Raw genomic sequence first — 132,621 nt, 5'->3', positions numbered from 1 at the left:
GCCTTATGTGGATAAGACTCAGTTATGAAGAACCACAGGAGAAGTCTGAGCTCCTATAGGGTGACAGGTTATTAGAGGTATAGGTAGAATTTAATAGAATCTACCCTAACGTCCATTGATGGAGGTGGGTAATCCATTTATATTATTGCTATTTCTTGAGACTGTCTTTTAGGAAGTTGACAGCGGTAATGTGGGGAATGTTGAAATCGCCAGGACCTCTGAGGACCTCCCCTGAATCCTCTGAGGAGGATCCAAAGCAAGGAGAGGAGCCATCACACAGGAGTGCATTGTTTGTATATCATCTCATTTTAATTACTCAACAACCTTAAGAAAACAACCAGTATCCTCTGTAGCAAACCTTGTCAGAGCCCTGTTCATATCCTTTCAGCTCTTGCTGTTTTCAGTGCAAATCTGCTTAATTTTCCTCCAACAGCACCTATATCTCTTTGTCTGAGGGTTTTTCCCACCTACATGAAACTCAGCAGGCGAAAGGTACTGGGGAGTTAAGACCCACACCAACCCCTCCAGAGTCCTCAACCAATGACTGATGGAGGTTGATGTATAAATATCCCAGCTCCCTCAACCCTTTGGTGAGATAGCTCTGAGACATAGATTCTGCAGTGTTTCTCCAGGGTTCCCCAGAGGTTTTAAGCTCCAGTTGCCCACAGGGGTAACTTGCTCAAGTAGCTTTTACTGGCTTTCTTCCCTTCCTTGTATCCTTCCCAGCTCCCGTCTGATGTTTCCTGGGATTAATTCCCAAATAAACTACTTTCACTCAAATTATTGCCACAGGGTCTTCTTCTGGGCAACCCCGAAATAAATCCTGACTTTTAAAATTTGAGAACTGAGGTTCAGAGAGAATAAATGACCCACTGAAGTTTAAAGCGACATAGCTAATAAAAGGCAGAACCAGAATAGAAGCTCCATCTTTGGGGGCCGGCTCGTGGCATAGCAGTTAAGTTCGTGCCTTCCACGTTGTCGGCCTAGGCTTCGCCAGTTCGGATCTGGGTGCGGACCTACACACGGCTCATCAAGCCACGCTGTGGCAGGTGTCCCACATATAAAGTAGAGGAAGATGGGCACGGATGTTACCTCAGGGCCAGTCTCCCTCAGCAAAAAGAGGAGGATTGGCAACAGATGTTAGCTCAGGGCTGATCTTCCTCAAAAAATGAAAATAAACAAATAAATAAAAGAAATTCCATCTTTCTCTCTCTCTTTCTTTCTTATCATATATCGTTGGAATCCTGAACTTCCAAGAAGTCTGGCTACCATAAAGCTGCCATGCGAGAGAGACCACACAGAAAGACAGTGCCAGCTGTTCCAGGTGACACCTAGCGTCGACCACCAGACAGGGGAGGGAGCAAGGCTTCAGATGATTCTGCTCCACAGTGAGCCTCTGACCAGTCTTTGGAGCCATCCTAGCTGACACCATGTGGAGCAGATTAGCTGTCCTCACTGATCCCTGCCCAAATTGCATATTCCTAAACTAAATAAATGATTGCTACTGTTTTAAGCTCTGCATTTGGGGGTAGTTTGTTACACAGTAATAGATAACTGAAACTGTGTATCCCTGAATTCCCTTCTGTGCATAATTCTGGGTTGCAAGCCACAAGAAACATGTTGCGTGAGATTTAGAAGGCAAAAGTGATGTCACAGCCAGATTGTTTATGTTTGAAAGGTCGCTGCAAGGTACCAGGCTCTCTTGTAGCTCACATGCTTATCTGATGCTGACCTTATTGGCATGGGGCAGCAGCCAGGCCCATAGTTCCTCCAGCTCCTGCCTGATCCTACTTTAGCCACTCCAACTGCTGAGCCAGCTGTACGTTTGCCTCCATGACAAAGGATGCCATCTTCGGCTTAGAAGTTAGAGGCTTGGAGGCAGTGAAAGATTGATGCAGGTTCCAGCTCAGCCTGGTGACTTTGGGCTCTATCCCAGGCACAAAGACAATAGCCTCATATAGACTGTGAAACCAGCCCACTTGAATAAGGTCAAATCCCTGTGATTAACCTCTAGTGAGTGGTTCTGCTTTTTGGATTGAACCCTGACTGGTGCACAAGCCATTATCGATAGCCTACAGAGAGTCAGACTCTCTGCTAAAGGCTTTACATACGTGATCTCATTTGGTCCTCACACAACTAGCTCAAAAGTTGGATTATAGGTACATAGGGGTTTATGATATAATTCTCTCTACTTTTGTTTATATTTGAAATTGTCCATTACAAATTTTTACTCCATTCTTAGATTCTTCTTTCACACCAAATGATAAATGACCTATACCTGGCCTTGTACTCACTTCCACAGATACTTCCATTTTTATAAGGATAAAAAGGTACTTGGCTCAGCAAGGGGGCATTGGATTTAGAGCCCAGAGTAGAAATGGATTCTTCCCAGTTGGTTGAGAAAGTTGCTCAACACCACACTTCTCCTACTCTCTATCTCATCATCTCCTTTGTTCAAACAATGGCTCTATCAGCTTTGACTCACTTGAGCCTGGAACTAATGCTTATACTGCTCCAGTTTTAAGATGAATTCCTTTATCCAGTGCTCCTCCCTTGGGCTCTCAAAATATCTATTCATGACTACATTTTTGCATATATATCCTTTCATAAACTGTTTATGTGGCAGCATTCCTAACAACACTTGGTGATCCATTGAGTGCAAGGACTGTGTCCTAACGTTTAGAGCAGAAATAGCGTCTTATCATTGTGTCTTTAGTGCTTAGCACCTAGTAGGTGTTCAGTGTGTGACTAGAATTAATTGCTGAATCAGTTAATTGAAAGATATATGACGAGCCTAAATCAATAAACTCAAACTGTCTAAAACAGTGATTCTCAAACTTTAGCATGCATCAAAATTGCCTGAGGGCTTGTTAAAACACAGATTGCTGGGCTTCATCCCCAGAGTTTCTTCAGTGTATCTGGGGTAGGGCCTGAGAATTTACATTTCTGACAACTTCCCAGATGATGTTAATGCTTCTGACCTAAGCACCACACTTTAAGAAGCTAAAAAAAAAGATGTATGGGATGCCGTCAGGTGTATCAACATACACATAATGGGAGTCCCAGAAGGAGACGAGAGAGAGAAAGGGGCAGAAAGAATGTTTGACAAAATAGTAGATAAAAACTTCCTAAATTTGATGAAATACATAAATCTACACATCCAAAAGTAGTCGCTCAACTTAGAAGCTGAGCCTCCAGATGAGAACCCAGTCCTGGCTAACACATTGGTTACAACCTTGTGAGGCCCTAAAGCGCAGAACCCAGCTAAACCACGCCTGAACTCCTGACCCAGAGAAACTGTGAGATAATTAGTATGTGTTCAAGCCACTAAATTTGTGGCAATTTGTTACACATCTGTGGAATATTGGTACACTGGGTTTGAAACCCAGGTCTGTCTGGCTTCCAAAGTCTGTGCTCTTTCTCCTACACCTGATTAAATGTCTTGTGAAAGGTGTTAATGGAGGAGTTGATGAAGATTATAGACTTTCAGAGTTCCAAGGAACACGGGTCATGTAGTCCAGTCCCTCTCTGACAAACAGATCCATCTCTCCCAAGGGGACATCTAAAAATGCTGGAACATTGATCTAGAAGACAGTGGCTTGAGTCCAATTTATATTTAGATGACGACCAGGGACAACTATAACTAATGCTTTTAAAGATTTCTTATGATTCTCGGAGACCATTGATTATGATATTTAATCTCTGTTTTCCTAAAATTGTTAGCAGTAAAAACATTGGTAAAATTTGAAAAAGTTTGTGCGCTTCTTTTAGAGCCTTCGGGAGAGGAGGAGGGTGAGGAACCTGAGTCTTATTTCACAGACAACCATAAACCATCTTCATTGACTGTGACAGTGAAAGAAAGGCTGATGATTAGCAGGTGATAAACACCCAGAGCAGAATTCTTAAGGCACTATTTGCCAATCTTGAAGCCATCATATCATAATTATGAAGCATCATGATTCATAATTACGAAATATCCAATGTGAATTGAAGCTTAATACACAAATTAGGCATTGTTGCATAAATGATACACTCTTCATTTTCTAGGACTTTTTTTTTTTTAAGATTCATTTATTTATTTTTTTTCCTTCCCAAAGCCCCCTGGTACACAGTTGTATATTCTTGGTTGTGGGTCCTTCTAGTTGTGCCATGTGGGATGCCACCTCAGCATGGCCTGATGAGCAGTGCCATGTCCACACCCAGGATCCGAACTGGCGAAACCCTGGGGTACTGCAGCAGAGTGAGTGAAGTTAACCACTCAGCCACGGGGGCGGCCCCATAGGACTGTCTTAATAAAGTTCCCATATTTTATTCACTGTCTCCATCAAATCACACTCATCACTCATCAAATCTGATGTTCCAATATTTGCTTTAGAGCCATCTGTATTACAGCTCTTTCACTCTTTTAAAAGTACTTAACAATAGAAAGGAACTTATTGATCCATTAAAAGTCAAAGAGTATCCAAATATCCATTAACTGACGAATGGATAAACAAAAGGGAATATATCCATACAATGGAATATTATTCAACAAGAAAAAGGAATGAAGTGCTGATACATCCTGCATCATGGATAAACCTTGAAAACTTTATGCTAAGTGAAAGAAGCCATCCACACACAAAGAAATCCATTTATATGAAGTGTCCAAAATAGGAAACTCTATAAAGACAGAAAATAGACTAGGTAGAGGCAAAGATGGTCATTAGAAAATCCAGACTCATGTTCCACCAGCTTAGCAAACCCAGGATGAAGAAACCACATCTTTCCCAACAGCACCAGCAAATCTGGGGTAGAGCTCTCATTATCCCTGCTTGGGTTACATACCCATTACTGAACCCATCACTGTAGTCTGGGGGAATATGGTACCCTGACTGGCCAAACCTAGGTCACGTGTTCACCTTCTTTGTAGAGAAAGTAGTATCAGTGCTTCTCAAACTACAAGAATGGAGCATGAGAGAGGAGTGGCTCCCCCAAGGAAAATCAAAGTTTTGTGATCACAAGAGATAACAGATGCAGACAGGCAAAAATAATACATGACTACTTCACGAAACCCACACAAGGCCAAAAGGGTTTCATCACGTAGAACCTCTTCATGACTTTGTGGAGTTAAAACTTCACAATGCTTCACAATGCACAAAATATATGTGGATATTTTTCCGACTCAATTCCATTCCATAAACATTTAATACCTACTAGAGTGCTAGAGTTGACTGTGCCAAGAAAGGTACAAGGACACAGGGTAAGGGGCTAAGAATTCTGAGATGAGCAAGACTAAGACCCTGTCCACAGAATGTTCACAGCCTAATCCAGTGGTTCTGAGCTCTAGTGCACAAAAAATTCACCTGGGGGATCTCATTAAAGATGTATATTCCTGGAGCTGGCCCCGTGGCCGAGTGGTTAAGTTCACACGCTCTGCTTCGGCGGCCCAGGGTTTCACTGGTTCAGATCCTGGGCATGGACCTAGCACTGCTCATCAAGCCATGCTGAGGCAGCGTCCCACATAGCACAACTAGAAGGAGCTACAACTGAAATATACAACTGTGTACTGGGGGGGCTTTGGGGAGAAGAAGGAAAATTTTTTTTAAATTTTAAAAATGCACATTCCTGGGCTGCAATCTAAGATTTTCTGACTTGATAGGGGTGGGGTCTACTCTAGAAATGTGTCTTTAATAAGATCCCCAGATGATCATGCTGCAGAGGCTCCAGGAACTACTCTGAGATTCTCTGATACAATGGAGGAGAAAGACATGCAAACAGGAAGATACAGGGCTTCTGAGAGATGTGACAAGACCAATGTGAATGCCTGGGAGGAGCAGAGGATGTTCTTGTTTAGCTTACATCATGCATTTTGCACAAGATATGTTTTCCTATAAAGGAAACTACGTGATTATATACAGCCTTATGCGAATGTTTCTGATTGTGATTATTTGGGAGATGAGAAGCTAAGAGCTGGCCTTTGTTCATTTGTTTGTAACAATCCTCTATATGTGCTCTCCTTTAATCTCATTGAGAATTTTTAGTGATACCACAAATGAATTTACCCTTCAGAATTTATCCTATACGTCAGTACTTTCTTAACTGAAAACTTTCATCCTTCCATGTTTCTTTCAAATTGCTTCAATATATGATTTTCACCTTTAAAAATCATTTACTATTATATACCATTAGGGTTCCATTTAGATTGACTCTTCTGATAATTAAGTAAGGAGACACAGGTTAATCTCATGAGTAAAATATATGTACAGTCCGTCAATAAATTGAAAACTGACTCTGCAGTCTTTTTTTAATTAGGTTAAGTTTCTGAGACTAGAGTTTCCACCACTTTAGGATGTCATAAACCAGTAAAATTAAAAGAAAAAAAATGGAGACACACTGTAGTGGTTTAGAATATGTCCACAAATTCTTCAATGCTCCCTTAGGTGTAGAATGGGTGGGTCTGAATTTCCCTTCCCTTGAGTATGGTTGGACTTAGTGACTCACTTCTAATGAATAAAATATGGCAGAAGTGACAGTATGATTTCTAAGAATAGGTCATAAAAGGCACTGCAGCCTTCTGCTTGTTCTTTCTCTTGGATTTCTTGTTGTGAGTGAAGCTAGCTGCCATGCCATTAGGACACTCCAGCAGTCGTGTAGAGAAGACACGTGACAAGGAATGGAGGCTTCCAGTCAACTGCCATGTGAGTGAGCCATCTTGAAAGAGGACCATCCAGGCTCAGACAAGCCTTCAGGTGACTGCAGCCCCAGCCAACACCTTGACTGCAACTTGTGAAAGATACTGAGCCAGAACCACCTGACTAAGCTGCTCTCAGATTCCAGACACTCAGGAACTGTATGTGATAATACAGTTTGAATCTGCAAAGTTTTGGATAATTTGTTATGCAGCAATAGATCACTAATATACTGACAAAAAGATGCCGCCTTTTTACTGTAAAGTAAAGGAGATTTTAAAAAACTGCCATCTGTTATCACTATCATTTTATAAAACAAACCATTAAAGTCTTTTAACTTTTTATTGTGTATAATTTTAACATACCAGACAGTGAATCTTCATGTACTTATCTACCCAATTCAGCAATTATTGACTCCTGACCAATCTTATTTCATCTAGACCCACATCCGTCCACCCTTATCCATCTTAAATTACTTTGAAGGAAATCTCAGACATCATAACATTTCATCTGTAAATATTTCAGTATAGATCTCAAAAAGATAAGTACCCTCTTTTAAACAGAACCATAAAACCATTATAACACCTAAAAGGGTAATTCCTTAATATTGCCAAATATCCAGTTACTGTTTCTCTCTCTCTCTCTTCCTTGCAATTTATTTGCTGAAGGAACTAGTTTGATTGTCTTGTAGAGTTTCCAATGATCTGGATTTTGTTGATTACGTCCCCATGATATCATTTGACATGTTTCTCTATTCACTGTATATACAACTGTATATTAATAGGTTATTTGATCTAAAGTGAGATTTCTCAGGCTCAGCACTATTGACATTTTGGGCCAAATAATTCTTCATTGTGGGGATCTGTTCTATGTGGTATAGAACGTTTAGCAGCAATCCTGGCCTCTAACCACTAGATGCTACTCTCACTCCCTCTCTCAGTTGTGACAACCAAAAATATCTCCAGTCATTGCCAAATGTCTCCTGGGGAGCAAAATTATTGATAGTCTCTGATCTAGAGGATTCATAAGATTCAGGTTCAATTATTTTGAGGGGGGGCATACTTTATAGGTAGGATGTGCACTTTTGTCAAAAAGTGTATAATGTTTAGATGTCTCTTCTTTTTGTGTGATAGCAGCCATTGATGAGCATTGCCTACGTCCTTTAATTCATTAGGGAGTGCCAAACGGTAATATTCTCATTCAATTATTTCTTCTTCACTTATTAACTAGAATACTTCCATAAAGAGAAACTTCCTCTCAACTATTTGGTTATCTGAGGTGCAGTTCCTAAAGGAAAGGTAAGATCTCTGTTCCTTTTCCTTTATCTACCAGTTTTCAAAATAACAAGTTCTGCAAAGGTGTCCACTGGGGACTTGGGGAGGTGTGAGGCTTTAAGAGCTTGTGAATTTAAATGTATTTGATGCGTTTCAATCCATTGCAGTTAGTATTCATAATAATGTTCAAATTATCTCCTCTTTCCAGGAACAGACTCTTCAACTTGGTTGCTGAGCCTTTTCGCATGACTGAAGTACTCCCTGAAAACTTTCTTACTTAAATGACGTGATGTTCCAGGCTCAACTTGTGTATGTTCTGTCCCTAATCTGGAATCAGCCATTTTTCCAAGAAGCTCTAATTTCTTTTAGTGGGAAGTGGTAATTAGAGGCCATAGTCTGGGCACTCTTTGCTACATTGTGCTAGTTTGTAGGCTTTTTCAGTAGACAGAGCTCGGAACTACTCTTTCTTGTTTAAGATTAAATATACTGTGGATTCGAGGTATTTAAATTAACCTCATTGTTCTTAGATTTGTATCTCTTTGCTTCCATAGAAAAAGCTTGGTTCCCAACAACCCCAACCACCCAGGGAAATTACTCATTTGCTTTATCCCACGAGACACAAAAAATAGACTGAGAACAATACTAACACTACCACCAACTTGATTACAGAAAAGACTTTACAATAATTTTTTGGCCTTAGGGTATACGCTATAAGGGATAGATAGTGAAATTACTGTGTTTTAAAAGTACTTTAAATGTCCCTCTTTGTGTGGTTATGCCATCTACTCAATATAGAATTAGAGTTATTTATTTCATTTTGGTTCCAGTTTTTAGGGATTAATTTTTAAAAATTTGACTGTATTTCATAATTATGTAAACTTTACAAAACAGATCATGTTGATAAAACATAGTATCTAGAGAAAAATGTAGCTACTACCTCCATCCCCTCTACCCTGTCCTTTCCCTCCTCCTATAGAGGATTGATCTTTTTTTTTAAGTTTTTGATTTAGCCTTATTTTTTAAAATATAAGCATAAATCTATAATTTTTTATTTCTCTTTCTTCAGCTTTCTTAGATAAGCAGTAGCATACCACACACCATTTTCATTATGTTGGTTGTCAACTGACAAATATGTCCTAGTAATCGCTCCATAGCAGTACGTCGAGTTATTTCTCATGTCTCTATTTCTTTTTTTTTTTTTTTTAGGAAAATTAGCCCTGAGCTAACTGCTGCCAATCCTCTTCTTTTTGCTGAGGAAGACTGGCCCTGAGCTAACATCCGTGCCCATCTTCCTCTACTTTATATGTGGGACGCCTGCCACAGCATGGCTTGCCAAGTGGTGCCATGTCTGCACCTGGGATCTGAACTTGTGAAACCCAGGCCACCAAAGTGGAACGTGCGCACTTAACCGCTGTGCCGCTGGGCCGGCCCGTCTCATTTCTCTTTACAGCTCCCTTTGTGTGGATGGGCTACATCTTATTCAAACATCCACTACAAAATGGGCATTTCCAGTGTTTGGCTATTACAACACTGCAGCCATTAATAGCTCACTTCATACATATTCTCAGATTTTTTTGCCAATATAACTTTGGGATATATTTCTAAAAGTGGCATGACTGGGTCAAAGTGTAAATATGTAAATAATTTTTCTAGATATTGTCAAATTCCCTTTCACATAAATCATATCATTTTCCATTCCCACTTGCAACATATGAAAGTGTTTTTTTCTCCATGGCCTCACCAAAAGGGTATATTGTTAAACTTTCAGATTTTTGCCAGTCTGATAGGTGATAAACAGTACTTCAGTGTATTTTTTTTTTTTTAGATTGGCACCTGAGCTAACAACCGTTGCCAATCTTCTTTTTTTTTCTTTCTGCTTTTTCTCCCCAAATCCCCCCAGTACACAGTTCTATATTTAGTTGTGGGTCCTTCTAGTTGTGGCATGTGGGCCACTGCCTCAGCATGGCCTAATGAGCAGTGTCATGTCCATGCCCAGGATCCGAACCGGCCAAACCCTGGGCCGCCAAACCAGAGCACTTGAACTTAACCATTCGGCCATGGGGCCGGCCCCCACTTCAGAGAAATTTTAATTTACCAAAAATATTTCTTTTCTCCCAAAAAGAGTAAGGGCATAATTTCAAAATGAAGTACAGCCCTTTGAATTGAAAACAATTAGATTTATGCAAACTTCAGTAGCTTGGTCAGTTTGGGCTATTCTAGCAAATTACCATAGACTGTGTGGCTTAAACAACAAACATTTATTTCTCACAGTTCTGGAGCTGGAAGTCCAAGATCAGTGTTCCAGCCTGGCTGAGTTCTTAGTAAGTATGCTCTTCCTGGTTTACAGATGTCTTTTTGTTTTCTGTTTTTTGTGTTTTTGTTTTTTTAGGGTTTTTTTTTTTGCTGTGTCCTCACATGGAAGAAAGAGAACTGGCTAGCTCTCTGACCTCTTCTTATAAGGGCACTGATCCCATTCATGAAGGCTCCACCCTTATGACCTAATTACCTTCCAAAGACACCACCTCCAATACCTGCACATTGGGTTCACCATTTCATCACATGAATTTTGGAGAATCATAAACATTCAGTCCATTGCACTAACTAAATGTTCCTTATTTTTCTCATTTTCTCTAGGCTGGTGAAGACTTGCTCACAGACCCCATCATTCCCCAGAATAGGGTATAAAAACCATCTCTCTGGCCAATGTTTCTCAACCACACGTATAAAATAATAGTATTGGTAATTATTACAAGTAGCGCTCAGAAGTAGAAAAGTGAGGCTGATCATGACCAATGACAATTGGTCAGGAGTCTTATCACCCTGAGACTCTGACTAGCCACCCCGAGGATGAGGCCTTTAATATCATCACGCAGTTGGAGTCCATACCTGTTGCAAAGCGGTTTTTAGAAAACTAACCCCATACATGATACACAGATTCTTGTTAAGCTTCCATCTCAGAAGGTTGCCTTTCCCTAACCGTTGAGCTAGAACTGTATCTTACTCTGGGGCCTATAGCCTTCTGTCCTCTAAATGCAACAATGTTGAAACTACTTAAGAGAACAAAAAACAAACTGTTTCCAAGCCCATTGAAGCATTTTCAAAGTTCTAGTCACATCTACATTTTTTAAATTATAAACTGTGTGCTCTTTATATTATAAGCCATTTTTATTTGCCCATGAAAATAAGGCATATGCATCTCGCTGTTCTCTTGGTTTTAGGTGTGATCATGCATTTTGCTTTGGTCAGTGAGATGTGAGCAGAAGTCACATGTATCACTTTCAGGCTGAAGCTCCTCTTTCCCTTTCCCACGGCAACCAACATTTTTGCAGTTAGTAGCTGCTCCATTAGCCTGGGTCCTGGAGTGGGGACAAATATGATGCAGCAGTCAATCCAGCCACCATGGACATGTAGCCTGAAAGGCAAATACACTGTTTTAAGCTACTGAGATTTGGGGGTTGCTTGTTAGTGTAACATAACGTAGCCTATCCTGACTAATATATCAAAGAGTCTTTAATGTGGCTGTATATCATGGAGACCTGAGGTTTCAATGCAGTTGAAGACACTGGAGGGGCTGGCCCCGTGGCCAAGTGGTTAAGTTTGCACGCTCTGCTGCGGTGGCCCATGGTTTCGCTGGTTTGGATCCTGAGCGTGGACATGGCACCGCTCATCAGGCCATGCTGAGGCAGTGTCCCACATGCCACAACTAGGACCCACAACTAAAAATATACAACTATATGCTGGAGGGATTTGGGGAGAAAAAGCAGAAAAAAAAAGATTGGCAACAGTTGTTAGCTCAGGTGCCAATCTTTAAAAAAAATAATAATAAAATAAAATAAAAAAGACACTGGAAAGTGTACCTCTGAAACAATACAGAGGTACCAAATGATTACTCTGTAACTCTGAAAAATCAATATGTATCAATGTGGAATCAATATCAGTTTACAGACCAGCTAAGTAATTAATTACTCATGGAATCATTGATTTTGAGAGTTTATAAGGATCTTAGAGATGACCAAGTCCAGTGCTCTATCCAGCACTCAGCTCCCCTGTACTGTTCCCAGAAAGTAGTCTCCAGGGTCTTCTTGAAAACCCCATGGACAGACAGCTTATGTCACATGATGCAGCATGCTCCACTCCCAATAACTCTAATTGTTTAAAAGTTCCTCTTTATATATCAAGGTGACTTCTTTCTCCCTTTTATTGCAATGCATTGGTACTGTGAGTAAATTTAATCCCTCTTACTACAAAGCCCTAATGGACTACCTTCCTATGCTGGTGAAATATACCCAGTTTTTTGCACTGTTCCTCAATGTCGTTATTTCCAGACCATTCTCCTTCCCAATGACTCACCTCTGGGCCATTCTTCAGTCTAATAACCAACAGGACTCTGAATTTGGCATGTATTATTCTCTACTCCCCTCCCTCTGCCCTCCTCCCCCCAAACTCCCCAGGCTGCTGACTGCTGCTGGAATGGAAATCCTACCACAGTAAAACAAACCCATAAAAGGCACTTTTGATGTGACAGCCCTCTAAGAGATCAAAACCACACACAGAAGAATAGCTAACAGTTAGATCTGGGACTATAATAACAAAAAAAGGACAAATCCCTGAATTTTGCCTTCAGGAAGAAGTATTAGAACAATGGGTTTATTGTATAACTGAAGCCCAGTGATTTTTGGGACCAAGGCAGTCTGAAACCAGAGAAGGGAAACTAGCTGCAGGGAATTCCAAGAAACATCACCATGTGTGTACTTCTTGGAAGGAAATTTCCAGTGATTTCTGGGAACATTTGGCAACTTCTGCGCTTACATGTGTTTGGTGTGTAAAGGCAAGTGCTTACCCCAAAGATATTCATTCAGAAGTTGACACAGTGATTCTTTGTTTAAAAAAATGTGTCCTACTTTTTTCCTGATTTATAAAAATACTACATGCTGTCACAGAAAATTTGGAAAACACGGAAAAATATTCATAAGTAGAAGTCAAATCAGCTATGCTAGGTACTCATACAATAAAATCTTTGCATAGTCGTTAGATAATGGCATACCTATTAAGAATCATGTTTGACATAATAAAATTATGGCCCAAAATTATTTGGCAGTGTCCTTAAGATTTGTTTAACAGGATTTAGAATTTTAAAGCTTTAACTCTCTCCTTTCTACTAGAATTATAGAATCTATTTTAATTTCTTGACTTTACAGACAAAGAAGTCAAGAATAATAAACCCCATGCCTGTTTCACTGCTGACCAAAATGTCAAAGGAAGTTTCCTGGTTTGGCTGTTTGCAGTGGCCCATAGGAAATATTTATAGTCATTTCAAACTCAACATGTTTAAAAACTGAACTCATCTTCCACTTAAATCTGAGGCTTTCCTAGTCAGGCTATTCTTTTTTAATTTTTTATTTTATTTATTTATTTATTTTTAAAGATTTTATTTTATTTTTTTTGCTTTTTTCTCTCCAAAGCCCCCTGGTACATAGTTGTATATTCTTTGTTGTGGGTCCTTCTAGTTGTGGCATGTGGGATGCTGCCTCAGCGTGGTTTGATGAGCAGTGCCATGTCCGCGCCCAGGATTCGAACCAACGAAACACTGGGCCGCCTGCAGAGGAGCTCGTGAACTTAACCACTCGGCCACGGGGCCAGCCCCTATTTATTTATTTTTTTAAGATTGGCCCTGAGCTAACACTTATTGCCAATCTTTCTTCTCCTCCTTCTCCTCCTCCTCCTCCTCCTCCTCCTCCTTGTCCTTCTCCTTCTTTCTCCTCCCCCTCCCCCTCCCCCTACCCCTCCCCCTCCTCCTCCTCCTCCTCCTTCTCCTTCTCCTTCCCAAAGCCCCCCAGTACATAGTTGTATATTCTGGTTGCAGGTCCTTCTAGTTGTGCTATGTTGGACGCTGCCTCAGCATGGCTTGATGAGCAGTGCTAGGTCTACGCCCAGGATCTGAATCGGCGAAACCCTGGGCCACCAAAGCAGAGCACATGAACTTAACCAATCAGCCATGGAGCCAGCCCCCAGGCTATTCTTTTTTTTTAAGAGATGAAGTAATGTTCTTTTTCTGTTTCACCAGATTTACAACATTGATGCCTTTCTCTCTTCTTCCTAACATAGTTGCAAAGATGGAAATTCTTCTAAACTCTCTCTAGGATTCCATCCCTTCCTCTTGAATTTTATACTGCTATCTCAGGCCCTATCAGCTGGAAAGCTGTTAGTAAAGGAGGACTCAAATTAACGTCCAACCACTGTCTCCATTATTCCCTGTAATATGTTCTTATGTTTTATCAGTCCCAATTCTGAAATGTGTAATAGCTCCTCAGTGTTTATTGACTCAAATCTAAACTCTTTGGCCTAAAGCCATTCATCTAAAAGCTATTCATTTATCTACTCTGGCCTGGCACTGTGCTAGGCAGGAAGGATACAATGATGCACCTAACAGACAGGATTCCCTGCCTCATGGTGCCACAATCTAGTGGGGGAGACAGACAATAAAGTGAACAACAAAATAAATGTATAACTTGAGCCATGTGCTCTGAAGGGAATTACCAGGATGCTGCATCCAATAATTAAAGGGAGGGTCCAGGGTTGCTTGGTGATGTGTAGATTTGGGGGGGGGGGGGGGAGGAGGGCAGGCAGAAAGAGGAAGTAAAGAAATCAATAAAGAGGCTCCTGTCATTGTCTGGGCAGCAGATGACAATGGTTTAGATTATTGTAGTGGCAGTGGAGAGAGAGGGAAGTGATCTTTTTAGAGATGTATTTAAGAAGTAGAAATGATAGGGCTTGCTAATAGATTTTATATGAAGGGGGAGGGAAAGGGCCAAATTAAAGATCACGTCCAACTTTCTGATTTACACAATTCGGTAAGTGGTGGTAACAGTTCTGAGATGAGGAATATGAGAGAAGAGTGGATGTGAGGATTGAAATGAAGAGTTCCATGTTGGACCTAACCAAGCATCTAAGAACCAGGGAAGAATCAGCCCTGGGATCACTACAATAGTAACAGCCACCAGGGAGCAGCTCCTGTGACCCCTTCCCTTAAACTCAGCTCTCCCAGAGAGAATCCAGCCCTCTGGGCAGCCAGTGGCCCATCCTCATCCCAGCTAGGGACCAAACCTGGAGCAGATTTGACTTTAGCCCGCTGAGTTTATCTTCTACAGCCTCCAGGGCAGGAAGAGTCTGGCCAAAGCTCTTCCCCAGCAGCACCCACTCCTATCCCTCCCCTGGCTTGAGCAGGAGAGACAGAGATATTGACTTGAAAAGTCTCAAAACAAGTTTATTCAGGAATAGTGAAAAGAATTGAAATTCAGGTTGTGCATACTATTGCTACCAATTGAGCTCCCACCCAGCCTCAGAGAGTCCTTCCTCTGTTTGGTGTGGCAACTTTGAAATGAGACTGAAGCTGAGGGTTCAATAGCACAAGCTTTATTCAATGGCCGAAGAATGGAGAAGCAGCAACAAAGTTCACAAGTCAACTTCTTGCTTTTGGGGTTTTTAAGCAGCTATTTTATAGGATTGAAGCAATGAAGGGGAAGAATATTCATAGCAATATGGAACAGGGTGGTTTCTTCTAAGAATTGGGGTGCTACCCTGTTTCTTCCTTTATTTTGGTCTGGGGTTTCCCATCATGGCTGTGGACGGGTGTGTTATTTAGTATGGTAATGTATTACAATGAACATATAATGAGCTGCATGGTCTATGGCAGGTCAAGTCTGACCACTATATTGCCTTCAACCAGTTTTAACTGGTTTTGACCTATGTCTCAGCCTTCTCCTTCCTTTCTGTGTGGTTTCCTATAAGCTAAAGACAATGTGTTAGGCTTGTTCTGAGCAGGGTTGTAGTTAATGTCTTAAGGAGTTGGTGGGCCAGGTAACACTACGGGAAGCCATAGACAAATCCAACAACAAGGAAGGGGAGGTGCCTTTATAGAGAAAAAGGAGGAGTAGGGAGGCACTGTTCTAAAGGAAAGTCCATTGGGGGAAGGTAACAGTTCAGGGCAGCAATGGATTCTCACTGGCTGAGCTGTGGCATTTCTCATCGGCTGTTCCCTTCCCCTTGGGGAGAGAAATCTTCCTTCAGCAGTAAAGTGTTTTACTTCCTGTCCAAGATGCAAGCCCTCCTCTCTTCCTGTTTGGTGTAATTGAGGATGTGTGATAGGGTGTGAGAGCTCCCCCTACAGGCCTTCCCGACACCAATTTAGTTAAGGTTTGTTTTACTAATTTCCACAGAGAGAAGGGGATTTCTCCCAAAGACTCTCCCATCTAGCAGGGCCACCCTCCAGACTACCTGTGGAATAAAAAGAAGGGGAGCTCCTCCCTCCCATCTTTCCAAGGGTGGGATCCCTTCTGGGAGAAAGTGTTGCCCCACTACTGGGAGAAAGTTGTTCCCTGTCGATAAGGAGGGAGTAGATCTGCCTCTCTCTGATCTGAGGATTTGCTCTCCCTGCCCCTACATGGTCAACAGCCATCCTGAGGCTGAGTGCTGGCATCCTGTCCAGTCCAGCATTGTGGACCAGGGCCTGTCCCATGTCGGGATAGGGGGGTCTCTAGCTGGATGGCTCCCCGCCCCTCCCCAGACAACATGAACCAGATCTGCCTCCCTGGCCATAACATGTGTTGTGTGGCCCCCAGAACCTACCCTCTGCTGGCTACTTTCACTTCAGCCACCAGGGTGAGGCCCTCAACTTCCTGGAAAGAGATATTACTGCTGATGCTACTGCCCGTACCACTCAGGCTGCCCAGAAAGTCAAAGAGCATTCTCTGATGCTGAATGCTCCATCTGGCCAGAGACCACTGATGCTGTCTGCAGCTGGGTAGGCTCAGCTCTCCTGCTTTCAGGGACAGCACCCTTGGACCCAGAGCGGTCCTTCTTCTCAGGTTGCAGTGGGGGGGGGGGGGGGGGGAGGGCGACATTGGACAAAGATGGAAACATCTGCCACCTGACACACTCCTGCTTGATGCTCCCCAACCTCCTAGCCACTGACCCCATCCAGAGGCAGCTGTGGGCTGATCTTTCATGATGACAACCAAACCACCTGTGGGGGACCTGAGAGGATGCCCTTGCCTGCTGCTGTGACCAGGAGGAGGCCATGAAGTCCCAGCCTTTCTTGGGCCCCATGTAATGACTTATGAGCCTGACTGTTCAAGGCATAAACAGAAATAGAAAGGGGAACTCTATCTTCTCTCATTACTTTTAAGCACCTCCATCTAGTTTATGCTGGATCATTCAAAGCTTAATAGTTATTTCTACTATGTATTGTCCTCAGTTTGTATATTGCCTTTAAACTGTGCCTCCTCAATAAGACTGAGACTGTGCTGAGAGCAGGGGTTTTGGCTTCTCCTTTTTTGTGTCTACCAGTGTCTGCTCCCTTTGCCTAGAGCGGGGGAGCCCCTCCCCCTGCTTCCCTCCCGAAGACCTCTGGCTGAAGGCTCCACCTTGGGAGGAAAACAGCTCAGCCTGCAGCTCTGGCCTTGCCTGATAGTCTTCCCAGTGCTCCATGCTAGCCTTATCAGTTATTTGCACATGGATGCTCCTGGGGGTGACAGTGGAGGCTGGAAGGGGGAGGAAGTGTTGTCTCTGGGCCCCTGGCCTGTAGACTCTGAGGCTCACTTCCAACACTTCAGGAGAATAAAGTACTCAGCCCAGGAGGAAGACTCAGGCCTTCAGACTTTGGTTTGTGAGGGAAACGATTTTAAAAGGTCAGTCACATAGGCATCTGACAGTGGATAAAGAAAACAGTGGATGACTAACAGAAATTACAGGATGGCTCCACCCTCTCACTGAAATGGCATATTCTTTGGAATGCTTTGGGTAATTTCACAACACTTAGTGCTCCCCCGGAGCAGCTTTCCATCACCAAGGATGGAAATGGGGTAATTAGAACATCCTTCCCATGTCCTTTACTACTTGCTCAGCTCTCCTCTGTGACCAGCCTCCTTACACTTGTTTTCTTGTCAAAGTCTTCATGCCTTAAGAAATCAATTTGTTCATGCAAGTGGGACAACGGTAGATAAACTGAGTAGGAAAAAATAAACTCAATTATGCAGCATTTGAGTCTTGAATTCCAGTAAAACAAAACTTCCTGTCTTCCTCCTCCCCTTCTCATAAAAGCATTTATGTTGACACGGCGCCGTCTGCTGGCATCTGGAAGCGCAGCAGCCAAATATGCACCTCACTGTATTTCAGTGTTGTCCTTGACCAGTGCTGCTCCTTTGGCTCATTCATTCAGAACACATTCATTGTGTGCTTCCTTTGTGCCAGATACTATGCTAGACGCTAGAGGTACGAGAAAGCAGGACTACTGCCCGGTCTAGTTGGTGGTTCTTAAACTTGGCACGAGTCAAGAATCACTGGGGGAAATTTTTTAAATGCAGATTCCTAGGCTCTACCCTGCAAAGATTCTGAGTTGGTGGGTCTAGGATAAGTCCCAGGAGTCTGTATTTTAAATAAACTTCGCAAATGATTCTGGAACAGGCAATCCACGAAACGTATTTTGAGAAAATTAATGATGGAGAAGCAAACAGTGGCATCCATTGTTGCAATGCAGTCTGATAAATGCCACAAAGTACGGACAGGGTCTGCCAGAGACACAGAGAAGAGGCATCTAATCAGACTAGGGAGCAGATTGGAGAAGGCTTCCTCGAAGGTGGGACTCTAAACAAATAGGAGTTGATGAGATGAAGAAGGAGGCAGGGGATCCCGACAGAGGGTGCAGCATATGCAAAGGCAAGAGGGCATGAGACTGCACAGGACCTGCAGGTCGTGTGGGAAGCTAGAGTGAAGTGTGTCAGAGTGTCAGCAAATGAAGGACCTGGAATACTAAGCTAACTTTATCCTAAAAGCTCCAAGGAATGTGGAAACTTTTTAAGCAGGAAAATGACTTGACCAGATCTGCAATTTTAGGAAAATCCCTCCAGCAGCAATGCTAAGGGTGCAGGACTAAAAGGCAGGGGATCCTTTGGGAAAGAAGAGGCAGGGCTCTAAGAGGAGGCAATGGCAGAGAATGAAGAGAAGGGAGCAGAGGTGGGAGGACTCAAGGAAAAACAGACAGCAGAACCCCATGACTGATACACTGGGCAGGGGGCAAGTGAGAAGGAGCTTCCAGGATGATGCTAAGGGTTCTGGCTTGGGTGACCAGATGTCATTGTTTTCCAAGACAAGGTACACAGAGGGAGGGACAGGGCTGGGGATGGTGGAGAAAGAACAGAACAGACACAAAAGGGAAAGAGGAGGGCCTGCCGGTGGCGGTGGCGTAGTGGTTGGGTTCGTGCACTCCCCTTTGGCGGCCCGGGATTTGCCAGTTCGGATCCCAGGTGGAGACCTAGCACTGCTTGTCAAGCCACGCAGTGGTGGCATCCCACATAAAAAAAATAGTGGAAGATTGGCACAGACGTTAGCTCAGGGACAATCTTCCTCAAGCAAAAAGAGGAAGATTGGCAACAGATGTTAGCTCAGGACTAATCTTCCTCACAAAAAAAAAAGGAAAGAGGAAATGGATAGTGTTCCTTTCTAACGTAATTGTCACTGCCGTCCTCTGCCATTTCCTGGGTGATCTTAATTCTTCCTTAACCCTGCTCTGCCTTGGTTGTTTCATCTATAAAATATGGATCATAATAGTATCTATCTCATAGGGTTGTTGTGAGGATTAAACGAGTTAATACATGCAAAGTCCTTGAAAAAAAGTGCCTAGCACATAGTAAAACTCAATAAATGTTAGCTATTGCTTTATTTTTTTATATTATTCATAATAATGTTTATTGCCAGATTGCTAACTGATTCCGGTTCATTGGACCTTTGCTCCCAATGCTTCATTTCTTCCATGCTTTAGAATTTTATATTTATGTCCTTTACTAAATGGCTTTGCAGCACCTCCTTGTGGGACAGAGTACATTTCCCTGTTTAGCATCCATGACTTTGCTCTGGCCAATGCATTGTTAGTGAACGTGACACAAGCAGAGTCTTAAAAGTACTTCTGAGGTTTGGCTTGCTCTTTTGTGCTTGTGCTATTTACCAACCATGCCAAGCACCGGGCCTGGAATGATGAAGACTAGGGAGCAGACCTGGACTGGACCTACAGCCTCAATCCAGAGGGGCCCGGGCAATGCACAGACTTGTGAACAAGAAAATAAATGTTTTTTGTGTGTGTCACTGAGCTATGAGTTTGTTGTTACAGAGCATTATCGTAACACTGATACACTGATATGGGAAAATGTTCTCTAGCCAAATTTTCACACTGATTCGGAGACTTTTGTGTCTCTACACCAGGCTCCTTGCAAGCAGAGGCTGGCTAGGCACCCTAGATCTCTGACAATACACTAGGTCTTCTCAGCGTTTATTGAAAGCAATCATTTTAGAGGTTTCCCAACTTGCTGCCACTCAGGGGTTAGTTTGGGTCTCTCCATGTCCCTGAGAAGAAACGGACCAAGCTAGAAAAGTGGCAGGTTCCCAACCCACTTCTGCTTATACCCTTCCTTCCCCTTGACCAAACTCAACTCATGGCCCTGACCACAGAATGACCCAACAAAGCTAAATTTAATTATATGTTTGAAACCTAGGAGTGGGCTCAGCTTGACCTCCAAACCTCCTAAGAGCAGCGTGTTCCCAAGGCCATTCTCTGTGTGGAATGGCTGCTGGAGTGGGTCTTCTTCCCCTTTGTCAGGGAGTTCTTTGGTCTTTGTCTGTTTCTCAGTTGTACCTGACAATCTTGCTTTATTCTAGACAGCAGAGTGAGAAGAGCACTGGGTCAGGAGTCAAAAGACTAACTCTGCTACCCAATTATATGACACTGAGTAAGTCACTTAAACTGGCTGCCTCTCAGTCTTCTGTCTGTAAAATGGGGATAATAGGACCAGCCCCAAATCATTACCTAGTTGTTGTAAGGATCCAATGAGAAAGTGCTCTCAAAACTGTAAAATGAAATATAAGTGATAAGTCCTCTCACTAGAAGCCTCATTACTGGGTGTGGCAGGGAGGGGTGGTGTTGGAGCAGGAAAAGGAATGCAGGAATGGCACCTCCTTCTGTGGTCTCAGGAACTACACACACTGGTGAGGGATACCCTTCATCCCGTGGGCAGTGGGAGCCTCTGGCAACACCAGGTTTTGTCCTATTTCAGGTTCTCTCTATCAGTTGCTTTATGACTTTCCTCCTGATTTCATTTGCTCCACTCTCCCTTCCCTCCATTTGATTTCTGCCTGGGGATGAGATCTTCACAGCATCTTAGAATTCTCCACCTGACCTCTAATAATTTCTTATCCCGATGCAGGGCTCCATTCATCACTGCAGGCCTTTCCTGGAGGAAACTCGTGAAATGTTTAGGACAGATTAGATTCTAACAGTTAATCTTTTTCCTTTTTGCTCTTCAATTAGTGCTTGCTGAGAACTATTCTTTACCTGCTTATCCACATATTACGAGTTGTTCTCTGGAGAGTGAACTAGAAGCCCAAGGCAAAACTGCAAAGAGGGTAGGATTTGTCTCGAGGGTCCCTCCACCCACCTTTCTGTACAGGGGTTTTCTTTAGAAGCACCAACAGCCAGGAACCAGGCTGTGCTTGAAGCCCTTCCCATTACCTCCACATCCTCACTGTGCCCCAAAGCATCACAGTTTGGCTCTCTGCTAGGACTAATTTGAGCAACTTTTAAAAAATTATGCGCTAGGTGATAGTATCTTAATGTGCTATTTGTCTTTGAATAGCAATTTTTAACATCTTGAGCCAAAGATGAGAGTAGGGGATTAAAAAAAAAGAATTTCAATTTCAAATTACTAGATTTGCCTAAAGAGAATATTTGTAGACAGAACCTTACATTTACACAGTGATACAGCATGCCCACATCACTAAGAGCCTCGCCACCCGGTCTGGGACAGGCATGATGCCCACTCTCCTGTGGAGGAGAGTGAGACTCGGAAAGGATAAGTACTTGCCCAGTTCTCCAGAGCCAATTAGTGATGGGACCAGGACTAGGACTCAGCTCTTCCAATTTGCACTTCATTCTTTATCAATCATGCTGCTGTAGGGAATATTTGATGAGGCAGAGGTTGCAAGTATCGACTGAAAAGAGATACTGATATTTAAAAGAATTGTCCTCAGCTTTAAATTTTCCTTTGCTTTATAACTGTTATTATTATTTGGCTTATTATGTTGGCTTATATTATTTTATCACAGCACTCAGTACTATCCTCTTGCCCTCCCACTCACTAGAGGGAAAACTCTGGGAGGGCGAGGGCTCTGTTGTGTTCACTGCTGTACTCCTACAACCGTGCCTGATCCTCAGTAAATACTAATTGGAACAAAACATGAATTGATCAGCATGAATAGTAAAAAGGTGATGTTATCAATCATACCTCAATGAAGCTGGGGGCGGGGGAAGCTGAGAAAAATCCACCGTCCTTATTTAAAACAAAACAAACGCAAAAAAAATCAACACATCCCACGCATTAGGCTGGCACATACGTACAGAAAAAAGGCCATATGAGGACACTGTAAGAAAGTGGCCATCTGCAAGCCAGAAGAGAGCTCTCACTAGACACCAATCCTGATGACACCTTGATCTTGGGCTTCTAGTCTCCAGAGCTGTGAGAAGATAAAAATTTACGCCACTTAGGCTATGGCATTGTGTTATGGCAACCAGAACGGACCAATACGGGACATATGTTTACATTTCTCTTGAGTAAATACCTAGGGGAGAGATTGCCTGGTTTTATGGTAGGTGTGCATTTAACTTTGCAAGAAACTGCCAAACAGTTTTCCAGAGCGGCCACACCACTTTGTATTCACATCAGCAATGTATGAGAGTTGCAGGTGCCCCACATCCTCATCAGTACTTGGTATTACTTGTATTTGTTTTTGTTTTTTTTTTTTTAATTTTAGCCATTCTGGTGGTACATACTGGTATTTCACTGTAGTTCTATTTTACATTTTCCTAATGATCAATAATGTTAAGTATCTTTCAGGTGCCTATTTGTTAATCATATACCCTCTTTGATGAAGTATTTTTTCAAATTTTTTGCCTATTCTGTTATCAGGTTGTGTGTTTTATTGTTATCGAGTTCTAAAGGGTCTTTATATATCCTAGATACAAGCCTTTTATTAGATATACGTTTTGCAAAGATTTTCTCCCAGTCTGTGTCTTGCCTTTACATTTTCTAAACACCCTCTTTCAAAGGGCATAAGTTTTTTTATTTTTGATAAAGTCCAGTTTATAATGTTTTTCTTTTATGGTTCATAATTTTTTGTGTCCTAAGAAATCTTAATATAAACAAAAGTCACAAAGATTTTCTCCTAGGTTTTTTTCAGAAGTTTTATAATTTTTAACTTTTACATTGAGGTCTATGATCCATTTTGAGTTAATTATGGCATATGGTATGAAGTAAGAATTGAGTTCATGTTTTTCCACGTGGATATCCTGTTATTCCAGGAACATTATTAAAAAGATTATCATTTTCTCCTTTATAAAAAATGAATTCACCCTATGTATGAGTCTGTTTCTGGACTCTATTCTGTTCCATTGATCCATATACCTATCTTTACATCAGCACCACATTGTTTTAATTATGGTAGCCTTATAGTAAGCCTTGGAATCAGGTAAAATTCTCCATTTTTGCTCTTCTTTCTCAAGATTGTTTTTTTCAAGATTGGTTAGGTTCTTTGTATTCATCTATAAATTTTAGAAACAGCTTGTCAATTTCTGTCAAAAAATAAAAACCCTGCTGGTATTGTGATTGACATTATGTCAAATCTATAGATGACTTGGGAGAGGACTGACATTGTAACAATAATGAGAGTTTTGAGGCTATAAACATGGTATGTCTCTCCATTTATTTAGGTCTTCTATAGTTTTTCTCAGAAATGTTTTGTAGTTTTCAGTATTCACTTCTTGCATTCAATTTGTTAGATTTACCCCTAAATATTTTCTTATTCTAATGTTAATACAAATGGCATTTTAAAAACTTTTTATTTGCAATTGTCTGTTGTTAGTGTGTAGAAATACCATTGTTTCTTTGTATTTGACCTTGAATCCTGCAACTAGAACTCATCAGTTCTAGCAGCTTTTTTGTAGATTCCTTAGGATTTTCTACACACATTTGTGAATAAGACAGTTTTGTTTCTCCTTTCCAATCTTCCTTGCCTTAATGTACTGACTAGGACCTTCAGAACAATGTTAAACAGACATGATGAGGGGCTGGCCCTGTGGCACAGTGGTTAAGTTCGCACATTCCTTTTCTTGGTGGCCCGGGGTTTGCCGGTTTGGATCCCGGTTATGGACTGGCACCGCTTGGCATGCCATGCCGTGGTAGGCGTCCCACGTATAAAGTAGAGGAAGATGGGCACAGATGTTAGCTCAGGGCCAGTCTTCCTCAGCAAAAGGAGGGGGATTGGCAGTAGTTAGCTCAGGGCTAATCTTCCTCAAAAAAAAAAAAAAAAACAACAGACATGATGAGAACAGACATCTTTGTCTTGTTCCCCACGTTTGGGAGAGTACATTTACCATTAAGTATGATATTAGCTTAGGTTTCATGTTTTTTCTGTTGTGTTTCTTTTGGAATGCTATCAGTGCTTTGACATCTTGTTGGATCCTGCTGTGGCTTAGAACATAGTCATTGTAAATATTCCACATGTGAGTGAAAACATATACGTATATACATATTTTCTTAATGCCCTGCATTTTCTCCTTTCAACACTTTCCCACATGTCTATATGTACAGGTATTATGTTAATGTCTTAGAGTTGAGTCATCCAGATAGACAGATTTTCTTTTTTAATTTTTAAAACATTTGTTTATTTTGCTTACGTCTTGGAAAGCATTTAGTGTCAGCATAAAAAGCCTTCCTCCTTCTGTTTCCCTCCTCCCCGCTTCTGAATGCCACTACATGACATTTCATTATATGGATGGACCACACTTGCGTTAACCAGTGTATCCTACTATTTTTTGTTTTTTTGAGGAAGATTATCCCTGAGCTAACTGCTGCCAATCCTCCTCTTTTTGCTGAGGAAGACTGGCCCTCAGCTAATGTCCATGCCCATCTTCCTCTACTTTATATGTGGGATGCCTACCACAGCATGGCATGTCAAGCAGTGCCATGTCCACACCCGGAATCCGAACCGGCAAATCCCCGGCTGCCAAAGCAGAATGTGCACACTTAACTGCTGCACCACCGGGCCAGCCCTGCATCCTACTTTTAATTTTTTTTTCAAGCAAATGGTAAGAAATCATTTTTTAATGACTGAATAATATTCCGTTATATATATGTGTGTGTATATATACATACACACATATATATACACCACAATTTCCTTATCCATTCATCCATTGATGGATACTTAGGTTGTTTTCACATCTTGGCTATTGTAAATAATGCTGCAATAAACATGGAGGTGCATATCTTTTTTTGAGTTAGTGTTTTTGTTTTCTTTGGCCAAATTCCCAGAAGTGGAATTGCTGGATTACATGGTAGTTCTATTTTTAATTTTTTGAGGAAACTACGTACTGTTTTCCATAGTGGCTGCACCAATTTACCTTCCCACCAATCGTGCACAAGGGTTTCCTTTTCTCCACATCCTTGCCAACACTTGTTATTTCTTGTCTTTTTGATGACAGTCATACTAAAGGATATGAGGTAACATCTCATTGTGGTTTTAATTTGCATTCCCTGATGATTAGGGGTGTTGAGCATCTTTTCATGTACCTGTTGGCCATTTGTATGTCTTCTTTGGAAAAATGTCTATTCAGTTCTTCTGTCCATATCTTAATTGGATTTGTTTTGGGTTTTTTTTTTCTGTTTTTTTTGTTTTTTGCCATTGAGTTGTAAGAGTTCTGGGGCTGGCCTGGCAGCGCAGTGGTGAAGTTCTCACGTTTGGCTTCTCGGTGGCCCAGGGTTCGCCGGTTCGGATCCTGGGTGCGGACATGGCACCACTTGGCAAAAGCCATGCTGTGGTAGGCATCCCACGTATAAAGTTGAGGAAGATGGGCATGGATGTTAGCTCAGGGCCGGTCTTCCTTGGCAAAAAGAGGAGGTTTGGCAGCAGTTAGCACAGGGTTAATCTTCCTCAAAATAAATAAATAAATAAATAAAAATAAAAAAGAAAGAGTTGTAAGAGTTCTTTATATATTTTGGATATTAGCCCCATATCAGATATATGATTTGCAAATATTTTCTCCCATTCAGTGGGTTGCTTTTTCATTTTATTGATGGTTTCCTTTGCTGTGCAGAGGCTTTTTTATATAGACTCCTTATCAGATTGAGGTGGTTCTCTTCTACTTTTAATTTTCTAAGTTTTAAATCATTAATGCGTGTTGAATTTTATAAAATGATTTTTCTGCATCTATTGAGATGATCATATGTTTTTTCTTTTTAAGCTGTTAATATGATAATTACATTGATTGATTTTTTTTTTTTCTTGAAGATTAGCCCTGAGCTAACGTCTGCCACCAATCCTCCTCATTTTGCTGAGGAAGACTGGCCCTGAGCTAACATTCATGCCCATCTTCCTCTACTTTATATGTGGGACGCCTGCCACAGCATGGCTTGACAAGAGGTGTGTAGGTCCGCACACAGGATCAGAACCAGCAAACCCCAGGCCGCCGAAGCAGAACGTGCGAACTTAACTGCTATGCCACTGAGCCAGCCCCGATTGACTTTTTAAATGGCTATATTGAGATATATTTCACACACCAAGAATTCACCCATTTAAAGTGTACAATTCAATGTTTTTTAGTATATTCACAGATGTGTGCAACCATCACCACAGTCCATTTTAGAACTTTTTCATACCTCTAAAGGAAACCTTTAGCTATTACCAGCCTATCTCTTCACTCCCATATTCCCCAGACCACTAATATACTCTCCATCTCTATAGATTTCCCTATTCTGGATTTGCTTTTGAATGGAATCATACAATATGTGATCATTTGGGATCAGCTTCTTTCACTTAGCATAGTGTTTTCAATGTTCATCCATGTTATAGCATATATCAGTACGTTGTTCCTTTTTATGGCCAAATAAAATTCTATTGCATGGACATACTACATTTCGCTTATCCATTCATCTGTTGAAGGACATATGAGTTGTTTCCACCCTTTGACCATTATGAACAATACTGTTATAAACATTCACGTACAAGTTTTTGTGTGGCCATGTTTTCAGTTCTCGTCGGTATATACCTAGGAGTGGAATTGGCTTCTATGTTAACTCTATGTTTAATTGTCTGAGAAATTGCCAGACTATTTTCCAAAATGACTGCATAATTTTACATTTCCACCAGCAGTGCATGAGAATTCTAGATTTCAGGGACCAGGCCGGTGGCACAGTGGTTAAGTTCACACACTCTGCTTTGGTGGCCCAGGGTTCGCCAGTTTGGATCCCAGGTGCGGACCTATGCACAGCTTGTCAAGCCATGCTGTGACAGGAGTCCCTCATATAAAGTAGAATAAGATGGGCAAGGATGTTAGCTCAGGGCCAGTCTTCCTCAGCTGAAAAAAGAAGAGAATTGGTGGCAGATGTTAGGTCAGGGTTAATCTTCTTCTTCAAAAAAAAAAAAAAGAATTCTGGATTTCTCCACATCTTTTCCAACACTTGCTGTTATCTGACTTTTTCGTTTTTTTTATTATCTGACTTTTTTTTATTGAAATCACTTTGGTTGATGACAATATGTAAATTTCAGATGTACATCATTATATTTCCACTTCTGCATGGACTGCATCATGTTCACCACCAAAAGTCTAGTTGCCATCTATTACTTTTTTACTTTAATCTCCTTCTTGCTTTCCAATTTTTCTTTTTCCCTCCCTCCTTCCCTCACTTCCCTACTTCCTCCTCTCCTTTGGACAAATCTTCAGAATACATAATATTATTGAGACTCTAAAATTGTTCCACCAAGCAACCTTTTCCACTGCGCTTTCTTAGATCCTAAACTCCTCTTCTCTTAAAATCACCGTTGACCTCTAAATCCACATTTCTACTGTACCTATCTTGGAATTTCTAATCCTAGCAGCCAAGCCCCCACCTAAATGCATTGTATTCTGTCAATATTTCTAAAGATCTCAGGGTTTGAGAAGAACCTTAAAAGTTTCCTAGTCTAGAGGCCAGCCCGGTGGCACAGCAGTTAAGTGCACACGTTCCGCTTAGGCGGCCTGGGATTCGCTGGTTCAGATCCCGGGTGCAGATGTGGCACTGCATGACAAGCCATGCTGTGGTAAGCATCCCACATATAGAATAGAGGAAGATGGGCACAGATGTTAGCTCAGGGCCAGCCTTCCAGCAAAAAGAGGAGGATTGGCGGCAGATGTTAGCTCAGGGCTAATCTTCCTCAAAAAAAAAAAAAAAAAAACGTTTCCTAGTCTAATTCATTTTGTTTAATGAAGGAAGGAGGTGGAGGGAAGATTGAATGAAAAGAAGGTGGAAAGGAAGAAGAGAAGAGGAGAGAAGCAGAGCAAGGGGAAGAGAAGGAGCATCTGGTAGATGCCTGGCATTTTACATACGCAATCTTATTTAAATCTCACAAACACCCCAAAAGATTAATATTACTCTTCTCCACTTTATAAATGAGGCAATTGAAGCTAAGAGAGGTTATTTATTTTGCTCAAGGTTCCTCAGCTTGTGAGAGTCAAACTCAGCTATGTGCAACTCCAAATCTTGTGACAGGAAACTCTTGAACATCAAGGAGGAGTGTCACCCTCGTGAGTATATGATTACCTTATCCCTGGGTCCTGGGACAGAAATGCCCTGCGTGGACCACAGCTTCAAAATTGAAGGAGCACTACTGGGAGAATAACAATGTTTAATTTCTGAAGGGAAGTCAGTGCTGTGAAGGGAGTAGTTTTGTCTTAAAAGACAATCAATGCCGCAGGTTAGGAGACAATAGGCAAGGAAGTATGTCCCATGGCCAAGGTTATAGTATTTGTCACCTGGCAGGAATGCAAAGTTAGATATGTGAAATGGTATGGAAAATTCCAAGAGAAAACTTCAGAACATGGGTTACCTCAGTACCAAACGAAGCTACTCAGATTTCTGTGAGCTATTCAAAGAGTGGTAGCAATTGATAAAAATAGAACCAGGTCATTACACAACCAGGTTTGTTTGTTTCATTTTGCCTTTGACTTTTAGGACTCTCTTTTGAAAACTTTTTTAAAAATTAAATCTTGTTGCATAATTAGCAAAGTCAAATCTATAAACCAAAGTATAGTCACAGAAGTCTGACCTCCATCCCTGTCCCTCTGCGCCATTCCCTCTTCGCCCTAGAGGTAATCAGGTTTTTCTGTTTGTTTCTTTAACTTTGTTTTTATTTTATCCTTTATATATGAAATATAAAGACATATTCATTGATGCAGGCTCAGTGAGCCGAGGAGTCAAAAGAAAGACTTCTTGGACTCTCAGGGTCTGGTAGTAGTGCTCTTTTATTCAGAGAATAGCAGAGTAGCATGGGGACAGGACCCATGGGCAGTGAAGAGCTGCAATGTGTTGAGGGTAGGGATAAATTTATAAGGCATGGGTATGTAACTTATTTTTTACTAGACAAAGGAAATATCATGTAAAAAAGTCATTAAAATGGTATCAGTGCAGCCGGGGTCTGGTTGTCGTGCAGCCGTAGAACTTTAGCTACGAATCAGGTCAGAGGATGATATAGATCAGCATGGAGGCCAGAACACCTTGGGCTTCTCTCCCTGGGGCAGCCTTGATCCACATCATTCATATCCTCTTCCTCTTTTAGTTAAATGGTAGTATATCACCTTCAGTTTTGCCATCTTGATCTTTTCACTAGAGATCATGTCATAGCACCATATAGAGATATTTCTCATTTGTTTTTACAGCTGTGTAGTATTCCAGTACGTGACTGGATCCTAGTTTATTCAACCATTCTGTGGTAGACGGACATTGGGGTTGTCTTCAGTCTTTTGCTATTACAAATTGTGTTCATTGAATACCTTATATATACACGTCTTTTTGTATTTTTGCAAGTGTATCTTTAAGCTAGATTCCTAGAAGTGGGATTTCTCAATCAACAGGTAAATGTATATGAAATTTTGCTAGATGTTGCTGACAAATAGAAATAGCAAGCAATAGGATATATTGGAGTATATGAGGAAGCCATTTAGTGTAAACCTAATTCGGTCTGACTTTGTTTTTTCCAAAAGGGCTTGACCGTGGCCGTTGAGTGTGCATTGTATATCTGCTTTAAACATTTGCTGTAGCAAGAACAAACGCCCTTAAGATAAAGGTGCAACTTCCCCTCACACTGGCATTTCCTTAAGGATAAGCATCTTTCCTTAAGCTAGGAACTGATTGCTGTGCTCACCTTTGACCACCCAGCTCACCTGCGACCACCCAGCTGGAGACAACAGACCTGCCACCCTGCTGTCTCCACTGAGACAGCAGATCTACCTGCTGTGTCCATCAATCGCTGTGCCTACAGAGCAGTCTCACGACTATTGCAAAAGGGACATTTCAATCATATGTGAAACATCTTCTTTGGGAGTATATAACCACTCTGTACACCTCACTTCTTTGGTGCCCTTTCTTCCTTTGGGAAGAAAGGCCCCGGGCCATGGTCCTCACATTTTAGTTCAGAATAAATTCACCCAAATTTTCATTTTAGATTGGCTATGGATTATTTTAATCAACATTGCCAAATTTCCCTCCCCATGGATTGTACCATTTTTACATTCCCACCAGCAAACTATAAAAGTGCCTATTTCCTTTGTAAGGGAGGAAGACATATTCTCTACCCCCTGAGTCCTCCTGGTTGGGCTACAGACGAAATTGATATGAGATAGAATAAAAGGAGAAAATCAAACAAAGCTTTATAACGTGTGTATGTAGGGAGACCCAGGAAAACTGAGTAACTCACCAAAATGCAGAGGCACTTTTCTTAAATACCATCTTCAGCTAAAGACAAAGGAGGGTGTTGAGGGTAGTGGTTTGGGATTTCAAAGAGAAGAAAGGCAATTCACGTGGAAATGGAAAAGTAAATGTTTGGTAAACAGAACTTTGATAAGAGTGGGCTTAGCAAGGATCCTCCCAGTCTACCAGATACCCAGAGTTATCTTTGGTGATGGCCTGTCCTGGGGACAGGCCTTTATCTTAAATTTTTTTAGGCAGTTAGGAGGGAAAGACAAAGTTTCTTTCAGAGTCTTTTGTTCTTAAAAATAATCAAGCCAAGGCAAAGAGACATATTTTGGGGTTGCCCGTTCTGATTTCACACACCTGACTACCTTGTCAACACATTATGTTGTCAAACTTTTAGATTTTTGCCAATCTGATAGTTGAGAAATAGTATCTCACTGTAGGTTTAATTTTCATTTCTTTTATTTTAAGTATGATTGAACATCTTTTCATATACTTAAGGGTCCTTTATTTTCATTTCTTTTTCTTGTGAACTGTGTGTTATAGCTCTTGCCTATTTTCTACAGGGTAGTTTTCCTTTTTTTCTCCATCTTTTGAAGCCCTTTTTAAAAAAAATTTTTTGAGGAAGATTAGCCCTGAGCTAACATCTGCCACCAATCCTCCTCTTTTTGCTGAGGAAGACTGGCCTTGAGCTAACATCCGTGCCTATCTTCCTCTACTTTTTTAGAAGTGGGATGCCTGTCACAACATGGCTTGAGAAGTGGTGCATACGTCCACACCTGGGATCAGAAACAGTGAACCGCAGGCCTCCGAAGTAGAATTTGCAAACTTAACTGCTTTGCCTCCAGGCCAGCCCCTGAAGCCCTTTATATATTAGGGATATTTACAGTGGTATGCTGGAGTTGGCCAGTGCTGGCTTATGACTGCTGATTGTTAAATTGTCAGGAATTTTGTGAGCCAGTTGATGTCACATGGGTACAGTTGATGTCATCTTAACAACTTAAAATCTCCTATTGTGGGAATATTTACACCACAGGAATTGGCAAGTGCTATGAATCAGGGCTCCTTCTTGCCCCCGCCTCCAGAACACACCACATTAATTATTATTAATTAATCTTTTATCTGTAAGTCAGAAATGTTTTTCCCAGTTTGTAATTTGTCTTTTAATTTTGCTTGTGGTGTGTTTTGCTAGGCAAACATTTTGTTGATGCTCTTGTTGTTTTGTATAGTCCAAATTTCAGTCTTTTCCTTGAATGTTTCTAAATTTGGAGTTATTTAGAAAAGTCTCCTCAATTCCTTCCATATATAGGAATCTGCTGATATTTTCTTCTAGTGTTCATATAGTTTTCTTTAAAAAAATTTAAATCTTTGATCCATTTGTAATTCATCTTGTATGGAGAACGAGATATGATTTACCCTACGATATTTATGAAGAAGGTGTTTTTCCTCCATTGATTTGAGATGCCACCTTTATCATATATTAAATTTCCAGATGCAATTAGGTTTATTTTTGGATGTTCTATTCTGTTTTATTGATCTATGTATTCATGTGCCAATACCATCTTCTTATTATACAGGTTTTGCAATGTTTTAATAACTAGTAGGGCTAGGCTCTCCTCATTTTCTTCTTTTTCAGGGCTTTCCCAGATATTCTTGCTTATTTATCCTTTCAAATGAACGTTACCATAAAATTTTCTTAGCTCTAAGGCTCCCTCTTCTGTTGCTTTTGTAAAGTGTTAAAAAAATATGGCCCTGTGTTTTCTGAGTTCTGCCTCCTCTGTCCTGTTCCCCCACTTTTGTCTAGATCTTCTCTTTCTTTTTCTCCTAATATCCGTGTTCTGGACAATTTGAATTCTACTTCCAGAAGTTTCTTCTCAGAGAAAGCATTTTCTATATTTCATCTAGCATTTTTTGAAATCATTAATTCAGTTGCTGAATAGCTATAGGATTTTGGGCAAACTATCCTCAGATTTTTTCATCTATACATTGTAAATGAAAAATAATCTATTTTATAGCATTGTGGAGTTTTTTGTTTTTCATATTTCTTTTACAATTAGAAATAATTTTCAGTCACTTCTCAGTCTTATCAGCAGAATTTGACTCATTTAATCACTCTCTCCTTGAACACATTCCATTGATTTCCAAGACACTACACTCACCCATTTTTCTTCCTAACTTGCCTCTCCTCTTAGCCCCCTACACTGTTTCCTCCTCTTCCTCTAAATGTTGGAGAACCTCAGAACTCAGATTTCAGACTACTCCTCCTCTCATCTAAACTCACTCCCTAAGTGAGTTTATGCTATCTCATGAATTTAAATATACCAACAACTCCCAAATTTTATATCTTCAGCCTGGACCTCTACTACGTACTCAAAATTTGTACCTCTAACTCTTTCCTTATAAACTTCCTCTGGATTTCCCAAAGGTATCTCCAACTTCACTTACCCCAAAACAACTCTAATATTCTCCCCAAACCTGTTTCTCCCACAGTCTTCCCAATTTCAGTTAATGACAATTCTATTCTTCTGGCTGCTCACGGAAAAATCCTTTCTCCACTCTCTAATCCACCTACCTGTGGGTTCACTCCTGTGGCTGTGACCGGCAGCTCAGCTGGAATGGCTGGAAGGGCTCACACAGCTGGGCCTCCCTCCACGTGGTATTCTGTCTCAGGCATCTTCAGCTCCTGGCCTCTTCAAGATTCCTTACAGGGCAAGCCTCAACACACAAGCACTTAAATCTCTTCTTGACTCACACTTCCGGATGTATTAATTTGAACTGAGTGTCTTTACCATTGGGGTAGGTAAGTTAAACAGTGAAGAACTGACCCATACAAATACCTGGTATGGCAACATGACTTTGTGAGGCACACTCGCCAGATTTCCCACGGTTTGGCAGTTACTTACTCGTTTGTAATCAACAAACTTTAACAAAGCTGCAGTTAGTTGGAGCTGTGTGCGTCCTGTTGATGTAACCACAACACTCAGCTTTTCCTCCCCAACGACAGGATGATTCCTCAGCTATTTTTCTGTTTGCTTGTTTGAACATTTTTTTCTAAGTCAAATTTCCCTAGGATTTTCTTTCAGGTCTCTTTTGTGGCTAAAACTTCAAATGTTCCCAGCTTTGGAGATTAGAAGTACCTTCTCCACACCTTCGGGTTTTCCAGTGTTTCGTAATTTGTGCTTGTCCAGATCTTTTCATTGTTTTGTGACTTCTGTTTCTTAGGTTTTCTGATCCGTTCATTTATGTTCTTTATTGAATCCCCTCCTTGCTTTCCTTGTGTTATTCTGACATCCTTTTTCTAACTACATGAATGGAATGTTTATTTGTTTTCATTCTTCCTTTCTTAGTAATGAATATGTATGAGCTATTAAATTTCTTTGTAAGTACAGCACTGTCTACCTATTAAATCCATTCACCCAGTTTAGATTCACCATGGAGCAAGCCCTCCCTTACCATCCCTCTCTGTAATAATTTCTATCTTTGAAAACGAAAGCCGTTTTGGGCCACTCATTTGGCAACTTCTGAGGAGGATGGCACTGTGTTTATTTTCACAGAGCCTTCTTTCAGCCTTAGCATAGTGTCCTAGCACAAAGAAATTATACTAATAACGGATAATCTTCATTGAGCACTTATCCTATAGCTGGCATTATACTTTACACACATTAACAACTCTATACTAATCTTTCATGACCGTTTCACAGAGGAAATAGGTACTAAATGTTTGTCTTGTGTTTCTATTCCTGGAACATGCCAAGCACTCAGTTTTAGGGCCTTTCCACCTTGCCTGTGTCCTTCTCCTTCCATCTTCTCATTCAGTATTGAGGAAATGCCATTTCATCAAAGCTTGACTGACCACCTAATCCCAGACAGCGTCCTTCCACACCTGTGCACGTTCTATTTTATTTTGCTCACATTAGTATCTAAAATTATCTTGCTCATTTATTCGTTCCCTTGTTATGATCTGCCCCTATCACTAGACTTTAAACTCCAAGGAGCGGAAATTTTGTCTTATTCACCGCAGCATTCAGAGGTCCCTTGGAACAGTATGCGGCACACAGTAGAGATCTATGGAATCAATGCATTGCCGAAGGGAAAGAACGGAGCCCGAGGAGCAGTCAGTACTTTTAGGCTCTGCTGAGCAAAAAGAACTTTTGAATCTGAAAGCGTGATCCCGGGAGGTAAGAGACACCCCTCAACAGATGTGTGAGTTAGAGCACCTCACTTGATTTCAACGGGGTTTCCTCTCCAGTGAAATGAGGAAGAAGGCCCTTTCGGCTCATCGTCACCCCCAGTCATTCTACACAGATAAACATGCCTTAAAAAACAGCGTGAAAGCAAGGGAGGAGGAGGAGAGGTCGCTCTGCAGCCCAGGAGGGGAAGGCGGAAGGGAGGGGAGGCAAATGCGGGCTGGGGGGAGCAGGAGGGGAGCGTCTGGTGACCCAGGAGAGCGGTGGGGCACAGGTGGTGGCAAGAAGGGCGCAAGGGTTGGGAGGGGCACGGAGGGGCGCAGTCTATCCGGCCGGGACTGATAGGGCGCGGGGTCGCCGAGGGGACGCGGCTTGCACGGGCCTGGCAGGGCCGGGCACGGGGGAGGGGGCGCCCGGGCGGCCGGGGGGCGGGGGCGGGGGCGCGGGCGGGGGCGGGCGCGGGCGGGGCGGCCCCGGTGACCGTCGCCTCACTTCCGGGAGCGCCCGGGCGCCGCGGCAGCCGTCTGTTCGCAGCGCTGCCGACCGGCCGGCTCCGGGTGGGGGAGCGGGGGAGCGCGCAGCCAGGCCCGAGGCCCTCTGCCCGCGCGGTCCGGGCCTCTCCCTGCGGCCATGGGGGCGTCCGCGCGCCTACTGCGCGCAGTGATCATGGGGGCGCCGGGCTCGGGCAAGGGCACCGTGTCGTCGCGCATCACCCAACACTTCGAGCTGAAGCACCTCTCGAGCGGGGACCTGCTCCGAGACAACATGCTTCGGGGCACAGGTGGGAGCACGCGGAGGGGTGGCCGGGCGCTGTATCCCGGGGCAGGAATGCGGGCGGAGAGGCCGGGGCGGCGGATGCCGGTCCCCGGATGCGGGTCCCGGGAGTCGGGCGCAGCATCTGTCTTCGCCGCCCGGGGAGAGACCCCGGGTTACTGAGCTACTGTTCCCCGAAACCTCTGGCCTGGTGGACAGCTTCAGGCGGGTTATTGGGGGAAATAACTAGGAAGTTAGGACAAGTTGGAAGTTCAAAGATTAAAGGACACCACTTGGCTCTTGAGAGGCATGTCCGGCCCCAGTCGCAGGTGCCCCTGAGGGTCCATCGCGCTCCGGCTTATTCTCCACGTGCCCTTGAGCCTGGAGAACTGTGTGCTCGCTCGCTCTTTACTTTTTTTTTTTTTTTAAACTCTATTGGATTTTCTGGTTCTGACCTTTCCCCCATATCTGAAGGTCGAATATTATTTACCCTCGTTGCAGGCACAAAGTTGGCTTAGCTCTTTGATATCCCCAGAGGTTTCTTAGACCCGAAAGCTATTCTGGGGCGTGGTCATTTGGAAGATTGTTTTCTTTTGCCAAATAAATTCTTATAACTCAGCACAAAATCCAGTCAACAAACTGTACACTTTACAATGGGTGGATTTTATGTTATGTAGATTATATCTTAAGAAAGCTGTTTTCAAAAAGTCAACAAGGCGAGTTTCATTTTCTCAAAAGTGTTGACCTTTGTTTTACAAAACAACTCATTTTGAAACTCCTTTTAAGAAATTAGAGAAGTAATTCCTGCACAAGGTAAAAAAAGATTGGAAACAGAACGGAAGTACATAAAATGAAAAGTAAAAAAGCCTTACATTCTTCAGAGGGTAACAGTGCCATGTGTTTCCGTTTAGAAATATGTATTTATGCACAAGCACATATATGTATATCCCTTATATTAAGCAATATGCAATCATAATATGTATGTATTCTGCATCAATGTGTTCTCACTTTATATCTGGGATATCTTTCCACATGATAACATAGAAATCCATTTCACTTTTTTAATGTTTGTATAGGCATCTATCTGCTGAATCTACTATGATTTTTTTTTTAGCCGATCCCCAATTGGTGGACATAGAGGTTATTTCTACATGGGATTGTTTTGTTTGTTTGTTTCAAAATACTTGACATTTAATGAATAAAAGAATCACCCCAGTGTTTTCAGTTTGTTTCTTGGAGTTCTGTTCAGCACCTAGTCTGGTGAATTACTACTTTTATTTTTCTCTTCTAACATTGATCTTTAAAAAAGTCATATAACTATTTTGTAGTTAATTAAACTTCTTCAAAAGGTTAATTGTTTGGCTCACTTGCTGAGTGTTCTTTGCAACATATTGAAGTAGTTAAGTAATGAAAACAGTCTCCAGGACTGTTTTTACCCAGCACCCAGCTGGGGTAAGGTTATCCAAAGTGGAAGGGAGTGAAGAATCCTAAAGGGATTCTCTGAAAAATAACTGAGCAGTGAGGCACAACTGTGTGGTTATAGAACACCTTGAGTGAAGAGTTAAGGATACGTTAATTTTGGGAAACAGAACATTTTTAAAAATTAAATTTAAAGACAAGTGAAGTTTTTTTTAAATTAAGGAATGGAACTCTTTGTTTATGCTTAACATCTCGTGACATGCCTGCTGCCCTGTTTCTGGCTCCACAAAATGAAAAGAGCCTAGAGGGAGGGAGGGAGGAGGGGATTGCTGGGAAAGAAGTTCAGCTTGCCTCAGGCCTTGCTCATTCTGGAGTTTTGTGGGCAATTCTTTAGCAAGGAAAACAGAAAACGGAGTTTAGGGAGGTGTCTTGAGATTGTTATTACAGATGTTCTGTATCTCAGGACTATGTATATATTCTCAATAAGTATTTGTGAACGGATTGGATATTTCCCACAGGAGCAGAGCCAAAACAGGGGTGTAATCTTTTGTTTAAAAAATACGGCTTGGGGCCGGCCCTGTGGCCGAGTGGTTAAGTTCGAGTGCTCCGCATCGGAGGCCCAGGGTTTGGCTGGTTGGGATCCTAGACGCAGACATGGTACCACTCATCAAACCATATTGAGGCGGCATCCCACATGCTACAACTAGAAGGACCCACAACTAAGAATATACAACTATGTACCGGGAGCCTTTGGGAAGAGAAAGGAAAAATAAAAAATCTTAAAAAAATACTGCTTAATATTTTTTGATACTAAAAGTGAACTATGTTTATTAAAAAGGAAGAAAACATGTCATGAGAATATAAAAAAAGGAATTAAAATCCTGTATACTTCCACTACACAGAGACAATTATAATTGACCCTTTAGTGCTTTCTCTTATATCCTTTTTTTCTCTGTATGTATTTGCAAAATTCTTATATTCTAAATGATGGCTTAGATACCTTTTTTCCCTCATATAGTGTAAGCAGTTTTAAAATGATATTTAATTTCATCAATTGCACAATTATTAATTTAAATGTCTTCCTATTAATTGAACATTTATGTTAACCATTTTTTGCTATAATCAATACCATTATGACTATCCTTATACATGAACATTTGGCAGCATCTCTGCTTATTTCCTTCAAATAAACTCCCTCGTGTAGAATTTCTATAAATAGTGATACCATCAAATAGTGCTGTAGAAGGATGGTGCCAGTTTACTGTCCAACCACCATTTCATGAGTGTGCCATGTTTTATAACCCATGGCTGTATTTTATAGCTAAAGTTTAAAATCATCTCAGCAGATATGATAAGGACACTGGAAACACAAAGCTACCTGTTGACAGTTGCAAACCTGGATTCCTTGAAGACCATCACTGGACCCTGGAGGCAGGAAACTTGAGTCTGACCCTTAGCCATTAGTCCACCCCTTTCATTTAAAGATGAGGAAACTAGGAGAGAAGGCTGAAAACCCAGGTGTCCTTGTGTGCCAATTAAATTTGCCTTTTATTATACAGTATTTCCCAAGTTGAAGTTCATGAGATAATTTTAGGTAGAGAATTTTTTTAATCTATTTTAAAGTGTATTTAAAAAACACTAACTAGCATACCAAACCTTTAATTTCATAAACATTATAGTTTATTTAGAAAGCTGAGTCGCTTTAAAGAAAAGTATATAGTAAATAATAGTTCAGCTATGGCAGAAACTGTAAGGTTTCCATATGATTGCCCAAAGTTTGAGAAACTACCCTGCAGCTCAGTGCTTCTTGAACACATAACCCTGAACTACATGCCTAACCCTTTTGATCTCATTTGTTCTCTATGAGTTTGGGGGATTGAACTCAGTAGATAATCTTCAAAGCCTCAGTCAGCTCCCAAGATTCTGTCTATCCAACAAAACTTTAATTATGTACACCCGTGCAGCATAAATAGGGCTAACTAGAATGATATTGACAGTAGAGCAGCTTATTTTTGTAATGGTAAAAAATTCAATTTGTAATAGGCAAGACATTTACATGATTTGGAATTCCAAACAATATAAAAGGACAGTTAGTGAAAAGATCCTTCCAGAGATATTTCATGTATACACAACCAAATGTTTACCTCTTCTTCCCTCTGTTTCTTTTTTTTCTTTTTTACATAAGTGGTAGCAAACTGTACATACTGTTCTGTACCTTTAACAATATTACTTTCCATGCGGGTTGCCCATTTTTTTTCCACCAGCTTTATTGAGATGTAATTCACATACCATATAATTTACCCAATTAAGGTTTACAATTCAATGGGTTTTAGTACATTCAAGAGTTGTGCAGCTATCACCACAATCAGTTTTAGAACATTTTTATCACCGCCAAAAGAAACACTATTTCCACTAGCAGTCACTCCCCATTTTTCCTCAGTGCTCCCAGCCCTAGGCAACCACTAATCTTCCTTCTCTATCTATAAATTTGCCTATTCTGGATATTTCATGTAAATGGAATGATCCAATATGTGGTCTTTTGTGTCTGGCTTCTTTTACTTAGCATGATGTTTTCAAGTTCATACACTTTGCAACATGTGTCAGTACTTCATTTCTTTTTAAGGCTGAATAATATAATTTTGTATGGATATACCACATTTTATTTACCCATTCATCACTTGATGGACATTTGGGTTGTTTCTCCTTTTTGGCTATTGTGAATAATGTTGCTGTGAACATTCATGTGTAAGTTTTTGTGTGGACATGTTTTTATTTCTCTTGGGTATATACCTAGGAGTGGAATTGCTCAGTCCTATGGTAACTCAGTTTAACCTCTTGAAAAACTGGCACACTGTTTTCCAAATTGGTTATACCGTATATAATCCTACGAGCAATATATGAGAGTTTCAATTTCTCAACATTCTTGCCAATACTTGTTATTCTCTGTCTTTTTGATTATAGCCATCCTAGTTGAGTGTGAAGTGGTATCTTATTGTGGTTTCTATTTGTATTTCCCAGATATCTAATGGTGTGGAACATCTTTTCATGTGCTTATTAGCCATTTGTATATCTGCTTTTTTATATTCAGATCCTTTGACCATTTTCTAAAAAAATGGGTTGTCTTTTGATTGTTGAGTTGTAAGAATTCTTTGGATATTCTAGATACAAGTTCCTTATCAGATACATGATTTACAAAAATGTTCTCCCATTCAGTGGATTGTGTTTTCACCTTCATTATGTGTTCTTTGAAGCATAAAGGTTTTTAATTTTAATGAAGTCTAGTTTGTCTATTTTTCCCTTTGTTGCTTCGGCTTTGGGTTTCAGATCTAAGAAACCATTGCCTAATGCAAAGTCATGGGGATTTACACCTATGTTTTATTTTAAGAGTTTTGTAGTTTTAGCTCTTACATCTAGGTGTGTGATACATATTGAGTTATTTTTTACATACAGTGTGAGGTAGAGGTCCAACTTTATTCTTTGGTATATGGATATTCAGTTACCCCAGCACCATTTGTTGAAAAGACTATTTTTCCCCCGTTGAATTGTCTCGGCGTCCTTGTCGAGAATCAGTTGACTGTAAATGTGAGGGATTATTTCTGGACTCTCAATTCTGTTCCCTTAATCTATATGTCTATCCTTTTCTTTTAAAATATTTTATTTTTCCTTTTTCTCCCCAAAGCCCCCTGGTACATAGTTGTGTATTTTTAGTTGTGGGTCCTTCTAGTTGTGGCATACGGATGCTGCTTCAGCATGGCCTGATGAGTGGTGCCATGTCCGTGCCCAGGATTCGAACTGGTAAAACCCGGGGCCGCCAAAGTGGAGTGCGCAGACTTAACCACTCAGCCACAGGGCAGGCCCCGTATACATCTATCCTTATGCCAGTACCACAGTGTCTTGATTGCTGTTTTGAAATTCTAAATGTGTGTCCCTCCAACTTTGTTCTTCGTTTTCAAGATTGTTTTGGCTAATCTGGGTCCCTTGCATTTCCATATGGATTCTACCATCAGTTTGTCAATTTCTGCAAAGACACCAGCTGGAATTTTGATAGGGTTACATTGAATCTGTAGATCATTTTCAGGGAGCGTTGCCATTTTAATATTAAATGTTCTAATCCATGAATATGAGATGTCTTCCATTTAGTTAGGTCTTCTTTATTTTTTCAGTAATGTTGTAGTTTACAGATTACCAGTTTTGCACTTTCTAAAGTATATTGCTAAGTTTTTTGTTCTTTTTGATACAATTGTAAATGGAATTGTTTTCTTAATTTTATTTTCAGATTGTTCGTTGTTGATTTTTGTGTATTGATCTTGTACCCTGCAACTTTGCTGAACTCATTTATTAGTTCTGATGGTTTTTAGTGGATTACTTAGAACTTTCTGTATGCAGGATCATGTTATCTGCAAATAGAGATAGTTTTACTTCTTCCTTTCTGGGTGCCTTTTATTTCTTTTCTGGACTAACTCCCCTGGCTACGATCTCTTGCATAATGTTGAACAGAAGTGGCAAGAGCAGATCATTGTTTCTTAAAGCTGTTCTTATAGGATGAAATTAAGGACTTTATCAGTTAATCCCATCATCTCAATCGATTTGTTACCATTAGTTGATGGTTTAGAAGAGGGCGTGGCCTGAAGAGAGAGCTGAGAGGAGTTTTAGGGACTCAGTCCTGGAGAATTGCAAGTTTTTACGTTTTTCCCAAACACTGTTGCCGAGGTTGAGCTCTGCTTCCCCAAGCAGTGGTCAAAAGCCTGACGACAGAGAGGTGCACACATCTACTGAGTTTGTGGGCCTTTCCGATAGGGTGTTTTAATGTTAGCACTCAGAACCCAGGGCCTCTCTCAGATGCAGTTTGTAAAGCCCGGCAGTACACCTGTCCAATGGCAGCCAATTTCCATGCAGTGAATGTGTTAAAATCTTAAAGTTTCATGAATTTGACAATTTAGAATCTGTTCTGAAGTCAGTATGGCAATTCATACTAAGAATTATGAAAATAGTCATATACTTTGAACCTTTAATCTGACTCGTGGGAATTTATCCATCAGAAATAATTGAGAAGACAAAAAAAAGACAGACAAGAGAAAAGGTGTTAAGATATATAAAAGCAGCAGTGGTAGGGAAAAACTAAGACTAATTTAAATAATTTAAGTGTCTAACAGTACTGCTCTGATAGAGTGTATTTTTATATATCAAACATGGATGTATATTGGTAGAATGTTACATAGTTACAAAAAATGACTATATAAAACCACTGAAAAGTATTTACAAAATAATGCTAAGTGAAAAAAGAACACAAAACTATAGATACACAGATTACAGTGGTATTACAATTCTGAATGTATATAAATAAATTTGGTAAGAGATGATGAGAAAATTAAAATACTGTTGCAAAAGGATGACATGTTTTATTAATAAAAATATGATATGATCACAGTGCTAACTGGTCAAAAGTTGAATTGTGACAGCAGCATCTATTTAGAGGTTTAGAAAAATCTCTAGTTACATGATAGAAGGCATTTAAACTGAGGCAATTAAAAATAATGACTATTTCAAATTCTTCTTATTTTGTTTTTTTGAAGATGGCCCTGAGCTAACATCTGTTGCCAATCTTTTTTTTTTTCTCTTCTTCTCCCCAAAGCACCCCCAGTTCACAGTTGTATATTGTAGTTGTAGGTCCTTCTGGTTGTGTTAGGTGGGATGCCGCCTCAGCATGGCCTGATGAGCGGTGCTAGGTCCCTGCCCAGGATCCAAACCAGCGAAACCCTGGGCTGTGGAAGCGGAGCGCACAAACTCAACTCGTCGGCCATGAGGATGGCCCCTCAAATTATTATTTAAAAAGAAAATAATTTCAGTTATTCTTTGTTTTTTTTCTGATAGAAAATACAGAAAAGTGCAAATACATTTCAAAAGTCACTTATAATTCTGTCATACAGAGATGACTACTGTTAACGTATTGGTCTGTAGCTTTCTATTATTTTTTCTGTCTATACATTTAAATTTATTTTTACGTAATGGAGAATCTGAGATAAGCACAGATTATTTTGTAACCTGTGTTTTTATCATAAAAGTTGATGATGCACATTTTCATACGAAGGTACTTATCCAGGTCTTCTTTAGGCGACCAGTTTCCTAGGGGCCCGGAATGGGATAGAACAAACATACTTGCTGATTTGCTTTTTTCCCCTCCCTCTGCTGTAGAAATTGGTGTGTTAGCCAAGACTTTCATTGACCAAGGGAAGCTCATCCCAGATGATGTCATGACTCGGCTGGCCCTTCATGAGCTGAAAAATCTCACCCAACATAGCTGGCTGTTGGATGGTAAGTGAAGTGTTGTGAGCATTTCAGCTGCCCCAAATGATGAGTGCAGGCAGGAGAATGAGCATTTCATGGGTACAGACAGACATCATGGATGGTGGGCTGCCAGTCACCACCCTGAGGCCTTGGGCCAGTCATCCTCTCTGGGCCTGCTTCTTTATCCAAATGGAAAGAGGGAAGTGGACTGCCACATTTTCTAAGCTCACTTCAGATGTGACTTTAGTTCCTTCCCCTTCCTTTGAGAATATTTTATGATGAGGAAGAATCACCACAAAAGAAGGAAGACTGGAGGGTAACTTACAATCAGCTATAAACTTTCCCCAACCAGAAGTGTGACAGAATCCTTGAGGATAAGTTGATTTTTTTTTTTTTAAGATTTTATTTTTTCCTTTTTCTCCCCAAAGCCCCCAGGTACATAGTTGTATATTCTTCGTTGTGGGTCCTTCTAGTTGTTGCATGTGGGATGCTGCGTCAGCGTGGTTTGATGAGCAGTGCCATGTCCGTGCCCAGGATTCGAACCAACGAAACACTGGGCTGCCTGCAGCGGAGCGCGCGAACTTAACCACTCGGCCACCGGGGCCAGCCCCGATTTTTTTTTTTTTAAGATTTTATTTTTCCTTTTTCTCCCAAAGCCCCCTGGTACATAGTTGTGTACTTTTAGTTGTGGTCCTTATAGTTGTGGCATGTGGGATGCCACCTCAGCATGGCTTGGTGAGCAGTGCCATGTCCGTGCCCATGATTCGAACTGGCGAAACCCTGGGCCACCGAAGCCGAGTGCGCGAACTTAACCACTCGGCCACAGGGCCCGCCCCAGATAAGTTGATTTTTAGTTTCTAGAGAGAGAGAAAGAGGTATTTATTGTAAGGAATTGGCTCACATGATTATGGAGGCCAACACGTCCCAAGATCTTCAGGGTGAGTTGACAAACGGGAGATTTGGAGAATTGATGGGTGGTGTAGTTCCAATCTTAAGGCCAATAGGCTCGAGACCCAGGAAGAGCAGATGTTTCAGTTTGAGTCTGAAGACAAAGCCAGTCGGGCAGGAGGAATCCCCCTTTATTTGGCAGGGAGCGGCAGCTCTTTTGTTCTGTCCAGGCCTTCAATGGATTAGATGAGGCCCACCCACATTAGGGAGAACAATCTGCTCTACTCAGTCTACTGATTTAAACGCGAATCTCGTCCAAAAACACCCTCACAGACAAACCCAAAATATTATTTGTCCAAATATTTGGGTACCCCATGGTCTGGTCAAGTTGACACATAAAATTAACTATCACGGTTGCCCTACAGCTGTGATCAGCCTGCCTGGCGTTACTGCTTTTGTTCACATTGCTTAAATTACCTAATTCTCTTCCTTCTTCCCTCGTCCCTCCCTTTCTTCCTTTGTTCCTTTTTTTAATTTGTAAAGGTTTTCCAAGGACACTTCCACAGGCAGAAGCCCTGGATAAAGCGTATCAGATAGACACAGTGATTAATCTGAATGTGCCCTTTGAAGTCATTCAGCACCGCCTCACTGCCCGCTGGATTCATCCAGCCAGCGGCCGAGTCTACAACATGGAATTCAACCCTCCCAAAACACTGGTGAGTAGTTGTGGTGTTGCTCACACAGCCTTCCAGGTAGCAGACTGTTTTGGGTCCTCTTGAGTCCACAGATATAAGTTCTAAGACCTTGGAAATCCTCCACTGGTCCAAAACTCCGGAGGGCATGTTCTTAGATTCCTTGGTGTAGTTGACTGGTCCAGTCCGCTCAGCTTGGTAGTAAAGGTGTCGCCGGGAGCAGCAGGGGTTTGTTACTCCTTCAGAAGCATTTCTTGATTCCCTGCTGTGTGCCAGGGAGTGTGTTGGGAGCTGGGGCAATAGGGATTAGCAACACCTTGGTTTGTTTAGGGCTTGCGGTTGAGATCCCAGGTATGTAGCTGAATCTTTTTGTATATATGTGAAATTATTTTGAGGCTGCTAAGAAAATCTTTAAGGAGAAGGTGACTGATACTGTAGAGATGATCCTAGGGTCTCATGGTGCTGTCATGTGGTGATCTGGGTTTGAATTTGATTCCGTTTATTTAAAAGCACATTTTTATGTTTGGTGCTTAGGAAAAAATGTCTTTAAAAATCATGGAACTGCTGGGGCTGGCCCCGTGGCCGAGTGGTTAAGTTCGCGCGCTCCGCTGCAGGCGGCCCAGTGTTTCGTTGGTTCGAATCCTGGGCGCGGACATGGCACCGCTCATCAAGCCACGCTGAGGCAGCGTCCCACATACCACAACTAGAAGAATCCACAACGAAGAATATACAACTATGTACCGGGGGGTGTTGGGGAGAAAAAGGAAATAATAAAATCTTTAAAAAAAAAAAAAAAAATCATGGAACTGCTTATAAAAATATCTTTCAAAAATGTGATCTTTGATACCAGTCTCTTTTAACTCCTGTTTAGGGTGTTGATGATGTGACTGGAGAGCCTCTCGTTCAGCGGGAGGATGACAAACCAGAGACAGTTGTCAAGAGGCTGAAGGCCTACGAGGCGCAAACAAAGCCGGTCCTGGATTACTACCAGTGAGTCTGTCACTTTGTAGAACTTCTCTTGCCTCGTGAAGCACTAAGTCAGTTTTTGCTTATTCATGCTTTGCAGCCGAAATGCTAAAATACCAGAAGATCCAGTTCAAATTGGTTTAAACAGTAAAGGAAATGTATTAGCTTGTGTAACAGAGGAGTCCAGAAGGTAGGTTGGCCTTCAGTTGCCCTTAGGTTTGATCGGAGTTTTGCCGTTGTCCTCAGCTTTGTGTTGGCTTTGTCCTCAGGCTTCCTGCATATTTGCAGACAGGGGCCAGGAACAGCCGGGGCATCATCTTTCATGAAGGGCTGAAGGGTCACCTTTCCCCCAGTGAACAAAAGCCCTGCGCATCACGCAGATTGGATCAGCTTGAACAGCCTCTGTGGTCAGGGAATGCCTTGTTCTACCTGTTGGAGGCCTGGGTTACCGCCCATTCCTGAACCAGGCACTGGGATGCGGGGATTATGATTGGTCCACACCCGCAGCTCGGAGTGGTTTAGTCTCACCCAAACTCTGCTGTCTGGTGGAGGGAGGGCTGGAATGAATCCTGGGGAGGCAAACTTAATCATGCCCACGGCCTGTGACAGTGGAGGACACTACAGCAAAGAAGACTCTCAAATCGCAAATAATCCTCACATCATTTATTTGGCTAGGTCTTTTAAAGCTTCTATTCTAACATAGTTTTGTCTGCTCTTGAGGGAATTCATGCTCCACAACAGATGTAGGAACTGTGCTGAATTAATTTTTGACTCAGGCTAAGAAATGATCCAGTTTCCTAACTCAGCCTTTCCCTCTCCTTAGAGGACAGATTGCATCCCCTTTCAGTTCATTTATTCACTTACTGAATAATGGTTCAGCCTCAGGACAGTACAGTCTTGTGGTTAGAGCACAGACTCTGGAGCCAAACTGCCTGAGTTCAAATCCTAGTTCACCACTTATTAACTTGGCCTTAACTTCTGTTTTTCCTCTGTAAAATGGAGTGAGAATAGAGGGTTGAAAGATGAATTAATATGTGTAACTCTTAGAATTGTGTCTGACACATAGTAAGCTAATAATTATTAGCTATTATTGTTGTTGTTGTTATAACAGAGTAAGTGTGCAGTGAAATATACGGCAATAGTCTCCAAGCCGTTTTAATAGTTGTCTCTGGAGGGCAAAATTTCAAGGGAGTTGGTGATTCACTTCCCACATAGGTGGTATTATAATTTTGTGATTTATGTAATGAGGCTGGCTCTGCAGATTACCAGCGCTGTGGCCCTTGGCAAGGTATTTAACCTCTGTGCCACAAATTCTTCATGTGTAAAATCAAAGCAGTATTAAATAGTGCCTACTTTATAGGGTTGTTAAAGGAATTAAGTTTGAGAATCCATGTAAAGACTGACAATAGCCCTGGCATTATTAAATCGCTGAGTGTTGGCTGTTTTTGGTTTTTTTTGTTTTATTTTTGTGAGGAAGATTGGCCCTGCACTAACATCTGTTGCCAATACTCCTCTTTTGCTTGAGGAAGATTGTCACTGAGCTAACATCTGTGCCAGTCTTCCTCTGTTTTATGTGGGATGCTGACACAGCATGACTTCACTACTGCTGGTAGGTCTGTGCTGGGATCTGAACCTGCAACTCCTGGGCTGCCGAAGCAGAGTGCAAACTTAAGCACTATGCCACTGGGCCGGCCCCTTGGCTGTTATGATTTACTCTGGTAAATCACAATTTACACTGTGCTAACCTCTTAGTCCACACACAGATAATTAGACCCAGTCCCTGCCAAGCCCCAAGAAACTCTCACCTTCCATATGTTGATGAGGCAGAGAGCTGGGTAAATAATATTTATCATACAACAAGATTATATCAGTCAGGAACCTAATTCACACTAGGTTAAGCAAAAGGGAAATTTATTGGTCATGTAACTAAAAGGTCCAAAGGTAGATGGCTAGGTCCAGGTGTTCAAACAGTGTATTAGGCCTCGGTCAGTCTCTACTCCATTTGCCTATCTTTGCTTCAATCTCAGGTGGGCTCTCCCTGTGCGAGGCCCTCATCATTCCAGCTTACCTCCTACCAGTTCAGCTACCCCAGCAGGAAAGAGAGCCTCTTTGCCAGCAGAAGTCCTGGAGTTGGCACTGATTAGGTCACATGTCCATCCTTGAAGCTGGGAAGTAGGGACAGTCCCACCTGAACCTCATGGAGTTTGGCGAAGAGGTTGTTTCCCGAAAAGTGTTTGTTATTCACTCAAAAGTAACCAGAAGAAGGGAGAACGCATTGTTGCTGGGCTGGTAACACTGCAAGGCTATTAATAGAGGTAATCACTGAATGCTCTGGCAGCACAGTGGCTCTGGGGATTAGTTATGTGGGAACTAATGTGGGAAGGGAAGGTGGGGAACGCTGCAGAGATGAAGCGTATGACCCGGGTCCCTATCTTAGGCGATACCCTAGTTTTTCTAACGCTTCTGGCTTTTGCTGCCTCTTGCCATTAATTGAAACTTGTCCTTCTAAGCTCCCACACATAGAACTAGGACTGGACTTAACCAAAAATTGCAGGTGGTATTTGCAACAACTTTAGAGATAGTTAGCATTGTTCTTTAAAAATACTGACAGGTATATATATATATTTTTTTTAAAGATTTTATTTTTTCCTTTTTCTCCCCAAAGCCCCCCAGTACATAGTTGTGTATTCTTCGTTGTGGGTTCCTCTAGTTGTGGCATGTGGGACGCTGCCTCAGCGTGGTCTGACGAGCAGTGCCATGTCCGCGCCCAGGATTCGAACCGACGAAACACTGGGCCACCTGCAGCGGAGCGCGCGAACCTAACCACTAGGCCACGGGGCCAGCCCGGACAGTTATATTGTTTTTAAAACTCTTGGAGCTGTGCAACATTTATAGAGTAATTAGGTCTGTGTTTAAAAACATGATGCTCTTACTCTTTAGAGGACCAATAGTTGAAGCTGGTTCCATTTTATTACATAGAAATTAAAATGACCAATGTTCGTCCAAGGTATGGCTTTAGGATTGACTAGGTGCCTGTAGTTGTGCCCTCAGTAATTAACCCACTTGTGACATTGGCTTGATTTTACAGTGACTCTTCAAGAGGCTTAGGGTAGCTAAGAAGCTTGTTCTCTTGAAAGCTTTACAAGATGACGGTGAATTTAGAAGCAGGAGGGCTTCTAATATGCAAAGAATACTGTATTAGCATAATGTCTCTGTTTAGCAGATGTTTCTTACCAAGAAAACAGTGGGAATTATTTAAGTTAGTCTTAACTGTGGCAAATTTTATGAGGTATCAGGAAAGGAATGTTTTTGTCCCCGGTGAAACCTCTGAAAGTCTAGTGAACAGGCTGCAGAGGTATGACTGATCCTGTTTTTAGAAAGCAGTAAACCAGAGTTCTTCAGTTGCTCTTACGCAGCCTCTAAGCCACTGTGTATATGAGTGGGTTAGAGGGGGACGGTAAGCAAGAGGAATGCCAGAATCTCTGGAGGGCAGCTGTTTGTTCTGAAAGGTAACCCCAGGATTCTGATCCTCTTCACCATCTCACCCCAAAGAAACTGGAGTAAATAGACTTTGGCTGCTGGTCTGGTGACAAGCCAGACAGATCTGCCTGGGGACAAATGGAGAAACACAAGAGGAAATAATAAAAACTGTACTTTTTAATCCCCCTCACATTTAGAAGGATAGCATAGAAGAAAAAATAAACCTAGGTGAAAAGAAGGAAGCATAATCAAGCATTAAACAGCTGTTCTGCAAATGGGCTGGCAGAAAGCTAAGGGGCGTCCTGGTGTCTGGCAGGCCCTGTGTTTGGAAGCACGCTACCATTTTGGTGATTTGGGCTGTTACTTTACATCTCTTGACACACAGTTCTATCAGTAAAATAAGGGAACTTGAATTTCAGAAAGGATTAAATGAACTGTTATATTAAAGCACTTAGCACATGCTCAATAAACGGTAGGTGCTATTATTTTCTAATTATTTTCTTATAATTCTGTAAGCCAGAGGGCAAAACAAATCTAAAATCTAGGTTTTCCAATGCCCAGTAAAGTGCCTTTCGCTTGATCACACAGACTTAAACTTACTGAGACTCCTACATCCACATTATCATCTTTTAAGAGTCATTTTGAAAAAGCTTTTTGGGAAGACTCAGACCTGTGTTTGTTTTTGTTTCGTCATCTTTAGGAAAAAAGGGGTGTTGGAAACATTCTCTGGAACAGAAACCAACAAGATCTGGCCTCATGTATATGCTTTCCTACAAACAAAAGTTCCACAAGTAAACCAGGAAGCATCAGTTACTCCATGAGGAAAAGTGCCTATAACTAGTAAGATGGGCAGAAGCTCCTTGTCCTAAGACTCATGTATGAATTCTTTGAAAATTGTATTAATTTCATTTCTACTGATTTTATTCTGGAAATTAAGGATGTGCCAAATGAGTCAGATACCAAGATTCATCTTTTGAAATTGTCTAGTCTGTTTTATCTAGTTATCTTCTATGGGTGTGCAATTCAAAAGCATCAGAGATGTCTAAACTTTTGGAAAATCTTTTAGAGCATGATTAAAAGAGTAATGGTAGTAATCTAACGTTTGTTCAGAAGAGTAAGTGGCTGATAGAGTTTTCTGTGTCTTCTGGAAAAGTGAAAAAAAAAATTCCATGTAATTTGGGGAAAATATCTCAGTAGAGGCTTTTGTGTAGACCGATACCAAAGACATCTCTAGCACTGTGGTACACGATTTTGTGAGACACTATGTTTATAAAATTCCAGAAAATACGCAACTGGATTTACACATCAGTTGCAGGATGCAAATTCACTGCTGCCTTTACACTAAGAAACTTACAAGCTAGCCATATATGCTGTATTTATTTTGTTAAACATACCTTCAGTTTACTCAGAATTTTCAATTCACCATAAAAATCTATGAGTTAGTATACAGGAAAATATTTGTTTCCTGTTATTAGTTATTGTTATGACTTGTTTTCTTTTGGAAATACATGTGTACTGAGGGATATGATTTATGTTAGAAACTGACATTATAAGTTCTTGCAAAAGCACCAAAATTGAATTTTCAATGGAAAATATAATTAAAGTCTTATTTTCTCAGATGTTACTCAGGGTAAGAAATGCATGCTCTAGGTTCGACTTGCCAGTTTCTCTTTTTGATCAAAATGTATGATCTGCCTTGATGAGTAACAAATTAAAGTACAAAAAAAAAAGAAGGAAGACCCATAGCACTAGGTAAGCTCAACTGTGTCATTAGGAAATAGAAATAAATCAGGATTGTCTGGGGAAAATTCCTTTGACATAAATAACAATCATAACTAGTGAACAGGTGTAGCAATTAAAAGGGTTTCTATGACAGGTTAAAAAAGACTAGGAGACTGAATTTGCTGAAGGAGTTCTTTATTCCGAATCAAAGTTGACACCTGCTAGCACTCACTGCCATCCCAGCTTAAAGGCAAAGAACTCTGCTGGTGAATGTAATCTGAGCAGCCATTTTAAAATCAAAATGATTTGATTCCTTAGTGGGGCAATAAGGATGTATGTGTATGTACTGTGGCCTGGAAGGAAGAGTGAGGCAGTATGAGAAGTGGGGGAGAAACCTCATTTATCTTCAATGGCATACTTACTCTTAATTTTACTTGGTGCTAAATCAAATGAAACAAGTCCTTATACAAGCTGTCATTAACTGCCTTTGAAAATTTGGCTCATTTTATTTCAGGCACTTAAAATACAATTGCCAGCAAGTGGTTCTTATGTATTTGTGGGGAAAAAACTTATTTTCTTTTCTTTTGATTTTTTAAAAATCACTGTTGATCTCCCAGAGGAGATCACGGCTTTAAAAAAAAAGATTATAGTAAACATTTCATTCTTTACAAAACTTCCTATGTTTTATTGGAATGTTAATATTATGTGCTTTCTAAAAACTTTGTGAGCTACTAAATTTATGAATTATCACTGGGTTAACCACTAAATTTATGAATTATCACTAGGTTATTGGCATACATTAGAATTAATAGAATAAAATTAAATTTTTGAACTGTGGATGTTACTTTGTCCTTGGTACTTCACAGGGCTCACTCCATCCCACCTTCTATTCTACTGCCCGGATGTCTCACTGGCTTCTGAATTAGTGACTGCTTTCTAATAGTTGTCTTGAAACAGTACACAGGCTGGTTTCATTTTACACTGTCCTTTATCTCCTGCTATAGTTGCAATCACACTGGCCCTCTTGACACCCTTAAGAGATTTGGAAATTAAAAAGAGGGGTAGAAGAACATGGCTATGAAGACTCAACACTTCTTTCCTGTGACCATTTTCTCCCCACACCCAAAACACTTAACCCAAAGTTTTGTACTTGCATCCATTACTTTGGGAAACACCTGCACTATTACTTTTTTCTTTATTAAAGCAAACAAAAAAAATTTGTTTCATGCTGAGTTGATGTCACAGACAGCTCTGATGAACAATCTCATTGCTGAGGAGTACATCCTGCTAAAAACCATAAAAATGCTGCAGCGACCATCGTTATGATTTATGTGCCACACGGAAATATGTCTGGAGCTGAATGCCATGGCTAGAAGTTACTAGGCCTTAGTTAAAGGATAATGAGAACAGTACATCAACTCATTACCCTATTTTCTGGAGTGCCATAGTTATTTTGGTACACCTTTCATAAGCATTGTGTGCTGTGGGAAATACAAAGTGGCAGTACCATCCAGAAATTTTATTTCTCAATTACATTTGAAATAGGTTAAATACCAGCTCAAATTTCTAAACCCCATCCCATAGCTACTTCCCCCTCAGCTATTTACAATGGCATTCTAGCAAAATAAAATATTTTGGACACTCATAGATTCTGACAAACTTACCTATGTTAACAACAAATCATGGTCATTACAAACCTCAGATTAAATTGTTGTAATACTTGCAACCAACAGCAAAAATAAATTTCTATTTTAAAACATGTTTATAAGGTGTCTTCTCAGTGACAAAAGAAAATATTCCCAGACACTGGTAAACCGCAGAAATAGCTTTCTTAGCTTTCTAATTCAAGATTTTGACTTCGGAGGATACAGTTTAAAAATTTTAAAACACAGTCAAAATAGTCTCCCTGTGCTTTAAGATTCTGGTAAAAGCCAGTGTGCTTTGTAGAGTTCATACCCCTCTTCCTGCGTTTCTTTAACGTTCACGTGTCTTCTATATATACAGCAGTGAGTGAAGTTAAACTGTCGTGCCAGATTGCACTTTGGAAGGATTTTGCCACAGTGTAAATCAATCTGGTGATGTGTCACACTTAACCAAAGGACTCTAAATTTAAAGTGTTTAAAAGAGTAAACAGCATGCAGAAGCATGCTGTCTAAAGAAACAGGTTGAAAGATGTATTTTTATCATTTTCATATTTAGAAAAGATTAAACTTCATGTCTAATTCTTCAAGGCTTATGAGAATGGTTTTGACTTCATTATTAGATGGTAAGCAATTTATAATCAACTTTTATTCTTCTTTGTATCCCCTCCCCTCCATGAGCTTACATAGTAAGCAAGGAAAAACTTATTAGATGAATCAGCTTCTCAGAAGACCTGTGAAATAGTACATTCATGTCTGTTACAGATGGGAAATGGATGCATAGAATTTTAGAACTTATTAAAACTATATGCTATAGTCGCAAAATGGAAATGAAAAGCCTGACCTCAACACAGACAAGTACATTTCTGTCCCACATCAATTTAAGAACTGAAATACACGACTGACTCTGAGGACAGTACATTGACATCTTTTTATTTTTTCTGAAAATACCTCAAGGTTAACTTCAAGATCACTTTGCCTAAACCCGCAATCACATTTTTCATCCTGTAAGAAAGACTACTTACTAAATTCTTGTTCTTTGGGCAACATGTTAATTCACTTTAATAGGAATACTAGTCTGAATGAAGAGCCAGTTTTCCTAAAGAGAAGCTGTAGGAGATTGTGAGCTTATTATGCAAGATTTGAAAGAGCCAACTGATGGTCTAACTGGATGAGAACGTTACTAATCTGTCTCTCCTAGAGAATAATTGCCAATCAGTATTATCTCCACCACCATTGATAAAATGACACTGAGTTAATAGGGAATAAATAGAGTGATAACTATTTGGTTTTAAAAAAATCTTTTATTAGAAGATTAATTTTACCAAATGAAACAAAAATCTTTGATGGGTACTTTGATGTCAAAGATGTTTCATTCATCTGTTTGGACTTTCCATAGTTTGTTTAGAGAAAATTGTCCAACGTGAAATATGAATTGTCCCTTTGCTTAGTATGCTCTTATTATTTCTTAAGAAACAGAAAAGAGAACATTTCTCTTAAGAGGAGTTAGTTCTTAGTACTGCAGCAAAATAAAACAAAATAAAAAGGATGTCAATTTACTGTTCTTAATACTAAAGTACTGCTAAATACGTAACAGTCATAGTCTTTAAGTGTAAATTCTGGCATCAGTCACTGGTTCCCAAAATAAATCCAATCACATTTTCACAATCAAAACATAGAACACTTCCTTTTCAAAGTTAAAAAGCAGACATAGCCAAAATTTAAATAGCTCTTGAATACTTCCTGTTTTAGAAAACAAAAACCAAAAAACGCTTCAGAACAGTCAGTTCGTTGATAATTTCTCTCCTTCTAGTCTTCAGTCATTAATACCTCTATCTTATAGAAGGTAAAATGACATTCAAAACAATTTGGATGCTTAAGAGGCAAATCCTGGCGAAAAGTGAAGTCGAGGAATGGAAGTAATGGTTCAAGTAACATTTCTGTGAAACGGGATTTTACTCCTGTGTCCATTCCCTATCTCATAGGAAGGGAAAAACAAGAGCTTGCTAAAAGAGAAAAAAACTTCTATAACTAGGTCATCGGTAAAAAAAAAAAAAAAAAATACAGACTGATGAATACTACCATATAAATTAGTCAAATATTTTATTATAGAGTATATATTTATATCAAAAGCACAAAGAGTTTTATTCTGAAAACCAGGAAGATTGTGATGTTACAGAAGTATGATTCAGTAATTCCAGTCCATTTCTATGGGTAGTGAGTGCCTTATCACCTCAGTTAAGACAAGGTGCAAATGAGGCCAAGGTCACAGGTCTGATCACCATATGGGTCCCTTAGCATTATTTGGTTTCTGAAATTGAGGAATGTATTCCCAATCCCAGCAAGCCATTTCCAAATGTTTGCTACTAGTCTCAATGGGACTGAACCAAAGACTACACTCAATACAAATCAAAGTTCATGTTCCTATACATCAGAAGATTAATCCTCACATAATAAGGATAGCATAATTAGCACTGTCATCTAACTCCAAATAAAATGAATCATCAAATATCATGGCATATTTGAAGTGAATTATATAGGACGTAGTAAAGCTAAGAAGCATTCTATGGTAACTGAGCTAATGAGAGGAATGACAAATGTAGTAAAAGCCATCATTACTGATAACGATCACTAAGTTCTTAGAAATAAGTAGTTGCCAGGTCAAGGCAGTTAGCTCTACAAGATTTCTCTTGCTTTTTAAAAAAGTCCTTGGGCTACACTAGAGTGAAACAAACAATAACCATAATTTAAAAAGTCAGATTCTTCTTCCTGTTTGTTCTTACAGGCCATTAGTATTCTTTTAAAACTTGCTCCCTGAGAGATCCCAGACTATGTCAAGTACAGAAATTAAGAGTGAGCTTGAAGTTGATCTTATTAAAAAAAATATTAGCTTTATCACTTTTTATATCACTACAATGCTTAATATTAAAAAGTCAACAGAGTAAAATCAACTTCTAAGGAATATAGTTTTGAGAATACTTAACGGAATAAATTTAGTGTTTATATAAAATAGATATTAGTCAAGGATTTAACTGATGGTGCCGAAAATACAAACATAATATTATTTTAAGGGGAAAGACTTTGTTTTCATTTGTACCACCCAGCTTATTTAGTAGATTATCAACTACTGATTTATTGCTTTTAATATGATGAAACACGAGATCTGACAGCTAAATTAGCAGTAGGATACAAGTACATTTTTTATCTTTAATCATTTTTATAGAATAGGACATGTACATATCCATATAAAAAGAGACTGTAGCAGATGCCTCCTAGAATCAACCAGTTCTTGTAAACATTACATTTGTGCAGATTTTCATACTTTGATTCCAAAATTGAGAACAATAAGATTAAAGGCAAATTTAGTAGCGCAAAAAAAAAAAAAAGTCCAGTTTGACTTCCTGCAACATACGGTACCACTCCTCTCTCCAGGAAAAACAAAACAAAACAAAAAAACCTAGCAGCACATAAAAAAAAAAATGTTACAAAACGTTTCAGTACTCTTTTTTCCCTCCCATCAAAAACTGAACAAAAATAAAGTGCAGCACCCATAAAAGTGTCAAGAAAATAGCCAAGTTCTTCCTTTCTTGTAACAAAATAGCACTTGGCCTCAGCAGTCTTAACCAAATTATACAGTGTCCATCATTTTGGGTTCATCATCTTCTTTATGTACCACTGAGTTTAAACTGCAGAGAGCTGTATTGATAGAATACTGAAGATAATCTGGATTCTGAAAAAAAAAGTACAGGGAAGAAACAATGGATGATAACCAGTTTTATGCCAGTATATGCAACTACATATTCAGTTTCACATTCTCTCCATTTCTCTGCAGTACAGCAGAGTGAGAAAGAAGATGGACTTTGAAGTCAGACTTGGGATGAAATTCAAGAAGTCAAAAAGAGAAAAAATAGACTATTACCACTTAATCCAAAAAAGATGTGATAAAGACAGAATGATCTATGTGAAAAAAAGCAATGTAATAAACATTACTTTTTTCTCCTTTTAACAAACTGTATAATTTTAACTATTTAATCATACAAGGCTACATCATTCATGTTATTTATTATATGTACATAGCCATTGATAATTTAAGAGATAAATATGGCATTAAGCCAGCAATATATTTTGAAGATCACTATCTAATAATTATAACAGTAAATACTAAACACGCCAAATACTTGAATAAGGAAAAAAATCCATTTATAGGTAAAAATTATAGCTATCTTCAGAGTCGATTCTGGTTTCCCAAAGGTTAAAATCAAGTGAGAAACTGTTAATCTTTTGAGAGGTACTTGGGCCCCTATTTAAAAAATTGAGAATAAAAGAATAGCTTTTTTTGTTTATTTTTTAAATGGAAAAACTCATAAATGTTCTACTTGTTTATTTCTAAAACTAGGAACAGAAAACCTTATTCAATAAATGCAAAAATAAAAACATTATTTGTTAAAGCACCATGAATAGGGGCATAAGCCCTTAAGACCCAGGACTTTGGAAAGTTCTTCTCCCAAGAATTCGATTTTGTCTGGTCAGTTGTTCTGAATATCTGCTGGTAAGAGTTTTACTACTGTATCACCTAGTTTCATTTGTTTATTTTATTTAATAAACACCAATGAGGAAAATATTGCAAACGGGACAGCTGCTTTAAATCTCCCCTTCCCATAGGGAGGCAGCATTTTCAAAAGATCCACTTAATAAAGTACAATAGTTTGTGATTCCTTTATTGTAAAAGTCAAAATCTAGCTAGAAGTTGGATTATTCCCAAACTGAGGTCTGGGACACTAAAATAACATTGACCTCGGATGAAAATAACATCACAATTTAATAAAATTAAAAGCTAGTCTATAGGATAAACCTAAGGTAACTGTTACTTTTATCTCTATCCCAAGAGGCTTTGGTTTAGTTCTCTCAAAACTAAGGATAATAGTATGTGGCTTATTTCACCAGATTGTTATCAATTAAAAAAAGCAGTGAAAAGCTAAACTGTTACCCAAGTTTAAGTTTTATAAAAGATTAATATTCTCATTACATTATCCGATTCTCCAAAGAAACAAAGTGCTAAGACATTTTCTAACAATCCAGGCCCAATTCCAAAAGCCTTCAGAACAGAGCTTATAATTATTCTATTAAGACTAGGCTCCAGTTTTCCGTGAGAGAATTTTGACTATTAGAGTTGGCTAAAAAGTGTCTCCAGAACTCATCTACCCACTTCCCTAAGAACTGTAAGACATCATCATGGAGAGACTTTAAAAAAAAAAAAAAAAAAGGCAACCAATGTACCTAACCTAATCTACACTCAAGTTCCACTGTTCACCCCATATTCTCATCTGGTACCAATCTCAACACATGTCTTGTCCCAGTGATCAATTCTTCCCAAGAGCACATGACTGAGCGTCTTGCCCTATTTCCAATAAACAATTCAACAACAGTACAGGGGAATGAGCAGTGATGTAGGATAGGAATCTAGGATTAGGATATTAGCTCTGTCACTTATTTTACTGACTTCAGGCAAATTACTTGACCTCCATAAGCTGTTTATTCATCCATACAATGAATGAAAATGAATCACAGAGTTTTTGAGATTGCAAAATACTTTATGTTGTATCATTTAATCTATAAACTGATATAATAAAAATGGGATTATGGTAAGCTTTTCTTCCAAATCTCCTCTGAGCTGACAATTTAGTCCCTCAGGCTGCCTCTCATCTTATCCTGTTCCCCTCAACCAGTTGACAATCCTGCATATCTAGCTGAAATCTTATCCAGCCCTTCTCTCCCTCAGGAGGACTAGACCAGGATGCTTAACTTCTCCCACCAAGAGGAACTGGTCTGTTAGCTCAAGTGAATTAAGCATAAACAGCCCTAGTAACATCAGCAATTCAAAAGTGTCAAAATTGTATAATCTCAGGCCTCCTGCCAAAATGACTGCAAGGGGATACATACCTAGCAGCAGACCTCAGTTGCTATCTGATTTGTATGAGAACTTACTTCTCTCAAACCAGAAGCAACTCTAATACAGGCTTCTTATATTTTAATGTGTACTTTCCCCCTCTTATGTTTAGAATCAATGATATCCTTCAAAAGTCTTTTTCCTTTGCATTCATTATGTGATATCTTAATTTTAGGAGGTTTGTATACTGGACTTGACAGTGACTTCATCATAAAATCTCCTTGGAAAGACGACTCTCTGTGGGCTATTTCTCAAGGAAACGAAGAGAAAATTACTATATTTAAACAGCATTAAGAGAGAATCTGCAGGACAAATGGAGAGGGAATATTGCTTGCATGTCTAACTAAGGGGTAACGTTACTAATTATTTAAAAATCAGGCCTTGATTATTTCCATCCTTGAGAATAATATTTTTGGCTGAGTTGAATATAATAAATTGCTTTCCTTAAATTGTCCCTTTGGCTTACAATACATGTAACTGGAATGTTGAAATTATAGAGACATAAGGTCAAGATACTGAAAATCTCAATTCCTACCGATTTATGAGATTTAAAAATAAATTCAGGGCTCTCCTCACATTGCTTTCTGAATGAGACTTCCCTTTTCATTGTATAGGCAACAGACTAAACTGGCTAAAGCTGGTCTTAAAATCTTGGGGCCTGGGAAATGAGAGATGACTGGGGTCAATTAAAATGCCACAAAAATCAAAATGGGCAGCAACTTTCTAATGATAATTTAAAATTGTAATCCTAAGTAGTATCAGACAGACCAGTGATCTAACTTCCTCTTCTTTTTGACATAAGTTCTTTCATGCTAGTGACATGGTTTTATCTTGATCTAATAGCAGACTTCAGAGGCTCAAACAGTTGGCCAATGTTACCAGAAAGAGCGGCTTAGCATGAACTACATTAATGTGTAGTAACAACGTTACATCTGGTAGGCAACACCAACATTTAACAAGATAACACTAAATAAACTCATGTAACAGATCATCTTGGTTGCCACTTGGATGTATGCTTTGAAGCTAATTCATCCTGATAAATTCTTAACAATATAGTTCTACTCAGAATGGGAGGGGTTCCTCAGGAGCCATGGTGAGAAATTTATGACTGAGAAGATCAATAGGTAACACCCGCCCTTAAAAAAGCTTAGGTGCAACTCATCTCTTCTATACTTACAGCAGTGGAATTTGGTGTCTCTCTAAATACCTAAGGGATGGAAGAGATTTAGTGCCAAATTAAGTTATCTTCTGAGGCAAGAATATTTTTAACATCTAAGAAGAAAAAGTAGTCCAAAAGAACAAAAATTATGTGAACTAATACATTTATAAAATAAGTATTTGCTGGGGCTGGCCCCATGGCTGAGTGGTTAAGTTCGCGTGCTCTGCTTGCGGTCCAGGGTTTCACTGGCTTGGATCCTGGGCGCGGACATGGCACCGCTCATCAGGCCATGCTGAGGCGGCATCCCACATGCCACAACTAGAAGGACCCACAACTAAAATATACAGCTATATACTGGGGGGCTTTGGGGAGAAAGCAGGAAAAAAAAAAAAAAAAGATTGGCAACAGTTGTTAGCTCAGGTGCCAATCTTTAAAAAATAAATAAATAAATATTTGCTTTTCCAACTTACCTGTGGTAAGGATTCTAATAAACCTATAGATCCAATACCAGAATGGGGAACATGATTCTGCACTGTCATAGGCTGAAAACTTGGTGATTGAGAATAAAGTCTGACTCTTGACTTGAAAGCTTCAAGTTCATTTTTGAATGCTTCAAAATAACCTTCTTCCTCTGCCTAGAAAACAAAGAAGACTGTGTTTCTCAAAACTTCCAGACCACACAGTAAATTCTAACAAGCGTCTATCAGGTCTGAAGTGGAGGAAGTAAAGATGAGGTGAATAGTTTAAATGTAGAAACCACCAAGATCCCTGTCAGATTTGTGAAAACTGCCTGTTTTATAGGAATATTAATGATTGGTTTGTTCCATTTCCTTCTGTTTCAGCAAAATAAAACAAATTAATAAGAAATGACCCCTCTTTATAAACACACATACAAATATAACAAAAGAAAGTAGGCATTCTCTGTATTTCTCTTGATTTATCCGTATTCTTGACAGGATCCAAAATAGTCCTCATTTAACTTGTCATATTCATTCTATCCTCTTCCCACTGCCAACCAACAACCAAGGGATATTCTTAAAACCTTTTAATTCTCCATCAATGAGGAGGCACTATTACCTATTTCTAGTAATTCTCTAACCCTATACTCCCTATTTGTAAAAGTGATGAAAACCAAATAAAACTCAACATTCAACTTCATTATGGAAATATCTTAGTGTTTAAGTTAAGCAAGTACCTTCTTTTCAACATTATGGAAAGAAGTACAATGAATTATGTTGATGGAGGGGAACTCCCTCCAAGATATATAATATAAATAAAAGTCTTGATACAAAATACCCTGTTGGCAGTAGCCTCCATTTATAAACGTTTCCTTTGCAGATCAAGAATAGCACAATGCACATCCTTCACTTACAGAACATAGGCTTTAAGTTCAAGTGGTGGAAGAGATTTTGTCAAGATTTCATTCCTTAATATCTTGGAGCGCCTTTGTCTGAAGTGCTATTTTTACTTTAATGTAGTTTAGGTTGTGTAACCAGATTAAAACCTGTGGATTAGTTATTAGCATCAATATTTATAAACATAATGCAGACAGTGTTCTGTGCTGCCATTTTATCTTTTTATGAATTTAAGAATCATTTCCTTAATTATATGATAGCATTTCACTTTAGTCATTATATGGTATTCATATGGACATATGGAATGTTAGTCTTCATATCCAAAAGTAATCCTTCTGAAATGGTTATGCAGCAAACTATTAAAGGAATCAAGTGGCAAAAGTGCCGACCTTACTGCATGCCTAAGGCCTGGGGATTTAGATCTAGAGAGACTTGACTGAATTTTGCTTTATTAAGCAACCTATGGGTCATTTGCTTAATTTCTCTATGCTAAGTTCCTCACTTGTAAAACAGAAATAATAATCCTCATGTTATGATTTAATGAGTTATTGCACATAAAGTGCTTAGAATAGTATCTGGCACAAAGTAGCCCCCCGTGAAAGTTATTCCTAATTTAAAAAAAAAATATTATTAAGAACACAGTGTTAAGATTAAAGACTTCAGTGCTTTTCTGTTCTATTTTGTCAAAGTAAATTTCAAAGAATATATATAGTTTGGCTATGTTCCATTGTCCTATTAAGGACTATTTTCAAACATATCCATTAATGTAAGATGAAAAAGAAAGTATGGTTTATATTATGCCTATGTGTCAAATGACTATTTAGAATAGTCATCAGAAACCTACCTAAAACACCAACTCAATTGTTTACTCACTAAAACTCTACTTCTTTGGGACAATTTCCTGTTTAGGTTGCACTTTAGAAGAGTTTACAGCATTTAAGGTGGGTTATTGCCACCCTGACATACTTTTTTAAATTTAAAAACACAATTTTTTTCTGTATATAAAAGAAAATATGTTCATCGTAGTCTATTAAAAAGAAAATAGAAATCATTTATAATTCCATCACCCGGTATAATCAAAGTTAAACTTTTGGTATATAGTATTTCCTTCTAACTTCTAATTGTGTATGCTAAAATGTATCATATATGCAAAAGAACATGTAAAAGATGTATTTATCTACAGTTTATTGGGCAAAACCCCACTATGTACCCACAGAAATTAGGAAACAGATCATTACTAGTGCCTTAGAAATCATTTGCCAAGAGCATTCCCTCTCTCTCTCTGAGGTTACCATTATTGTCACTTTTGTCTTAATCACCCCTTTGCCTCTTTAGTTTTATGGCCTATATATGTAGTATCCCTCAACAATATATTATTTAGTTCTGCTTGTTTTTGAACTTTATAAAAAATACAAAATATTTTTTAAATGATACTGAATCTGTCATTCTGTGACTTGCTTTTTCATTCTCGTTTTTTTATCCATGCTGATTGCTGGTTAGTATTTTACCAAATGAATATACCATAATTTATTCATTCTACTGATAATAGACATTTGATTGTTCCCAGGCTTTTTGCTATTATGAACAATTCTAGTATGAACATTACGGTATCTAGTACACATGTGTAAGAGTTTCTCTAGGGCAGTAGTTCTCAAACTTTATGATCTCAGGACTCCCTCACACTTGTGAAAATTACTGAGGAAACTAAAGAGCTCCTGTTTATGTGGGCTATATCTGTCAATATTTACTGTGTTAGAAATTAAAACCAAGGAATTTAAAAAATATTAACTAAAATATAACAATAACAAACTCACTACATGTTAATATTTATAACATATTTTTATTTAAAAAACTTCATTTCCAAAACATGAGAAGACTGACTTAATAGAAGATAGCTACATTCACACATCTGCTTCTGTATCAGTCTCTACTGTACACTCATGAGAGAATGAGTATGAATATGGCAAATAAAATCTTGGTATTATTATGAAAATAGTTTTGACTCAGGGCCTCCTGAGAGGGTCTTGAAGACCCTTGGGTGTCCTTGGACCACATATTGAGAAATCTATTTTCTAGCGTATGTACTTAGAAGAATTTCTGGGCATTAGCACTTGTTCAGCTCTACTAGGAAATTTTCCAAAGTGGTTGTACCAATTTATACTCCCATAAGCAGTGAATGCAAATTCTTATTGCTCTACTTCTTGTACAACTTTTAAATTATTACTAATCTAGTGAGTGTGAAATGGTAGTTAATCTTTCTAGAGATATCTGTCTTTCTTTAACATGGCCAGCATCATCCTGTATATATTAACAAAGTATCACTTCTTTTGACTTGATAGCAAAGCATTTTCTCAGATCATTAAAAATTCCTCAAAAATATAATCTTAATGGCTGCATGATATTCTGTGTACAGGTTTGGTTTTTTTTAACCATTCCTCTAACTGCTGAATTTTTAGGTTCTTTCCCCTTTTTTTCAATACACAAGTCTGATTTCTCATTAAACTGTGAGTTCTACATATGGAGGATACCATACCTGTTTTGTTCTACACTGTCCTGAGCATCTTAAACATCTGTGCTTTGCATTAGTAGGTGCTCAATATTTACTGAATGAATAAACGATGGGACACTCTAATTTTCCTGAATACATACATTCATTTGAACGGGTCTCAGTTTCATATACATGCTACAGTACAGCCTCTTATATTGCTCTCCTAACTCTAAATTAGCATGAAATCAGCAATATAATTTTCCTTTCCGCTATAAAGTCTACAGAATTTAGCCTGTGGTATCCTGGTTGGATGGTTTCCTTTGATATGTACAGACCACAGAAATCTCAGCTAAGGCCTAACCTTCCCATTTAACAATACCAAATAGCTACTTACTTTGGCTTTCTGGAAAAACAAACGAAAACACCCTCTTGGATCCACATTACAACTTTTGGCCATTTCCATAATAAACTGCATTACAACAGCTTGATGTGCTATTTGTTCCATTAAAGCCCCTTTCTGAAAATAAAGACATTAAAATTACAAAAACTACCTCTGGAAATATACTTAATATTGTGATTACTATTTGGATTTTTAAAACATGAATTTTCTAATAGGTTAAAAAAGAACAAGGTGTAGGGGCCGGCCCAGTGGCACGGTGGTTAAGTTCGCGTGCTCCGCTTCGGTAGCCTAGGGTACACGAGTTCGGATCCTGGGCACAGACCTATACATTGCTCATCAAGCCAAGTGTAGTGGCACCCCACATACAAAATAGAGGAAGACTGGGAAGAGATGTTGGCTCAGGGCCAATCTTACTCATGGAAAAAAAAAAGGTTTATATTATATGGGAACCAGAGACGGGGAGTCAGGGAAAGCACACTGGAAAAGTCTCCTTATGCTGACTGAAACAGCTGAAAAAAAAATCCCACAGTAAACTCAAGTAGATCTGAAAATAAAAAAAAATTCTAATTCCATTCAATGACCTTCCTACTTTCATTTAAAGTAAGGTAAAAAACAAAACAAAAAACCAACAAAGTAAATCAGAATTCCACTAAGGTTCCCAGAAACTCAAGGTTCACATGATACCTGTTCAGCTTCTAGATGAAAACACCATAAAATAAGATATTTAGCAGTTTCTTCACATACAAGGTATGGATGGTCAGACAAAAATCTCTGACTATCATCCCATCGACTCAACATACCTGTAAAAGAAAAAGAATTAAATCATGAATGTCAAATATTTTCTTCTTATAAGCAAAGAAATGGTATTTAAAATAAAATGATTCTCTTTAAAGACAATTCATATTACCACAGCAGTATGTTATCGTAAGAGCAAATGAAAAGGGATAAAACTTTAAAGCAAGAGCCAGTATAGTGGAAACAGCCTCCAAACTTCACAGCAAGTTTTATTTTAGATAATTAGGCTAAAGTAGGGTCACCAGTTTAACGCCAAAAAAATCCTGCCTCTGGGGGATGCCCGAAGTTCCAGGCCATTGGGATAGTTGGTTATCTTAGGCAAAAGTAAGTACAGATGATTTCAAGAAATTCAACATTATTTATTCATAGAATACAAATTTTTCTATTAGAAAGATGGAAAAGAAAGCAAAACCTCAAGAAATTATGCTATGCAAACAAAAACTTAGTAAAAGATTCAGGAAAACCACATTATCCCTATTAAAAAATGTTTAAAATGATATGGTAAAAAGTTGACAGCACGGAAAACCAATCCATTCAGTGTCATAATAGTAAACATACTTTAACCATTTTAGTCATGTTAACTAGTCATGTTTATATACATAGAAAACAAAATCTTTCAAAAATCAGTTAAGCATATTTGAAAATTTTGCTATCTTGCTTCAAAATATCAAACTATCCCAAATACTATTTAAAGTGTATCTTCATCTTCATCCAAATTAGTAAGAAATTTGGTCAAAAAGTTGATACCACCCAAGTAATCATGTAACGAGCAAAGTATAAGAAAAATGAACATTTTATGAATAAACTGCATAAAAAGAAGGGAAAAAAATCTAAAGTAGTATCCATTGTCTTGCCTTGACATAACTGAAGGATGAATGATATTCTGAATATTTTTGGGGAAAAAACACCATAGGAAAAAGATTTCAAAATGCCATTTTAAAAGCCTATTAACGTATTACAAAAACTATGTTTACTAAATTAACAGATTACTTGGGATCAAAAAAATATGCCTTGAACCTTAACTCCTAACACTACCCAGCAGCATTTTCAGCCCAACAGTACACCACTGCTTCTAATCCTTAGAACACAGCATGCTGTTTCCCAACTCTGCCTTTGTACATGGTGTTGCTGTTACCTTGCCTCCCGTATCTACATGGAAAACTCCTCTGTTTCTCATAATCTAGCTCAGATATCACCTCCTTTTGGGAAGTCTTCACTACATCAACTCCCATCCCACTGCTTTTCCCCAATAGAGAAAACTATTTTTTAGTTCTTTGTGTACATATTTCTATTACTATATTTATATGAATAACAGTTAAAGATCTGCATGATTTATATATAGCAACATATCCAAAACTGAAAAAATTAATGCTAATCTTATACTCGTAAGATAAACAGATACCAAGGAAGCAAAGAGGAACAGACAAAAGCAAAGACTGGTGAGGAGCTGGAAAGAGGCTAGGGAATAAACAAAGACCATGTCCTGGAGGGTAGTGCTAGATAACAATAGACTGAACTTTGCTTCCCCTCACCATTCGGTTTACTCTCAATCTGTTTTATTTAGGACCAAAAAAAAAATCTAAAACAAGAGCTGTACACTGCGTCACAAGTAGCTACACAACTAGAGTTTGTCACTTATTTTCTCTTTGGTCCCCATTTTATAAATCCACTTTTTGTGCACATGTTTATGATACCAAATGTTACAAAAGAAGGAAACTCAAATAGTAGACTTACCAAAATGTCTGATTTTTTGCTCATATTTCTGCATAAATGATTTTGATTTATCTTCATCTTCTGTTTCTTTCCTTTTATCTTGATTAATAAAACTCTAAGAAAAAATTTTGAAGTTAAAATCAGATTTTATGTTCTAATTGAACCATCTTTCTCAGATACTGAATGCCTAACAATCCCTCCTATAGACACTAGTAGTGTTATACTGATACTATATCATTAAATTCATCTGTTAAACTATTAAAAATTAAAATTTTCTTCTATTGGAGTTTCATTAGCTTTGTTTAAAATGATATTTGTGAGAAATTACAGAATTATTTTAGAAATCATACAAAAAAACAAATGAATTAACTTTTTTGTTAAACAATTTCCCTATCAAAGTTAAGTACAGAAAGATCCTTTACATACATAATTTACATTTTGCATTATTCATTTCCATTAAATATCTGCAACTCTAACCAAATCTTTGGAGTTCTTGCTGGAAATAAACTTAGAAATTCGAAGCATATACATAATAAAGTATATTTACTATAAAGTTTCTGATAAGACATAAACCTAAAATAGACTTTTGTCATAAACTTTCTTAGGAGATGCCAAACAGTTTGATTCTGAAATAAAGTACAAATTTCTATTAAGAAAGTCCTTATTTTCAGTTAAATAAGTCATAAAACAGACCAAGATGAAGTTTTTATCTAGCCAAAAAAACTGGCAGAACGGTTTCTCAGAACATTCTGTGATCCCATTTAAACCTTGACATCATCGCTGCCAAAAACGTAAATCTGCCAGTTTACAATCAGGAAGCACAGAAAAGTTTTATTTATTTCAAAATAAAAGCATTTTTTTCCCCTTTAATATCTTCTTTACCTAAACCAGCTCTGTCCAATAGAAATATAAGCCAAATCACAACTGTAGTTTTCTATTAGCCACATTAAAAAGCACAAAGAAACAGATGAAATCAATAACACATTTATTTAAGCCAACATATAATTTCAACATGTAAGCAATACAAAAAAATTATTAATTAAATATTTTATTTTCTTTTTGGTACTAAGTCATTGGCATCTGGTGTGTATTTTACACTTACAGCACATCTCAATTCGGACTAGCCACATTTCAAGCACTCAGCAGTACATGTGGCTAGTGGCTATCGAGTTGGACAGTGCAGATCTAGACCAGTCCTCTCAAGTCTCAAGCTCCCAGACAAAAATCAATGTACGATTTTGAGCAAATGACTGGAACATAAAGATAGTCCTAATTAATTTGTGGTATAAATGTAGGCTATGTTAGAACTTAAGTTTAAAAAAAGAGAAGTAGAGACAAATAAATATTTTCTTTGTGACCAGTGTGTTAAAAGAAGAGACACTAACTTAATGAAACAAAGAAACATTGCTGTGACATTCCTTCTGGAAGAAAAAAATTATTTTAAATACTTATGGGGTATAAATACAAACCAGAAGTAAAATAACACTTTAAGAAGACACACTACTTAGAAGAATATACAGACATAGTGAATCATTCAGATAAAGAAATGATCATGTTGTGGGAGAGGAAAAATATCTAAATATACATTGGTACAGGCACAGAAAAAGTCTAGAAAGATACAACTCTGTTAACAGTGGTTATCTCTGGGAAATGAAACTGAAGTGAAAGAAGCCTTTCAATCTACTTTACATACTTATGTATTGTTTTTTTTGTTTCATTTTGCTTTTTACAATAAGCATGTTGTACTCACAATTTTTCTTGATTAAAGAATAAAGTACTGATAGGGCTAGTGGTGGTGTACATTTACCTATGTGTATCATCTGTTGCTGTAGCACAACTAGAGCTGGTGCAGGGGAAGGAAATTAATGAGTGCTTAGAGAGTGGGTTGAGAGTGGATGCCAGGACAGAAACAAGCTGTGGTATAGACTGAGACATCTAGAGAATAATGATGGTTAAAGATGAAGTGAATGTGGACTTAGACAAGAATGAGTAGTCTATCTCTGAAGCTTGAGAGTTAAGTTTAGTATAAATAGAAAGAAGTTCCGCTGCACACACTAGTAGAAAATGACTGAATTTGATGGCCCATTTCTTGTTCAGATAAAAAAGTCAAAGAAGAAGGCCTATATAATCCAGTGAGAAACAGAACACTGATCTTACTATATTAACTACTAACCTGGCAAAAGTACTGTACTACTGTACTAGTCCTTTCAGTAATAATGCTTGTAACACTAAGTCCAGATTACTGCCTGAGTTTTACTAAATACACAATGCTAAATAACACTGAAAGACTTTATTTAATAAATCCAGTAACTATACATTGGTGTTACAAAAGTGATAGCAAGCTGATAGCACAGCAACATCAGAAAGCGCTCACGGACTGGACTGGTGGTTACCAGAGGGGAAGGAGGGAGGGGAGTGAGTGAAAGGGGTGTTTAGGCACATGTATATGTTGATGGATTATAATTAGTCTTTGGGTGGTGAACACAAGGTAATCTACACAGAAATCAAAATATGATGATGTACAACAGAAATTTATATAATGTTATAAACCAATGTTACTGCAATAAAAAAATAATAATAATAAAAGAAAGCTCTCATAATATCTGAGCTTTACCATGTGCCAGGCAGGCACCATCCCACGTACTTTTAAGACATTACCTTATTTAGTCTTCATACCCACCCTGTATTATTGAGGAAACTGAGGCTTAGAGATGTTAAGTGACTTGCCCAAGGTCACAAAGCCAGTACTGACAAAGCTGAGATTTGAGGCAGTCTGGTATCAGAGCCCACACTTATGTCCAGTGTGCTACAGTGCAACCATATATTTGTATTAAGAAGCACCCACATTAGACAGTATCGGGGATACAGGTTTCTGTAACAAGCACTTTCATAAACTGTCAAAACTGAACACTGTTTTACAGGATTCGGTTTCTTTGCTAGCAAATATGCACAACTGGTTTGCACAAACACTTCAGGTTTTTTTCTTTCATTATGGTCCAATAAAAGGCCATACCTTATTAAAAACATCCTTGCTTATGGCATCCATGTTCCACAGACACATTCTCTCTCTTTGTACTAGAGCCTCTTCTTTCTGCCGCCATTCCTCTTCCCGTTGCCTCAGTTCTGATAGGGCTGTTTGTGCTTTGGCATGTTCCTGATCCAAGGACTCAGAGTTATGCAGTGCTAAGCTACCAAGTTTCTGCTGAGCTTCAGCGAGATTCCATTTGCACGCCACAGAGCTCTTCACAAACTCTTTCTGCTTTTGGCAAGCCAGTTCAATTCCATGGCTATACATCTGGATAAATAACAATGTTTGTAAGAAATGAAGAAGGCAGCACAGTTCAATTTTTCTTTTAGTCAAGGATTTCTGTACAATGCTTTTGGTATATAGGTATCCTGCCTTCTGTGTAGGCAGTTACATTTTTATATTATAGGCCTTGTTTCATCAAACTCTAAGTTTCTTTGTTAATCTGCACCCCTCCCCCAACAACTAACAGCAACAAAAAGCCTAGCAACTAGCACAGAGTCCTGCATACAGCTGGTGCTCAACAAACATTTGATTTATAGTCTTTATAATCCTGAAACAGCAGAATAATGAGAACAGAAGCTTAAATCTAGGTCATCAATTTACCATCCAACATGCTGAAAACCAGACCTTCATAGTTTGGTTTTCCAAGTTCTTTACTGCATCGAACCTCTTATTTTGAAATAACCATTTCTTGGTTTCTATTTTCTTTCTTTATCATTCCAATCCTTGGTGATTTGAGAAGTTCTTATTGGAAATTTCTATTTATAACTGACTATATCAGACAGATATTCTTTAACTTAACCCTAATCAAAATAGGCAAAGTCATTTTAAAAACTAAAGCCAACTGACCCACCCCAATGACTCTGTTCCACTCAGAAGCAGTAGTAATTAGTTTTAATATTTACTGAACCACTACAGGTAAGGCACTATGATGGGTGTTTAATTCCTTATATGCCACAGCTCTATAAAACAAAAGCTGAAGGCATATATTTTTATGATTTCTTAGCTAAAATGTAGATCAATTTCAAACTGAGTACTCAGAAGAATTTTACTCCAATCTGTTCCCTTATCTGCATCACTCTTCAAGCCCTTTTAATTTCACACCTTAATTATATAAATACAGCCTTTCTCATCTTAAGCCCTTCTCCACTCTACTAGACTTGGAGTGATCTCTCCAAAAAACGAATCTGGTAATATTACATACTTAGACCTTGGGATAAAGTGCAAACTCTGTGGCACAGCATGGTCCTTCATGATCTCACTTTCTATTCTCTCTCTAGACTCATTTCTAGTGATTCTTCTAATTGTCTGCTTACTCTTTTTATCCCCACTCCCCCAAACTCCTATCCCCATTTCAGATTCTGGCATCACTTCCCTCAGTTTTCTCTTATCCCTTCCCTTCCCATCCAGGTTATGCATACTTCTGTAGTAGTGTTTTCACACAGTGTTGTGCTTGTTTGCTTACTCAACTATCAGCTTCTTGAGAGGCTAGAATTCAATAAATCTTAGATGAATAAATGATTCTCCACTTCTTGGAACAGACTAGTCGTGGCAAAGAATTCTCAGGCACGCAATATGCAAGGCCTCCTCTTCCTAGCTGAGGTTTCAGGCAAACTTAGATTTCTTTTGGGGCAATGTGGACACTGTTGCTATTCAGATGATTTATTTAGTCACTTAGAAGGTTTGGAGCCCAGGTACCCGATGGCCCTAATCAACCAAGTAAAATATTTATTTTTAGTGTTTGCTATCTTAGAATAAGATCAAGAATAACTGTAGACTATGCTTAAAAAGGGGCCAGGAAAATGAGAAAGCGATAACATTTATTATTTTGTAAGGAATGACAAAGATATACTAAGAAAGACAATATGGACTAATGGAAATATCTTGCATTTTCAAATTATGTGGGAGCAAATGTTCATTCCTCAAATCAAACACAGAAATCTGACTTCCAAATTCCAAAGATGTTTTAAGTTTAAAGTCTTCTCCACGGACTACACAGACAACATTTGGCCATTTGAGCAAACTATGCAACATGCACTAATTAAAAGATCATATTTTATCTGTGAACATACTGAGATTTTAGAGGGATATTAAACATAATTACATTTTCATGAACATAAATAGCAGCTGTTAGCATTAGGTCTACTAATGCAACTTTATGCAAAAAATTCTCAAACAGGCTCTCTAAATTCCAAACTGCCTTTACATTCAAGTGCATCTCAGAAGTATACATCACATATGACATTAAGATGTCTAGATTCTCCATATTTGGTAAAATTAAACCAAAGCTGTTTTTTTAAAACAAGATTATAAAATATTTATAAATTGAATTAAACATTTTATTCTTTCAAACATTCTAATCCAAATCTTAAATCCTAAAGTCAGCAAGATAAATAAGTAGGTTTGTTATAATCACATGAACTAACTTAGGATTAGTAATCACCTTGCAAAGTTTAACACCATTCAAAAGTAGTTTCAGCCATATAAAGTTTTACATTACATCACAGGATGGGCAGTGCAATATGTAGATGGGGAAAAACACTGTATCCAGGGGTCAGAAGTGAGCTCTAGTTTTAATTCTGTCACTAACTGGCTATATGGTCTCATGCAAATCACTTTTAACGAAGGAGATAAGCTATTCACTTCCAAAATCCCTTTCAAGTAAATAAGCTTATAATTCCAAGTGCACAAGTAAAAAGTTAATATACAGATATTTTTTAAATTCAGAGTTTCTCTTAGATTACTTTTATGATTCAAGCATAATGCACTGAAATTCTGGGGACCCTTCTATTCTCTCCATATGCCTTCAAAATTGACGATGACAGCTGCTGTTCATTCTTTTTTTTCTCTCTGTAACACATTCATTACGCGCTCATATAACACACTTTGTATATAAAGATGACACTAGCTATCCATAATTAGTGGCTGACTACTAACCATCAACTCTCATTCTGTCCTCCTAAAAAATGTCTTGCGCTTTCCCAGTGGCTGGCTGGCCGAAGTACAGTCTGTGGTTATGAAACAGCATTTTTCTCCATGGGAAGCCAACTAACGCTGTGAGCTGGGCATAGGATCGATGACCCTACACTTAATGGCAAACGATTTAAATCACTCATCTTCATTAACAGGTAGCAAGATGAGTCTAGAGAAAAACTGTATTAATTCAATTAAGCTCTTAGGGACCCCATTTTGCAAGAAGCCTAGAAAGCAGACACCAATAATCCTTTTCATTGAACATATTAGTGTTTAGTTTGTGATCCTTCCAAAATATACTCGGGTTAGCAGAAAAACGAAGACAAGGTGATATGAGTAGGAAAGCACTCCCTAAGACAGGACCCAGAAAAATCCTAAATGGCATATCACATTTGAATAAGTTTCAGAAGAAGGAAGGCTGCGCTGAAAACCACAAGTAGCATCAGAAATCTGAAGAAAAACGCAAACGTGTGCGTATATGTTTTTACTGGAGATGATGTGAATCCAAACTAAAAAGATAACCGTAAGGAAAAAATGGTCACGCGAATGGGAGAGATTTACGCCAGCATCAAAAGCGAGGTTTACAGAATTTGCTCAGATGTCAAGTCGGTGAAATTGGACCTGAAAGCTTTACAAGTCAGGAGCTCAGTGAACTGGTGAAATACAACCATTCACCGTTCCTAACTGCCAACTATGCACAAGTATTAGCGCCTTCAACAGAATAAAGTGCTCAGATAAAAGCACGCACAAGAGGACAAAGGGTCAGTGTTATAGCGTGAGCCGCCCCAAATCTGGGTGCTGTCAGGAGAGGGGTGGTGGATGGGGGAAGGAACGTCTTCCACGGGTGAGGAGGAATCTGCCAAGGTGAAAAAGGTGTGCGTGGTGGTGGAGATTGGGAATATGTGGCCAGCCCCTCTTCGAAGCCCTCAGAAGATGCTACAATAGTCGTGGGATGGCATCAGGTCCCCGGGGGTGGGGTGGGGGGACGCAGAGTAGCGCAGAGCAGAGGGTCTCGGAGACAGGGAGTTTGGGGGCCCTCCCCACCCCACCGCACCCCACCCCCCACAGAATGCGGGCCCCTCTCACCTGGGCGCCGCCGCCCGGCAGCTGGGGGCAGCGGGGAGAACCAGGGGACACGTCCAAGTCACTCTCTTCCTCAGCCTCCCCCTCGGCCCGAGGGAGGCTCCAAGGTCCTGGCGGCGGCCACGGCTGCTCCATGTCCGCCTGCCCCCGACCCTACAACTGCCACTGCCAACGGACTTGGCGTGACTGGAACTTGCTGCGCGGAGCCAGCCGCCCCAGGGGGCCGGGGCCGTTACCCAGAATCCCTTTCCTGACCGCGACTCCGACGCACGCCCCACGCTAGCCTGGGCCGCGCCACCGGCGGACGGCGGAAAGAGACGGACTCGACTTTGTACGTCACTTCCGGCTTGGAGGGCGGGGCCATGGGGGTGGGCTGTCGGGCCTGCGTGTAGGGGGCGGGTCTGCAACGTTTTCTTGTTTAAAGGTCCGTTCTCGGAAGTCCTTCAGCGCTGCTGATATACTCGTAACGGTGTTGCGGATCCTGGAGTATTAAATACTTGTTTGGTTTTCCCCTACGCTGTAGACAGTGGGCCCTGGACGCCAGGAGGTGCTCGGACCGAGTGTGGTCCACTTTGCCTGTTGTTTAAAAACTGCAGCTCATTCTTGGACATTGACATGTAAACCAGTTCTGAAACTGGGGTGGGGGAGGGGAGAAGAGGGAAGAATTTTGAAAAGCAAGGCCAATTTTCCTCTCATTTCGAGTTACAAGCAAAAGATTCGTGAAACTTGGCTGGGAGGAATACGCCAAAGATGCGGACACATTTAAGAGGGCGAACTAGGACCAGCCCAGGGAGTCTCGTTTCAAAACACGCAAGTTTAACAATCAGGCGTTGCTGCCCTACTCATAATTGAAGAGACCCAAATAAAAACAAGACGCCATTTTTTCAATCTCGTAGATTGGCAAATTTATGAAGTTTGTCAATACCGAGTGTTGACAAGATGTGAGGAAATCTGTTAGAATGTCATTTGTCTAACCTTTCAGGAGGGGTAATTTTACAATATCAGAGGTTTAAGTGCTTTGATTCAGCAATTTCACTACGAGGAAATTATCCAAAGATGCGTTATTTTTGCACCAATATCCAATGACTTATCTGCAAAGATGTTTATTGCAGCATTTGTGTGTGTGTGGCAGGAAAAAACCATCGAATTGCCCATCAAGAGAGAAACGTAAATAAATCATATATATTAATACAATAGGATATTATCAGTCTTTAAAAAGAGTAAAGTAGATATAAATGTCCTGATATAGAAATATTTCGAAAATGTGTTCAGTGAAAAAAAGAAAAGCAAGTTGCAGAATTAGATATATGTCTATATATCTGTATCTATCTATTGAGAAAGACAGTGATCCAATTTGTGTAAAAACAAATTTTTGTGTGTGTGTATGTGTGTGTGTGTGCACATGTGTATAGAAAATTCCTGGAGGGTAAACAAGAATTGTTAATGATTACCCCTGGTGGGTAAGCCTGGGGAGGAAAGTTTCTGACCATCTTTACTTTCCACTTTTAGCTTTCCTGTATTGTGCTGTTTGACTATTTTCTGGTGAATACATGTTATATCTTTTTTTATATCTTTTTTATTTTATTTATTGAGTTCCTAATAGTTTACATCAATGTGAGATTTCAGTTGTGCATTATTTCTTGTCTGTCACCTCATAAGGGCTCCCCTTCACCCCCTGTGCTTACCCCCTTCCCCTGGTAACCACTGAACTGTTTTCTTTGTCCATGTGTTTGTTTAGAATATATATCTTAATAATTAATTACAAATACAAGTTGAGAACCACTGTGTCTAAACCTTTAGAGTTTAGGGATGAAAGCCACAGGAAAAACCAGGAAGAGAAAAAGAAAAGGAAAACACTTTGTTCTCTTTGCTTCCATGGAGGCCCAAAGTGCTTTGAGCAGTGCCTGGTATACAGTAAGCTCTATACAAATGTTAAGTGTTGTTGTTATTATCGGTTTTCCTCCTACCTCTCTAACTACTTCCCCTCAGTCTCTTTGGCAGTCTCCTCCCCTTCTAACTAACCTCTAATTTTAGAGTTCCTCAAAGTTTTAGCCAGTGGGGAGGACCTTGTCTGTTCTGTAGCTTTAAATAACATCTGTGAATTGACAGCTCCCAAACTGAAATCCAAGCCCTGACCTAACCCTAGTACTTGAGACTCATATGTCTTCCTGCTGACTTGACATCTCTCCTCGAATGGCTCATGCACATCTTAAATTGAACATGCCCAAAAAAGAACTCTTGATTCCACCCCTTCCCCAAACTTCTTTTTCCTGTCTTCTCCATGTTAATAAATGGCACCACCGTCAAGTCTAAAAGAGGTCAGCCTTAAATCCTCCTCTCTTTTACCTCCCATATCTGAACCAATAGCAAGTCTTGTTATTTTCACCTGCAAATACATCTTGAATCTGCCTACTTCTCTCCAGCTTTACTGCTTCCTCTCCAGCCCAGGACACCATGACCTTTCCTCAGGACTTCTGCAGTAGTCTTCAATGTCTCTGTTCCATTTTTACTCCTACAATCTCTTCACATAGTTGCCAAAGAAATTTTTTTTTTTAAAGATTGGCACCTGAGCTAACATCTGTTGCCAATCTTCCTTTTTTCTTCTTCTTCTTCTTCTCCCCAAAGCCCCCCAGTACATAGTTGTATATTCTAGTTGTGGGTGCCTCTGGTTGTGCTATATGGGATGCCGCCTCAGCATGGCTTGATGAGCAGTGCTAGGTCGGCACCCAGGATCCAAACCAGCAAAACCCTGGACAGCCAAAGTGGAGCACGTGAACCCAACCACTCGGCCATGGGGCAGCCCCCAAAGAAATTTTTTAAAAAGTATATAAATTAGATCATGTCACATCCCACTGTATCAATTATATGCTTTCAACACAAATACCTGAAACCCCAGCTAAAAGAGACTTAAACAGTAAGGACTTTTCTTTTATATTTAACAAAAAGGATGAAGATAGGTGGTCCCAGGATTGGTTTAGCAGTTTGGTGATGTCATCAAGGATTCAAGTTCTTTCTATCCTTTCCACTATCCTCAGTCTGTTGACTTTCATCTTCAGCCTTGTCATGGTTGCAGGATGGCTACCACAGCTCTAGACATCACATCAATACATGACAGCAGCTGAAGTAGGAAGGGAGAAGAGGCAAAAACAACTTTATTCACTGTGGCTCTCAGATGAGAAAAATGTTTCTCAGAAACTTCCAGTGACTTCCCTGTATACCTCATTGGCAAGAACTGGCTTAGGTAAATTATGATTCATTCTCTGGAGCTAGATGCATTGTCACCCAAGCAAAACTGGAGTTCCATTAGCAAGGAGGAAGAGCTTGTGGCTGTTAAGTAGGCAGTCATGTTGTCTGCTGTAGCTGTTTAAGTTCCTATGCTATCTAATGCTGGCCCAACTCTTGAGTGTCATCTCAACCTCCTCTACCTCCTGCCCAGGTCCCTCTTAGTATGCTCATTGGCTTCCTTTCAGTTCCCCAAACATAACAATTTCTTTCCTGACTCATGGCCCTTTACATTTGTTGCTCCCTTTGCCTAGATATCTTTTCTCTTAGTTCTTTAAAAGTCTTGCTAGCGGTCATGCTTTTCTTTTTGGATCTGAGATCAAATGTCATACACTTAAAGAGGCTGACTTGTCCACTGGGTCTAAATTACGTTCTTATTCTCTCTCCAACCTGAACACTTCATCTCATCCTCCTGGATATTTCCTCCCTAGCATTTATCATACCGTTATTATCTTAGTTATGTTCACTTATTTATTATATTTCTTCCCCTACTAGAATGTAAGGTCTACGAGGGCATAGATTGTTTCTTGTTTACCCTCGTACCTCCATTGCCCAGATCAGTACCTAGCACATAGTAGGTACTCGATAAATATGTGCGAATAGATGAAAAGGGAATGAATGAATGGAAACAAGCATAAAAGGAAAAGTGTAGGATTAAATAAAGACAGAAGAGGATGAAAAGAGAATGGAAAGAGATATATTTTGGTAGGAGAAGAAAAGGTGGCTATAATGACATGGGAAGTATCCTCATCTTAGTCCTTGTTGACTTTGGGACCTAAATCCTGTGCCAAGGTACAGTGGACACCTTTTGCAAGTCTTGGAACTGAATCATACTCTTTTCTGCTTTCTTATATTGGATAATAAATATAGTTCCATGGAGATTGCTTTGGTCATATTTAGTCTACTACTCCCCTGGACATAGAACTAGCCAGCTGAAAGTCAAAGGAGCAAATTAGTTTTTCCTGAATAGAAATTACTTTAAAATGGAAGGATATGGATTATGTAGTCCAGAATCCCCAAAGGCAGTCCTTGTGGAAAGGATTCCGTGGTGTCATTAAGTATTGAGCCTACAACTGCCAGTGAGTCAAAGCAGAAGCCAAAGAGTAACATATGAGTCTGACTCATGAACTCTAATAAAGTTTGTGAAATAGATCCCATGTGTGGGTCCAGATCCTAAATGACTTCAAGATTGTTAAAGCTGTTTAATTGTGGTTTAATTCCTTCCTTGGAAGCATTCTTGATAATTGGGGAAAATTCTCAAGAAGCATGTATACTTAAAGAAATATTCAGATTGCCAGCTTCTGTTTTGAATATTCATGCAGAGACCACTATTCTTATAAAACAGTGCTTCTTTTTTCCTTAAGTGGGTTTCCGTCTGACTTACTTGTAAAGTATTACACACCACAATAATTTTCTTATCTCATCTGCATTTGGGGGGAGTGGATCCACTATATGTTCTCTTTATGTGTATGTAAGACTTCTGTTGAAGAGAATTTCATAGTGATGCCACCAACAATGCTCTTGATGGGCTATTGTAGGATATAAGGAGGTTCATGTAAGGATAGGATTGCTTTTCTAATTTAAGTATGTGTTATAGATTTTTAAATTGTTATTATGAATATTTTTAAATACACAAAAGTAATGAATTATAGTAAACCCATATATCCATCTTCCACATCAACAATTATCAAGATTTTGCTACATTTGCTTTGTCCATTCCTTTTATGAATTTGCCAGAGTATTTGAAAACAAAGTCTTAGAAATTAAATCATTTCTACTACATACCTTAATATGCATCTTTAAGCAACGTTGATATTTACCTTACATAGACACAAGGACATTATCATATCTATCAAAATTAATTACTTAGTATTATCTAATACCAAAACCATAATCAAATTTCCTCTATAGTCTCAAATATTCTATTTAAGTTGGTTTGTTTGAATCAGAGTCCCAACAAAGTCTACATATTACACTTGGTTGTTGGGTCTCTTAAGTATTTTTTTTTTTTTTTTTGGCTGAGGAAGATTCACCTTGAGCTAATATCCATGCCAGTCGTCCTCTATTTTTTAGTACGGGGCCACCAGCACAGCATGGCTGCTAACAGAGTGGTGTAAGTCTGCACCCGGGAATTGAAGCTGGGCTGCCGAAGTGGAGCCCGCTGAACTTAACCACTAGGCCACCAGGGCTGGCCCTTAAGTATCTTTTGTGTGTGTGTGTGTAAGGAAGATTCACCCTGAGCTAACATGTCTCCAGTCCTCCTCTTTTTGGTGAAGAAGATTCACCCTGAGCTAACATCTGTGCCCATCTTCCTCTATTTTGGGAACCAAACCTGGGCTGCCAAAGTGGAGTGTACCAAACATAACCACTAGGCCACAGGGCCGGTCCCCTTAAGTATCTTTTCATCTAGAGCATTTCTCCTCCCCCTTTCCTTTTTTTTTTTTTTAATGTCATTGGCTTGTTTGCAGACTAACTGGGTCAGTTGTCCTTATAGAATGTCCTACATTCTAGATATGTCTCTTTGCTTCCTTGTGGTATCATTAACATGTTTCTCTATCCCCCTTTAAGTGAAGTTAGCTCTGGAGCAATACTGCTCAATAGAAGTTCCCGTCACGATGGAAATATTCTACTTACACTATCCAATACCATAGCCATCAGGAACATGTGGCTATTGAGCATTTTAAATGTGACTAGTGTGAGTGAGGAAGTGAATTTTAAATTTTATTTAGTTTTAGTTCATTTATATTTAAGTAGCCATATGTGGCTACCTTATTAGACAGTGTGGCTCTAGGGGCTTGATTAGATTTGACTTCACCTTTCTTGGCAAAGTGTTTCATAGGTGCTTCCTTCATAGGGAGACATGTGATGTCACCTTTAGTGATGTTGATTGATCAGTGAGTTCATATGGTGACAGCCTGATCCCTTAAAGTTCTCCCAAAGGATATGATTTTAACATTAACTTCTTTAAAAATATAAACTTTGGGGGCTGGCCTGGTGGTGCAGCAGTTAAGTGCGCACGTTCCGCTTCCGCGATCTGGGGTTTGCCGGTTCGGATCCTGGGTGCGGACATGGCACCGCTTGGCAAGCCATGCTGTGGTAGGTGTCCCACATATAAAGTAGAGGAAGATGGGCACGGATGTTAGCTCAGGGCCAGTCTTCCTCAGGAAAAAAAAGAGAGAGGAGGATTGGCAGCAGATGTTATCTCAGGGCTAATCTTCCTCAAAATAAAAAATTGATATATATATATATAAACTTTGTCTTTATGCAGTTTATGAGAGCCAAGGCAGGCACCCAGCATAGTTCATTGAGCTCTTACACATTCATGGTGAAAGTCAGAAAAGTCAATTTTCCTCCTGTGTATCTCAGACTGTGAGAACATTAAACTGTTAAAGAACATTTCAGAGAAAGATTTTGGAGAACACCAAATATAAAACACATTTATTTCTTGGGTCCTGAGGCTGAGTCTGCACTTAAAAAAAAAATCAGTGATCTAGAAATGTGTTACTGCTGAAATAATCCAGATTGTTTCATGTAATTGGTTTTTTTTCTTTTCAGGCATTTCTCACAAATGCTAATGAACAACTTGCTTTGGAAACTCAATTTGCTGGTGTTATTCACATTTGCTAATGAATAATTTACTGGCTCAAAAGATTGTAGGGCCAACTGAATGAGTCTGAGTCCAGACGTAAACTAATGGCCTAGAACAGGACTTTGAAGGTCTTTTTCGCTTATTATTGAATACTGCTGCCCTTGAGGAGACACCTGGCTCTAATAAGTGGGCATGAATGTGATAGAGAAGAATCCCTCTTTCTTTACCTGTCACCTTGTCAGATCACTTGGGTGGCCCTTCTTTTTGCTATAGGAGGGGACTGATGGCAGGACAGAGGGCAGGACAGTGGTTCTAAAACCTGCTTTGACTAACTCTACCCTTTCCAGACTCTGATGAAAATTACAGCCTCTCTTCCCAGAAAAATGGACATATGCACATGCAGGAAAGGTTGCCTATCATTTCCGAGGCTTTAGGACCCCTGAGACAGCCAGGGATCTTAGGGTAAGACACCCAGCACTGGCAGCAGAAGTAGCAGACACACCTGCATGGATATTCTCATGGCATGCAGGATATAGGATGCAGCTCCAAAAGCTGAAGAAGCCAGTTCCTGGTCCTCCCTATCTTCCCAGATTTATCCTTTATATTGGTTTATGTTTTCTACTTGTTTTGTTTTCCTTTTTGGACTAGATAATGTACATACTTAGCAAAAATATTCAAAAAGTACCTAAGGATATTCAATGAAAAGTAAGTTTCTTCTTTCTCTCTCTGCTCTAGATCCCCTCTCCAGAGGCAATCACTATTAGCAGTCTCTAATGTATCCTTTCAGGAATATTCTAAGCATATATGTACATATCATATTCCTGTCTCTTCCAAATGGCAGCACACTTTACACATTTTTTGTTCCATGATTGCTTTTTTCCCCTCAGTCCTATATTTTAGAGAGTATTTATTGCTAGGACTTATAGCTCTGCTTCATCCTTTTTCCATGTTATATACTATTCCATCTTGAGACGTAACCATAATTGACTTAATGACCCTAGTTAATAAACATTTAGGTGGTTTCCAGTATTGTTGTGTGTGTGTGAGGAAGACTGGCCCTGAGCTAACATCTGTGCCAATCTTCCTCTCTTTTATGTGGGATACTGCCACAGTGTGTATTGATGAGCAGTGCTAGGTCCACGCCCAGGATCTGAACCTGCAAACCTGTGCCTCCAAAGTGGAGCATGCGAACTTAACCACTATACCCCTGGGCTAGCCCCCTAGTATTTTTTAAATAATAAATAATGCTGCCACATATATTTTTGTGTACTTGTGAAAGTATGCCCATATATACCCATACCTAGCTGTGGAATTGCTGAGTCAAATGAAAAATTTTGATAGACATTAATAAATTACTCTCCAGAGAAGCTACATGTGATAGGCAGAATAATGGCCCCCAAAGATCCCCACGTCCTAATCCCTGGAAACTATGAATATGTTACCTTCCGTGGCAAAGGGAAATTAACATTGCAGATGGAATTAAAGTTGCTAATCAGCTGGCCTTAATATAGGGAAATTATCCTGCATTATCTGGGTGGGCCCAATATTATCACAAAGGTTCTTAAAAGTGGAAGAGACAACCAGAGAGATGGCTTCATGAGGATTCGGCTTGATGTTGCTGGCTTTGAAGATGGAGAGGAGCTATAAGCCAAGGAATGTGGGCAGCCTTTAGAAGCTGGAGAAGCAAAGAAACAGAAAAGGCAAGGAATACAGCCTTGCTTTTAGCCCAGTGAGATCTGTGTTGGCTTTCTGATCCACAAAACTGGGCAATAATAAATCTGTCTTGTTTTAAGCCATTAAGTTTGCGGTTACAGTAACCATAGAAAATTAGTATATTATATGTATTTACACTCCTACCAATAAGTAATGTGTTTCCTCACACCCCTGCCATTAGTGCCTCCTTTTATTTTTTTATAGTTTTCTCCCCTCATATGAATACTGCTTCCTATATTATTTGAAAAGAAATGTTTACAATTCAGTGTCCTATAATTAATTTTTTTAGTTAAAAGGAAAATCTCAGCCATAATTATCTGTCACTCTTTTGTTCTTTGCTAATTATAATTAACTCTTTGGAAAATTCCCATGTGGGGCATGTGCCATTTTCTTGGAGGTCGCCAGGACAGGATGTGAGCAGAATATGTTGACGGGTCATTTCAACAATGCTGATATTACTGCTGACCAGCCTGCATTGCAGAAACACTCTGGGAATAAGATTTGTTCAATGGAATTTTCTGCCACGAAGAGGTACGTAGACAGGTAATAAAGCCAATCTCTGGAAGTGGTGACAGTCCACTCCTTGAACAGCTCTGCTTGGCCTCCAGTGGAGGTGGCAACCTCAGTAATTAACTGCTTTGCAAGATGGCCCAGAGGCATTGTCTATGTAGCAACTTCCACATTTTCCTGGCAGCTGAGAGCCTTAGGTGACCATGGTGGGGGAAAATAACAGAGTGTAAATATTCCCTATCAACTCATTTAATACCCCTATGGCAAACTAGCGGAAGTAGCTGTGCCTGCCTGGATGTGGTGGGACCTCCCCTTACGCGTGTACATTAAATCCTACAGACTGGCTTGACCATCTCTGCATCTAACATCTATTCAAAGATATTTACTGAGCAGCATCTGCTATATTAAATATTAGGATACAAACTCTTAGCCATGCAGACCTTACAGTTTAGAGAGACAAATAGTAATCAACAATCATAGGAGCAAATGTAAAACTGCTATTGTGGCAGTTGCTACAAAGAGGAGATAACATATATTTGTAATGGTGAGATCCCAGGTTGTCAGGGAGAGCATTAGAGAAGCATGGGTGGGATATGTAAATCTGTGGACATGTTCTATGTAGGTTCATGTCGGTCATAGCTACACTGGATGACACCCTAGGCAAAGAGTTAGAGTGAGGAGAGGAAAGAACCTGGAAACATTGCTTAGCCAGGTAGAGGAAGATGAACAAAGACAGAGAAAGAACGTCCAGAGAGTTGGAGGGAAACCAGAAGAGGGCTGGGCCCTAGGTGCCAGCCAAGGAGAGTCCAGTTAGTTACAGCAAAGAGAGTTCAGGTGAGCAAGGAACTCCAGGTAAGGCTAGGAAGAGCTTAGGAGGGGACTCTGTCTCTAGGGACCAATAAGATATCTATGTTGCAGGGGCAGTGACGTGGTAGGGCACACCTGGATTCAAGTGTGGCTCCTTCCCTTTAGCTGTGTGGCCTTGGGCAAAAGGCTGTCTGGCCTCAGACTCTGCATCTGTAAAATAGGGTTAATAACATCTTCTTCAAAAAGTTATTGTGGGCATGAAATGAGTTAGTGTATGCAGTGTGCCGAGCACTTTGCAGGTCCTCAATAAAGATTGATTCCTCCCTTCCGATATGTCTCTGACCACTTGCTTATTTATCTGCCTTGGTTTTTACTCTCCTTGATGTCTTAGCATTGGCGTTGGTCACTTACCTGTAAGGGTCAACACAGGTCCTATTCCCATATATCCCCATAGTAGTTTGGGTGCCAGCAAACTGTTGTGAGCCGGCACTCACAGTTCTCTGGATACTGTAGGGAGCCAAGCACCTACCGGTGTGCCCCTTGGTATGCAGACAGACAAAGCACCAGGGATTGGATAAGGACATAATATACGCTTCATCATGCTGAGTCTTTCCCTTCCAGGGAAAGGAACTACAATTACTGAAAGGAATATCTAATTCTTGTCTCAGGACATCTTTCTGCACTTGCATTTCTGCAATTGTATAAATCTCTAATGCAAAATATTAGCGATAATTGATCCATCACAATTTAAGATTGTTTTTCAGCGACAGCATTGGCCCTCCCAGATTTTTCCGATTGCCCAGAAGCAGGCACTCCATCTCCCTTCCTTCATTTTTGTTTATTAAATTCAGTGATGTGGGAAAAAAAGCAGTTTCCCAACTGGTTAAGAATTCTTGCTTTGCCTGCCACCTGTGATGGTTTTTACAGTGTAACCCTGGCTTTGGCAACTGCAGTAACGACCCATTGGGAGATAATGCAATTCAATGCTTGTGTTAGGTTAACTAAACCCCAGAAGAGAGAGACTGACAAATGTTTCTATTGTGGCTAACACAGGATACCTAACTTTTAAAACTCTTTAACAATTATCTTTGTATTTCTAATTAGCACTCGTTTAATTTCTTATTATTGACAACGGCCATGTTTTCCGAATCAAACACGAGAACATAACATTCAATAAGCAAGAGAGTACCTTTAGTGACAGGCTACTATATTAATCGGAATTGTTACAGAAATTCCAGGGCTTGGGGCTCGTATAGCTCCTAAAAATGGGTAGTACTTAAATTATACTGGAGCTATGATCACATTTTACTTTTAGAATGGACACACTAACCGTTTTAACATACTGCTTGGGAGCCATAAAGAGAGGTGATGGAAAAGGTTGGTGGAAAGGAAACTAGGGCTCTCAGCATCTCGAAAACGAACCACAACGACAGGACTCGCCCATCTTCTCGGAGAGCGCACAGCCTTGGACGCCGACATCGGGACCGCGCGTTCCAAGCAGAGCACAGGGGGCGCGCACGCCTGCGCTGAGGCCTCGCTCGAGTTCCAGCCTGGAAGGTTGTGCGTTTGAGTGTCTATGGCAACGCCGCGCTGCCGCCTTCTGGAAGCCTTGGCTCCGGCTCCAGTAGTGTGAGACCCGTCCCGGTGGGAGGGACCTGGGCTGGGGAGGACGGATGGGGGTGCAAGGGGGGTGGCGGCTGGGGAAGGTGCTGGGAACATTTGCCGTAGAGTTTGAGCTAAACTAAGAAAAAACGGTCCAAGGCTCAGAACAAAAAGATCTTTTCATTCCAGTTCTTTCGCCCACGCAGGGAACGATGCCTCTGGAGGTGGTGGTGGAGCTGCAGATCCGGGCGGTAAGAGACGTCGATGAATCTCCCCCCACCACTTGCCTCAAATCAGACTCTTTCCCTGGGGTTCTTAAATGGTCCCGGGTCGTTTTCACCACCCCCTCCCCACCTCACCACACATACATCATTATCTTTTGGGACAAATCGTACCTGTCCCTAAGATTCTCTACATTGGTGTTCCCTGACTTCCTAACCTTTAATTCAGCTCAACGTTTCCCCACTTTTTTTTTCCCCTCTAAAGCCAACTTGTTTCTTGGCTTTATCCTGAAATTTTCTGTTCTTTTAAAACAACCCTGCATTAAATCCAAGAAGGATTTTATTTTTCTTTACCAGGGTAAAGATTTGTGAAAGGACTTAAAAACCCAGCCTTTAAATAATCAGGGAAGAATTTAATTTCAAAAAGCCCCATCACTTCCTGATAATTTGCCACCTTTATGAACCAATCAAATATTTTCTAAGCTATTTCCCCTAGAGATGGCTCTGGTTTGCAATTTCAAGAGGGAAATCCATCAATCAACGACTGTTTTATAATTACTGAATCCTGCTTAAGTGAGGTGCCCTGGCCGAGTGACTCCATCGTTCTTGTTTGGGGTCATTCCCCTTATTTCAGCTTCCAGTTTTCAATCTTTCCATCTGTAGTTACGACACATTATCATGCAACTTTGCCTCCAGGCTATACATGCTTCTGTACAGGCCATGATTGCAAGCACAATGCAGAAAGGTTAGGGTTCCAGAAAATCTGGTTAGCCTCCATGCAAGTGACAGATGCTCTGGTGTCATCATACATGCAGCTCTGAAACAAAGATTAAAACTTCCTGGATTTGTCCCACTTTGCTGACAGCAAACAAGACCAGACTATATCAATTGTGAGCTGTCAAAATTGTGCAGTAAGATGAAGGAATTCTTGAGAAGCTGAGTAATAAATCAGGCTTCCTCCTTATCAAGGCAAAAACCAAGCAAGTTTTCATTTCACTTCATTCAACATTATTGGTTAATTTTATTTTGATTTTTAAAAGGCATTCTTCAGTGTACAATTAATTAACAGTGAAATCAGTTTTCCACTTTACAGTACTTACGATGCTCCAAAAACAGCAGGTGAATTGATCTGTGCTTGAAAAACCAGCAAACTCAGGCTCAGCAACTAAGACAGGGAATTCCAGAAGTAGAACCAGGAACCAGAAAGTGAGCCTAATTTTGAGCCCCCAGTATTCAGACTTGTGGACACTGCAAGAGGATATATCATTGCTCCCAAATATCTGTGCTGAATATTGCTGCAATTAAAATAAAGGCGAAACAATAAAGCAAACCAATCAGACCTTCACGGTTTGGCTGATTCAGGAAGTGAAGAGGTAGTCTGTGTTCAGGATGTTATGGGAATGTAAATGATTTTATTTTCTTTTAAGGAGTAGCTTTTCCTCTTTCATTGTGCCTCTCACACTCAGATAGTTCACACTTCCACCCAATCAGAGCCTACTTGTCGCAGCCATTCTCAGGATTTCTATGTGCAGCTCTATATGACAGATCAAAGGCCATAATGCTTTCTATTTATAAATGTCAAAATAATTGATCATTAAGATTATCTGAAGACTCCAGTTCCACAGGTAATTTAAAGGTTCTTATTTTCAGGTAGAGCAGCATTTAAAGCACATGCCCTTTTTGGTGTTTCCTGATCAAAGAATAATGAAGGGTCCACCCTATATTTGGTGGTCTTTGGTCTTGTGATTTGGGGAGGCACCACGGATAAACTGCTTTAAATGTAAAGGTCAATGTAAACAGAAATTTAGGAGTTAGTTATACTTTGTGCCTGGTATAGCAGCAGATTGCCCCTGATGAATTTACCTAAAGTGTGCTGTATACAGGGAAACGGAATTCCATATGAAAAACTATAATATACAAGGTCATCCTTGTGGTATATATGAGAAAGCTTATGCTTTTTTGCAAATAATTTCCCCATTTTATTACCCCAATAGAAGAGCATTATACTTTATTCAGTAGAGATGATGGGCAGCAGGCCCCATCTCCTGCCATACTGGTCCATTGACAGGATGACATGCTGCCCAACTCTCAGTTCCTCTGGCCTCCTCAGCCACTTAGCTTTCCTCCCTCTGTCGTGTCATGCTATTGGTTATCAGCAGAATTAAGCATGAAGCCAGAGTTCCATCCTTCCTTTTCTATGGGGACTGTAGGTATGCCCACCTTTAAGCGTTTCTTCTTCAAGTAAGTTCTTGGCTTGTTCTCTGAATGCTAAAAGACATTATTAGAGAGTAGTGGCAAATAAATATCTATTTGCAGATCTTTTGAGGATTTAGAGGGAAAAGAAAGATATGTACTATAATCTCTCTTCTCACTACCAGAAGAGACAATAAACTGAAAAAGCACACTAAGAAAATCAGGATTAAGAGGAAATCTCCCCAACGGTGGCAACAGATCTTCAGAGAATAAATTAGAAAAACCTATGTCTTAGACTTTTAAAATACTGCTTAAAATATACCTTAGGAAAAGAACTAGGATCAGTACGTGGCTTATCTGCATGTATATTTACAGAATGAAGATGGCGTTTCGTTTTCAAAGTTCAATTTAGAAGTGATATGTTGATTTGCAGGATTACTAGAAAACACAAATTTTACTGAGGTCAACTTTTAAAAACACAGCAACATTATAATCACCCCAGCTTGGTTTCTTTGCAGTTGTCCTGGAGATATAAATGTTGAATAAATACATAGTAGAGGGATCTTTTTTGCTTTCCATAATATGGCTGTGATCAGTAATGGCCAGCACATACTCCAACTTCACAACCCATGAAGATGGTAGGATGCCTGAAATCCCAAAGGAAGCCTGAAACGTCTTAAGAGGGACAAGCGGGATGACTGCTGGTTTATGTCGGCATTGTCGCATGTGAAAACCTTCAGATCTCCTGGTGCCGTAATGAATGAGATGGTGTCATTGTTGGTTCCACAGTACAAAGAGGGCCGGAGCATTGTGCGGTGAGAGCCAGCAATAGTCCACGATGCTGTATTGCATGTAGCCCAGGAAAAAGCCAAAAGCTACGTCGGTGACATTGTGCCGCCCCAGCATGACCCTGGAGAGGCCCACGATGAAGGTCCACAGTACTGTCAGCACCCTCAGTGGAATGGCCAGCACCAGGTGGTTCAGGATGAACCGCGACATCAGGGCAGCCCTGCTGGCATGGCCCGAGGGGAAGGAGTACTTGTCCACCGAGAGGGTCACAAACATGTCCATTTGGTTGTGGGCCGGGCGGCGCCTACGGACCAGCGCCTTGATCACGGTCACCAGGAGCAGGTCCAGCAGCAGGGCGAAGAGCAGGTTCATCAGCACCTCGCGCCCGGCCCAGCTGTCGCTTCTGAACAGGCCGTAGAGGGTGCCCAGCAGCCAGGGGATGCCGTGTCCGGAGATCTCCAGCAGCTTCATAAGGGGCCGCATGCTGCCCCACGACGAGTTCTCCCCCGCGCACACCCCCAGCTTCTTGGACAGCCACAAGTCGATGGCCAGCAGGGAGCGCAGAGCGATGCCCAGGAAGGACGGGTTTAGGTCCATGCGGTCATCCTCGGGTAGCGCGGGCGGGGGCGCCTGCGATGGCCCGGTCCCAGCCAGGGGAAAGGAGCCGCGGCGGTGCACCGGGCTCTCGGACGCGCGGAGCCGGGCGCAGGTAGGGTCGCCTCCTGGCGCCCGGCTGCTGAGCAGGGACTGGAACTCGAACCTGCCGGCGCCGCTGCCTCCATGGGCCGGGCTGCCGGGGCTGCTGCTGCTGCTCGAGGCGGAGGCGCCCAGCGGGCGTCCTTCGGTGTTCCTCCGGGGGCTCGGCATCGCGGCGAGCGGCCTAAACAGAGGCTTCCCGGCCCTGCAGTCTCTTCCGTTTCCGCACTGCCATCTTTTAGGGGCGGGGAGAGGAGCCAGCGAGAGGCTGATTGTGACACCTGGCGGAGACGTGGGAGGAAATACGAATTTCAAGTTTGAGAAAGCGGAGGAGAGGGGAGGGTGGTGGTGTGGGAGGTACAGGTGAGAGGGTGCGGACGTGGGGGAAATTGCAAGAGGTTAGGCAAAATAGAACCCTGTTTAAAAAAACAAAACAAACCCTGTTCTCTATTTTTTTTCTTTGTTTTTAAGATTTCTTGCCCTGGGGTGTTCCTTCCCGGCAAGCAGGATGTGTACCTTGCTGTTTACCTCCTGAATCAATACCTGGAGACAGACTGTTTTCCCTCTGTGTTCCCTATTATGATTCAGCAGAACATGAGGTTTGAAAAGGTGAACGTGACTTTCTCACTGCTAAATAGAGAACAGATTTTGCTGTCTGAAGATCGTTTAATGGTTCATGTAAAGAACACAGTTCTTATAAAGTTATTTTGTAAATTTCCTTTAAAAGAAAATTACTTGAAGGCGCCTCAGCACAGTGCAAAACCATAGTTGGAGGAATTGCTTTTGTATCTCAGGTCTGAGCCAAGTTGTGTCAAGCTAGCGCTAAGTACCCTGGTCGATGTTTTCTATTCTTGGAACTCCCATGGCATTTTCTAACTGGAGCAGAGAGCATTTTGTGAATATTCTTGGAGGTATTAGAGGCAGTTGCATTACATTTCTGACAAGGATGATCAATAAACTAGAAGGCCTTGTAAACAGCCCTTTTTAGACTCAGAAAAATAACGAAAAACTACCACCAAATTAGTTAAATCCTGTCTCTGAAATCCTGTGACAAAACAAGAAGCCTCTTCAGATATTACTGAGTGTCCTTAGGTCATACGTAGCTTATTTAGCTACAGTGATAAAGGCCAGATTCCATTCCAAGGAATATGAACATGATGTAAGTAGTCAAAACATTGCCAACCTTCTTCCCACTTTAGAATATTAATTTCATTGCTATGCAATCACAGACAGTCCTTTCAAGTTTTTGTTTTGGAATTTGGAGGTGGAATCAATTTTAACCTTGAGAAGTCTAATGATTTTTGCCCTAAACAAGATCACTGAGGCGGTTCTTTCCGGGAGAGGATGAGTATGAGAAGGCTCCAGGGTACAGCCTATCACTCTAAAAGGTCTGGATGGTGGTGCCCAGAAAATGGCCTGTCTGTTTTGACCTGAGAATGGGAGAGGAGATGATTGATTTTTTAAAGGGCTAGGGCTCTATGTAGTATTTTTGTAAATCCCAGCCTCTTAATTTAAATAGAGTCTACCAAACTGTTTGGATAAGAGGAATAAATGGATATTAACTTTGGAGCATACAGAGTCCAAAGGAACCTACTTCTGCCATTTAGTTGTTGGTAGTGGTAAAAAGTGGGTGGTGAAAATCCAGTCTGTTTTTTCCCCAAGAATTTCCTTATTTTATCAATTTTAAGTTTTCTTCTGTAGAAGACTGTACAAATCTTTTTTTTTTTTCTGCTTTATCTCCCCAAACCCCCCCTGTACATAGTTGTATCTTAGTTGCAGGTCCTTCTAGTTGTGGGATGTACAAATCTTTTTATAAGAAGGTCAAGGATAGAAAATTGTAGACGCACAGAATGGTAACTCTGTAAATGACCTTGAAGGTCGTCTGGTCCAACCTCCTTGACTTGTGGAAGAGGAAGGTGAGCCTCAGAGTTATACTCTAGGTGCTACTTCTGCTCTGTTGCAAAGCTGTGCATTTGAGATTACTAGTCAAACATATATCATGGATCATTTCTCATTTTATAAAATGCAATTATTTAATATCTTGAAAAATTGCCTTCTTGTGTGAGCTGTTTGGGTTCATGTTCCAGCTTTCTTCCAGTTGGCTCCAGCTTTCTTGTATCTGTTCCATTCTCTAGCTGCAAATACTGGCAGCAGACAGCAAAAGGTTTCTCCTCCTTGGACGTTCTGTGTAATTCAGGATTGAATGTTCTAAAGCATTTGGATAAACAAGAAATTACTCATAAGGAATGTATGAGCCATTGTGTTTGAGCAATTCATGTGGATCATTTACTCCCACAGATCACACTTGAGAAAATCTTTAGACATAGATGAAGTGAAGGGATGCAATTACTGAAATAATTTAGGGAAAACCCCCAAAAACCTCACCCACATTTGCTCGATAAATCCAAGTCAGTAAGGCAAAAATGGATTACAGGGGACAGCCTCCATTTTTGTAATTAAAGCAGACCTTACTTTGAATCAGCAGCAGATTTTAACCATGCTTAAGTTTAAACACCTTTTAAATCAGAACTTTAATGCCTGTGATCAAACTCTGCTGAAAACTTCTTGTTTCTTACAGGGTTCTAGAATTCACCGGGAGGGGCATTGTATGCCTTTTTTTTTTTTTGAGGAAGATTAGCCCTGAGCTAACTGCTGCCAATCCTCCACTTTTTGCTGAGGAAGACTGGCCCTGAGCTAACATCCGTGCCCATCTTCCTCTACTTATTTTATTTTATTTTTATATGTGGGACACTTGCCACAGCATGGCTTGCCAAGCAGTGCCATGTCCGCACCTGGGATCATGTTGGCAAACCCCTGACCACCGAAGCGGAATGTGCGAACTTAACCGCTCTGCCACTGGCCGGACCCCATTGTATGCCTTTTATTTCAGTCCTATCCTTTGCCCTTTCATCTCGAGGACAAGATAAGCACATTTGGCAGTGGCTAGAGAGGTATCACAGTGTTTTTCTTGTGCTTCATGATGCACTTAAAACTTATGAGGCTCTCCCTCTCTCTAGTTGTTTTTGGATTCTGTGGGAGTGTAGCTACTAGCGCTTAGCTTTTCTTTTGTGTCACACATGGAATTTTTATTTATGTTCCTTTTTTCCCAACCAGTTGCTTGGGAAGAGAAGTCATTCATTCAGTTAACAACATTTAATGAGTATCTCTGGTATGCAGGATGTTTTCCTGGTTTCTCAAACAGTTCTCTGAGGTTGATGCCAGATGTGCTTTTAGCAACAAACTGTAGGAGGAGGTCATGCTGATGGCAGTATGGGCATGTGGGAAATTCAGCTGGCTCAGGCGGTGGTGTTGGGTTCATTCTCCATTTATTTTGTAATCATTTGTTAACTTTTAACCACATACCTGTTAAAGTTACTCCTGTTGAAACCTAAATAATATATGGCTGGATTTGACATGTGTTAATTATTTGGAAGAATATAATCTACAGTTTCTGTAAGTATATATTAATAGAACTTTGAAAATTTATTTTCTCCATTTTTTTCTTGCAGGTGTTTGAAAACGCAATAGATCCTGGAGCTGTAGCAGACATTTTAGAAAGTAGGTACTCTCAAAAAAAAAAGAGACTATTGTATGTATGTAATTCACAGATGTAAAATTCTACTATTTTCTAAGTTATGATACTTCCATGTGTGATCCATATTTATATTCAACAGAGTCTGTGTACAATGTGAATTGTGTTTTTGATTCTATTACAAATGCTTTCTAGATATAGATGGGATTTACTGGATGGTACAATTCTGTTTGTTTGTTTATTTATTTATTAGAATTAAATGGCTTTTGTATATTCACAGAGTTGTGTAACCATTGTCATAATCAATTTTAGAACATATTCCTCACCACAGAAAGAAACCCTATACCCATTCTTTCTTATCCCTCCCAGCCCTAGGCTACTACTAACTGATCTTTCTGTTTCTATAGATTTGCTTATTCTGGATATTTCATATAAATGGAATTATATAACATGTGGTCCTTTGTGACTGGCTTCTTTCACTTAGCATGATGTTTTCAAGGTTCATCCTTGCTGTAGCATGTGTCAGTATTTCCTTTCTTTTTATGGCCAAATAATCTTCCATTGTATGGATATACCACATTTTGTTTATCCATTTATTAGTTGATGGACATTTGGATTGTTTTCACTTTGGGGCTATGATGAATAATATTGCTATAAATATTTGTGTACATGTTTTATTGGGGACATGGATTTTCATTTCTCTTGGGTATATACCTAGATGTGCAATTGCTGGGTCATATGGTAACTCTTTTTAATCTGAGGAACTTCCAGACTGTTTACCAAAGCAGCTGCATCATTTTACATTCCGTCAGCAATGTATAAGGTTCCATTTCTCCAGGTCCTGGCCAATACCTGCTACTATCTGTCCTTTCGATTGGTAGCCATCCTCATGGGTATGAAGTGGTATCTCATTGTGGTTTTGACTTGCATTTCCCTGATAGCTAATGATATTGAGCAATTGTTTATGGGCTTATTGGCCATTTGTCTTATTGGAGAAATGCCCAGTCAGATCCTTTGCCTATATTTAAGTGAGTTATTTGTCTTTTTATTAGTGAGTTGTAAGTTCTTTATATATTGTAGATACAAGTCCCATATCAGATGTGTGATTGATAAATATTTTCTCCCATTCTTTCTATTATCTTTTCACTTTCTTGATGATGTTCTTTGAGACACATATATATATATTTTTAAAGATTTTATTTTTCCTTTTTCTCCCAAAGCCCCCCTGGTACATAGTTAGGGATTTTTAGTTGTGGGTCCTTCTAGTTGTGTCACGTGGGATGCTGCCTCAGCATGGCTTGATGAGTGGTGCCATGTCCACGCCCAGGATTTGAACTCGCGAAACCCCGGGCCACCAAAGTGGAGCGCGAGGACTTAACCACTCAGCCATGGGGCTGCCCCCAGAGACATATATGTTTTTAATTTTGTTGAATTCTATTTTATCTATTTTTCTTTTATTACTTGTGCTTTTGATATCATTATTAAGAAACCATTGCCTAATTCAAGTCACAAAGATTTATGTCTATGCTTTCTTTTAAGAGTTTTATAGTGTTAGCTCTTACGTTTGGGTCTATGATACCTATTAAGTTGATTTTTGTAAATGGCATGAGGTAGGTGTCGGACCTCATTCTTTTGCATCTGGATATCCATTTATCCCAGCACCATTTGTTGATGAGAGTATTTTCCCCCATTGAATAGTCTCGGCCCCTTTGTTGAAAATGAATTGACTGTAAATATGAAGGTTTATTTTTGGGCTCGCAGTTCTAATCCATTGATCCATCTATCTATCATTATGCCAATACAATACAATCTTGATTATTAAGTCTTTGTAATAAGTTTTGAAATCAGGAAATGTGAGTTCTCCAAGTTAGTTCTTCTTTTTCAAGACTATTTTTGCTATTTGGGTTCCTTTGGTTTTCCATATCAATTTTAGGATCAGCTCATCAATTTCTGCAAAAATGCCAACAGGGATGTTGATAGGGATTGCAATGAACCTGTAGATCAATTTGGGGACTATTAGTTTTAACAACATTAAGTCTTCAATACATGAACTTGGGATGTGCTGAGAATTAATTGAATGTAAGGAATTTAGAGCCTGAGACAAATTAAGTGCTTACATTACCATTGGGGTGATGGTTGGCAAGGATATATTCCCTTCTTCCACTTGGAAAACCTAAAATTATAGGCTGTCTTGGCTTTTAAGTTTCTTGGCATTTAAATTCTGTCCTGATGCATGTATTTTTCACAGGTCTTCAAAGGAAGAATTTTACTTTTATTGTATATTTTTTTCAGCTTTTTAAAAGATATAATTGACATGTAACATTGTGTAAGTTTAAGATGAAAACGTGGATTTGATATATTTATATATTGCAAAATGATTACCACCCATAGCATTAGCTAATACCTCTGTCTCCTCACATTGTTGCCATTTCATTTTGTGGTGAGAACTTTTAAGATCTTCTCTCTTAGCAACTTTCAAGTGTATACTACAGTTTATTAACTATAATCACTGTTATAGGCTGTTTTGAAATATTTTCACTTCTAACCTTGTGTGGGAATTATCTTTATTGATTTTTTGTTATTATACCATTTACGTTTTAGATTACTTTTAAGATTGAAATTTTATTCTTTTCTTATAGACATTGTACATGGGCTCACTATTTCTAAATACATTTTGGACTTAGGAAATATAAAAAATGTTGTATTTTATGTCTAATTTATATAGTCACGTAGCATACTGTTTTAAGCAAGATAAACTTATAGGTCAATGGATAACAATTATGTTTTGAATTTTTACATGAAAAGTTTATTGTTATTTCAGTGATTTATGCATATATTTTTAAGACAAAAAATATTGCATCCATTTTGTCAATACTTTTAAGGGGACGAAATGCTGTTTTTATAACTCAGTTACTCTTACTCCATGCCCTTGATTTATTGGGTCTAGAACTATCTGAGTCATAGTTGGTATGGCACTTACTTTATTATTATTGATAATGTAAATAGGATGTTATGGCAGTTTTAGACTTAGCAATCAATGAAAAACTCTGGCAATTTTCTAAAGTATTAAAATCTCATTTTTTCCTTTTTAGGCTTCCTAACCAGGTTTGAATTAATACAGCAAGTGCCTCCAGGTAACGTGCCAGTAAATGCATTTCTAAATTAGCTTAATTTAATTTAAAAAGGATTTTGTAGTGACAGAATAGGGACTGGTATTTAAAAGTTGTGCTTTATATAACACTCACTTTTTTTCCCCCGCCAGTCTGTTGAATTATGTCCACTTTCGGAAGAGTAACTTTGTGGGTTTAGTGGCGGTGAGCATTACTCAAACAGGCTGTTTTACTTTCCATTTTTTCATAACTTTTTTTCTTTTAAAGATTGGCACCTGGGCTAACAACTGTTGCCAATCTGTTTTTTTTTTTTTTTTCCTGCTTTATTTCCCAAACTCCTCCGGTACACAGTTGTATATCTTAGTTGCAGGTCCTTCTAGTTGTGGGATGTGGGACGCCGCCTCAACGTGGACTGATACGCCGTGCCTTGTCCGCGCCCAGGATCCGAGCCCTGGGCCACCGCAGCGGAGTGCGCGAACTTAACCACTCAGCCATGGAGCCGGCCCCATTTTTTCATAACTTTATCTAATTATCATCAAATAATTTTTTCAGTCCTAGCTCAGCTTCTTCTTTTTTGCCTTTGGCTATGTTCTAATTTGTGGAGTGTGTGTGTGTGTATAACCCAAAGCCATCTTTTCTGTTAGATGCTAGAATAGGGTTGGCAAGCTACAGCCCCTGGGCCAAATCCAGCCTTCAGACTGTTTTTAATATGGCCCATGAGCTAAATTTCTACATTTTTAAAAATTGAGATTTAATTCATGTGCTATAAAGTTCACCATTTTCAAGTGTACAATTCAGTTGGTTTAGTATGTTCACAAGATTGTGCAACAATCACCACTATCTAATTCCAGAACATTTTTATTACCCCAAAAAGAAACCCTGTACTTATTAGCAGTCACTTTTCATTCATTCCTCCCCAAGCCCCTGGCCACCACTAATCTACTTTCTGTCTCTATTGATTTGCTTATTGTGGACGTTTAATATAAATGGAATCACACAATATGTGGCCTTTTCTGTCTGTCGTCTTTCACTTAGCATGTTTTCAAGGTTCATCCTTGTTGTAGTATGTATCAGTTCTTCATTCCTTTTTATGGCTGAATAATATTCTTTTATGTGGATATACCACATTTGTTTGTCCATTCATTGGTTGGTAGACGTTTGGGTTATTTCCACTTTTTAATAACACTGCTGTCAACATTCGTGTCCAAGTTGTTGTGTTACTCAAGTGTTGTTTTCAGTTCTCTTCAGTGTACACCTCGTAGTGGAATTGCTGAATCATGTGTTAACTCCGTATTTAACTTTTTATGGAACTGCCAAACTGTCTTTGGTTGCTACATTCTTAAATGGTTGGAAAAAATTTTTTAAAAGATGAATATTTAGTGATTTGAAAATTATATGAAATTCAAATTTCATCATCCACAAAGTTTTATTGGAACACAGCCATGCTTGTTTGCTTAGGTATTATTTATGGCTGCTTTCACACTGCAGTGAGAGAGTTGAGTAGTTGTGACCATATGGCCTGCAAAGCCTAAAATAGTTACTTTCTGGCCCTTTGCAGAAAAAAATTTGTGACCCCTGTGCTAGAATCATGAGACTTTTAGGAGGAAACTGTTCTATGGTGCCTTTGCATTGTGATGTGTCATAAACAGAGAGTAGGAACTGCCACCTGGTAGCATCAATTTTCATGCATAGTTTCTCAATGTGGCAGATCGTCTGGTGATTTTAGAGTCATTTGCATACGTGTGTGAGAGAGAGAGAGAAAGAAAGAGAAAGAATGCTTAAAACTCAGAAACTCTTCTAATTCTCTTCTGATCTTTGCTATTATGTTTTTGCCTTTCCCTTCCCCAAAATGAAAATAGCTTCAGTTTTTACTTGTTATAAAAAAGCATCTCCAAATGATGAGAAAACCTTTATTTATATGATTTTGGTGAACATGTTCCTTTATGTTTCTCTGTGGATAGAACACATAGATATGGAATTTTTACATAAATAGTGTCACGTACATTTTCTTCTGTTATTAGCTTTCCCCATTATACATCGCTGTTATGTTGTCATTTCTAAAAACATAGATCTACATCATTATTTTCATTAATTTAGTTATGTGTTTTTATAGGTCTATAAACAGTATGTACATAATATTTTGGGTTTTGCTCTTTCAGTCTACATTATTTCCTGTGGCTTACTTGTTTGTCAATTTCAATAGCTGTGTATTTTTCCATAGCGTTCAAATTGATATTGTTGAGCATTTAGATTTTCTGTGTCTTTCACATATTTATAAAAATTATTTTTTCTCTTAGTATATTTTTAAAGAATAGAATTGCTAGATTGAACCATCTCTTGCAACGTGAGTAAACTGATCCCTAGGAAACTGATAATAAGTTTCCGTTATTTCTGCTGCATTCCACAGTGCCTGCCCATCCCCAGATCCTAGCTAATGCTGGATATTATCATTTCATTGATTGTGTTTACAAAGTGTGTAATAATTTCTTTAAAATATATTTTACTATATTTCTGGCCTCTTCTTTTTAGATATGATTGTGACAACCTTAAATTTAAAGTTTACTTTAAAAAATTTTCATTTTTCTATATTACGATTTTTTTTTCTTTCTTTCTGTATAACATGACTGTCAGTGTCCTTCGATTACTTGCGGAGTGATGTCTGGATGTTAGCATTGCATTTTAGTATAAATTCATGATATTTTTACCAAAGTTTTTGATCAGTTATGCTCAATACATATGTATTTCCCCTGTTTCATTGCATTATTTTAATATTTTATTGTGTGAATTTTTCCTTTTCTTAAGAAAGCATGGTCTCGAGAAGGAAGGTGAGCTCCTGGCAGATGCCTCAGCTAAAGCAGAGGAGGCCGTGGAGGCTTCTATGGGGATTATAGCCCTGCCCACTGGGGCTGTGCTGGGAGCACGTCAGGGGCCCCAGAGGAATGGAATGGACCCAGAGTCTGTAGTTCTTTTTCTGCCTCTTGGTTTGTTGGCAGAGCCAGGCCCTGAAAGCAGACAAGTGGATATAGGAATAGACACTCCTGTGTATGTCAGTGCTTTCTTAGGAAGGCAGAACACAGGGAAGATCAGAGATGCCTCCTACCTGCTTTTCAGAAATTTTCACAAAATGTTTGTCAGCCTGAAAATGACAGGCTAAAATCAGCGCATTTCGTTTTTTTTATCGGTTTTTTTTTTCTTATTTGACTCAATTTTATGTTCAAACATGTATCACTGCTAACTGGCAAGTTATATTTTAGTATGCTAATAAAAGAGAAGCAGGCCAATTTGGGTCTTATTTAATTTTATATGACAAAAAAAATTATCCAATACTTAAATATTCTGACTGTAAAAATTTTAGCTAACACAAAATTATATAAAATAAGTCAAAAGCCACATGCCTCAACAACTTCAAAAATAATTACTATTAATAATGTGTTGTGTATCTTTTTAGATCTTTTAAAATGCATTTAGTATATATAATGTATTTAGTCTGTTCAACCAACCCTAAAATACATACATATATACATATATGTACACACAAGCATGTATGTATACATATATATACTAAATATATCTAGTATTTAGCAAATGTATATTTAGTGTATATTTTGGTTTGATTTTGGTTGAATATACATATTCTGCAACTTGCTTTTTAAAATTTAATATATCTGGGTGGTTAAGTTTGCAAGCTCTGCTTCAGTGGCCCTGGGTTTTGCGGGTTCAAATCCTGGGTGCGGACATGGCACCGCTCATCAAGCAGAACCAGAACGACCTACAACTGTAATATACAACTAGGTAGTGGGGGGCTTTGGGGAGAATAAGGAAAAAAAAAGAAGATTGGCAACAGGTGTTAGCTGAGGTGCCAATCTTAAAAAAAAAAAGAAACAAAATTTAATATATCTTAGTTTGCCATATGTTTTTCTTATGATCATAAATGCATCTGTGAGAAGACTGCAAGAATAGTTCAAAACCATGATGACTGGAGAATATGGGAGCTAGGTGCATGCATACTGGTTATAACTTGGAAGTTAGATACAAAATGGAGGCTTTATTATACTTGTTTTCCTTTTGTCTACGGTCCTTCAATTTCTGATTATAATTTTAGTGGAATTAAATGTGAATTTCTCAAAATAATTATTTTTGTTCGACTTCAGATGCATTACAGGTTGATCCATTAATTTGTCCAACATATATTTATTGAGGGTGTACTCCGAACATGGGCTACACTGTGCCACTTCCTGGTATCACACTGGTGGCATCAAGCACAGAATGCTGACAGTGAGCCCTCATGATCTGCTGGTTCTTGATACCAGATAGTTAAGTAAAAATGATTTGCTTAAAGTCTGATGTGGACAGCCCTGTGGGGTCACGTGGGCCACTTTTAGGTTCTCAGGGACCAATTCTTCATTGGCTGAATTGTTACCTTTTCATTTTGCTGTAGATATTACTTTATTGTTTGATTTTTTTTTGCATCACTTTCAAACACACTTATTATAGTTAAAAGACGTATTGTGACCATTAAGTTAATGATACAAGTACCTCACATTTGCGTACGGCTTTCCTGCTAATGACCAAAGAGGTCCAATGGTTTGGCTTGGAAATAATGAAGACTCTGGTTTTTCAGTTTACAAAGGTGGGAAAGAGCAATTGGACACAAGGGGGCAGCATAATCCTGATTGATTGTGAGCTTGGTGCTTTCGTTTTATTGACCTTTTAAATAAGAACCTCTACTTTGAGATGTCATATCTATTCAGTCCAGCTGTAAAATGCTACTTTAGTGGGCACCTATTCTGTGAATCAGAGATTGATTTTATACTTTGTAGTGATGTTTACTAGGCATCAGCAAGGACAGAACTGCCTCGGATGATCTGGTTTTGAATTCCTACTTTATCATGTGGCATCATGACAAGTGTTTTCAACTGTTAGTGCCTCAGTTCCTATATCTATAAAGATGAATCAAGTGAGACCCCATATTGGGAAGCAAGCTGTCAATTCTAATATGCTCTATAAATGTTGTTTCTTGAGCTAATATTATTAAAATTGTTATTTCTCTTGAAGTCTCATTTGTTTCCTTTTTTGAGGAGAAGGTTTTCATTGATGGCACTGATGACGTTCCTGTCTACACCATTAATCTTTTAAGAACACTGAGTTCTTTCAGACATTTCACATGGCCTATGAGACTTGCTCAGTTTGTGTATATTTTTGTTTATTATTTATAACCCAGCCTCTTGCTGTAACATCCCCTTGGTGTGCTGACACTTTCACTCTGGGTGGCAGTTTAAATCTCTAAAAAATGACCGAATCAGAGAGACAGAATTGGAAAGCTTCACAGCCTTCTCTAACTATATTTCAGTCTCTTTTTATTCCTGTGATTCTTAATATAGTGGATGAGCTTGCCTCCAATTATCTGATCTCTTATGTTTATCATAATTCTTGCTAAATTTAGGAGTAGTAATTTAGGAGCTATCATTTTGGATGCAGCACCAGCCAAAAACGTATGAAAGGAAAAAAGAAAAGTGCACTGTATAGAGCATCATATCATGCTTCGAGGTGTTTGTTCCCAGTAGGAGCATATGGCCAAAAACACGTGACATTCATAGAGACCAGAGTGGTGCTGAGACCACTGCTGGGCTGGCGTCACAGAGCAGTCATGTCAATGGCAGGTAATGTTAGGTACTATGCTCTGCACTTCACAGGTGTTTGTCATTTGTCCTCACAGTAGCCCTAAGGGGCAGGTATTATTGTGACTTTTACATTTTCCTGAAGAGGAAACTAGAGTTAAGGAGATTATGTCATTTGCTCAGGATAACAAAGCTGGTAAGTGGTAGAGCAGGGATTTGAACCCAGCTCTGTCTGAATCTAGAAACTGAGTTCCTAACCACTGGACTATAAGCTTCAGTAGCAAGTTGTATTTTGTTGCTAGTGATGGGTAAGGAAATTGTCACATCACCTCCCATTTTCAGGCTGCACTCCTGAGATCTCTGAATGGAGGAAGTCTGTTTGGCCAATAAAGGTGGGGAGGTCATGCCCTTCGTAGGGAGCATTATAAAAGGAGCATTGGTAAAAAAAAAAAAAAAGGAGGCCAGGATGAGGCTAGTAAATGAAGTAGAAGATTGATCTTAGAATTCCACTCATCTTCCCATCTGCCTTTACGCTGTATGTTTCTTTGTATAATTGGTTAATGCTTGTAGACTGCTCCAGGAGGGCAGGAATTGCAGCCATCCTGCTCACTAGGACACATCCAGAGTCTGGAACTCATGGCCCATAGTAAGTTCTCAGTACATATTTCTTGAATGTATGAATGAAAAGAAATTATTGAAAATAAATTACTGATAAGAGTCAGAAAAGATTTTAGAGAGCATTTAGTCTGTCTCCCTTTTTTTTACAGTTGTGGAAACTGAGTCTCAAAGAGGGAATCTAATGGTTATTGAGTGGCTAATGTAAGCAGGCACTTAAGTAACTTATCTCATTTTAATCTTCACATTCATTCATTCAAGAAGCACTTCTCAAGTACCCACCATGTGCCAGGCACTGTTCCACAGGCCAAGGGGCAGAGTGAAAGATGCTGCACTTTGCCGTTCTTTTCTGAATATCACTGAAATTCCATTTTAAAATGTCTGCCTTTAATTATATCTCAGGGGGCCTGATAAAGATGCTGACAGTATGGCCCCCTTTCAGGTGAGATTGGCTTGGCCAGGCCCTGTACTGGCTGAACTGCCCTGAGCTCACACCTTTCTAGGGACAGTCCTGCCAGAAATTTAGTAAAGAACAGAACAGAACAGAGTCACTACTTTCATGGAGCATTCATGGAAGCAGATCATAAATACATGAACGAAAATATCAGTTAGTCATAACTATTAGATTGAAAGTAAAATAGGGTGATGTGATAGGGAGTGGCAGCCTCTTTAGGTTGAGTTGCCACTTTTCTGATGAGATATTTAAACCAAGGCCCACCATCCAATAGGAGGGAGCCAGCCACGAAGAGATCCAGGGAAGGAACATTACAGGGAGAAGATCAGTGGGACAAACCTCTAAGATCGAGGCGAACTTGATGTGTTTGAGGGACAGTGAGAAGGGCAGCAGGGATGATCAAGAAGGAGAGTGGTAAAAGTAGGAGAGGTACTTAGAGGCCTGATATAGAGTCTTGAAGGCTAGGGTAAGATTCTTAGATTTTATTCTAATATGATTGGAAGCCTATTGGGAGGTTTTAAGTAGGTGAAAAGCACGATCTGATGTATTTATAACATGACGTGTTACAGGTTATAGAATAGGTTTGAGTGCAGGAAGAGTGGACTCAGGGAGACCAGCTTGGAGGCCATGGCAGTATTCCAGGACAGGTGGTTAGGGTTAGGGTGGTAAAGATGGAGAGAAGCACAGATTTGGGATTTATTTTGGAAATAGAGTCAATGGGACTTGCTAATGGATGGATGTAAGGAGTGAAAGAGTGGAATCAAGGATAAATCCTAGATTTTTGACTTGAGCAATGGTGCCAGTTCCTTTGATGAAGAAGGCTAGGGGAAAGCTGATTTGTGGGAAAAAATGGAGTTTTCTGTTTTGGACCTATTATGATGAATATAATCTCAACAGGATGAGAAGGAATAGCCATAAGCTGAGGAAGTACATAGCAGAGGAGGGAAAGATACATCATCAGTCCATTGTGGCTGGAGCATGTCTAAGAGGGGAAGAGTGGGAAAAAATGATATTATGATGGAAAATATAGAATACTTTCTTTTGCACTTTGATCCTTTCCTCATTAGGACCCAAACATTCATATTAAACGAAATGTTAGAAGAAATTAATCCATCATATTACTTGCTGCAAAGTCAATTATTTTCTACAGTTGATGTTCAAAAAAATGCCCTAATCAGAATTCCTCTCACAAATAAAAAGGCAGCCACCAAACAGTGAAGCTGCCTCATTGACTACAGTGACTCTTTTGATGGTGCTGTGCACAGGGGCCACTCTCAGTGCAAACCACTTGTGTAACACCTGCTGTGTAAACAAGAAGGGCTCAGATGGCAGCTTCTCCATCCTTCAGCTCAGTAATTCTCAATCCTATTAGACCCAAGATCTTCTTTTGGTAATGAGTATTTGTAGCATCACTTTTACCATACTAAAATCATATTCGTAGTTTATATACCCAACTTACACGAATCACTGTAAAAATCAATGTAATATTCGGGCTGTAATATAAGGGAGAAATAAAAGGAAAGTAATTTAAAATAAATATGTATATCAATATGTAAATGTTGAGCAACATGAAGTATTTAGATGTGATATGATTTTCAAAATGCCAGAAGGGTCTTGGTAAAGATCCAAACAAAGCAAAGTACAGTTGTTCCTTAATTTACGTGGTACCTGCATTCCTGAAAATTCAGTTTATTTTAAAATCATGCAAAAAAGTGCTTTGTGTTTATATGTAAGAGTTGGGCCTCAGACTCAGACAATTATAAAATGGTTTCTCACCTGAAAGAATGTCTGGTAGGATGTTAGAAAGTCGTGCAGGAGTATCATGAGCATTCCAGGACCTTCTAGCACCTTTGGCTCCTGCCCATGAAATGTAGCCACAAATTTCCGAAATGCCCTTGGGGTTGTACCAGCACTGCTGAGAACCACAGCTCTGGCTCTTCTCTGGGCTGTTGGGACCTTGACACATCACTGCATCACAGAATACATTGAACCCTAGTCCACACTGTAACCTTTGCGTTGATGGGGCCTTGTCTGCCTTATTCCTGTTCCATCCGTAGGACCTGGCCCATGGTATGCCCTTAGAAGACATTTGTTGAAGGAAAGAATGAATGAATGAATGGAGGGATGGAGGGGTGGATGAATGGATGGATGGATGGATGAATGGATGAAAGAGATCTTCCTCTTCTGTTTTGTGGAGCAACCCTTTAGATAGTCTTTTTTCTCTATTATGACTTGGGGAGGTTTTAAAAAATTATCCATGAGATAAAAAGTAGTAGAAGTCATTTGCCTCTTGAATAACGGGTGCTGTGGTCAAAATGTCTGTTTTTATCTAAGTGCCACCTCTGCTATCACCTGTCTAAGCTTTTATTTTGTTCAACTCAGGGATGTTGATACATCATTTTCAGGATGTAAATCTAATTATGCCTTTTCTCCATTCTTTCTAGGGTGGGCAGAGTTGGCCTACTATGAAGAAAACACACGGGATTTTCTTTTCCCTGAGCCCAAGCTGACACCTTCACACCCTGGGATGTGTAGGGAGGTGCTCATGAAGACGGTTGCAGGTTTTCCGGTAAGTGATCTGAGCCCAGCTGGGCTTCTATTGGGAGAGAAATTCTTTCGACCTGAGCGTTTTATTCCTGGTATGGCCTGCTCTTGGGCAGATCACTTCCTCTTGGTTATACCCCTGTTGTTGTATTTTAGCATCCCTGTTTGGATGCCCCACTCACAATACCAAATTATACTAATTTCCCCTATTGATCTGAGAAATGAGAGTCTTACCTAATCAGGCTAAATCATTGTCATAGTTATCACATAGTTATAAAAAAGTGGCTTTTTTTTTTTTTACCTCCTCTTAATGCAGATTAACCGAAAGATTTGATATCAGTTTATTTAATCATAGCTATTGTTTTAGTAATAATAACAATAAAAAACAGTAGTAATAGTAATCATGCTACTTCTCATTTATTTTGCACTTTCAGTTTTTCATATGAAATCTTATTTTCCTCATAACAATTCTCAAGTCAGCCAAGGCAGATATTATGGCCTCCACGTAAAGGAGGGAAAACTGACAGAGGTTCACAGACTGATATATTGAAGGATCTGAAAAGACACTTCAGTTATTCAGTTGATAATCTAACTGTTTTGGGGCCGTTATCTGAAACCAAATTCAAAATATTCATTTTGATGTTATCTGTGACAATTTCTAACTCTGCAGCAACAATTTTCTCAACTTGTATGTCACTTGGATGACCTCCATTTTAAAGGCCATATCTTTGTGAATTATAAAAGCATATTTAATACTCAACTTTTCTGGTACTGCCCCATAAATTACCATTATTACAAATTAATAAAATGTTACTGTCCCCATTTTGTTGAGAGTGCCATGAGGAATACGTAACACGCAGGACCCTTGTTTCTGTGATGTTTCTGATAACACAACTTCCAGCTCTGATATTTCAAACAGCAAACATTCATCAAGAGTTGTCCTAATCAGAATTACTAATGGCCATAACTTTGAGCCCTCCATATCTTTGAGGGTTTGTTGAATGTGACTGACACCATTTTTCTTCTCAGAAATATTCTTTGTGTATCACTTATATCTATGGTACTTGTGAGATGCTCGCCTTTATTATTTCAAGTTATTGAGATATTGCTCTTTAGAAGCTAAAAGGGGATAAAAACTGATGAGAATAAGGTGTGGGATACTCTTTACATTAACTTTGGTTTGCCTGAGTTTTCTATTAAATAAATGCCATCTTCAAACACTGGGCTGGTGTCCAGCTAAGTATCAAGACAAGGAGAAACACTTTGTTATATCTTCCCTGAATTTTTTATCTCTGTTATGGGCATCAGTAGGAAGAAGAGCCTATAGAAAGTTGTGTTTATAGTTAATCATAAATGCAGGTGATCATCAGAGAAAGGGCTTTAAAACTGCAAGGAAAGATCCTCATGCATTAGAGGTAAAGTATTGATTCTTACAATGAAGTTAATTGAAGTATATATATTTTTTAATATAATATGTTTTCTTGTTAGGTGAAGGCTGAATTTGTAAATTAAGCAGAAAGAATATTATTTTTTTAAATTATTAACTTTTACTTAATAATTTTCTTCTTTATTTAGTGAAATGATTCTAGAAAAATCTTACTGTTAAGTCCATTTATTGACCTCACCATTATCACCATCATGCCATTGCTAAGGAGATTGGACAAGATAGAGCCTGTAAGCTAAAATCAGTACTGCTGTGAAAAAGAAAGCACATTCCTTCGTATTGTCTCTAAGTCATTTCAAGGAGTGGAGGTCATATAGGCCAACAAGAATGTGTTAACAGGGTATGCATTCCTTACTGGTAGGGGACCCTCCTCCTCTCCAGGCAAAGTGGATCAGGTATTTGAAGATCTGTTAGGCAGCTGCATGCATAGTGGTTAAGTGTGGACTCAGATTGTCTGGGTTCAATTCCGGTTTTGTCACTCAGTGACTGTGTGACTTTGGGTGAATTACAGTTATGCGCTACATAGTGACATTTTGGTCAACGATGACTGCATATACAAAGGTGGTCCCATAAAATTAGTACCATATAGCCTAGGCGTGTAGTAGGCTATACCATCTAGGTTTGTGTAAGTACACTCTACGATGTTTACACAATGACGAAATCACCTAATAACGCATTTCTCAGAACATATGCCCGTCGTTAAGTGAACATGGCTGTACTGTCGCTTAAGGGTTAATACTGTCTCCCTATGAGGCAATGAGAAGACTGCACAAATCTGTGGCTTCCGAGATGACTTGTTCAGGCTCAGGCATCTGGGCCACGGAGAACCTGGGGCTTGGCATACATGTGAGGTCTTGTGATTCTACCAGTGGTGCTGTGGACCCTGGAACTCCCGCTACCCTCTTCCTCGTGTGGGCAATCTTGATAACCAGAGGTGAGGCTGTGCTGGTCACGTCATTGTACGTTCTTTATCAAATGCCCTTCTGGATTATCTGACTCTGTGCAGCAACTGGGCTTTTGTGTTTATAAGCCACAAATCTTGAGTCACCAGTCCAGGCCTAGCACTCTTATGGGCATATTGTACATTCTAGAGACAAAAAAAAAAAAACTAAAACAAGAAGTAGCTTGTGTCTGTAAAGACTTGTTCTGTAGACAAGATGAATGCACAGGGATGAATGTGCATAGGAATGAATGAATGCACAGGAAACAAACTGACGAGTTGATCCACAGGGACCCCTGGATAGGTAGCATGGGGTACTAGAAAGAAGTTGGGCTTCGCTGTCCAAGAGAGTTTCAAATCTTGGCTCTTATCGATTCCCAGTTGTGTAACATTGGACAGACTATTTAGCCTCTCTGAGCCTGTTCCCTCACATGTAAAATGGGGATATAGTTGTCTCCTACACAGGTTGTGTGAGGATGAAATGAGATCACGCGTGTGAAAGCCCCTGCCAGGACCAGCCACATGTAGTTGACATGCAGCACATGTCAGTTTCCTTTCCCTTTGGGCTTCAGCTGATGCAAATCCTTCTTGGAAGTACTCAGAGTATGTCATATACATGAATATGAACTGTTAGAGGCTGGAGGGAGACGTCACTGTGGGCATGCCTGGAGGAGTTAGGGTGAGGCCAGGCTTTGAGAGACAGATAGGATTTGGATGGGAAAAGACGAAGGGGAAGGCGCCTCTAGGACGAGGAATACCTGGCTCGGGGGTGTTCTCTCGGGGAGAGGAGAGCAGAGGGTCATGCTCAGAGGGGCTGCAGGTGAGTGGATGGGGTCAGTTGGAGACAGATCCAGGTCCTGTCCTTGTTTTGCCATTTACAAGCCATGTGACCTTGGGAAAACTGCTTTATATCTTTCTAAGCCTCAGGCTTTTTTAGAAAAATAATTGTATTTTTGAAACGACTATACAGTAAAATTGACCTTTTTTCAATGCACAGTTCTGTGAATTTTAACACATGTATAGATTTGTGAAACCACCACCATGATCAGGATATAGAACAGTTCCATCACCCCTAAATCTCCCTCATGTTATCCCTTTGTTGGCACATCTTGCCCCTCACCCCGAACTACTAGTCTGTCGTCCATCACTATAGTTCTGTCTATTTGAGACTCTCACATAAATGGAATCATACAGTCTGTAACCTGTTGAGACCGGCTTCTTTCACTCAGAACAATGCCTCTGGGATTCATCCTTGTAGTTGTGTGTATCAGTAGTTTGTTCCTTGTTATTAATCAGTAGATTCCATTATATGGATACACCGCAATTTATCTACTCACCCATGAAGAACATTTGGGTTGATTCCGGTTTTGGTCCGTTTCTCAGTTTTATTATTTCTAAAATGGGTTGATGATGATAATTGTACCCTCCTCATAGGATTATGAGAATTAAGTAGGATAGGAGAGATTTTATATATATGTATCTCCTATCCTACACATATATATCAATCACAATATTTTAGTGTGCTACTGAGCAAAGATAGAAGTACCAATCAATGAAACAAAATGAAGAGTTGGGAAATAGATCTAATGAGCATAACTATTTGGTATAAGAGATAAAGCAAGTTTTTCAAAGCAAGTAGATAGGGAAGAAGAACCTCTATCCATCCCACCCCCTACATAATCTCATTCACTTCCATGGTCCAATATTTTCAGTGGAGTAGCTAACCATAAGGACACTGGAGCTAGAATGTGTGGGTTCATTGACCAGCTCTGCCATTACTGGCTGGAAAGTTACTTAGGTCCTCTGTGTCTTAATTTACTCATCTACAAAGCAGAGGTGCTATTTGGGCCTACCTCATGGGGTTGTTGTGAGGATTACATGAGTTAATATATGCGAAGCACTTAGGTCAGGGCCTAGCATGTAATACATATTACATAAGTGTTTAGTTGTGCTTATTATGCATATATTATATGTTATTATTCCAGCTTTATTGGTGTATAATTGACAAATAAAAATTGTATACATTTAAGCTATACAACTTGATGTTTTGATATACATATACATTGTGAAATAATTGCCACAATCAAGCTAATGAACACATCCATCACTTAATATTGTTACTAGTTACCATTTTCTTTTCTTTTTTGTGGTGAGAACATTTAATATCTACCTTGTTAGAAAATTTCAAAAATACAGTATAGTATTGTTAACTATAGTCACATTGCTGCACATTAGATCTCCAGAACTTATTCATCTTGCATAACTGAACATCTGTACCCTTTGACCAACATCTCCTCATTTCCCCCATCCTCCAGCCCCTGACAACCACCATTCTGCTCTCTGCTTCTATGAGTTTGACTATTTTAGATTCCACATATAAGTGAGACATGCAGTATTTGTCTTTCTGTGTCTGGCTTATTTCACTTAGCATAATGTCCTCCACGTTCTTATATGTTGTCTCAAATGGCGAGATTTCCATCCTTTTTAAGGCTGAATAATATTCCATTGTATATATATTTGTTATGTATATGTTTTAGATAATGCGTGTGGATTATGCCAAACACACAAAAGAGCAATTAAGTTCTTGTGTGATTTCAGGTTAGGATGGGATGGGCAAAGAACCTGTTTCCGATAATTTTATTTCCTTCTTTTATGCTGTTTTATTTTTAGGGCATTGCTCCCAAAATAGAGTTTTCTACAAGGACAGCCATCAGAGAATGTGTGTTTCTGCATAGAAACAGATGTCTGGTAAGTATAACGAAGAAGCTAGTGATAGAAATGTCTGGAATTTTCTCTACAAATTTAAAGAATTTCAGCTTAAACTTGGCTTACCAAGTTTAGATGCAACTGGATGAATAGAAACCTGAAGACTTATTGCTAGGTTTGAATTTCTATATTCAAACTATTTGTTCAGCCTATCACGTTAGAGTGTGTTTGGCACATATTCATTATGATATAGTTGGTGGAATAGAGTGATACAAAAGCTGAAATCACCAGTTTGACATAAGTAGGCTTGTTAGCTTTTTCGTTGTTGTTCCTTGACTGTACTCTTGATCTTATGGGCAGTAGTGTTTCCTTCTTTCTTTTGCTGAGGCTGAAGCTCAGAGTTGTGTTTGTAGGCCATCTTGGGTAATCACGAAGGGTCTTGGGCACTCTTGTTCAGCTCCAATTTCCTCTTTACCCTGATTTCTTTCTGTGTTTCTTTTACCTTATTGTACGTAATTTCGTAACCACTTAAAATCCTTTCTAGAACAAAATAGAGAATGAATGTAATTTGTAAAGCTTCTTCAAATACTTGTCATCTCGATTCTCACCTGGTGTCCTGGAAAATACCTTGAAAATGTGGGCTGTGGGTTAAGGGGTACTGAATGCGAAGGGTCACTAATCTGTGCAAATCCACCAATCCTCTCGGCATCAGAACGCATATAATGGGAGACCAATGATTACTTTTAAGGAAGGCATTATCTGCTTTTAGTTTTTCCTATTTTACCCACTATTTCCTCCAATCTGTTTGATATATGTGCATGGTAATTTTTCAGCTTATCATTCTTTCTCTTCCACTCCACCATTTTAATCTTGTTTTAACCTCTTAATATGTCTTCCTCTAAGTGTTAATTTTTTTTAAAGTAATAGCTTTTACTGTTTTTTCTTATAACAAAGGTATTCCATTAATTTTAGAAAATTAGAAAATACAGACAAGCAAAAAGGACAAAATAAAAATGAAAATTTGGGGCCAGCCCAGTGGTGCAGTGGTTAAGTTCGCACGTTCCGCTTCTCAGCAGCCCAGGGTTTGCCGGTTCGGATCCTGGGTGTGGACATGACACCGCTTGGCAAGCCATGCTGTGGTAGGCGACCCATATATAAAGTAGAGGAAGATGGGCATGGGTGTTAGCTCAGGGCCAGTCTTCCTCAGCAAAAAGAGGAGGATTGGCAGCAGTTAGCTCAGGGCTAATCTTCCTCAAAAAATAAAATAAAAATTATCTGTCATTCTTACTATCTAGAGATGAGCATGACTAATGTTTTTGAGGATATTTTTCTGTACACACACATACTTTTCTAATTTTAAAATATTGGGATCATACTATACTGTGTATTATTTTGTACGTTCCTTTTTCACTTACTGTATCATGAACATGTTCTTGTGTCCTTAAATATTCTTAGGCCCAGGCAGTTTTTCATAGCTTGATGTATTCCATCATACAGAAGTATCATAATTTCTTTGGCCAATCATTTTCCTATTATTGGGTACTAAACTGATATATCAGTCAAAGTCCAGTCAGGAAAACAAACCACAGCTATTATTTTAACAGAAAGATTAATGTTTAAAAAAAAAGGCTAGGCTGGGGTTAGAAGACTGAAAGGAAAGGAGAACACTAATGTGATGGAGGTAGTAACTGCAGGAAGCAGCTTTCACGCCTGGGTCTGCGGGAGCAAAGGGGAGAGGTTGGGTCATCAACAGCATAGAATTTGAGGACTAGACCCCATGGAAACGGGACCCAGATCTCTGCGGAGGGGCTGCTTCCTCAGAATCCAGAGGTGAGAAGCTGGGACTTAGACATCTAAGGAGGGACACTGCTCATTGCTGGTGACTCTGGAGCTTGGAGGAAGGATCCTATGCGGCTAGACTCAAATCTCTGAGCATGGGGCTCTGGCCAGCTGGTGCTGGTTTGTCCGAGTGGGGCACAGTGAGGCTGGTTCTGGGATTATGGTGGGAAGAAACTATAAACTGGAACAATTTGCTGCTGCCAAGATGCAGAATGGTTGATAGGGTGATGCTGACAGGAATAGAATGCAAAACTGGAAGCCTCCGGTACCGCCTTCCTCCTCCAGTCTGCAGTCTCCCTCTAGTGCCTTCTAGTGGTGGAGCCTGCAGAACGGCTGGAAAAGCGGAAAGGGGGTTTGCGGAGTGCCAGCCCCGGTATCATGAAGCTCAGTGTAGAAAGGTGGGTTTGGAGCTGAGAGGAAATTGCTTACTCACCAATATAGTTGGTTTCTAAGTTTTTACTGTTATGAGAATTTTTGTAGCTATACACATAGCCATAATTAATTTCTTATATTAAATTTCTTGAAGTAAAATTACTGGACCCCAGTGTATGCCAAATTCTCTCTCTCACTCTGTCTCTATTTATATCTATCAATCTCCTGTCTATGACAAGGCTTGTCAGATACTTTCCAACTTTCTTCTAATACCAATAAATCTCACTGTGATTAGTTGAAATATATTATACTAGCAAGTTATAAATACTAGTGATGCTAATTTGAACTGAAGATAAATTAGAGAAATGCCCTCCCTTAAATTCATGTTTTATAAATCTCTGTTCACTCTTCTACCTTAGTTAAACAAAGTTCAATTAAATATGGTTATATTCTAATTGAATTTTCTTCTTTTTTTCTTCCTTTTTGTTTTTCAAAATATTGTTCCTGTTTTTTGGTTTTAGGAAGAAAAATATAAGTCACGAAGGTCTTTGTCTAATTCATGGAGACCACCGCTCCCCTTGGATGATATAAAGGTGAAGGCAAAGGAGGGCAATCTCGACAGACCGCCTCGAGGCATGCAATCCCGGGCGTCCTCTCCGTATGCCACCCGGCGTTTCTGCCAGGATCAGCCAGCTCAACTGAACTTTGGAAATGATTTCAAAATCTCTAGACAAAGCAAACCTCCATTTGTGGTTAGACATGTGAGCTAAAAATTATTTTTCAGAGTCCTTTGGAATGGTGAGGGTGTGACTGAGTGTGGAATATGGGAAGATTGGGCCATAAAAACAAATGGGTAATATTAAATAAAGAGGGAATTCAGCTTGAATAATAACGATGATTAAATTATGTTCATTTCCTAGACTCATAGTTAGGAAACTCCTATAAAGATATCTTTTACAGAGGACTTGCTCAGTATATGTCAGCCATCCCTATTTTTAATTTTCGAAAATTATTAATAGAGTATAATGTCTACGTATGATAACCTGCCATTATCCAGAAGAATCAGTGAACTGACAAGGGTAGGAGATGCGTAACAAAGGCTGGCATATACTCTGTACCCATCTAAAACTAAAGCTTCATCAGTTTTAAAGAAAACTGCTTGAGTTTTCTTAATGAGTTTGTTACTCAGTGGCTAATACTTTAAAGAGCAGAAAAAATGTGTCTACAGGAAGAAGCAATGATGTGCCATCCTCAAAGCCCTTAATTAAAGTTATCTTAGATTTAGCCCTTAGGAAGCAGTGGGCAAATTTAATCACACTGGTTCTCCTAGTCTTGTTAAATTTTTTTGACTACTATAAAAGGAATGGAAAATATAGAAAAGTTCAAGAAAAACATTACCCATGGGCTCACCAGCATGATAAAATCATTGTTTTATTTAATTTGATGAACTTTTTCCACCTTTTTTTCTAAAAAATTATAATTATACTGTATATACAGATTAGTTTCTTGATATTTACAGTGAATATTACCTTAAAAGCCTTTGCTATATTATTTCATGTTCTTCATGAACAACGTTCCATCTTCTAGTTCATGACTTATTCTCCAGAATGTTAACTGTTAATATTATTGCCAAGTTGATAATTTAACTCAAAGTCACTAGTGATGATGTTTGTGTATTAGACACAAGAAATGAAGCAAAGTGCTGTTAAGATGACCATATGTAGAGTTGGTTTGTGGGTAGAAAAGAGACATTTGGTTAGAAACTACAGAATAGCTGTTTTCTTCATGGTGACCTGGGTAAAAATGTGGCAAAAATCTAGCAGCCAATTAGTAAACATGGCTTCATAAAATATCGTTGAATTGAGTATATTGGACAGTCTGATTTATTCTATGTGATATAAATTTTTGTAAAATATAACTTTAGTCTATGCTATTATGGGCTAAATAACCTTAAAATCTTGGTGGATTTCTTAGGGAATTAAAACTTGCTTGATATATCTATAGATCTATCTATCTATCTAGATAGATAGATCTATATATATCTATGTATATTTATTTTGGTGAGGAAGATTGTCCCTGAGCTAACATCTGTGCCAGTCTTCCTCTATTTTGTATGTGGGATGCTGCCACAGCATGGCTTGATGAGCGTGTGTGTAGGTCCACACCTAGGATCCAAACCTGAGAACTCTGGGCTGCTGAAGCGGATTGTGCGAACTTAACCACTACGCCACTGGTCTGGCCCCAAAACTTGCTTATATTTTTGTTTAGCAAATTCTCATACAGCTTTTACTGTGTGCCAAGCTATTTTCTAAGTGTTTTATACATATTAACTCTTCTATTTAGCCAGATTTCCTGATGATATCTGTTTTCTTTAAGTAGAAGCATTAAAACTTAGAGAATCTGATGTTGTCAAGGACTGTAAATTCTAATGAATATGTTTCTTGAGGTAGAATGAAAAGTAACATTATAACATGTCTTCTTGAAATTAAAAAACTGCAGAAATAAACAAGATTAAAAAAATCCAGCAACTCTATGTCATAGATATTCTGGAAGAGTCCCTATTTCAAGTCTTTTGACCTGTTTGCAGATCATGTTGTCCAATTTAGGAAAATATGGTCACCTTAATAATACAGTCACCACTATTCTTTTTTTCAAGGATATGGACACTCAGACTGGAAGGGAATGTGGAAGGCTGAAAAGTCACCTTGTGATAATCCCTTGTCTTCAGGGAGGACCCCACCTAGGCCAGCACGGCTCAGGCTGTTTAGAAACATGAAACTCTGTCCTCTTGTAAAGATTGTGAAATAAACTTCACTTGCTCTTTTCTGGGCTCAATCCTTACCAGTGGTTAGAATATAATTTGTGTTATGTTCTTTATGCTAAAATTTAGTCCATATCTTCATGTTCTAGCCTCGATGAAGATAGGGACAGACAGGTTCCCCTATTGGGGACAGCACTGTGGAGACTGATTTAATTTGTTCTCAGCTTTTGCTTATCTCACCTGCGTCACCTGTAGTTGAGGGAGAGAAGGGCATTTCAGGTAAGGAGGAGATGGTAATACAAGCCACAGTGGATTCAAGTCTTCTTTCTTTACTTTCAGGTGGACAGTGCAAAGCCCTTTGGTGAGGATGTTTCAGAGCATCATTCCCGGAAGTCTAGAAGAAAGTCTAAGTTTTCAAACTTTCCGTTTCCAATGAGAAGAGGTACTCGAGTTTTTTGTTACTTCTGTGCATTTCCCTTTGGGGACAACTGTATTCTATTTCTAAACCTTCTTTCATTCTGAGGAATCACAGTTTACTTTGGAAACTTGGAGCCTAATTTCAGGTGCCCTCCAGCTGTGGAGTTTCCAGGGCAAGAGTTCCCATGAGCAGAGTCAGCTGAGAAGTTCCTGAGTCCCCTAGCTACTGAAGGAGACTGCTCTGAGTAGTGTGATCACCCACCATGTCCTGATGGTAGTTGTGCCCTGGCTGGGTTGGAAAACTAGGGAGCAACTTGTCCTGGTGTGAACTCCTTGCAAAGGCACCATTGATAGCTAATAAATAAGACTTGCCCTTTCTCTGATGGGAAAGAGCAGGGGAATGGTGGAGATGAGGAGACAGAACATTTGCTTCCAAGGTTCCATGTTAGTGAGGAGGGGAGCCACTCTCTCTGAAGCAGTTAGGTTAAGGCAGGGGATCTCAAATGTTTAGGTGTCAGGATCTTTTTGCATCCTTAAATACTATGGAGGACCCAAAAGAGCTCTTTTTATGTGGATGGTATCTATTAATGTTTAGTGTATTAGAAATTAAAACTGAGAAATCTGTAAAATACAAGAATACACAAGCACACATTCCATTATCCATCAGAGTGGTGATGTGATGACATGTTATGTAACTCTTTGAAAACCCCATTGTAAAGTGTGAGAGAATGAGAGTGAAAAGGCAACTCATGCCTTAGTATTATTAGGAGAATAGTTTTGACCTTCCATATCTCCTGAAAGGTCTTGGAGACCCCTGGGGAGGTCCCCGGACCACACATTGAGAGTCACTGGGTTAAGGCATCCCTTGGAGGCCTTTACCTTATGATTGAAATATGTGAACCATGTCAATGCTGAAGGTCATGGCAGTGAAGTTCAACCATTCTTGAACTTAATAAAAATTCTTAGGCTAGAAAGGGATGGTGGTGGCTCATTCTCTTGAATGGGGCTGGTGGGACTGGACCTTACCATCCTTGACAACAGGGTTCCCTATCGTAGGCTTAAAGGTTTATACTTTTAAGGGGCTGCACAGTCTCTTATGGTAACTGAATCCAATGTTCTTGGATCATGGTGACTGTTCGACAGCAGCCAACCAAGGACAGAGTACAGAGTTTGAAGTAGAAAGTGCTTCATCACCTCTGACATTTAATTTAAGTCTTTTGGATTGGAAATCACCCGTGTAGCTTATAAAAGCAGCACTGTCTTCTCTATTACTGTGAAATCAAGCAACAGCAAATGTCCTTTCCTGGGGAGGACAAGTTGGGTTTAATGCTGGCTCAGTAGCGATGGGACTCATACATCACATTGGTCTCGGCCTTTGTCTTTTTTAATCCTGGCAGGTGGAGAATTAAGGTTCCAGAGAGGTTACAGAGTATGTCCAGGTCACACACCAAGTTTTGCACATACCTACATTTAGAGAAGACGTTCAGACCTCTGGGCTCAGATCCTTGGAATCCCTGTAGCTTCCAAGCCACACCTTTGCTTAGGTCACCTGATAGCTCATTCATCCAGGCCTAAGGTAGAATAAAGCAGTGCTTCTCAAATTTGAATGTGCATTTGAATCACCTGGGGATCTTGTTAAAGTACAGATTCAGATCCAGTAGGGCTGGGGTGGGGCTTAGGCTCCTTCTTTCCCAACAAGCTTCCAGGTGATACAGATGCTGCTGGTCCAAAGGCTGCACTTTTGAGAAGCAAGGGAACAAAGGCAAGTCTCCTGTGAAAAGGAGTGCTCAAAACCAGTGGCCAGGGGGCTCTGAGGCCACAGGGCAGGTTTGTGGCTATACCTGAAAAGGGCCTTAGCATGGCCCATTGCTTGCTCAGCTGGGAGAAGAGAGCTTCTGGGACAAGATGGATACACACATACGCACATGCCCAGAAGATATGACAATTACCAGGCTTTAAAATCCTTTTTCATATCTTCCTTCTTCCTGCCAGTGGCACAGGGGAATCAGCAGTCTGGGAAAAGCCCCTTGTCACCGCTTAAGCGCGGTCACACCGGGAGAAGCCATGGTGGCCTTAGCATAGCCTTGCAAATACTCATTTCAAAAGCATTTTTTTTCTCAACCTGGAAAAATCCAATTTGATCTTGGTTTTGTTTATGTGTCTTTATCACTTCATTTCCTAGTCATTCTTACCATTCTCTGGCATTAATTCTACTTGCTTATTACGGTTACTTACGGTAATTGTAATGATTTACATTTTTTGCTGCCTTATGTTTCTCTAAGCTCTTATGTATGCATTGTGTCAATATAACATTTGTGCCTACCTTGGACAAGTATACTCAAGAGTTCCTACATAAATAGGATTCCATGAAATCTAAATATAAAGGAAATGGCAGAAGAGGCAGAGTAGATGAATTTTATAGTAGAGCCACATGGCTTTCTTTTAGGCTCTAGGCACCTGGGCATATATGAGTTTTCTAGGCTGCGTAAGGGTTACTGAACTTACTGCTTCACTTTAGACTCTTTTATCCTTCCCATATCCATATGTGCTGTCATTAATAATATAACCTCATTGTTGCCTCAAGAGGACAGAAAAACTCAGAATTGCTGTGACTCAAGGGAGACTTAAAAGTGATAGTGTAATTTACAAAGGAGCATTTAAGTTCTTTAATAGTTCATTCATCGTATGATATTTCTGTACTGCTGTGGAATAAGTGTAACAGCAGTTTTAGGGATAACTGGTAATACTGAGTCATTGAAACACCTGTTCCTCTTTCTTCTAGCTTCTTCTTTTGACAGCCTTGCAGCTAACATAAAGGTAATTTTAGAAGTAGCATTTGTAAAATGATTTATTTCTAGCTGTCTAATGTCAGTTATTGTGCTTTCTCCAGTGAGTGGTGGACAGTATCTTTCTAGCTAGTGCTGCTTATGGAATTGCTATAGTTTAACTAGAGCGTAAGAGGTGCCTAGGTCTGCTGTATGCTTTGCTTTGCTTTAGTTGGTTTGTTCCCCTCATATAAGCTCTTTTCATTTGTAGGACGAATCACCAATGGGGATGTATGTAGGCCCAATCTCTACTGTATCAGTAGGGATTTTCGTTGCTTTTTCTCTAATGAATACCTTTATACTTAGAGGTGGTAAATCATTTGTTCTTGAAGTTTGATTGGCTTGTCAAAATGAAGGTACAAACTTCTGTGTTACAACTTGGGACTAGATGTATGCAAAGAAAATGGAGTATTATCCTGTGCTTGTTAAGCCATAGCATTTAAATATTTTGTTAAAAGTTCTCTCTCTCAAACCCAATAATCCTAATCCTCACAAATCAAAGTTAAGAGCCTAAGTTGTTTGGGCTTGTTAATACATGTCGAATGTGCAGAATTTTGGTTATCTTTCCTTGACCTTGTCTCTAGTCTTCTCTACTCCTGCCCCTTGCTCACTGCAGGAGATCCCTGGGGCAGGGAGACTGTCATTTTGTCCCCAGTTCTCTTCCTTGTCCTACCTGACCCCCACCAAACAGAAACAAAACGACAACTAAAGAATCATGTACATTGTCACTCAGGTTGTCAAAGAGCCAGATGAACGGATTGTTTTAAGGAATGAGTCACCATCACCCTTAGATTCGAGTAAGTTTGGAAAGCCCTCGCCCAGTTACAGTGACCAAGGGGATGCCGATTGCCGTCGGGAAACTTCATTTGCCGCCTCCCAGCACTGCAGGTCTCCCAGCCCTCTTCTGGATCAGCCCCTTCTCCGAGGAAGGTCAGTGGCAAGCACCATCTCTTTGCTCCAAGGGTGTGTTGTGGTCTGGCAGGAGTAAAGCTGGGTCACTTCATCAGTTTGCTTCTTTAGGACACCTTGATATGAAAAATTGGGGAAGATTACTTCTCCAAAGTAAGAGTTGAGCCTTTTCCCTTGCTTCTGGAAAGCCTATCTCAGGATGTTTGTTGGAAATGGGACACATAGCTAACTTGACGAAGATACTATTTATCCACTTTTATGTGTCATAAACTTAAAAACTCAAGCTTTTGATTTCTCAGGTATAAAATTGCTCACTATAGAAAGTTTAGAAATTACAGAAATCCAAAAAGGAGTGAAAAAAAGTCACCCGTTGTCCTCTTACCCAAAGACAAATGTTATTAACATGTGGGTATATTTCTAGACATGGTTTGTTTATATTATTGTCATAAATTAAAAAAACCCCATGATTGCACATGTCTGGTGGGTAAGTCAGAGATGGAGAGCAGTAAGCTCTATTTTCCAAACTGCACTCTCTAGTAAGGTGGCCAGGCATCCGGTTTGCCTGGGACTGTCCCGGTTTTAACCCTGACAGTGCTGCATTCTGGGAAACTCTTTAGTCCCAGGAAAACCAGGATAGTTGGTCACCTTAACTCCAGGGAGGTGGCACTGAAGATAGTATTTTTAAGATAGCTGTTTCTTTTTTAAAGGTGGTTTGTTTGTTTTGATTTTTTTTTGGTAAGGAAGATTGGCCCTGAGCTAACATCTATTGCCAGCCTTCCTTTTTTTTTTTACCCCCTCCCCAAAGCCCCAGTTTATAGTTGTATATCCTAGTTGTAAGGTCTTCTAGTTCTTCTACGTGGGATGCCACCTCAGCATGGTGATGCGCGATGGTGTGTAGGTCCACACCCAGGATCCGAACTAGTGAACGCTGGGCTGCTGAAGTAGAGCATGTGAACTTAACTATCTGGGCCGGCCCCTAAGACAGTTGTTTTGAATGAAAGCTATCCCTTCATATCCTTGGGGAAGAATCCATTCTTCATTGCCTTCAGCATGAGCACGGAGGCAGCCCCTGGAACACTAGGTGCCACCAGCACTTTGCCCCCACATTTCTTTTCACATCAGACACTGGGACCAGTCTCCCTGTGCCCGGATCACTGGGGCGCATGAAAAACACCTTTTTTTTTTAAAGATTTTTTTATTTTTTTCCTTTTTCTCCTCAAAGCACCCCGGTACATAGTTGTGTATTCTTCATTGTGGGTTCCTCTAGTTGTGGCATGTGGGACGCTGCCTCACCGTGGTCTGACGAGCAGTGCCATGTCCGCGCCCAGGATTCGAACCGACGAAACACTGGGCCGCCTGCAGCGGAGCGCGCAAACTTAACCACTCGGCCACGGGGCCAGCCCCTGAAAAACACCTTTTGAGTTTCTGCTAGCTTAGTATGGAAATCGGCCAGGGCCGAGGTTGCAGGGATGAGTTGGGAGACAAATTTGGGAGTGAGTCCGCCCAATGTTCTAATGGGGGAAGTGGAGAATCCTTTTAAAAGGGTGAGAAATGGTAGTCCCAAAAGAGGGAGGAACTCTCCCGAGCCTCTTCCCTACCTCCACCATCTGGAGATGGTGAAGGCTGTAATGAGGGCACAGTCTGCTCCTGTCTGTTGACTCATCATTCTCAAAGATCTTCAAATGTAGTATTGACTGTGTATGATAGTAATGGTAACAAATGTAGGAATCGTTTTGGCACTGGTTACTCAAGACCTATGAAAAAGCATTTACAGTGTCCAGCTGGTGGCTATTTTTAAATGCTAACTATTTATAGCTTTCAAAATATTTCTATTCCTTCCTCTTAAAAATTCTTAGAGGAGTATAGAAGTGACATGCCTGTCTTTTCTTAAACATGGCCGTGCTTTGGGTGATGCTTTCATTTGCTTTGAGTTGTTTTCCTGGGTTGGTAATGGATTTGTGTAGATCCACTCAGGCTCTTGGTCTTGTCTCCCTGGAAACCAGTGGGACATGCTTGTTATGAGAGAGCTGGATAGGTGGCCTGGATGTGGGTCCTAAACCAAGCAGAGAGGCACCCACACAGGGGCGCATTAGTGTGGTGGCTAGACTAACAACTGGATTGATTCCCTTAATGTTCCTGTCATTTCCAATGTTTATTGTACACTAACTAAAGAGAATGATTTTATCCAAATTCCTAAAATTCCTTAGGTGTTTCAATATCTGTGCTTTTCATGACCAAAATGCTAATTCTGCCTCAGAATTTAGGATTTGGTACCCACTCTCCTCCCTAAAATGAATGAATGAATGAATAGATGGATGAATTTAATCATTCAAGAAATATTCAATTCCTGCTAGGCCCTGGGATGAGCTATGGACCAAAGTATCTCAGTCCCAATTTCAGTCTAGGAGTAGAGACAGATATTAACCAAGTAATGACAGAATATCCACTGGGGGGAGTTCTGTGAATGAGGGGTGAGTGGACTCCAAGTGCACATAACAGGAAGCTGCATTCCTCGACAGGAGGGTGTTCAGGAAAGACTTTCCTGAGAGATGAAGAATTGAACTGAGCTCTGAAGGGTGGGTGGGAGTTAACACCAGTGGGGATGAGGATGGGGGTTGCAGCGTTCCAGGCAGAGGGAGCAGTGCTGCGAATGCCCATGAAAGGGAGAAAACGCTTCATGTTGAGGAACTGAAAGACACTGCAGGACCTGTGGTTAAGCTTGGGACTGGCTGGCCTAAAGTAATGAGATATAAAATAAAATTCTTAATTAGGATTAAATTTTGAATTAAAATTTTTGGGATAAAATTTTTAAATGTTAAAGCAGGATTTAGTCTTTGGAGAAATATCTGAAATACACAGTAAAGTACACAGAAGAAAAGAATCACTCACAGCCACACACCCAAACACAAACCATTCTTAACAGCTTAGCTGTTTTTATTCCTCAATGTTTTTCCTATGCATAGGCTCATTGACATTGAAACCACACTATGTATACTATTTTGCATGTTGCTGTTTTTTTCTTGCTATTAAATTATAAATATCAACCCATACTGTTATGTACTCTAAATATGCTTTTTAGTAGCTGCGTAATACTCCACCCTGTTTACTCTGTTGTGCAGGTTCCATCCTAGTTCTCAGTCTACATGGAAGAAGATCCATGAAAGGGTATGCAGTCTTCTGACATCCCACAGAGCTCAGCAGCACCTAGACAAGGTTAGGACTTCTGATAACATTAGATCTTTGCTGATAAAATAATATGGGAACTGGGACTTCCAGTCTAGTGAGGGAGACAGACATTAATCAAGTAACCACAGAAATAAAGGTAAAATTGTGATGCTTACCAAGGAGGGTACATGGTGTCCTTTGAGTGTATGAAAGTGGGTATTTGACTTGGTTGGGAGTCAGGGCAAGCTTCCCTGAGAAAGAGACAATGGAACCTGACAATGAGTGATGAGTAGCAGCTAATTGGGAGCACAGCATGATCAAGTAGAGGTCCTGCAGCAGGAGGGGATGTGGTCCTTCAAAAGACTGAGAGAAGACAGTCTAACTGGCCTGTAGCACATTCCCTTCCACTGCTCACAGGAGTCCCAAGCCAGGGACGAGTCCAGCAAAATGTGTGTGGTCTGCGTAAGGTCACAACATGGAAGGATGTTTTTCTAAAAGTTAATAAGGTGTTTTGGCTGTTTGACTTTTATGGGGGTGGGGAGTGTTTCTGATCCATAGACAGATAGACCCAGGACTTTGTCTGCTGCAGTGTACCGACAGCTAAGTGACCTGTCACCATTTCAGAAGAATTCGAATGAAAGCTTAACATGCCCCCAGGGATTGGATTTAACCATACCATGTAGTTGAATTGGTCATCTTGACTTATTTAAATGCTGACATATCCTAGATTTATAGGATGACACTTATAAATGAATATTGACTACTCTACCATGAGGGCAGTGAATTACTTTACTTGCTCTCAGAAAAACAATTGGCTTTGCTTTTTAATTCCTAATTTTTTCAAGTAGGGGACTCCCTTTAAAATGAAGAAAAAAAGAAAGAAAAAGAAAGAGGGAGGGGTATGTATGTACACACATATATAGTGAACCCAACATATATAGCATATATGGGATTCACAGACCTCTTAAATGCAAAATTACACATCTGGATAGCATTGATCTATATTACATTACGAGTAATGCAATTGCTGGATTTGTTTTTTATTGTAGGAAGATTCTTTCTCTAAAGTAAATTGTATCCTTGAAAGACCCAGCTACCATCTGAAGAAATACCCAGTGCATGAAAAGAGATATTTTTGAGCTGCTGTCTTATGTAAGTAAGCAGCTTAAGTGCTGCTTGATTTACTAAAGCAATTTCAATTTCCCACTGTCAATGTGAAGTAACTAGAAAATGGGGTGGACAGGAGACGTGGAGGAGGTCTAAGAACCACGTTCTTCCTTCACTCAGTGTAGTAACCATAGCACATATGTGCACCTGCCAGGAATCCTGCCTCCTCTTGTACTTCTCTCTCTCTCTCTCTCTCTCTCTCTCACTCTCTCTCTCTCTCACTCCTAATCTAATGGCCCCCCTTTCAGCTCCTTGAATACACGCTCTTTCCTGCCTTGGGGACTTGGCATGTGTTGCTCTCTGTCTGGAATACCTCCTGACTCTGCTTAGCCACTTCTGTTTATCCTTCCGGTCTCATCACTTTCCATGACCCTCCCTCCCTCTCTGAGGTATATTTTTTAGCACCTTGCACTTTTTTTTCATAAAGTATGACACAGTTGATGTTATATTTTTATATGGGTTGACTGTTTAAAATCTGCCCCCTCTACTTGAATGAAACCTTCACGAGGTCAGGGACTCTGTCTGTCCTGTCCCCTATTTTCTAGCCAGCATTTAGTGCACTACGATGGAATGCCATTTAGCTTACATGAACTCGGCCTCGCATCCTAGGTTTGTGCCCTGAATAAGATGCTAACTTCCCCCCAGCACCCTGCCGCTCTCCTTGCATCCGATGACCCTCCACTGTGGTTGGTGCTCAGGAAATACTGTTTGTGAGTGAATGTTGACTGAGGTAACGAGGCAAATCTAGAATTCAGATATGTGACAAGTATTTGGCAATATTGTGGGGTATCATCATTTCTCAGGTATTCTCTTCTTTTTCCTTCCTAGCTCAGGCCCAGAATAATAGTAGCTGTTCCTTGCTAAGTGCTTCTTGAGTGTCAGGGAACTGGTCCAAATACTTCACTTGCATTAAATAAGTTAATATTTAATTCTCACAACAATGCTATGAAGTTAATACTATCATTAGTTCCATTTTACAGACAGGGAAACTGAGGCACAGGGAGGCTAGGGGCCTTGCTCAAGGTGACGTGGCTAGTAAATGGCACAGCTCGGAATATGAATGTGAGTAGTCTGGCTTCAGCGACCATACTTTTAGCCATTACATTCTGTTGCTTCTTCAAACCTAGAATATGTGACAGAAGAACCCTGGAGAGAAAGACAGAGCAGAGCCCATTGGAACCCAAGCAGACTTTGTGGACATTGTCCTAGAACGTCTCCCACAAGGATCCTATGGTGTTGTATTGTGTAGTTCCCCATTCTAGCAACATCAAAATAATTATGAGTCTTTTTAAACAATAAAAGAGTGTGGGATTGACATGCTAGGTTTTCACTGTAGTTAGGCTCCTGAAAGTCTGGTTCGAAGGTCATTTATGCCTTAGGGCACAAATCACCTTGCTCCAGGGCTGGCCAGGACTGCCCGCCTTGTCTTCAGCACATAGGAATGTGGAGGGCAGCTCAGTAATTGCCCATTTGCTGGCTTCTACCATAGAATGTTCTCCTTGGTAGATTAAAGGATGGATTCTGGACCACTTAATCTCCAGTTGCCAAAACAGTCATCTAGGCATTTATTAGGTGGTTATACGAACGTAGCCCACATAATTACCACTTAGGGAGTATGGCCCATGTGATTACCAAATGCCAAACTGCACTGAATTTCAACAAGGGGAACATCAAGTTACATAAAGCCCTGAACCAGCTGACATGTGGACACTGATGTGAGGGGATAGAGAGGAAGGAAAAAAAATTAGTAAATTCTGTCTTAGAAAATAGATTTTCTACATAACATGAATTCCCAGCCAATGGTTTGGAATATACTCGCAGGCCTTGTCTGAAAGCTCTCCACACTCTCCTCCCCCTACCTCCACTTCTTGGGTTTTGGATTCCTGGTGAGGCTGGGGCCTGGAGGGCTGTGTTAGTGATGGTTTTTAAGGTTGTAGAAAACCCAAGGTGACTTTGGCTCGCCTTAAGCAAACAGAGCATTTATTAGAAAGATGCTGAGTATCTCACTGAATCCAGGGAAGATCAAACAAGCAAGGTCAGGTGACTCAAGCGAGTCAGCCAGAATCACCCTGTGGCCAGGAAGACAGGCCCGAGGGGAGCGTTCAGCAGAGGACCTGGTTGGTCTCCACTACCTATCCCCTTCCCTGCTTTTTTCGAGGACTTTCTCCTGCTGCAGCACCAATTCTCGTCCCTTCCCTTCTCCACTGCTGCTCTTTTACTGTCTATCAGCTTTCCTCTCCCGATTTCCTAGTGATCTGCTGATTTGGGGGAAATGAAAAAGTAGATTCTTATCACAAAAAGGTCAGGAATTTTTGGACCATAAACAATGAGTCCAATTGTCTGACCAAGGAATGGGTGGAAGAAATGGGCAGAAGGGGTTGGAATACGTCTATTTCTCCTTATTCAGGATGATTTGACATAAAATAGATTATCCTTTGTACACTTTAAGATGGTGAATTTTATGTTATGTGAATTTTACTGCAAAAAAACTCCCATAATCACCGCCCCTCCCCCCGCAGATTATCCCTAGTTCTCCTGGAAGGCGTGATTGCCTCTGTGTCATGGCCCTTCCCAAGTGCGTGAGCTGATTGCCCATGTCTGGTATGTGCTCACTGAGATTTCACGTTCACAGATGGGCGTACAAGGCCTTTCTCTGTGAAACCTCCTGGTCCCTCAGGCAGAGCCAGGCCCTCTGCCCTCTGTTCCTCCTCATGCCTCCACTTAGTACTCCTTTCCCTAAGTCTTGTATTATAGTTATTTTTCCTTATGAAAACCCTCCCAAGAAGAGGACAGAGGACTGGAAGGGAAGTTTCTGTGAAGGGAGGGGAGACTGACCAAATGGCGCCAACTCTGGCCCACTGAGTTCCCCATCCCTGTGGGCAGCTCCCTGTGATCCCAGCTTCCACTGCAGTGGCTGGGCTTCAGTGGGAGCTGGTCTACTTGTAATGTTCCCAACCAGAGGGTGGGCAAGGAACTCAGGCCTGGATTTCCTCAGACACAGACAAGAATTATAGCACACAACTTTTCTAAAATTAAAGAATAGCAAAAAGGAAGTAACCCAAGAAAAGAAAAAAATGAAGGACAAAAATTAATTGAAGTGCTGGTTTCTGATTCTGTCATAGCTCATTAGGCCTCCGTCTCTTACAACAGTGGCTGGTATGCCTTCCAACCTCCCCTGTCTCTGCTGGGCACGCAAGAGCCATTTGACTTCCTCCCACAGGGGCCCCTTCATTTCCATTACAACTGAAGCAAAAAGCAAACCAGCACACAGATTCTAATGTCCAACCTTGAGGGCTCTCCCTGTCTGATTTGGTCACCAGCTTCTGAGGGATTTGGCATTTGGTGGCCTGCAGAGATTGATGCAATGGATAATGACACACCTCCCTTCATCCCAGGAGCTCCTGATTCTTTCAGAATCCAACAGACCACACAGGCAGTGAGCATGTACCCAAATCACAAGGCAGATTCCTGGGTCAGCAGTCCTCAATGAGCATTCGAATCCCCTGGGGTGGGGGGTGAAAAATACTGATGCCCAGACCCCACTCCAGACCAATTTAGTTGGAATCTCTGCGGGTGGCATCAGTATTTTTATAAAAGTTCTTCAGGAGATTCTAATGCACATTTAGGACTGAGAATCTCTGCAGTAGGCTATGAGTGCCTTGAGGATGGGGGACTTGTAACACCCCCCAATTCTGTATTGACTCTCGCCATGCTCAAAAATAATTTTTGCATAGAATGGAATTGATTGGGGCACATTTAACAGTTCAGCTCAGTAACACCTAGCAGTTTCTACACATTTACTATGTGCCAAGGACTGTACTAACTCCTTACAATAACACTCAGAGGTGGATACTCTGCTTATTATCATCCTGGTATTACACAAAGAGGTCAGGTAACTTGCCCAAGGTCACATGGCTGCTTTGTCGTGCTCACCTAATGTTGCTTCATTGCACTGGGAATGCAGAAGGGGCTCAGAAACCCTGGGGTCCCAAGGTACAGCTACATGCCAAGATGAGAACAGAGTAAACTCTTCTCCTTGTGTCGACTGGTGCTCTTTTTCTCAGTACCACGTGTAGTATATGAAGTTTCACATTTCACAGGGTAAACTGAATGAAAGCTGGAGGAGCATCATGAAGAACTCCCTCATCGAGTCAACTGACACATCCTTAGAGAGAAGGACAACAATTTTTATGTGTAATGAGTCACCGGGTATCTAATCCCCTTTAAATAAAACCCTGTACCTCAGTCTTTTGTATTCAGGTAAGAGTCATTGATTAAAGCGTTTGCTGCTTGGGGCTCATATTTTCTTGTCAAGCTGGAAAATTTGTGTTCTGGTTTGTTTGTGTGTTTGTTTTGAACTTGAAATAGAAAATACCAATAGTTGAGTGGTAGATGCTTTTTCATTTGGAAGGCACTTAGAATTCTAATGAAAATATCAAGATGGCTTTTCAAGTGTTCCTCATTTTGGGCAGTGGATGTGTTCTTGAAAAGTTCTTTTTTCTCCTCCCTCCCCTCCCCCTCCCCCCTCAATCTCTCTCTCTTTCTTTCTAAATCAGTTTACATTTTACATGATCTAGAGGAAGCTGCTATTTAGAGGAATAACCCGGTAAATCCTTCACGAAAAGACTGTCAACGTGATTTTCTTTTTTTGGTAAATCTATTTTCTGTTATTTGTTTGTTTTTTAGTGTTAGACTTGATTTACATGAAGTCCATCGAAAACCTAGAAAGACAGAGTATAACATCTGGAGAATTCAGATCTTGCTCTAAAGGTTCAATTTCTATGATGCATTTGTAGGAGGAGGCTGATTTCTTTGGACTGTAGTTTAAACTCCTCCTTGTGTCACCTAGCCCTCCTTTTTTTCCTTTTTATTAAGAATTTATAAATTCTTAATAATTTATATGAGGAACAAAACCTTCCTCAAATATTTCTCTGAAAGAACTGCTTTAAGTAAATAGGCTCTTCGAATATGGCTGTTGAAAACTGGATTTAAAATTAGTTAGAAGGGTACTTGTATGAAATGTTTACACAGCTTGAGGGAACATGAAGAGGATGGGGATGCCAGGAAGGGGGACCGGGGGCACGTCAATCTTTGTGGGTGCGGACCAGGGAAGAGCAGCCTGAGAATGGAAACCTTCATCTTTCCTTCATACGGTAACCTGAGCGCTTTCCTCTACACACCCTAACACCCTTTTAGTTTTTACAAGATTCAGTGAGAGTCAGGTTTTCTTTTCTCATTATGACCACAGGAATTCGTTCATTAGGCAAATTAGGAAAATGAAATTAAAAATTAAAGGAGAAAAAAACTCTCCAAAAACAAAAACAGTAAAACAAAACTCATTTATCCTTTTCTCAGAATTTCAGCCAAATAAAGGTATCTATTACCAAAAGGTTTCCATTTTTGGAAAACAGACAACACGCTTAAATTACAACTGCTCATATGTTCTCGATATGTCTGAAACTATAGTTGTCAATTTGTTATTTTGACGTCTAAGTAGTCATCAAAAATAAAAAATACTGTGTTACGTTAAGACTGTGGTACAATTCTCAGAAAGGGGTCACTTACAACAAGGTATACAAGCAGCTGAAGGAAATCATTTCTACTGAGTTGGTATCCCATGTAAGTTATTGTTCAAATATACACTGTTACATTCACTGTTCGGTTCTTTTGAAATGGTTTGAGCACCTTAATTCAGTTTAGGGATAAGATCTGAAGTGCCCATTCTTATTTAAAGCCTTTTTTTCTTTCTGCTTTTTCTCCCCAAATCCCCGCAGTACATAGTTGTATATTTTAGTTGTGGGTCCTTCTAGTTGTGGTAAAGCCTTTTTTTTCCCCACAAATTAATCTACCTTTTTCTCACTTTCTGATCTGCTAACTCTGTTGCTTAAATTATTCCTATTTTACCTTTTAATTGCTCAAGGAATTATTTCAGTTTTGAGGAATCATATTGGATCCAGGATTGCAGTTGAGGTATTTTGCTTTGGGAGTATATAATAATGTGAATAATTTTGTGACATACTGGGGTTTGGATTACTTTGGGGAGATGTGTCATTAAACATAATAAAAATTCCCACCTGTCTGGCATCAGTTTGTTATTCCTTTCTTGGCTTTCATAGTTGCACATCTGTCAGATCTGGACCATATTTTGCAAGCATGTTTCACAGGGTCTGGGTTTGCAGAGGCTCCTGGGAAAATCTCCTTTGTGGAGCCTGGGCCCTCCAAGCAAAAGCCACCATACAATGAGACCATTTCTCTATGGTCACCTGACTGACCCAAAGTCAGCTGAAGCCTAAAGACCCTGAAGTTAAATAAAATTTAAAAAATGAGAGTGTTTGTGATATGTTTAACATAAAAGAAGGTGGTTTATTTTAAATGTGTAATTGGAGAGGATTGATGGGTTATGTGTGCAAGTTCAGCCTAGCCTCCGAATGACTGGCCTCTCTTTTTTTTTGTTGTTGTTGTGGAAGAGTGGCCCTGAGCTAACATCTGTGGCCAATCCTCCCCTTTTTGGTTGAGAATGATTGTCCCTGAGCCAACATCCATGCGAATCTTCCTCTATTTTCTATGTGGGATGCTACCACAGCATGGCTTGATGAGTGATGTGTAGGTCCGCCCCTAAGATCTGAACGTGTGAACCCTGGGCCGCCAAAGTGGAGTGTACCAACATAACCGCTATGCCAGTGGGCCAGCCCCCCGGCCAGTCTTAATAATAGCCATGACTCTATTCGGTGAGTTCTGTTAAAGGAGCCTTCTGGCCTCTCTGAGGGCAGCCAAGGGAAGGACATGCCCTCTGGTCCATGTGTGACCAGTGAATCTACTAGCACCGCCTGATGGGACTGCTGTCCTTCTCTAAGTAGGGGACCCATTCCAGCAGTCCCTGGGGATGTGCAGGTCTTGGAGGAAGCCCCTCCTCTCTTCCCATGTAACGGGAACCCTGTTGACAATGAGAAGAGCTGCAGTCCTCCAGCAACTTGAGTCTGCTCCCTACGGCTCCTCCACTCAGATCTAGGGACCGCAGTAGTGGCTTTCTTTGGAGGAAAGAGCCTGTGCTTAGTTTCATCTTCAGAACTAGAAAATTTGACAAAAACAGTCATGCCTCGGACAAGAGCTTTTCCCTGGTGCAAATGGGTCCTTTTTAGGATGGCTGGGTTGTCGGAACTTCTTCCGCAGAGTGAGGAGGTCCTAGTCTGAAATTTTCCCCTCAGGATAGTATATCTTTTAGCGTGATCCTCCAGCACCCTTGTAAGTATGTATTTTTCTTTCCTTTTTATCTTTATTTTAAAAGTACTATGTACCCCATAGTGTGATATCAACCCTCCTCATCTCCCCATAAGAATCACCTGCTGGGGCTCATTTGCTCTCGCTGGCTCTGTGGTGGCCATAGCTTTGCCTCCTCTCCAAGACCATGTGGGCCAATAGGAGAGAGAGAATGCAACATGACGTATGGCTGGGTTTGCTCTGTATGTGTGGGAGGGTCACATGGCGGAGAGGACTAATCTTCATCTCAACACCAGGAACTCTGAGATGGCAGCACCGAGGGCCATCATGGCCTGCCCCAGAAATGGCAAAGGGAATTTGGGGGCTGCTAGGCTGCTGAGTCACCAGGATTAGGACTGTAAAATGAAGAGGGAGAAGAGAGACCTCTGGCCAGGCAGAGAATTTGCTCTAAGGTAAGAGAGTTGAAATACCCAATGGTGGGTGTGGGGCCTTTGGTTTGTGATTGGCCGGGGATGCTTTTTTTTTTTTTTTTTTATTAATGTTATGATAGATTACAAGCTTGTGAGATTTCAGTTGTACATTTTTGTTAGTCATGTTGTGGGTACACCACTTCCCCCTCCGTACCCTCCCCCCACCCCCCCTTTTCCCTGGTAACCACGGCCGGGGATGCTTTTGAACCAGACAAGGTATGTTGCTGCACGTCCTGCTTAGCCCGAGTGGGTGTGGAAGTGTGATTTATTCCAGTTTCTTCCACAGAGGAGGACAGGACAGGACAATGTTGAGGGGCTTGGGAGACCTATGGTCTTTTAAAGACCTCACCATCTAACCTTGGGAGACCTGGAATCCCAGTAAAGAAATGGAGTGGAGATTTTTTCATTCTTCCTGCCCCCTCTCTTTCAATCATTTTCTTCATTCCTGTGTTTAGTGCCTCAGTTTCCCAGGCACTGTATCGAGTGCTTCTCAAGGGCATGAGCATGCAGGTGTTAGGGCTGAGGGCTCTGCAGTGAGGGCACCTAGATTTGAGTCCTGGTTCTGCCATTTCCTGGCTGAGTGAGTTGGGGCGATAACAACCTATTGGTGCCTCAGTGTCTTTCTGTATAAAATGAGGCAATAATAGTATCTACTTCATAATGTTGTCCTAAGTAGATGAGTTAACACATTTAAAGCACATTGAGTCAGTGGCTGGCATAAAATAAGCACTCAGTAAGTGTTAGCTGTTATTATTCTCATCTCATTTAATTATTTGAGGAAACCTTTTTTTTCGCTAAGGACACCAAGGCTCAGAGAAGTTAATGAGTGTCAGAGCCAATTTCCAAACACTGGTCTTCTTGTCTCAAACCTCATGTTATTTCTTCCACTTTCTGCCACTTGGTTGTCACCTGATTGTCCCTGAGGCTGGTGCATGCTGGATAATACAACCCAAGGGGTTTAAAAAAATGAACTCAGAGCATTTCAGTAGAGTGACAGGCCAACTAAGTTCTCTTGACAGAAGTTGGAACAAGGTTAACCACTTTTTGTTTAGGCCAACAAGAGATGCTTTCTGCTCGTACTTCCTGTCATTGGAATATCATGTTTGTGAATAGCATTTTTCAGAAGCTGCTCCCCCATCCCAAAGTAAATATGTCTGTTCCTTTTCTTCTAGGAACTGAAACTCATTCAAATTGGTATCTTGAACTGATCATACCTGTTTTAGTGGGATAATTTCCAGGAACAAACTGTATGTAATAGGTGTCATTGTTGGAAGCGCTGGGTTCATGGTGAGAACTTGTTCTCATGAAAGCACATTTGTCACTGCATAAGGGAAGTTCAACCCAGGCAAATGTTGACATCCTTTGTTCATTGAGA

General features: G+C 40.0%; 3 protein-coding genes and 2 long non-coding RNA genes across 10 annotated transcripts; 2 read left to right on the top strand and 3 right to left on the bottom strand.

Annotated features, from left to right (window-relative positions):
• Positions 1-11,088: 11,088 nt before the first annotated feature.
• On the bottom strand, positions 11,089-34,024 carry LOC139078486 (uncharacterized). Its single transcript, XR_011531452.1, has 3 exons — positions 33,338-34,024; positions 22,383-22,498; positions 11,089-11,354 (listed from the first exon to the last, which is right to left on the bottom strand). It is a non-coding gene; the product is annotated as an uncharacterized lncRNA (long non-coding RNA).
• A 1,376-nt stretch (positions 34,025-35,400) lies between these two features.
• On the top strand, positions 35,401-51,168 carry AK3 (adenylate kinase 3). Its single transcript, XM_008538286.2, has 5 exons — positions 35,401-35,733; positions 43,317-43,436; positions 44,841-45,013; positions 45,861-45,979; positions 50,136-51,168. The coding sequence occupies exons 1-5, from the start codon at positions 35,583-35,585 to the stop codon at positions 50,254-50,256; spliced, it is 684 nt and encodes a 227-aa protein (XP_008536508.2). The 5' UTR covers positions 35,401-35,582; the 3' UTR covers positions 50,257-51,168.
• Positions 51,169-54,081: 2,913 nt separating this feature from the next.
• CDC37L1 (cell division cycle 37 like 1, HSP90 cochaperone) lies at positions 54,082-74,102 on the bottom strand. Of its 2 annotated transcripts, XM_008538289.2 has the most exons (8): positions 73,742-74,102; positions 69,668-69,949; positions 66,676-66,769; positions 64,831-64,946; positions 64,141-64,263; positions 60,374-60,538; positions 59,922-59,951; positions 54,082-56,527 (listed from the first exon to the last, which is right to left on the bottom strand). In XM_008538289.2, exons 1-8 carry the CDS (start codon positions 73,871-73,873, stop codon positions 56,426-56,428), a joined length of 1,044 nt encoding a protein of 347 aa, XP_008536511.1. In that variant the 5' UTR covers positions 73,874-74,102; the 3' UTR covers positions 54,082-56,425. The 2 variants fall into 2 exon arrangements, with proteins under 2 accessions (XP_008536511.1, XP_008536512.1); XM_008538290.2 differs by lacking the exon at positions 59,922-59,951.
• Positions 74,103-76,653: 2,551 nt separating this feature from the next.
• LOC139078485 (uncharacterized) lies at positions 76,654-85,127 on the bottom strand. Its single transcript, XR_011531451.1, has 2 exons — positions 84,970-85,127; positions 76,654-76,856 (listed from the first exon to the last, which is right to left on the bottom strand). It is a non-coding gene; the product is annotated as an uncharacterized lncRNA (long non-coding RNA).
• Positions 84,964-129,640, top strand: SPATA6L (spermatogenesis associated 6 like). Of its 5 annotated transcripts, XM_070589985.1 has the most exons (14): positions 84,964-85,268; positions 85,448-85,492; positions 89,612-89,749; positions 92,650-92,698; positions 95,765-95,806; positions 104,914-105,038; positions 110,068-110,145; positions 112,836-113,075; positions 115,415-115,517; positions 118,275-118,309; positions 119,051-119,247; positions 122,346-122,439; positions 123,441-123,543; positions 127,659-129,640. In XM_070589985.1, exons 2-13 carry the CDS (start codon positions 85,454-85,456, stop codon positions 123,528-123,530), a joined length of 1,230 nt encoding a protein of 409 aa, XP_070446086.1. In that variant the 5' UTR covers positions 84,964-85,268; positions 85,448-85,453; the 3' UTR covers positions 123,531-123,543; positions 127,659-129,640. The 5 variants fall into 5 exon arrangements, with proteins under 5 accessions (XP_070446086.1, XP_070446087.1, XP_008536505.2 ...); XM_070589986.1 differs by lacking the exon at positions 89,612-89,749 and having other exon boundaries at positions 85,240-85,268; XM_008538283.2 differs by having other exon boundaries at positions 85,263-85,492.
• Positions 129,641-132,621: the final 2,981 nt, after the last annotated feature.

Source organism: Equus przewalskii, chromosome 22, assembly GCF_037783145.1.
Source record: "Equus przewalskii isolate Varuska chromosome 22, EquPr2, whole genome shotgun sequence".
Taxonomy (NCBI): domain Eukaryota; kingdom Metazoa; phylum Chordata; class Mammalia; order Perissodactyla; family Equidae; genus Equus; species Equus przewalskii.
This window is presented reverse-complemented; position numbering and strand designations above follow the sequence as displayed.

Coding starts and splice junctions, on each gene's coding strand:
- AK3 (XM_008538286.2), top strand. CDS start 35,583: ATGGGGGCGTCCGCGCGCCTACTGCGCGCAGTGATCATGGGGGCGCCG. Junction 45,014..45,860: donor TCAACCCTCCCAAAACACTG/GTGAGTAGTTGT, acceptor ACTCCTGTTTAG/GGTGTTGATGATGTGACTGG. Junction 45,980..50,135: donor CCGGTCCTGGATTACTACCA/GTGAGTCTGTCA, acceptor CGTCATCTTTAG/GAAAAAAGGGGTGTTGGAAA.
- SPATA6L (XM_008538282.2), top strand. CDS start 88,884: ATGCCGTGTCCGGAGATCTCCAGCAGCTTCATAAGGGGCCGCATGCTG. Junction 105,039..110,067: donor AGACGGTTGCAGGTTTTCCG/GTAAGTGATCTG, acceptor TTTTATTTTTAG/GGCATTGCTCCCAAAATAGA. Junction 113,076..115,414: donor CTCCATTTGTGGTTAGACAT/GTGAGCTAAAAA, acceptor CTTTACTTTCAG/GTGGACAGTGCAAAGCCCTT.
- CDC37L1 (XM_008538289.2), bottom strand. CDS start 73,873: ATGGAGCAGCCGTGGCCGCCGCCAGGACCTTGGAGCCTCCCTCGGGCC. Junction 69,950..73,741: donor TGCCGGGCGGCGGCGCCCAG/GTGAGAGGGGCC, acceptor TTATTTATCCAG/ATGTATAGCCATGGAATTGA. Junction 56,528..59,921: donor AGACACCAAATTCCACTGCT/GTAAGTATAGAA, acceptor TTTTTTTTTCAG/AATCCAGATTATCTTCAGTA.